Genomic DNA, 144,179 nt, shown 5'->3' with positions numbered 1-144,179 from the left:
GGGGTGGGGGATGGAGAGGAGGAGGCAGACGATTGAGGGGAGCATGGTGCGGGCAGGGGCCCAGGCGGGGAGCCGGGTGCCTGGGCCAGAGACGCAGCTCTCGGCAGGCTTTGGTCCTTCATTATGCCGTTGGGCAGGGGCAAGTCGTCCTGAGTAGTTTTTGAGGTATATTCGGCAGCGAACTGGCGGATCATTCGCTGCATGATCTCACGAGCCACTAGAGGAATGTGAGGTTCTGAGAAACTTGGGAGGTCTGCAGAGAAACAGAAAACAAAGGGGACATATGTCAGCAGCTTGTTCTCTAGGAATTTCTACACTGATCAAAATGTTTGCTGTTTTAAATTTTTTTTATCTCACATCATCCTGAATATGCAATCCTGAAATAATCCAAAAATCATCCAGGAGCATCATCTAATCCCTAATACAGTGTAAAATTGAACTGTAGGATTAGCTCATAGACTGTAAAAATAAGATCATATTATTTTTATCAATATCATATATAATAACATTTTATCAAATAACTTTGTTACAATTATTCCTTGTTTTATTCTAACCAGCAGAATTAATTTGTATACAAAAAATATAAATATATTTAATTGGTAAAAACTTCATTTGTATTAAAACAGTACAGAAGACATAACCCTCCCCCCCAAAAAAACAAACAAAAAAAACAAAACAAAACAAAAAACCCCAAAGCAAATCTAACCATAACAATTTACATTACTAACAGTACGAGTGAGTATTGATAAAAATGCCAATAAATATTTTATGAAAAGGTTAATGCATCCAGAAATAATTGTACTGAAATGACTATCTCAAAGTGCAACAAGTACCAGAACACCACCATGAGCCTGGGAAATCAAGACGGATGTTAAACCAAACTTTCCATTATCTCCTGCTGTGATAAAAAACCCCACATCAAATGCTGGTTACTGATCTCATTGGTTAATTCATCCTGAGCAAAACAGCGACAGTGACGACACATTTGTTAATAATGCATTAATCTGGCATTGTCCCAGATAAGTCAACTGCACTTATCTCTTCACAACCAGCAGCTATAACCTATCATTCAGACTCATTCATGCATGCCTACAAGTCAAACCTTAAATCCTCCAAACAATACATCAGACCTAAAATCTAATCCTGCAGCTATGCTGAAATAATCCAAAAAAACACATTTATATACTGCTTTGTATATACAGCACTTAATCCTGCCTATAGCATGTGTGTACTGAAGGTGCATGTCACTGTTTCCCCCCCCAGAATGCACCCTTTTAACTGTTCTTTAAAGTGTTACTGTTTCAAATTATATGCCAGTTTTCTTTGTTGTCCGATTCATATCTTATTTTATTTTTGCCACTTACTTCACGAGTTTATTCCTAATTTGTTAATTTATTTACTGTGTGAAAAATGTCTAACTATAAACTACAGTTAAGGTCTCACAACTAAAGAAACTGTCAATGTTGACTCTAAGATTTTGTAAAGACTGGGTGTCATTGCTAAAAAGACTTCAGCTAGCTGCCTGTTGATATAATTTCCATTATGTACTGGGTTAGGATGTACATAAGCAAAAGGGGAAGAAACAGCTTCTGATCATAACTGTCTGAACATGTGTCAACCATGTAGCATTAAGCCTAGTTCATACTTCTGCGTCACGTCGAGGCCGTGCCCTCGGCGTAGACCCGACGGCGTCGTTGAGCATTTATAGTTCTACATCGAGGAAACGCGTTGCTCCGCAATTCACCACCAAGCCGCTAGGGGGGCATTATTTAAAGTGCCATGTGTTGAAGCATTAAGAATGAAAAAAAACAGAGTCAAACATCGGTAAGAATAATAATAAAGTCAAAAGCTGTAATATTTAATTATTATTATTATTATTTTAATTGTTGTTAAAATTAAAATTGTGATCGGCTCCTTTGAATGAACGGATAAAAAAAGTTATCTTATTATATAACAAAGCACATAAAAATATCTTCACAATGCATACGCAAATATCTTTTTTGTAAACAATGACATAAACAATAAATCATAAGCAATAAAATATGTGTGAAGCAACAAAAATAAGTACATTATTCCAGTATTTGCTACATGCACACTTTTTTCTTTGGTGTTACAGCTTTAATTATATGCAGTCTCCATGATCAACCTGTGACTTTGTGTCGACCCCAGGCTGCTGTAAAGCCGCACCGCAGTGCGTGTGCAGGTGTTGTTGCCATTTGTTGTTTGTGATAGATTGCTTAATCCTTTGTTAATGTTATTTGACTTCTTTGCTCCACCTAAGCATCTCAGGTTGTAATCCCTGCCACTGAAATTATGTTGTTGACATAGCAATAAAAGAGATTAAACTGTGCTGAAAATCTGTGTTCTGTCAATGACCTGAGTGCAATTAATAGATCTACAGGCAGATGCATTGTGTGGCCTTTTCCCACTCTGCCACAAACAAACAAACAAGAAATGCTGAGGAAACATAGGAAGTAGGTTGAGTTTGCTGGAAATGTGTCCAAATGTCTTTTGTTTGCATGGTATAACTGTGGCATAACACAACATGCTTGTGCAAAGTGTGATACAACAGGTATCTCTGCTACAACAAAGCCTTGTATGGAATCTCCCTCTGCTACTGCCGAGCCAACAAAGTAAATTGGCAGCTGCCTTTTTTAAAGAAGCATTTCCTTGAGTAATTGGGGAATTTCTTCTTCCATCCTGAGAGAGGAAGTTTTAGCTAGAGCTTACATTTTTTCACACTTGTTTGCTGAGCCATTGTGTTTATATAGTGTATTATATGTGTTGTCTGGGCCCTTTGAATGAATATCAAGTTAGGGTAAGTAAAAAAAAACAAAAAACTAGACTGCCTTTTGTAATGCTAACAGCTCTGTCAGATCCAGTGGTGAATGTAGCTGTATTATTTCCCTCTAAAAAATGAACATTCCCGCAGTAAAAACAGGAAGTTTATGATTGATTTGTCTTAACCACAAACAGTGCAGTGCGGTATGTACAGCAGTTCATGGAAGTTTCATAATAGCACAACCCTGAGCTTAATTTCTCTATGTTGATAAAGGTGCGTTTTTTAACTGCTCTGACTTAGCTCTGACATGTATGCTGCTGTATCAAAGCCTGTGTTAGGCAAGGTAAAGGTTTGCGAGTCCCATCATGCCTATGACTGTGTGACCTTTTTATTTCTATATTGCATTTCCACAGGCAGCTTGAACTGTGACTGAACAAATTCCTCGTCAAAGTCTGTTCATTTGCTGTTGTTTCTTGTGAACGCCCATTAGCCTATATTCTTTATATAGGGGATGTGGGACATAACCATGCTATCTGGCTCCCCTTATGAGCGTTTTCATTAAGATCTATGTTTCCCAAGGACAGCGCTTTGTGAATTTGTCATTACTAACTGCAACTAAGGCACTGATAGTAATCAATCAAGCACAAAAGAAAATGTGCTGCCAAAACGTCACAAAGAGGAACAAAGGGAAAAAGAGAAAAAGCAAAAAGTACTCTGTGGATAGAGGTGGGTTTTTTTCTACAGAAAGTTAACTTGAGTGGAGATGTTAAAGATCTGTCTTTATCAATATCCAGTTGCCACTGAATTGTTCCTGCCAGTGAACTAACACATTAGCTTTTATGTTGTAATTAATTTAATTTTGAACAGGCCACATTTATATTTGTGGAAAAAATGCTTTGATTTGAGAATTATCCTTTGCTAAATTTCACAATAATTAGAATTCCTGTTTGTAAAGTGTTTAGGCGTGTAGTGAAGCCTGTCAACATACTCTGCACCGCAGTCTAATTTCAGCCAGAAAAAAAACGAAAAAAAACATGCCTCCCTTCCACCCTCCAGGAATATAACAATCATCACTTAGTTCTCATATGATATTAAATATCAACCTGCCTCAGCACAGAACATGATACACACAGTTTTGAGGGAGTTACAGCAACTCAGCAAATATTCTGACTTTAAATACGTGCTGATTTAAGCCATGCAGCAAAGCTGACAGTGCATGTATAAGCACCTGAACAAAAGTAGAGGCAATAATATTGGTCATCTGATATTTCTGAATGTGAAAGCAGGAACCCCCATTTCATTTGGATAATAATAAATAAACAACTGAGAAATCTATTTGTCGTTTTCATTCTGAATGAAGATAATGCACTATTAGTTCTTAATCTTTACCCAATTTTGTAATCCATTGGCTCTTGTTTGCCAGCTAATATTTCTGGGGTTTCAAATGTAGCCAGCTGATACCTCAATAACTGTTATTTGATATACAGGCCAGGACTTCCTGTTTTGTGAACTGCACATTTATTTTCAGTTTCCACTTGGAACTTGAAATGTGAGAATGGTTTTGGAGTTGCAAAAAATAGATGCAGAAGCTATTTTATTCCCACTGCAATGCACACATTTTAATTAATGCTAGGTAAATAATGTTTTTAAAATGCTATGCATTTGTTTCGTGTTCTTTTTTTTAAAATCTATCTAGGGTTTTACTTTTAGCTATCTATGACCTAATGTGAGTTTTAATGTGAATGTGTGTATGTTTTTATGTTACTGAGCCTCAACAAAAGGTCATTTTCTGTCACAATGTGATAGACAAAGTGTTTTGAATCCTTGAGTTAAAATGGACATTCAAATTTGAATTTTTATCTGCACTCATATGCAGATACTTGTTCATAGAACTCTCAGAATAATCTAATATAGTTCAAAATAGTAACACACTTTGTCCTCCAAACTGATCCTACTATTGATTTAAGAAAAAAACAAACCATAAAGTACACTCAAATAAACAATGTCAAAGTTAAAGGAAGAATGTGTGACTTTATGATTCAGTAGAAATCACTCTTGAGCACCAACATGAAAAAAAACAAAAAAAAACTGATCGTCTCCAGCGACACACCTCCAAGCCCTCTCCACTCCCGTTTGCAGGAAGGAGTTATCCAATGGAACGCACACATTTAAGCAACATTAAGTGCAGGCAGCAGACAAAGTTGTTTTTGGCTCGAGCTACAATTGCTTGTGTGATCTGCATTGTTATTGTGGTATTTGTGGCATGATGTAAAAAAAAAAAAAATACTTATGTGACTCACATAAAGCTTATACAAGTTTCTCTGTTTTCAAAGTTCCCCCCACAATTAGCTTTTTAGTTTTAGTTTTGTTTTGTTTAAACTTTAGCTCAATTTTAAACCAGCTAGTGAAATAACCTTGTACAGAGCTTCCCACATGGCCTCTCAAAGTAATGATGGCACAGGTTGGAAAAATGGGTCGGCCTCTCTGGCCCAGATTTTAACCAATTTAGGGTCTACCTGGAGGGTATACATGTCTTTGTTCCAATTGAAAAACTTAGAGAAAGTTCAATGTGGTGTCCCTCAGGAATCAATCCCTGGTCCCCTTTCAATTTAAACTGCGTAAAAATGTCAAAATTTTGTTGAGGACACAAGTTCACAGATCAGGCGAGGGACTTACGCCCTTCATAAGTATGAGTAGCATGATCCTAACCTGAGTTTTCCCAACCTCAATGAAGGTTAAACTAAAATGCCTACTTTTGTTTGATTATCTAAAACATTTTGGACTAAATGTTTAGTAATTTGGAATACTTTGAATGGAGGATCAATACTCTATTATTTTATTCCCTTTAATTCACTGAATACCCTTTGAATAAACCATATTGTCTAACTTAACTTGTCTAGAATATACCTCCCTAACAGGTTTCAGAAATGTTTGTACAAGAGAATCCAAAAAACAAAAAGATAATGGCTGATGGCATTGGACCTTTTCTGTGGAACACAGCATTGAGGAAGTCTTGGGCCTGTCTCTCCAGCCGGCTGATCCGAGACTGCTCCTGTTTGAAGTCTTCACACTCCGACAGCACCTGGCTGCCTCCACCGTTGTCTACGCCGTGATCCTACATTTAAAAACAGAATGAGTTTATGGAGTGAGGAAATACCTGATTTTTCAAGAGATAGCCAAAATGTATGCTTGTCCTTAGGATTATTGGTACAAAAGAGAAAGTCTTTACATGCAAGCACATACAGAGTAATTCCAAGAGCACGCAGCAACTATTTCAGTACAAAAGCAGGGTGTTCAGGGAAACATTAAAACAACTGAACATCACACTCCAAATTTAAATGAATTACTTTGAAAAATGACAGAAAATACGTCCATATAAAGGACAGCAATCCTGCACAATACTGATGATACTGTATCTAATCCGCTCTAGCAACAGTGTAAAATCAAGTAGAAGGAAAATAGAACAAATGCTCACAAAACCCTAATAAAAAAGTCACTACTGGGAGAAGAGGTGTTGGAAGTGAGCCTTTTTAAAGCTGACAGCCAATCAAGAGCCTTCTTTCGAAGTATCCAAGCTGATAATAAAGGTGCAGGTCGAACAATTACAGATCATTCTAAAAGAATAAAAAAAATAATGGTAAGTTGGAACAAAAAGTCAGCCTCTGAATGATAAAAGTGTTTAACACCACTGTTGTCGTTAGCTGCAGTGAGTGTGCTGCCATTGTCTTTATTTCACTAAACAGGGAACCCATTGTGTGTGTGTGTGTGTGTGTGTGTGCGTGTGTGTATGTGTGTGTGTGTGTGTGTGTGTGTGTGTGTGTGTGTGTCTGTGTGTGTTGGCATTAAAGAACAGAAACGGAGATGAGAGCGTGTTTTTAAGGCTTTCACCATTCCTCTCGCTCTCTTTATTTTAACCCCCCTCAGCTCTCTGCTGGCAGTTTGCGTGGCTTCAGATCAATGAATCAATGGTTCCCGCCCACTGAAGCTCCTCTGGCATTTCACAAATAAGCAGAGGGTAATAACAGGGAGACGCAGAGAGCTTTCAAGCCCTAAAGGATGAATAAAAGATAAAAAAAATGTGTTGAGGGAGAAGAGGAATGTAATTAAGCCTGCTGCAAATGTAGTCTTATTATAATTTTCACGCTAAGAGTGGCTAACATAATTATTGACCAGTCGGAAAATACTGCTGAAAAGATATCCTGCTGTCTCCTGGGCTTTGTTTAATTGATTTTGCTCTGCTGATTGATTTAGATTTTTTCTAGTCTGCTCAAATCCTATCTGCAATTATTGTATGAAACACAAGAACTTTATTGTGCTTTTGTACAAGTGTTGGCATGGTTTTATAACCATGAACACAGAGAGACAGATGGGGGTTGAGTGAGGGGGGTGGTGTTGATGTAAGGAAGTTTTAGGAGCCAGATGGCTGACCTCAGAGGTTGGACATAGGTCAAGTTGAAAAACAAGCAACGGTTGAGGTGAAGGACGCCCCTCCTAAATCTTTCCCCCTTCTCATTATTCTTGTTTAATCACATCTCAAAAATACAAAAGGAGATTGTAAGCATGAACAGAAAGTACCTAAAAAAAAACCCCATCTTAAATACTGCCTAACTTGGCATTTGTATCGTTTCTTGCTTTCCAGTAATCAATTTCTCTCTCTTTTAAACGAGCAATGCTGCAGATAACCCACGAAACATCAATTGTTCCTCATTTTGTATTGGGTGCGGGAGTGGATGCCTTTCATGGTGAATGGTTGGACCAAATGGGGGCTTTGTCTGTAGCAGAAGATGCAGATGCACAAAAAGGCCCAGGTATGCACTTTTATCTATGCTGTGTGTATTAAGTAGTATTATAGTAGGTCCCCTTAACCCCTTGACGCCTGAATTTGTTTCCAAGTAATAAAACATTTTTTTTACACGTTTCTACTTTCTACAAGTAGATGCTAAATTAAGTTGAGAATGCTTATTTGAAAATAGCACATAAATAAATATTACATAAAAATAGCATATCAAACGGATGTTGGTCTGTCTCTGACTGTTCCTATGACAGACTAATGCTTGCAAAAGTTTCCAAGGTATGTATTGAAAGTGCATCAACCGGCAGTGGAGGAATACAGATGCTATTTTGGCTGTATTTGGAGCGGAAATGGTTTGATGCAAATTCGCCACAATAGGCATCAAGGGGTTAACCCATTATTATTCTGCTCTCATCCCTTTTTAGCTAATGAGAAACTCTTTAGAGGTGGCAGCACAGTCCCACTAATTTACACCCATATTCATAGTCACCATCCTTCTCCTCCGCTCCTCACAAGTACACGAACGTATAACACAAGCACCTTTAAATCAGTATGTTTCTTTTTCCATTCATAAGCTAAATCAGGGTCAGGACCATGATGGTTGAACAACACAAAAAACAAGTATGCAAGAGGAGGAGGAGGAGGAGGAGGCCGAGAGACAAAGACGTGGAGCCTCCAACAGAACACTTAAAAATGGCGGCACACAAAAACATACAAAATGGACGGCGAAAGGAAACTACTTCACTCTCATGACAGATTCAGAAATCAGGATCCTTTTCTTTCCCGCACAAACATGCTGTGTTCTTGTTCAATTTTTATTAAAGGACATTTTATTTAATCATATATTTTCCAAATGTATTCAATGATTAAGTGACTGCAAAGGTCAACTCTTAAAAACCCTATGATTCCTTATGATAAGACAATTCCGATGCTAATTGTGGTGAGCTAAGTACAGATTTAAAACAATTTAGTAAATGGAAAACAAAAAAGTGAGAAGCAATAGGAAGTATTCCGATTGCACTTTAAAATGCATTTATAAAACTTAGCACTACTCCAGTCAACATAAAGGGGGAGAAGAGATGAAACCAACCAGTATCTGACAGTCAGGACAAAAAAATGTATAGGACTCTTACCTTGACTCTCTCACGTCTTAGGCAGCAGAAGAGACAGTTTTCATCAAAGGACCAGTCTGAAACTTCTTCTGGCTCGCAGTCTGGATGAGAGAGGGGAAAGGGATTTCATGAAACATTATTTTAAACTTCATCTCCAATAAGACAGATGAATAGTAGGCTTAATTCTAAATCATACATTTCTGAAGGTTATGAATTCAAATCTAACAAGAACTGCATAGAGAATCTGTGCATTCTGTCAAAATATTTTTAATTTAGGTTGATTTTGTGAGACAAAGATATTGATATAGAGATTGATAGTGTGTTTTATGTGCATTGCTCACGATAGCCTGAAGTTGATATAGTTTACATTTTAAAATGTGTTTTGAAGTGAGATAAATAATCAGGGTAATCGTCTCTTCTCATTCAGTATCCAGTCGAGCCTGCAGGAAGAAACAGCTCAGAGACCACAACCCCCAACGAGGGAATTTTTCAAATGTTTCACAATTAATTATAGATGATGGTTAAATCTCAGCGATGACTAACTTAATTCATCCAATACAAAAACTAACCACAACTTTGATTGACAGATAAGCTCACTTCACTATCGCATACACTGCACGAATATATAGTGAGTGTGTGTGTGTTCAGTGTGTATATGCATGTAAATACGACTATTTGCCTGTGAAGTATTCATGTCCTAAAGCTGTATTGTCAAGGAAGTAATGCTCCGTTCTGTTCATATTTGGTGAGATGATGAAATTTGCGTTTCTAGCTTTAACGTCTTCCTACCCAACAGAGAAAGAAAATACAAACAGTCCCATATGAAGGCTTTATGTCTACACACGGTTTGTTTCAAGACACATGACCATGCAATCAGAAAAAAGACATTATGAGCGGGTGCGTGATTCCTTTTTACGAATGATTAAAGATCTGCTTTTCGACTCGATTCCATTGAAAAACCAATTAGTTTTTGTTATTATCTCTAAATAAAAAAAACCATCTCATAACAAAAATGAGGACTCAGGGACATGAGGTGTGCATTCATCATAATGTTCTTTCATTTCTGGATTTTAGATGGATTTAGAAAATGGTTTGCAGATTAACAAATGGGACACAAGTTAGGGAACAAATCTACATCTAAAACCAACTTGAAACACAAACCATTCCATCTTGATCAGAAATCATAACCACAATAAAAAATATGTGTGTGAATCGGAGTATTTGAAACAATTTCAGATGCGAATTCATACATAATTTAAGCTCAACAATGAACCATCAGTAATTGATGATCGGTATCAATATTAATCCTGTGCTTGTGGGCTTATGATCGATGCAGGTAATGTCAGTTCACGCTGGCCGAGATAAGTTTTAGTTTGTACATTTAAATGAAACTGTAGAAGCTTTATAGCTGAATAAAAAAGAGAGAGAGGCAGAGAGGAGATTTCAGTTTACTTAGTTACAGCTGAGCTGTTGCCATGGCGCTATACTGCCTTTTAAAAACCTATAGATCTGCCAGAAAACCACAGAATAAAAGAGACATATACAGAGAGAGATAGAGAGTTATACCATAAAGGAGAGGAAGGAGAGATGTAAAGGAGTGTGTTGCAGAGGGAGAAAAAAAACAGAAGGCTGGGTCAGCTACACAAAGAGAGAGAGAGAGAAAGAGAGAGAGAGAGAGAGAGAGAGAGAGAGAGAGAGAGAGAGAGAGAAAAACACAAGAGCAAAATCAATACAGTATACTGGGTGCATACAGTATATGTCACATCACAATCTCCTTTCTCCAAAGTGTGACATTTTCCTCTGCTTAGAGAAACAGTAGAAACTCAGTTTAATGTTTCATCCTGCCTACAGTATGTCATTATGGTCAATGCATTAACATAAGAAAGTCTTAACTTACAAGGCATCATTGAAAGGGATTTATTTAATCTTTTATTCCTAGGTAATACTTCACTTTTACAATTTGTACAGAATGTCAGTAAGAAAGATATGAGAGACGGGTAGCCACACACCCGCAAGAGACAAACTGAGCAGCCAGAAATGATGACACAGATGAGCTTTACATGTGATAAGAAAGGAGCAGAGCAGCAGCGTGTCTACAGGAAGGGGGAATGTGCTTCTAGTGTGAACTGCAAGACTACTACTTGGACAAAAATTACATTATATTTGTATTTATCAATACATATATGACATGCGCCTTCATCTTCTGAACCTGGCACTGGTTTCTGCCTGAACTCCCTGTTTTATCTCTTCAAGTGCGTGTTTCTGTGTTGGTATACGATCTGAAGTTGTCTTTGTCCCTTATTATCCAGAAGATCACAATCTGCTGTCCTTTGACACGTACAGTATGGACATTTTATTTCTCTCTTTTTCATTCTAGCTCTGCCGCTTAATGTATTTGGTCGAAAGGTCAAGGGTAGCGTTTGAACCTTGTGGTTGTGCTGCTTAAAAGATCCCGACGAATGCACCAATTAGCTCGAGCCCCACTGCTAATGTGACCCTGCAACCTCTAACTGGGCTGAAGAGAGCCCACAGTTGGAACCCTTCTGCAAGAAAAGGCTAGCCAGTTTTCACTGCCCCACTCAGGCGAGGTGTTCAGGTTAAGGGGCAAAACACCCGAGACCCTGAGATCCCTGCTGATGAAGTGGAAGGGTTCCAATAATGTGAATGCTCCAAGAAACACCTCCTCAGAAGAAGACTTCCATCTTAGTTCGGTTAGTTCCTGCAGTAGCAGCTTGTAGCAAAGCAACTCTGATGTTTACTTCACCTAGCATTTTATGTTTTTATGCTTATTACAACCCCACCTTTAAATGATCACCCATGTTTATTGATAAAAGGCACAAAGACAAGATATTGAATGTTGAAACTGAGAGATTACTTTTGAAAATGATATGCTCATTTTAAATGTGATCCAACACATTTAAAAAAAATCATGTTTACCTCTCTGTTGTATCCTTTATTCATCAACAACACTCTGGAAGCATTTTGGAATTAAGGAGACCAGTTCTTGTAGTTCTGAAAGTGGATTGTTTTACCTTACTGTTTTAGCTGTTCAACACATAGCCATATTTTGATTTATTAAATAAAGTAAGAAACTACTTGTTCTATTTTAAGCCAGGTTCCTCTGTTACTAGATGATGAGAGATGGCCAACATGCTGGTGTGCAGCCAGCATTGTGGAGAGGGGTTCCACAATATCTAGCAAATAACTTACAGTATGTTATGTGGAGTGAAGGAATTAGGGCGGCTGTGGATCATTGGAAGATTCTGTTTTCTCTCAACCGGAACCTGGTGGTTCAATCAATCCCAAACTCCTCCAGCAACAGGTCCAATGTGTCCATAGGGGGTAAGAGAGACCCTTAACCCCAATTTGCTCCCGCTGCTTCAGTTGCACTGTATACATGTGTATGAATGGGATTAGCTTATACTGATGGCAACTTTACATAGCAGCCATCGGTGTGTGATTGGCTCTGAATGAGTCAGTGTGACCTCGAGTGTAAAAGCACTTTGAGTAGTCAGAAGATTAGATTAGATAAGCGTTATAAAAGCTGAAGTCCATTTACCATGAAACAACGAAGGGAATTAACCTGTAAAACAAAAGTTTATTCTCTTTACTTTGATTTAGTTTGCTGAGGTTTGACTGATATGAAGCCACAGCCTCAATAAATAAATGCAGAGAGAGCAGATGAAAATGATTGCAGCTGCATGGTCTCAGACAGTGCATGCTACATCATTGAAGCCTATAGCATAAAAAATGACATTTATTTTTATTTATGGAAAACAACTAGCGTTTAAGGACATAAAAGATATCCATCTCATTGTCCGTGCCTTTCTGAATTCAGACTCAGGCTGTTCTTCTTGAGAAAACTGAGGAGCTTTAATGTTGATAAATCTCTTCTAAAAATGTCTTTTCATTGAGTTCAATTTGACTTTTGTGATTATCTGTTGGTGATATTGAGCGATATTGTTAAACTTACCAAAAGATTGTTGCGGTTGACTTGAATGAACTTGGCCATGTTTTTCAAGTAAGAGCCACTCAGAGGGCAAAGTCCATCTTGGAGGACCCTCAGCACACCCTGCATGCAGAGTTTAGACTTCTGCCAACAGCGAGGAGGTGCACTTATGTTAGGAGGTGTAAATCTAACACATACCTGAGGTTGTTTGTCCCATCAGCTGTTGGGTTTTTAAATAAGCTGTAGGCATTGTTGCCTGTACACTTTTACAATATACCGCTGGTCTTTGTGTCCCTCATCTCACTCATGTCCATCATAATGATATCCATCGTAGTTTTCTTATAAATTTATGTATTTATGTCATTGTGCTGTTTTTATAAATGTATCGCTTGTATGGACCTCTGCTGCAAATCAAACTGCCCCCCAGGGACATTCAAGATTTTCCAAATCCAAATCCAAAAGGTTTCTAAACCTTATAATAATAATAATATAATGCATATGTTTTCCTGCTGATGAGTCAATACAACATTGTCATTTTTTTTTACATTTAAGAGCATGATGAGGACTGACTGACAGCAGAAAAAGCAACCAGAAAGTACCTCCCCTCGAAGCAGAATACTATGGGGAATTCTGGGAAATCTAGGAAATCACTGAATACTGACATGAAACATGATAAAAGCCCTTTGAGGGAAAAATAATTGGAAACAGTTTTTTTTGCCTTCAAGTGTGTGAAGGTTTAAATGCTACAAAATGTGTTGTTGCACGTATATAGACTGTTGTAGCTGTGTTTGAGTGTAAAAGCAGTTTTCTATGTCTGGTACTCATTAAATACCCAAACACAGAGTGTATTTATATGGGCTTGTGTGATGCATAAGTGAAAAGGACGTTGTTGAGTCAGAAATATTCTAAAAATGCCTTAAGATGTTGGGGGAGGAGTCACATGACTCCAGCACAACATATTGACCTCCTTTCTTTGAGACAGAAAGAGAGAGGGAGAGAACGAGTGAGAGCTGAGTGTTTTGGTGAGGTTGGTCTCTGCTGGCTTTATTCTCATGTTCGATTTCTGTCACTCTGAGACAAACCCCATCAATTAGATCAGCTGTATACCTTCATTTTTGTAAATGATTTTGTGCCTTACTTCTCTTGTGGCCCTGGGGCTCTCTGCTGCTTAAATGACATGCATACATGCATACTGTTATTTAAGTACTGTGCATTGACCTAGAGATAAATAAATAATAGCATACATGACTGCATATACAGAACAGCTTTAACAGCATCCTAAATCCAGGTTTTTTTTTTCGCTAAGTCTCTGTGATTTCACTTCTTCAAACCAACTATTTCAGTTTAAATGTTTATAATTTTATTTTCATTATTATAAATTAGCTAAGATAATGTTGGATTTTCGTTTGCTGATAAAAAAGGGAACATAACGGGTGACTTCACCCAATAGTTTCTAAGGTGAAAGCCTGGGGTTTGGCATATAGGTTGCTTATCCTTTGTTTTTTGTTGTTGTTATTTTATAGTGACCATACTTGAAAGATTGGTGGAGATGGGAAGGGTTAGCAGTTTGACCAAGTCAAGCTATCACTACCTTTGTCAGCTATCTGAATCCATGATTTCTAATTATTTATATATAGTATTATTTTGCTAGTGTTTACTTTAATTTTGTAAAAACAAGTTTCAACTTGAAGAACATCCATGCCTGGATGGTGTCTTTACAACATAATGTTCAACAAAAGGGCCTCATTCCCTGCTTTATCATATAACTTTAGATGGGACTGCAATTTACAAAACTAGCAAGAAGTAAAACAAAATGTAACAACATTAATAAAATGTTGAATGAGCGAATAAATTAAGTGAGACGAAGGCCTTTTTTTCCACAGACTTTATGTAATAGGATTGTGTTTTTGAAATACAGAAACCTCTTCCTCTGGTTGGCCTTTAGAAAGGATGCACAGTCAAGATTTCTACTGTATTTTTGCTTCTCTTTTTTGACCTGGTGGCGAAACCAACTTCCTATCAGAGGTGTCTTCCTAGAAATAAAATGATCTAACAGTAAAGTTGTGTCTTCATTTTGTATCTACTGTTTTCTGCTTCATAATGAGTGTTACATCACAACATGGCTTCACACTTGTTTTTTTCATTTTATGTGTCAAGCAGCAGGAAGTGTTTCTTATTGGACTCCCGTCTTCTGATCCATCTGTCTGACTCTCCTATAATGATCCTCTGGCTGCCTCTTATCTTACTGTGTAGAGCCACCAAAACAAATACTGAAAGTCATCCAAAGGATCCACAGGAATATATTATTTGAATATAAAATCCTCAACAAAAGTTCCACTCTAAAGCTGATCAGCAAAAAAAAAAAAAAAAAGAGTTCAGTCTTCCAGTGTGATTAGGAGTGCTGCTTTTGTTGGTGCATCTGCTCATTTCCGCATCATTAGCTGAGCTGAGAATGTAATCTGTCAGGTTTACCACCATCACAATCCAAACATGTGTATTCCATATTTGTCTCTTCTTCTCTTCTACTCTTTTGTGTGACATGTCAGGTTTATCAGGCTGAGTTTGGCATGACTTCAACATGTCTGTTTTTTTAAGATTTATTTTTACCTTTATTAGATAGTGATAGGGGACAGAGTTGGAAATCAGGGAGAGAGAGAGAGAGAGGAGTAGGATTCGGGAAAGAGGCCAAAGGCCGGAGACGAACCCGGGCCGCCTGCATTGAGGACTACAGCCTCCATACATGGGGACGCGTGCACTAACTGCACTGCGCTGTACCACCAGCGCCCCTAAACATGTCTTTTGAATGTTTTTTGAAAGAATTATACTATTGTGTATTCCAACCTGTAAAATAAACAATGTCTTTATAATGGATTAATGGAGCGATAGAGAGATGCTACTTCACTCTTTTTCACTTTGGTATTTACATACACACATCAAACACATTCTCCCACAAAGCTTGAGCAAGACTTTAGCTAAGATTCTGCAAAACAAATGAAACTCTGCATGCAGATAAATGATTTTTTGCAAAGGGCATACGAATAGTCATGGCCAACACCATAAAATCATAAACTAAATCACTATTGGCAGAAACCTTTTAATATTTTCTTTTTTATAGCTGTGTATTGATTTGTTTATGAATAAATATTGTTTAATTTTACATTTGAATTTGCAACCCACTAAGAGTGTTCTTTATTCTCCATTTTCTCTCTATGATGTGTGGATTCATGCTGTAAGTGTGTGTACGTGAGCATATTTACCTTGGAAAAGGGTGATATCTTTGACTAGTCCCGGCCCAAACAAGCCTTCCAAGATGCTTTCAAAACCTGAGAAAAAGGGGAGAAACGTAACATTAAAGCAACTTGACATGTTTACCACCAAAACAACAAAAGACTGATGCTTAAATATTGAGCGTAGCAAAACAAATACTGTCATAGAGGATAAAATGACTTCACAGAGGTTTGTTTTTTTTTAGATCTTAAGGAATAATTTCAAAGATATATGAAGCATTATTTCATCATTTGAAGGGTGGAGGGGGGGTAAAATGATGTTTTTCCCATCGGACATAATTTGCTAATGCACAGCCTCCAATGTACCAAGCAGCAATAAAACCCAAAAACCGATAACAGCAGCAAAAAGCAGTTTGTATTAAATCATTTTGTGAATCCAGTTGTATTTTCTGATAAATTAAATGAATACTGATGAGAATAATATGTTTTATGTATGTTGTGTGTACAGACCCCCACATAAAAACACATGAAATGAAAATACAGATGAGTGAAGAATCCTTAGAAAGCATATAAAACAAGAACAAAGACTTTTTTGGTGAAACATAAAACACAAACACACCTAAATATCTACAAAGAAGGCCGTGTGATGCTTATTATTCATTTATACACAAAAGACACACACCCACATGTGCGCCTAAACACACAGTGTTCAAGCATTTATTAGTCAAATGCACAAAAGACAAACACACAAACACACACCCTCGTCTTTCTTTCCAGCTCTTAAAGCAAATTAGCGCTTTACCTAATACACCACGCTAATGTCACTCACTTTTTTTATTAACTGTAAATACCCTCGTTCTGCTGTTGCTTGGCAACCTCATGCAGAAGAGAAACATAAATACATATTGCAATTTTCAACCTGACCCCCCACCCCCCCACTACCCTCCCCCACTCCATCCTCCATTAAATTGAAACAGAGGCAGACGGAGAGAAACAGAGACAAAGAAACATGTAGGTGTGTGTGTGTGTGTAGAAATGTGTGTGTGTGCATTTATTTTATGGAATTGAAAGGTTAACAGAGCACATACATCTTTTATAGACACAGACACACAAATACACAGTTCAAGTGTAGCCACTTGTCAGGCCACATACTTTACATTGCAGGAACAAACTATCCACATGAAGCACAGTCTGTATGGATATTTATTTCTCTTTTGTAAAACCATTACAGTAGACCTCATGGCGGCAAATCTTAAGCTCCTACAGCAACGTTAAAGGCAACAGACAGCAACATGTCAAAGAGTCAAGGTCTGTGGAGGAGTTTTATAGGTTTCTGCTCAATACCTTATTATAGAAAATATGTGGTCAGTTATTAATCCTCTTTCTTTCCTTTGTTTGACCTCCTCTAGGGTTCAATGTTTGAGAAATATACTGTATAGTTTGAAAGGTATAAGGCAAAGGAATGATTTTAGTTTGCTCTATTTATCATTGGGCGGCAGTAACAGGTGACCCTCTGGTTGGGAACCAGAGGGTCACCAGATCAAGTCCTGCCCCAAAAAAATCTAGAAATTGGTTGACTGGCACCTAGTTGGAGAAGTGCCAATCCACTTCCTGGGCAATGCCATGGTGCATATTTTGTTACGTTTAATTCTGATTAGAGTTCTTCAGCATTAACCAGAACAATAAGTGGATCCAATAATGAATGTAAACATCCTTAAACTAAAACACACACACACACACACACACACACACACACACACACACACACACACACACACACACACACACACACACACACACACACACACACACACACACACACACACACACACACACACACACACACACACACACACACACACACACACACACACACACACACACACACACACACACACACACACACACACACACACACACACTATGTGCGGCCACATGAGGGAGAGAGATTTAGAAGCATATTTTGGGATCGGTGCTTTGCTCTTTTGATTCAGCACCATGGACAGAGACAATGAACTGTTGCACTTAACACACTTAACACTTAAGAAGAGTAGACAAAGCAGTTCTTGTCCATAAATGGCAACAAAATATCAAAATAGAACAGTATGTTTTGTTCTTATAAGCCAATGCAGGAAACTTTAAACCAAAAGTTCACCTTACAAGATGACAGAAAAACATTAAGAACACCATCAAACACTAACTATCATCTTAAACCACTGTGGTGAAATACCAATTACTTCAAATTGTATCAACTTTTCTTTTCAATTGTTTCAGCTCATAGAAACGCGTTTCAAATCAATGAACACATTCCAGGTTATGGGTTTATACTTGCAGAATGCCAGAATGTTGCATTTAGTCGCATTAACCTGACAAAAAATGTGTGGGTGTGTTTGTGGAGTCAAATCCCTCATTAATAGTTTCTTTCTTTCAGTATTTTCTGGCCCTGTGCCAGGAACAATCGAGTTTTGTTATTCTTCAGATTTCAGAAAGACCTATCATGTGGTGATGATATGATAGGCACATCCCCTTTCACACATTTAGCCGGAGGAGGCTTAACATGTGAAACTGCAAACTGCAGCTAACTATCCTTTTTCCTATTTCAGATATGTATGAAAGGTTGATAAGTGACCAAATACACAACATTTAATAAGTAGCAACACACACACACACACACACACACACACACACACACACACACACACACACACACACACACACACACACACACACACACACACACACACACACACACACACACACACACACACACACACACACACACACACACACACACACAACATATGAGACACAAACACATGCACATCAACATCCACATTACAAAGTTCCCTTAAACATGCACACGCAAAATTCATGCAGCCTACAAAGGCAGCTTTGATAACAAAAAAATGGAAGCTTCAAAGAATTTTCAAAAGCTTCAATTTTTTCTTCGGCTCCAGCTGCCAATATTCACAGAAACACAGCTCTGCTTTCAAGTCAGAAGGGGAAATAATTGGGGTTTCCGCTCTGCATCGTGAGAAATCAGCTATGAAAGTTAAAGTTACACGGGCGCTGCACTATTTGAGTGTTTCCATATTTAAACTGACAGCTGGTCACATGTTCAACCCCAACAGTGGCCAGCATAAAGTAGGAGATGACCCCCCCGAAGGCAGAGTCTGCCATTGGACAGATGAGTTCTAGGATGTTATTGGACAAACGAGTTTAGGGGATTTGATTGGCTCGATGGGATTACAGCCGCAGAGTCTCCTGAGCCACAGGCAAAAAGCTCCAGAAATGTAGGTCAGTTAGTGAACGCACTGTGAGCCCAAAAGCATTCACACATGACATGCTTGAGAGAGAGAATGCACAAGTACACATACACATCTATACATTGTGCATCATGGGGCCTGGGATTCTGTCAGAGTGTTATGCAAACATGCACACATATACACACATACACACAGAGAGCTGCACCCAATCTCTGAAACCTCCACTGTGTCACATCGTTTCACTTCAGAGTCCGGCAGCACAGCCCAGAGCAGTGTGACACAAACTTAGGGACGCACATGCACTAAAACACACACGAGCATGGAGAGACTCTAAAGACACACATCTGCCCCAGAAGGAACAAAAGACAACCAATAATGCAAGAATGTGAATATATTTTAAAAAAGGAATTCTAAATTGAAATCTGGAGATTAAAGAGATGCTCTCATGAGTTCAATATTGAGAATATCTAAAACTAACCATATTGTCTCCCAGTTTCAAATCCATCTTAGATGCCTGTAGAAACAGAAGCCATTTAAACCTTGATGCAGGAATGTTGATCTCCACTGTCTGCAGGCAAAGAAAGTCACAGTTTTTAATTTCCCACTAAAGACTCCTGCAGGCAATGAATTTTAAGTATAATCTATTGATACCAGAATCTCGATGTGGATAGGAACGATGATGGCTAAATGTGAAAGAAACTGGATTGACTGTTTTGACGTGTGCTGTTGAGCTGTGGTGTCACCATGATGTGGCTGGGTACCATCAACATGATAAATCTGTTGTTAGCAAACATTGACCTGACCTATCTGTCAGTTAGGCTTCCAGATACAAAAACAGAGTGAACGTGGACTGTGCAAGAGTAGAAAATGTTTGACATTTTGTTTCTGAAATAACTTTGCCAAATGACAAGGAAATATTTAATCAATTTGCTTCAGTGTTAACGTGACAACAGGGAAATCTATTTAGGACCACATCAAAACAGAGTGATGTTGGACCAATGCTTCAGTGTTTGTTGAGGGCAAGTGAGCCATTCAAAAATTTATTCAGGCTTTGCTCGTCAGATCAATACACAGACGCACATACAAGCATGGAACGACACAGCATCCTTCCCATTTACAACAGCTGTGGAGAGTCACCCAACACCAACGAAAGCAGCACAATCAATGTGAGAATGAACAGGGAATGCAGAAGGAAGAAAAACAAGGACTGCAGAGGAACAGGGACCCAATGTTTGGCTTTCTTGTGACCATTTGACATAAACTATATATAGTACTGCATGCACATTAATAATTTAGCATGACCCAGGTCCACAGAACAGGGCCCCATGCTCGGACATGATCAAATCAATACCTAATTAACCCTAACAGGGATCTGGCCTTTAGTAAAGAGGAAGTGGAACAACATGGAGGAGAGGGGTAGGGAGGATCGACAAGGCAAGTTACCTTTTTACCTTTGACCTGACACCTTTTCATGCAAAAAGCATGTGACTTGTATACACTTATATTTCCCCTCTTTTAGGACTCTGTTTTTACTGCCACAGCTGGACTTCAGCCAGTCATTACCTTTACAAGCAGAATAACAGTATTTCAGTTCCCATGTTGAATGATAAACACTTTTTCACTTACATTTTTACCAATTCTGGGTATAAAGGCAGATGCCAAGGACACAAGGCTCTCCAGAAAAAATATGGCCAAAGCTGCTCATAGTTGACTGACCATTGACCAGCAGCGGAGTCTTACTCATGGCAAAGAAAAAAGAATGGTTTTGCTTTTCTGTTCAGTGTCACTTTCAAAAACATCCAGAACCCATACATTTAGGTAATCTCTTAACCAAAGCTAAAGGAAAAGTGCGTAAGGAAGGAGCTGTTGCAGTCTGGCATGCAAAATCAGTAAAATCATTTATTTGACATGTAAAGAAGAGCGCCCCATACAGCTGTATGAAAAGGATCTAATGATACTGGTGATGTAGCCCATCAGTCAGCAGTTGGAGCTGCTTATGGCAAAGCATGAATTAAACGGATGGTGCTTGGTCAGCTGGTTCAAGTGCAAAAACAGCACTGAAGCCTTGTCTTGGTCTGCTAATGTGCTCAAAGCTGTCTGAAGATTTTAAAACAAGCCTTTGATTTTTTTTAAGGGAAAATAAAAACATGTGAAATAGCTTTGGGGGCTTTCTGTTACCAATATATTATATACATTACCATGTGAAACCCGAAGGGCTACATTCCCAAGTTTTCTGAACAGTCTCTTTCACCAGTGAAGCACTATTGAAACACTTAACATGGTAGCCTACAACAATTTCAAAGCTAAAGCTAAAACAATTTTGTTGATCAAGGGATCCAGTTCAGGAACGTAGCAAGATTAGTGTCACAATAGCAGCAGAGGAAAACTCAAACAAACATTATTTCTGGTAATTGTCGCTACTTTGTTCGGACATTGATTTTCTTGGTAAAAGAATGGGTCAGAGTTTTTTCATCCCAAACTGTTGGAAGCCATCAGCAGGTCTGTATAATCTCCACTCTACAAATTAGCTCCAATTAGTTGTAGCTAGTTCCACTGAGACTTGTTTCTTCAGGTAAAAACAAGATAATTCTGTATCCATTACTCTTTGACTCTGTTTATAATCTCCATACAGCAACATTTCAGGCTTATCCACTCTGGTGACCGTTAGGGACACGCCACAGGGAATCAGGATTTGGAATGACACGGGGACATCACATGACAAGAAAGCAACCATAAATGCTAAAACAGAAATTTACTGGCAGACTAATGCATTTTTTCCACACGTTCCATATTTACTGTGTTTTGGATTCTCCCAACAGTAACTATATAGTATGTCTAATGGGGTACATCAGGCATTGGACTGCAGGATGAAATATATAGGGAATCTTAAATTTGATCTTTTTCAAGTCTAAGTATGTTTCTTTGCATGCAGCCTCGATTTAACGTCACATGCAAAGGAGCCTGAGCCTCAGTGCTAGCTTCTGCTATGTGCCAAAACAAATATTTTATATAAATTACGATTACAACATTGGTTTTCATCTTTAGAAGAAGAAGGTTAACAAAAGACTAATGTAGAATTAAGAAATATTTGGCTATTTGCAGTGATACTTTAGCTAGCTTAACGTGTATGAGATTTAAACAGCTAACCACAACCCAAGTCAAAAGCTTATCTGGAGTGCAGCTTTATTTTATTTTTTAAAACTTAAATGGTTTATCATTAAGCCAGAAGCTTAAAGCTTCTCGGGGGGGAAGTTCCATAATACTCCGGATCCAATGTGAGACTGTGAAATCCACTGTAGAAGAATACATTTCCTTGCATTAAACAGCAGCACCTTAAGCAACTTCAGTTAAGAAGGGGCCAGGACACAGGAAAAAGGGCTAGTGTCTTTGAATTTTTTATGTTGAAGTAATTTGAAGTCTTTGTGCAACCTTAAACTGCAGTGCAGCCTTTATGACAATCGAACAAAATAGTGAGCAAATGTTATTTTTAGGTCATTTGCGATTTGTTGTGAATACAAAACATATATTTCTCAATAACCTAAATGTTAGGTTAGATCATTTTTCTTTATTTATCGCATTGTAAAATGAAACTCTGAGTTTCATTTTTGAGATACAATGTACAATTGTTGGCCTTGGTTGTTCAAGTGAGCCACTTTTCGAAAGCTAATTTTCCCTACTCTTGTGGCCATTTCTTTCTTATTCAGGGCATAGGACATAGGATTCCGATAGTGCCTCAGTGGAGCTTGATAACAAAGGAGATTCTTGTCTACAACTACCTAACGTTTCGTTCGAAGAGTCTTTATTTGTTAGACCAATATGTTGGATTGAAAATAACCAAAAACCAATGACGTTCAATAACAAAACCCTTTTAAGAATTCCAGCTGAAGTGATCTTCTGGAGCAATTCCAAAATGGTATGTATCTCTCTCCACTTACCATCTCTCCTCAAAGAATGAAAGCAAAGTAAAACAAGTGTTACATAGAATTACTTCGTTGATCCAAGGATTTACATAAAAACCTTTTAAACATTACTTTTTGTGTTTTTTTTATCCATTACCAAATTCTTGCAAGGCATTTAACCAAAGCCAATGCTTTAACAGAAAGCCTTGAGTGAACAGGGATTCACAATTCACCAAGTCCCCCTTTTCTCTACAGGGACTAAACTTCAGTAGGTAATTTTTTGCCAGTTTGAGAACCCATCCAAACACAAAAGCTATTTTACACAGTTACAACCACCTCTGGCCAAGTCTGAGCATATTGGTTGTGCATTTACAGAATGATTGCATACTGTACATATGTGTAAGTGTGTGTGTGTGTGTGTGTGCGCGTGTGTGTGTGTGTCTCAGAGAGAGAGAGTGTGCGTGCGTGCGTGCGTGCATTGAACAAACTAGCACACACATAGACTAACGCACACGAAAGAGAAAGTGACACACCATTGTCAATTCAATCTGACGGCTTCTCAGCAAACCAAATCCCTAATCTCATCTCATCTCTCTCCCTCTCTGAAGTATCCGGTGATGAGCTCAAAGGAGGCTGATGTGCACTGGCAGTTATTTCTGTGACTAACACACCACTATAGCACATGCACACACGCACACACACACGCACAACAAAAACAATGTTTGAGTAATTGGGCTGTGCTTCAAAAGAAGGAGAATCATGACCAGCATACACACATGAAACAGTGGATTTTAGAGTTTTGCGGTATGCTGCCATGGCATTGTAACAGACTTGTAACATTTGAACATGGTCATGGCTCAGGGAGGGGAGGGAGAAAATGAAATAGGTCATGCTCCCTGATTGGTTGACGATTTGTCAACCAATCAGCCCCTGATTCAGCCCCTAACATCAAAGAGCAGCACATCGGATGACTACATGTGTGTGCAGCAAATCACTCTCCTCTTCAATGCACATACACATAATATGTATGTATGCTAGAGTGATTTTAAAAAGACCATAAATTGGTCAAGGCAAATTTGGCTACCTGTTTCCCTCATAATGCATGGGGACGAAACACAGAGACTCAAATGGGTGTGGTGCTGCTTTGAAATGGTGCTCGATTTTCCTTTGAATTCACTTTGCTGCAGCCAAACAGACGTCACAGCGGGAGGAAAGGGAAAAAAATCTGTCCAATTACTTGTCTAATTATCTAATTATTTCAATTATGTGCCTGAAAGCAGGAAGGCGGATGAAGATGCTCTTTGTGTTTCCTTTTGCCCTCTGTGCTCCGGGTGACGACACCTGAAAATGCTGATCCTGTTCTGCCTGTGGAGATTTGACTGTCTTTGACTGTGACTATACATTTATCCATACTTTGAATTAACTGTGCAATTAAGTCTTTGATTAACATATTTTCTCTTTCTGCACCCAGTTGGCAGGGGACCAGGAGAGAGAAGAAGGAGGTGCAGGTATATGCAGGTGCTAACAAGAAACAAATTAACAAACAATTACGGGAATGATGGGGGAGTTTCTGTGTTTGTTCAAATGAATGACTTTTGGTGTGGAATGAGAGTGGAAATTGGTGTGTTTTTATATTGTGTGCCAATTAACTAATCAGTCTAAGTGCTAAACAATTGTTAAATGATTGAGTAAATGACCTGAGAACAAGAATACAGACTGGACTGATACAACTGGGATGAATCGATAAAGTGCTCACAATCTGCTATTTTTTTTCCAGTTCTTGAGGGTTTTTGCATCTCGGAGGAAGCGTAAAAAAGCATTCTCAAACCTGCAACCATTTTAACATATATTTGGGGTCTAAATGACCCAAAGTAATAGACCAAAAAGATCAAGATTTTATTGACAAAAAAAGTAAATAGACCTTGCAGAACACAGTAGTTTCTGGTGATGCATTTATCTATGTGTTTCTTTCTATATTGTATGACTCTGAAATTGTATGTGTAGATATAAAACATAATTAGTTAACAAACAATACAGAAAAAAAACAACATATCAGGGCAGTTGGTGAGCAAAAACTCAGGGTTAGGGTTCATACTGGTGCATCTAAAATCATTTCAAACTTTTTGCTCTTTATTGTAAAAGGGTATAAATTAAAAGGAAGATCTCTGTAATGTTGTCAGACAGGATGATCCGAGCCTTGTTGGTAAACTTACTTCAATCTGGAGACTTTTACCACTGAGGGTTACATTGCAGACCATTTTGAAACAAACTTCTAAAGCAACATTTTTTTATTATTGTTTTTATTTTCTTTGTATAAAAAATGTACTAATCAAAATTGACCATAAAAAAACTGGGCATAACATGCAGTTTAGTAGCTGGAAAATCAAACATGACACAGCAAATCAAAGAAAATCCCAATCTGATCTGCACAAATTAAGCTCAGTTAAGCATTCTTTACTGTGTGGAGCTCTCAGAAATCTCTCACGCTTATTTAAAGATGAAGGGACCTCAAAACGGATTTATTTTGACTCAACCCTACCAGCAAAAATCTCAAAACTTGGCAACATGACAGGTGACTTAACATCTGTCCAAAGCGGATAAGAACATGTCATGTGACTTTTGTTTACAAGCCTGGATTCCCTTGCACATGGTCAGTTTTAGGCCAAAGAACGCTAACGGCTAAGTATGATTGCACCTCTTTGCTGGGAAAAAAAAAAATACAAAAGAAGTGAAGTCTTAGGAGGTTTCACTAATGAAAACAAACAGAAGAAGAACTTAGAAAGTTAGCTGGTTGTGTTTGTTAAGCTTTTTAAGGCTTGGTGCTTGCAATCAGTCGAGGTGCACTTGCACCATCTGCACAAGCAGTTCTCAACCATCTGCCTCTGAGCCCAAGAGAGTACTGGAAGGGTTGTGAAATTAACTTACATGCTTTACCTGCCAACATGCCCTTAATGCCAAGAATTATCAGGAACTGCTTTTTCCAGAAGCAGATCATGTAGCAGAACTTATTTTAAAGTGCAAATTGAATCAACTTTGCAAATGTTGCCTCAACATATCCCTTTTGGTTTAAAAAACACCTTAACACTGTATATCTGCTCATTAGAATCAGATGGACCTGGACTACTTTCTATGCATAAACGGTCTATGTTCTTTAAGTCACCATGGCTCTTTCTCAATAAAAACTGCCTTTATGTCCTTGATATAAGACATGTTTTTTTTTCTAAGAAGAAAAACATCAAGGCACTAAATCATTAAAAGTGACTGAAGAGACATGGGGTGTTGAATGGGTCAATGTCTGGGTTGGCAGTGGCCTTCAGTACTCCAGCACATTGATAGATGAACTCTTCCAAAAGATCAAACTATGATGATAACATGCTATACACTTTACCAGAAGTCTCATTCAGCTCCATCTAAAGAAATGTATTTAATTTCATTTTTAGTACTTTCAAGACCTTTGATCCATGCATTTTGAATATTGCATCCCTCTCTGCTTTGCCATGAAAAAGAGAATACATTTTTTACATTCTATGGCAAGCACATGCTTCTCTGCACATACATGTATACTGTAGGTCTTTCATCACTTTGCAAGGTCGAGTGAAAGATGGAAAAAACTGAAAATTAACGTCATACAAAGTCAACAAAAGAAGAAATGAAATGAATTACAGCCTTTGATGCCTTTAACATATTTTCTTGCTCATAAACCTCTCTTTAAATTATTCTCAGGCAGAGGAACACATTATTCACAGCAGTCTTAAAGAATAAAAAAAGTGAGCTCAGATGGAAGACATTAGAAGAAAAAAAGGTTTCAACTATTACTGAGACTGAGACCTTTCCTTTTAAAGCTCTGCACTGAGGTAATCCAGCAAACACTCAAGATTTCTATCATTTTCAAAGGGCAGCAATTTGCGATCCACTGGAAACAGAAACGTTTCAGATTGAAGAGGGCAACACGCAGCCCTCCCACTGTCCTTGAATTTAGCTCCTCTTTCATGATTTTGGCTGACATTGTTGTCCTACTAAGAGATGCCACTAAAGTTGACCCCAAACACATTTCCCAGCGCAGCTGCAAATTTATGCTTGTTCCACCTGCTCATCATCTGCTGCCAAGAGTGCACAAAACCAGCTATCTAGAGACATGTCTGTACTTGCTTTGTATGAGTGAATAAAGTTTCATCATTCATACCTTCAAAGTGCAATTTGGTACTTTTAAACCTCAGACTTTGCTAATTTATTGTGGAGTTTTGATGATCAATAAAGAAAAACTGGTATTGCTTCAGTACATTGCTCTAGCCAGCAGTTGCAAAACAGGCTGTAATGGCAGCAGAGTTATTATTCAAGTCAATGCAGGAAATATAAACATGGTCTCCAAAAGAGTTAATTTTTTCAGTGGAGATTTTCAGGTTGTTGTTGTGTCCAATGTCTTCACAGAAATCATCCCTAGAGAAGTAAAAATGTTTTGTAGCTTTGATGACACGGTAGTGAATGATTCTGAAGTAAGAAGTCTTTATCTCGTGATCTCCTTCTCTATCTTTCCGGACACTTGAAATAACAATTTGAGTATGTCAGTGAAAAGAAGACTGCAGAATCTGTTCTGAACAATAGCAGACTGAATATGTCTTATTTGAAGGATATATTGGGTTTGGACAAAATAAAAACAGAATGATAAGCTTTTCTTAAGCAAGCAAGCATGTTTTGCTCTAAATTTGGTTGCGTTGACTCTTTAAAAATCCTAACTGATCATCATCTTGTCATTTGTTACACAGCTTATATTGGGTGCACCAGCTTTACAGACACAGTCCAGCAAATTCTGTCAGACAGATGGAGCCCTGGGTTAAGGGGGTTTAGCCTCAGAGCAGTTGAGGCGGTTGTTTAGTCCTGATGATCCCAGATGCTTCGTGCAAACGCTCCTTGTTCTGGCTTGTGGCAAAGTTTGAACTCTGAATGTATGACTGTTGGGAAGTTGTGTGGTGACGGCACACAAGCCAACAGCCGCATGCTGGATCTTCTTGTTAGCATCAAAGAGCTGTGAATCCGAAGCCTGTGTCTGCTTCATTATCAGCTAACTCGGAGCCTTCCTTGCCCAATCTTCCATTGGTAATTACTATCTTACTATCAAGCTCTTTGCAAAGGGAGGTAGGGATTTTTACCATCCTAATAACCTTTTCTTTTTTTTTTTTTCTTTCAAGAACAGATAACATAATGGCTCCACTGTGTCAAAAAAAACATCCATGAAGCGTTGGATTATCAAATGAGAAACAAGGATGGAAAGCAAACAAGGCTGGCATCTAATCTTGTTAGTTGAGCTGACTCGCTGGTGTGTGTTTCTGTTTTTTTGCAGCATTCGCAACTTCAACATCATTATGGGTCTGATCAGCAGCTCGTTTTTTTCTGTTTTAACACTCCCTTACTTCTGCCCTAACCTTTAGCCTGGACTCTGTCAGCATGAAAAGCTACATTGCATTGTAAAGGTTAATAACAGCAGATGGTATGGTGTTTGGTCAGAGTTATGTGATTGTATAGGAGCCTGTGTTTATTATTGTAATGTGCACCTTGGTGTGGTTGGATTATTTTTAGTTGTGTGGCAGGAGGCGGACAAAGACAGTGCGAGATAGTTTGGACATTTTCTTTTAACCACCTCCTTCATCGCCACAATTCTAGAGTATGTAACCTTTTTGTTTTGTCTATATTTGAACAGGAAGAGACAACTCATTTAGCCTTCGGGATGTTATTTCAAAGATGCGTAGCAGTTTTGGTAAAACTCAACATGCAAAATTCAAAATTTTCAAGAAATGTCTGTAAGTTAATGGGACCTAGATTTCTTGTGACGATGCCAGCTTTATGTTTCAGCTGTGGAGAAGCTGTTTATATGTGACACTGTCAGATATTTGTCACAGGCTATCTCTGGTCATCTTTTATCCTCTCTCACAGTGCAACATAGAACCACTGTTTTGTAGCCATGACCATACTGTCATGATTGATCACCTTTCTTCTGGGACAATCCAAAATCTACAGTTCAACGAGTTCAACCGTTAAACCAAAATTCTCAACGGCACACAAGACATTTCAGACATTTGAAAAGACATAATGGTGTTAGATTTCCTGAGAGAATTGAATCTCTGCAGGTAATGAAACACTTCCATTTCCATGCTTCACAAACTCTCTAGTGCTAAAAGCTAAAGTATTTTATTCACCATATCTATGCCTTCTGATCAGACTCTCATGACGTTGTCTGAGCACATTGCTGTCCATCATTTGATTTCCATGACAACTAAGAAAATATCTACTTTAACTTCCCTTGTAATTTTGATTAGGAAAAAACATTTATTTTGTCTTTCCACACTTCAGATTTTTCTCAGAGATTAAAATCAGCGATGTTATGGTCACAAGTCTGTCTCTCCAAAAAGGATGAGGCTTGAAATCATCACGTTAATGTCTTTCACATGTACGAGCTGAACGGAAAAGCAACACACAGCAAAGAAGATTCCAAGACGGACAGAGTTAAGCTTTAATTTAAGTCCAACAGAATCAAATTATTGGGGTATGAACCAAAACTTAATCAATCATCCAGATACTAAAGCGAAGAAATACATTTTCAATGGAAAATAAAACCAGGGTGTTTTGTGGGAAATAAAAAGGAGTTGATTAGTTCAGACTGATTTCATACTTCGTCTTGAATGTTAGAATTAGAATCAGCTTTACTGGATAGGTATGTTTAACACAATTCCCATGCAAGCAGGGAAACACTTCTGAAAGATTTGTAGTTAATCAAATCCTTTGTTGTGAAGAAAAACCTAACATATTTCTACTCGGATATAGGGTACAGAAACAAAATACAGTTCAATGATCCAACCTTTTTCTATGGCACACAGCAAACACTACCTTCCACATATTTCTCCAGTGTTGCACTTGCTCATAGATCAGTTTATTCAAATGAACTAGTTCAAATTGATATTCACAGTCCGAGAAGTGAACTTGTTAATGTCAATTTATTTTAGCTGCACATCAGTAAATTCTACCCAAATAAGACCATGAAACATATGCCATAAACATTTCAGGAATACAAATATGACTAAAGGCAGCTCTGGCCCGGTGTTGTTATAACACTCAACTTGACTTTTTATACTTTCATACGTACACATTTAAAGGTGCTAACCAAAGATTTGAACATACAAAAACTAAAATAGATACCTTTTTAAAAGAGCAGATGCATGGAGTGCTACATGGGTTTTGAAAAATATTCTGGTAATTAGTCCTTCTGGTGCTCTTCAGTTCAGGGATCCAACTTAGAAGCTTTTGAAAAAGTCTGAGACACTCAGAGGGTTAAGTATAAAAAGCTTAGTTTAAAAGCCTAGGCTTTTTACACTTAACCCTCTGAGTGTCTCAGACTTTTTCAAAAGCTACCATTTAAAAGAAACGTCAACAATTTCAAGACTGAAAACAGTAAGATGAAATAAAGAAAATAATTTCAGTAGACCTATAAAGTAAAGAAAAACCCAGCAAAATAAATACCAGAGCTAATAACCAGCTATACTGTGTGCGTGTATATATATATATATACACACACACACATACACACACACACATATATATATATATTGCTTTTAAAAAAAAGAAAAGCACTGCACAACCATTAAAATACAGATTAAAAAGAAAGTTGTGTTTTTTATTTTAATACAAATACACAGTTGATCAAAGTGAGGAGGGTAAGTCTAGAGAAACACTTTTCGTAGTTTATTGGTTTTCGGAGTATTTTGCTTTAAGTCATGTTTCAGCCTGAGCTGTAGTGTTCCACAGACAAACACACACTAATGAGATTCAGTGACGCCTCGTACCATCGCACACGACACTGAGCAAAGATACACTGCTTTACCACACACATATACACACAGTAATACACACATGGTGAACATGAAAAAAAAACACTACTTGTTTTGTTCTTGAGCATCAGGCAGTGATATTGTGCTAAACAATCTCATCTGTTCCCCACTTGACCCAGATTTCACTTGAATTAAAAGAGAGAGAGAAAAAGAGAGAGAGAGATAGAAAGCGAGAGATAGAGAGAGCGGTAAGGAGGAGCTTGAGATAGACGAGGAGAAAAAGAAAGATCTAGAGTGACATCATTTTTAGTGAACGGAGCTACTGGAGAGCAGAAAATCCAATTTGTACAACGCAGTACCGCTGCCACCTAACACAGCAAGGGGATGACCACCTCCACACTCCACCCTCCAACCCCACCCACCCCCTACCCAATCCAAACACAGAAGCAGGCTGGGTGGGCCGGGTTTTTTTAAGCTTTTAATACCAGTGATTAAAGCCGGAGGAGAGGTTCTCCACTAAGCATCAGATACTTTCTTTTTTAAATATATATATATGTATATATATATATATATATAGCAGCGCAGAGGACAGATGTGAAGCTTCTAACGTCTGGAGCAGCTGTGAATATGTTTAATCTCCACTAGCTGCTTCATATCCTAACTATTCAAACATTTTTTGAAGAATATTTCTGTTAAACTTTGACAACAAGGGGACATAGGAAAAAAGGAGTAAATGTCGAAACACGTAGATTTTGATTTTGCACCTGAACGCACCACGTGACTACAGAGGGTTGTATGTGCCTCGGTTGTTTGGTGAAATGTAACACCAAATCTCCACTAAAGAGAGACTCGGAGCATAACCACAGTAATGGCATATGTTGTAAGCAGGCCTCAAGAGAAATATGAAAGCGTTAAAAATAAAACTTCTAAGCACTGTATACGATGAAGTGTAAAATGGTCCAGCTCATTATATCGTCTATTATTTAGTTCTCTTTACAGAACAAAGTGCTCATCGTGCCATCTTTTAGGCTAGATAGACGTGTAAACATTTCTACATCATAATCTAAAACCAACCTTTTTTGAAGCATCATCTACAAACTTTAGCTGTTTCACAAATTAGCTAAGAATGGTGATTGCAAATCATTCATGCAAAGGAATGATGTTTCCTGCATGATTTACCAAAATAAAAACTGAATGCCTTTTAGAACCGTAATCAGTGAGGTTGCTACAATACCCAAATTTTAATTTCTATTATAATAACAGAAATAACTAAACAAAATCAATACTGGTTTCAAAACCACAGCACCAAAAATAGAAGTTCTAAGTTCTAAGTATCGAATCATTTATCGTCTTTCTCAATGAAAAAATGCAAACACTGTCTAGTGTTTAGTCAACTTTTCCATACTATTGATTTTTAAACTCTAAATAATAAATTTGTTTTACGTTTTTTTTTTTTTTTTGACAGGTTATACTTGTGAAGTTAGATGACATTTTCAATTTGGTCAATGATTGCCGGACATCTCCCCTCTTACACGGGACTAATAAGTTCCTGCGTTTCTGACTATTTGTTTATTTAAAGCATCCAAATGATAAGAGCTTATTTTTAAACATTGTGCATATCAGAGCAATTTTTTGGTTTATTTCCTAATTTCAACGAAACCTGGTTAGTCCTTGAAAACTGATCCCTACTGAAAACACATTTTGAAGGATTTTTAGAATCTTTATGTGGATGTGGTGCTAAAAGCAGTAAACAAAAGATGTGTTTTTGTTTAGAAAACTCACAGAAGTGAATGCAGAACGAATTAATCAAAACAAAATGAGCCCTGTGGTTTGTTTTGGTGAAACAGCAGGGTGTCTACATCCTGCATGACAAAACTGAGAGATGAATCTTCATTTGTGAAATCCACCCCCTTCTCATTGTGCAGTTACACACTGAGCCTGCCAGCAAAGACATTACAGCGCTACATCTCCTATTGACTGCAGTGTGTGTCTGTTGTTAACTTACCCAGCCAACAGGATGCCCTCCTGCATGGTTATTACCACATATCTTTGAATGTCTGTTATATAATCACACTGCAAGCCGCTGACATTTATATATATATATATATATATATATATATATATATATATATATATATATATAAATATATATAAGTCATATGTGTGTGTGTGTGTGTATTTATTTTTTTGGGGGGGTTTGGGGTTGTGTTTTTTCCCTCTAAGTTTGGATTTAAATCTCTTTAGCTGGCCCCCTCTCTCTCTCCTCTCCTCTTGACCCGCTGGAGCACGTGGGTAAATTCCTCATAAGATTTAAATGTTGGACGAGACAAAAGAGAAAAGGAGGGGTTGGCACACACACTGTGGCTTATGTGATGATTGTGGAGCTATATTTGTGTGTGGGGGTTAAAGAGAGCGCTGCACGCTGAGTGAAGATGGCTCTTAAGGAGACCTTCAGAGTACACAGTTTAAAAACTCTGCTGATACCTTTTCCTACCTTTTCTTCTCCCACCTCCACATCCTTCTTCCTTCATCCTTTATATTATATTTTTTATTCCATTCGTTTGCTTCAATGTCTACCCTTAATTTGGATCCTTGTATACCTCTTCAGTTTCTTCTTCTTCTCTTAAATAAACTCTTCTTCTGTCATTCAGTCCTTCCTATAATGTCCTGCAGTAATTCAATGAATGCTTTGCTCTGAATGTGAATTCTTCAGCCAGCCACTCACACTCTAAAAAGCTTTTTTCCAACATAGAGACTGAACTTTAAATTAGCAAAAAAGTAAAAGATCTTCACATTAGTTCATCTTATCCTATTTAATATTACTCTTAATTCTTCAAATAACCTTTACTATTGTCTCATATGTTGTTATATCCTTCTGAATTAGGTATTGATGTTGAATATTTGGTTTGGGTCGGTTATCAGTTGCTGTGGCAAGATTTTTCTTTTTGCACATCAGACGTGTTGATAAAATGGTCAAATTGAGATTTACATTAAAGAGACAAAACAATAAAGAGACAAATTTACAGGATGTAGTTATAATAACTATAAGAGATTTTGGTTTTGGTCTCGTGCTTGTTTTTTTTTTTGTATTCGTCACATTTTCAAAAGCTGTTCCCTGTTCTTCAACTGTATTTTACATTGTAACAAATTGTTTGTCATTACAAAACAAACACAAATTTTAAATATGAAAACCACAAATTCAGTCAACAATAAAATAAAATAATGGACACATTTTTTTTTATTCTTGGGAATATGTACTATATTTAAAAAAAGAAAAAAAGAAAAAAAAGAACTTAAAAAAAAGAATCAGACTGTCAACAATCAAACTAAATTCATCTGTGATTATCTGCATTAATGTTTGAATAGCTCTAATGCTGTTTTTATCCATTATTCTTATCCACAGATTCTCCGGGCCTTTTATTTATTATTTTATCAGCATGGTCTTTTTTATATATTTTTTAAAAATTAAATTACTTCAAAAAACTTGAAGAAAAAAAAAAAAGGTTATTATTGTCATTTTAGATTGGTAAACATGCATGGGTGCAACTATGGTTTTTCCTGATGTTCTTAAATATCAGTAATCAATGATTATGATAATTATTTCAGCACTGAAAAAATACAATATAATTTTTGGAGTAAATTTAACAGTGTTAAAAGAAATCTATAAAGTCAAAGGATCCGATTTTTTGATCAAAAATCGAAGTGAACGTATGAACATATTGAAAAAATAGACGTTAATTAAAGTTAGAGAAAAATGCAGATTATAATTAAAATTGCAAAATTTGAGATAAAACTGGAAGTAAAAGACTGTTTTAAATGTTCTCGTAAAAAAAGTGCATCATTACTGAAGCTCAGTGTTTCAGTTTATTAACATGTTAAAACATGAACATGATGTTATTCAGAGAATTGTGTTGCTGAACAATTAGTGCCATAAATGACATTTTAAAACTCATATTGTGACACATTCACTGATATCTGCTCCTCATGGGCATTTTTTTTATTTGAGATTCTCATGACTCACTGTGTCAAATTAAAGACTACATTCACAGCCACACTGTATCAGGTGTAGAGGAAGAACATGTCTTCCTGCTTGAATAGTAGACAAAGGAACTGATGGAGAGAGGGAACTGCCCTGCTGTGCACTTCTTCTCCTCCCCCTCTCTCCATAAACACATGCAGGCTTTTACCGAGGCCTCATGCTGGCTGACTGATGGACTAACTCTATATTTATGTGTGTATGCTTGTATGTATGTTCTGTAAGATACATGTGCTAAATGAGTGCGAGAAAGCCATGAGCAGAGAGAAGAGAGAAAACCACAGAAGACACAAAAAAACTTAAAGAGCTGCCTCCTAATAGACACACAGATTAAACCTGTCATACAAACAATTTCAACACAACCATGTAAGCAGAGAAGTGGAGCTAAACTACAACTGCAGTGGTAGTTCCCAGTCATTCAAACAAAATACTCCAAACAAGGAGAAGATATTCTGAGGGTTTTTTTTTCTTTTTCAACAAGTAAAAATTTAGTTTGATCTTTTCTTTATCCAACTATTCACCCGCAAACAGAATAATCCCCAATTATTTTGTCTTTAGGTTGCAGAAGTGAAACAACCACGGCCTACACTTACTCAAAATAAAACAGTGTGTTGATTTTTTACTTTTTTTAAATTCAGCCTTTATTGATTGCGTCCTCTACAATCCAGCCAAACATTTCTGCACATAACAGGGCAGCTGAGTAAAACAGTCAAAACTGGATGTAAAAACTTTGATTGGACAGTTTGAGTCATTAAGTTTGAAACTCAGGTCCATTATTATCACGTCTCTGACACTTAAAAATAATGTTTTGTTATATTTAGGAATTAACACAAACAAATATTTAAAGGAGATACAAGTTTGTTTGCATTTTGAGAAACAAAAAGAACTACGTGTCTCAGAAAGACTTCAAACTAACATAAACCTTTTTATCACAACTTCACTGATCATATCTTTCTGACAGGTTACAGTTTAAACAGATTATTAAAAAGAGACCAAAGACCAAACCTGCTATATAACATGCTACTTCCTTCTATAGATAAAAATAAACACTTTCCACTCCACTGATGCTTCTGAGACATAGAGAGATTTTTAAAACAACAATCCATATTTAACCTTTAAACTCAACTTTTAAAATAAACAATCACATTTTTCACATCCATTTCACTTTCATAATAAGATGGAGTTGTTTTGTCTGTATAGAAGAACAATGGCAACATCTAGATTTGTCTATTAATCACAAAGACCTCAGTAGGAAACAACTTATCCACACTTTATTTCACTGAAGATGTAATAAAAGCAGCTCATAGTCTAAGATCGCTCAGGTTGATTTGACATTATTTTAGATAAACGTCACACACACACACACACTCCCCTAAAACACACACACACTCCCCTAAAACACACACACACACACACACACACACACACACACACACACACACACACACACACACACACACACACACACACACACACACACACACACACACACACACACACACACCATCTTTTAGGCCGAGAAGCATCAGCCAGATGTGAGGATTGGTGGAAATCTGGGTGAGCTAACAAGGTCAGGAGGCCCTGAGCTGCTCCAACAAAGACATATTTTTGGACTTCAGTGTGTGCACATATGTGTGTGTGTGTGTGTGTGTGTGTGTGTGTATGTGTGTGTGTGTGTGTGTGTGGGGGGGGGGGGGGTGTTCAATGAATTTACTGTGTTTGCAGCTTCTTGTTATCATATGATTTTCACATGAAATTTGTGCTGCTTACAGGATGAAGGACAAAGGCAGAGATTCACATACAGCGTGGCACATTAGGGTAAGGATGTATGCATTTAGTAAATGCGAAATTCCCCTAAAACACACACACACACACACACACACACACACACACACACACACGATTTGACTGTTTGTAAGTGACTGCTTTTTAGTTTAGATAAACTGAAATTGCTGTTGTGAGGAATATATAACATATTGGATTTTCTCTTGCTGTGATATGTATATATGAACTTTAGGAAGCTGAAAGTCAATGATCTCAATGATCTCAACATCTGAGTGATAACACATCTAGGCAGTACAATTTTGCATGAGATGATAAAACATTTGCGAACAAGTCTCAAAGCACCAATCAGTGTCATATCCATGTTTCATGAGGTTTTGTATCTGGAGCTAAATGCCCAACAAATGTTCACTTGTCTCTGTAACATAGAGACCTGGTTTTTATAACCAGCTAAAGGACTGAAAAGCAGTTCAAGAGGTTTTTAAGTAAATTCACTATCAGTTATGGTCTTCTTGCTAAAACAGAAGGACCCAGTGATTCACACCAGTCATACAACACTGCAGAGCATCTTCACGTCGGAAAAATCAGTTTTTTTTGCTGTTCTTATGGTATTTACTGAAAGCAAAAATACTTTCAGAGGTCTCCTTCTTGCCAAAACAAACTACATCAACCATTAAAACAACTTGAACATTGGATAAAGCTGTATCATTTTATATCTGTTTTTTTCTGCTGCTGGTTCATATTTAAAAACATATCTTTCGCAACTCTTTTCTGCAGCTGAATGGCAAAGCAGCGCCTATGTAGACCAGTGACGAGACCAAATTTGACTGTTAAAACTATTTTGCATTTATTTAGGCTGCAATTTAAATACTGTAACATGACCACAGTAGCAGAACCACAGGACTGAAGAATCACTGAAAGGTTTTACATTGATCTTTTAAAAAGGAAGGAGTTTTGTGTGGGTTCAGTTTCAGAAAGCAGCAACTAAGTAACTTAGCTGGCATTAAGACAAAAGCAGAGGAATAATTTTATCTAGAATAAAAGAAACCAAGAAGAGAAAAATATTCTTTAGCCACCTGCATTTGGGAACGCAGACACACAGACACACACACACAAACACAGACAATGGCATTAAAAGGTACACCCCATGTTGAGTGCCTGAGACCTGAAGCCATTTTGGAGCTAAGTGCTGCAGTCAGTTTAATAGGGGTGTGTGTGTGTGTGTGACCTCCACCCAAAGTGTGACACACACACACACACACACACACACACACACACACACACACACACACACACACACACACACACACACACACACACACACACACACACACACACACACACACACACACACACACACACACACACACACACACACACACACACACACACACACACACACACACTGATGACAACATGTTTTAAATAACACAACAACATTATATGGTCACATCTTCCCAGAGTCCACAAACATTTCTTTATCTGTCTTTGTAAAACTAACAATTTGAAACCAACAGACATTTAGGTCTACAAATAAATATTTGGATGTGCCATATTTTGCTTGAAAACTCAGAAAATTAATTCATTTTGAAAATATAATTGCTACAACTTATTGCAACGTACAGCTGTATAAAAAACATGCCAGTCCTAATAATGGCGTGTGCTTTTGTTCATGGACCATCTGATTGTGATCTGTTGGCTAACAGGCAGATCGATCTTTAAAATCTGTGTTGTGCACTCCTAAATCTTTTGTCATTGATATACAGTTATACTTAGATAACACTGTGACTGTGCCCAAGAGAGCCTTAAACTGGTCATAAATATTCACCTTTTTGCAAATCAAAGGTGAGAGAGAGAGAGGGAGAGAGCGAGAAAGAGAGAGCAGAGAGTTCAATATTGACACAGAGGCCACAGAGCCTCTTTACATTAATATTAGATGATATTATCAGTGATATGGAGGAATGTTCTTTTAGTTAACTCGGCACACACACACACACACACACACACACACACACACACACACACACACACACACACACACACACACACACACACACACACACACACACACACACACACACACACACACACACACACACACACACACACACACAGGAAGTGGTTTACAACAGTCTATCCTTGAACTGTTCCCTAAACTGCATTCCTGCCTAATTTGTCTCAGCAGTCCAAAGGTGGATGGTCCAAAGACCTGCTGATAGGCCAAAACACACCTTAGTTCACAAAATTTTCAAGACTTATTAACCAAACATCCAAAACGCACATACTTTACGACAGTATGCCTCAAATAAGGTCATCCAATGCGCCACTGTCTATCTTAGCAGCAATTTTCTTTCTGCAAAAGCTGAAAATACCCTGAAAACTGTCTCAAGGATTTCTTATTTATAGCACAAAGTAATGTGATTGGACATGGCACCATTTGTTTCCCACCTGAAGCTTTTCCTGTAATTTATAGTTCAGCAAATATTTATTTATATCTTATGGTGATAAATGTTCTGGATGTTTACAACCCCTCATAATGTCATTTTTTTTCTTTCTTTTTTTTATGTTCTTTTTGATATGACTCACATGAGTTTGCCCTTGTGGATCTGATCTCTTACACTAGTTTATACAGGATCCTTCATGTGTACCACAGAGATCTCATTGTAGTGCTTAAACTGCATCACTGGAAGATAAATGCTCGAATCGTACAAGCCTGCAAAGAAAATAAGCCAGAGAGAATTACTTTACTGCCGCTTTAAGTAAATAACTACAAGTTAGAGAGGGAACAAATCTTCCACATCATTCACACTGTTGTAATCTAAAATGGCAACAGTTTTTTTACATGTCACAGCACAATTTGTTCTTCTCAATAGTTCATGATTTGACCACAAATGCCTGGACACACTTGTTTTTCTAATAAAAGACTTTCGAGACGTCTCTGAAAAGACTAAAGTCTGACTCTCTGATATCTAAAGACCTATAGGAGTCATAAATTGGAAGGTTTTGCTCATTATCTTGCAAGGTCACTATTTACAAGACTTCAATCAGATTTGAGTTCAGATTATATCCCATCATAAAAAAACAAACGATGAGGCAGAAACATGAAGCAACTTTTGACCACAGCTGCCAGTGCGCGCCAGATGTTTTTTTTTTTTTTATCTGAAGTGATTGAGGATGTAACATCAGCTGGGTTAGCATTACTAGCTAGTAGGCCGTTAACAAGATTTGTCTTTCCTCCTTCCTTCAAACTTTTCATGTAGCATACTTGATCTGTGTTCTAACAGTAAGCGAGCATCTCGCTAACTCTTGCCACTCATCCTTGACAACATCTCTGGTGGATTACCCCACATTTGTCTTATCTATGAGGTTTGCCGCATCTTGTTTTTTCAATGAAATTAAAGGATTCTTCTGTTGGAGAGAGAAATGCCTTGATGTGATTCCGATTTCTCAGTTCCAAGGTTTAATTGATACCGATTCTTATTTTCTTTCTTTAAAGAACTTTAATTGACATAACAAAAAAAAAATCTTTCCCCTGACGAAAATTCAACTAGACCTTTTATTAATCATGACCAACTGCACTTTACTGCACATTTACTAAAAGACAAATGTACAAATCTGTACAAAAAGAGCTGACAGTTTCAGCGATGCAGTTTTCTGGGAGTTTGTTCCAGATATATAGAGCATAGAAACTGAATGCTGCTTCTCCATGTTTGGTTGTGACAGACAGCAGACCTGTACATGACCTGTACATGTAACAATACAAAAGGATGATGTTATGTCTGAAATGTAATTTATATATGTTCATTTATGTTTCAAGACATTTAAAGTTAACCGTGGGAATCTAAGATCTCGCGGAAAAATGCTAAATTTATCGAAAAAATTCTACAATGGTTGACCCTTAAGGGTTTAACATTCAGCTGCACATCTACTTTGAAGCTCAGAAAGTGTTTCTCACCGCAATGCTTCTTGGGAGTTGAAGTTGATTTCTTCTCTCAGGTTTCTATCCAGACAATCATTAAGCTTTTAATAAACCATCGTAGTTTCTAACAGAGATTTTTTACATCCATACAGTTTTTGGACTAACTAACTAACTCTAGAGGCTGGTCATCCCTTACTGACATTTACCTCCACCCAAATATAACCCGCCTTCTTCACTCGCTGCCCCACCACCCCTTCTTTTTCTTTCTAAGATGATGTTTCAGAGGAATTTGTCCTTCTGGTTTTGACCCTTACATTCATTAGTACGGCTCTCAGCTCCTCAGCGTGCGGCACAGAGCTTTCATTGTTTCATTGTCAAAACTGCAACACAGGCAGCTGAAATATCCACACTGTATGAGCTTCCATGTTAATGAAGCAGAGAGAAATGTGTTTCATGCAGCTTTTTGAGGAAAGCATACCAAAAGACTGCAAATTAGTGTCACGGGGGGGGGGGGGTGCAACTGTTCCAATCCATCCAAGACATACACTGTCACTGTACACAATCTGGAACTTTGCATCATCTTACCTTAGTGGCATGAATTCTGTACATGCATGTAAGAAATATTATTACTAAGTAGAAGGAAGCATGTATAGCATAAAAATGAACGCAAAAGAAAATATGGAGGGAAATATAACCTGCCCACGCCTCAATTAAGTCTGAGACAAAAATGTCCCCAGCTGTTTGCACTGTCTGTTTGTGTGCGTGTGTTTGAGGCATGCACTCACTTATATGAAGGGGTGGTGTTAGAAAATGGACCAATAAAAAGTTTCTGAATATAAGTGCCTCTTTGCAGGAATGAAATGAGAATGTCTCAAGAGATCCTTTAGCAAACAGGGAATAGACGAGAGCTGATGAATTCTATTCTTCCTGCATTATAACATGAAGGACCTGCAGTGACACTGAAAGAAATCATATTCACAACATTTAAAAATACAACTACCGGTACTGCAATTAATAACAACAAAAATTAAGAGAAAGTAAAGAATGTGAGAGACAATAAGAAGAGAGAGAAGAGAGTAGATAAAAGCAAACAGGAAAGTCATTGAAGAAAAAAGGAGAACGCGATTAGAGGATTAACAGAAAGATACAAAGAAACAAAGGACAGTGAAGAAGGATATGGATGAGGAAATTATGAATTTCATTTTTTAAAGTGAACTAAAAGGGGAATAAAGAAGAGGACAGAGGAATTATAACAAGAAGAAAGAGAAGAAGGCAAAACAGGATGATGAAGAGGAGGGATGGAGAGGATGCAGAGAGGAGGAGATAAAAATATAAGTGACATTTTCTCATGGTGATGGGAGAGACGGCGGCAGCAGAACAGCATTTGTTGCTTGACCTTCACTTTTATTTCCGAGTGTGTGTGTTTGTATTTGTGTGTGTGAGTGTGCAGCAACTTGGTGGTCTTGACACCTAACTGAGGGTGACACGGTCACACACAAAGAAGAGCTGAGAGCCCCCAGCTCTGCCAGCCAGCCTGGCCCCTCACATAGCACAGCTGGCCCTGTCATCTCCACTTATCCTGCCCAGCTCCATTCTGCATGTACAGTAGTGTGTGTGTGTGTGTGTGTGTGTGTGTGTGTGTGTGTGTGTGTGTGTGTGTGTGTGTGTACATACAGTGCTATATTAAAGCCAGATGCATGGGGTCTGTGGGCATCAAGGCACATTAAATAATTTTACAGTCCAACTGCGATATGTGACCATAAATTATCAGCAGGGTTGCCAGGTTTGTGGTTCAATACTGCTGATGAATAAGCGTTATAAATCAGCCCTCATGGTTTGAGCTGCAACAAAAACAGAAGGTCACAAAACAAACCTTTTTTTTTTATTTTATTTCTGGCTGCATTGACCATATTTGAATGTCAGATGTTTTCCTTTGCCGTCTTGCTCAAGGTTGGAAGCTCAAAAGCTGTAATATTTCCATTCCACTGTGTCTCTATTGCTATCAACCAAAAATAAAGGTAATACAACAAGTGACTCACAAACAGCACTGCGCACACCTACACATTAGAGCAACTGTCAAAGCAGCGGGCAGTCTGTAGAAAAACCGAGAAAAAAACTGGGTGAATGACAGGCTGAAGGTTTGTAGACAAAGAAACAGAAATGGCTCGTATAGGTGGGAGCCAGGGTGGGCTGGAGGCAGTGTTGAAGAAACAGCGCTTATCGGAGAGAAAAATCTGCCGCTCTGACCTCTGAAACTTCTCAGTAAATGTATAGAACGTTTCAACAAAAGCCCCAACTGCAACAGTTTGATTATGTTTACAAATCATAAAATCATAAAAGAAATAATCGAACCCTCATTATCAGCTGCCTGCACTGTGAACCAAAGCAGATCATAGCGGCCCTACAATGTGTCAACAACACAGCTCCAATAAGTGCAAGGTGAAAAAACAACAGCATTTTTAGTCCTTTTTTTTTTAATGATGCTGTGTTATGAATTTTTAAGAAGCTTTTTGCCTCAAGCGGACTTTGGTGTATGACCCTGTTAACCCAACTGTGCGCTTAAAATTCATGGAGCAACCTCTATGTGAGCCTTTTTTTTTTTTTTTATAATTAATAGCAATAATTATCATAACAAAAGTTAAGTACACAACATTCTTCACACCAAACAAACTAAATAATAATGGTTTGGTTGAAATTGTTTTGGTATATGTAAAATATGTGAAAAACATTATTATTATGGAATACTGTAAAGCAGCATGCAAACAGGGTTTGTTAAGCACAGACCAAACCAGATGACAATCTCGTGACAAATAGGGTTCTGAGAGGGGAAATAAAGATTAGGATGCAAAAATGATCAGGATTAGTGTGTTTTGAGTTTGAAACAGTGTGGAACAAAATTTGAAATGGTTTAAAAAGCATGAAAACTTACAAAACCAGTTAATTATTTCACATTCTGTTCAAAATAATTTAACATCCTTGTACGGTGTGGCTGAACCAAAGACTTCTTCAATAACACAACTACTCTAAAATATCAATATTATTATCTGCCTCATAAATCCAGTATTGGTCAAGCTTTAGAAGCATTAAAGGAGAATTACGGGAAGTTGACAAAAACATCACGAGATCATGAAATCCACTTTAATGTAAAGCTGTCATTTAGCTCTCATCAGTATGTGGCTTTCAATTGATGAAGTGTGATCTGAGGCACATTTTGATACTGGTAGAAGCACTTTAGGAAACATTTTAAGGTTTTTTTGGAAACCTTTAATTGTCCTTTAATATCCATTAAAAACATTTCTCATGCAGTCACATGTTTCAAAGACCATGTTTCCAACAGATTTTCCTTCTTGTAAATATCAGATTTGTAAATAACAGATTTCTTTATACTTGTATAAAGCTGAATATATTCCCCTAAGTCAGCTGTATGAGGAGCTTCTTGACTGTTATGTGGATATGTGGAAGAATGACAGCGAGGTCAGTCTTCCTTGAGCGCTGTGAGTCAGACCCCAACACGCCCGGAGCTTCAAAAAACATCACAGGAGAACCTCCTCTGTTCTGCCCTTCACACAAAGACGCCTGTGTGCCTGCACCACACTGACATCGCCATGACACCGGCTGCGGTTGTTGTGTTGTTGAATGTGGCCGCAATGGAGACAGCTCTGAAATTGAGCTCATTGTGACATGGTGAAGATGATACTTTGCAGTTTGCAGCTGATAACGTCTATATTTGCTATGCTATTGAAAGAAAAAAGGAAACGAAAACGAGGCATTTTAGATGCAGAAAACCTTAGCCAAATGTTTTGAAAATCTTCAAATAAATGTTAATTCCTGCATTTTTCCAACCACTGCAATTATGCAAATTGTTGTTTTATACAATAGTATATATCAAGAATCTTTGCACTTTTACTCAGTTTCTCAGCACAAGCTCAAAATGCAAAAGAATAGAGAGAAAATTCATTTTCTTTCATTTTTTTAAAATCCTACTCCCGCATAGAGCCGTAATTTTCACATTGTTATGGTGAATTTGGCAAGTTAATCCAGTTGGGAATAAAGAAAGGAATAAAAAAAGTGTCATTTCAAATCTATACCCAGGTCTTTTTATTGCTATCATTAAAATTCTTATTAAACATGGCTGAAAATGAAGCAACATAAAGTAGAACACAATTGTAGCGAAAGGACTTAACCAGGAGATCCCTTTACTACAGATTTGTGTGAACACACCTGAACATCTTAAAAGACGTTTTTTTTTTTCCTTTTCTAAATAAATGAAAAAAACTGCCATTTTAAAAGCTAACCATGTGGTTATAGAACATTATTTTATTTAACCGGGAAAAAAAACTTATTGAGATTAAAAACCTTTTTTCAAGAGTATAAACTAACTCCTATTAACTGTGTAGTTAATAATTATCTGCTGGTTTTGTTCCCACCGAGACTAATAAAAGCCTAAGAGATTACTTTAACTGTAAAATTTACAACCTAAACTAATAATTAAAAGACCCAATATGATGTCCAAACAGCTTTATGAGGGTTTTCTGGTAAAAGACAAAAAAAACAAAAAAAGAGCTCTCCTTTCAAAATGCAGTTTTTCATTTGTGGTTAGTTATACAAAGACCAAATCTTCACATTTTTGAAGTCCTCCTTTTTCATTTCTGTGGCCTGTTGGTAAAGTTAAACCAGACACTTTTTAACTTTTCCTACTGTTCAATCAATTCATTTTTTATGTCATTCATGGCAAACATTTACTGTGCTTTGAGAGGTGATGACTTGGAGAGCCAACAAAACATTACCTGTGTTCATCTGCACTGCCTTGTCTCAGGTAAAACAATAATGACGAGCCATTCAATCTTTGAATTGCAAATAATCACTTGTTGTTTACGAGTCATTTGTTGTGCAAAGTTTGTCTGTCGTCTGTCCTTACACGGCTGGTCATGTAAAGGCAAAATTACCCCCCCCCCCCCCCCCCCCCCCCCCCCCCGTCTATTGTTCCCCCATCTGGCTCTCTCTTTCTTTAAGCAACCACATTTCCCAGGGTGCTCCTGTGGGCAAAACCAGCAGCAGTGGCCTCGCAACACTGTAATGCCCACTGCCCAGTGGGTGATGATTCTTTTTATTAAACAAACCAGCAAAGGTTGAACTCACACATACACAAAGATTTCATTCTAGTCCCTTCCTGCTGAATAGAGGAGTTACTTTTCATTCAAGCTGTGGAAACGCATTCATCTATTGTCTACTAATAGAGTGTTCAGGTAGTTTCCTGCGGACTGTCCCTTTAACGGTGCACCATGACAGCTTAACTCTGCTTAACTACCGACTGTTCAGCTCCATTACTATCTCATTAGCTGATTCCTCTTGTTCAGGAGTGCTGAGGTGCCACTTAGTGTTAATTAATTGTTAATGACAGAGTAGATGACGCACACTTTTAATTCAATGATATTAATACTGAATTCAAGGGAGGATGCAAACTTTTGCCTTCCCTTCTGGAAATAATAGGAATTGACCTTAACAGCGCACTTTGGAGAAATGAAGAGAAAAAAAAGCTGTCACTCTCCAAAAAATGTCTTAAGCCAGTACACAAAAAACAAACCTCGATGTTATTGATCAAATACTTTTAAAAGCAAAGTCTGAAATGTGACCTTCCACACAAAGGCTTCCATTATTAAAGAACACAGAGGAATTCAGAGAGAATTCAGAGAAGGTGGGTCAGAGTAAACATTCCTGCTGCTTAAAAGCCACGACAACTTTGTGTGTACTGTGTGTGTGTGTGTGTGTGTGTGTGTGTGTGTGTGTGTGTGTGTGCGCGTGTGTGTGTGTAAGTGCGCGTGCTTGTGTGTTTGTGTGTGTACTCCAAAGACAAACTCCTCTAGTGCATGAGCCCTCATGGCGTCAGTGTCGAAAGAACTGTATACCAGGGAGGTCAGGTAGCTCACATAACAAAAGAAACACACGCACACACCCACACACATACACACATATGCACAGACAATGGAAAGGTTACATAAATTTTGGGTTGGGGAAGGAACACTGTGTACAAAGTTTAGATGAAGGAAATGGAGGACTTTGGTCTCTGGTTCAAATGAAGAGAAGCAAAGAGGAAAAAAACAAAGGGTTGGCTCTTTGTTATTATTTAAACCCTGAACATTCGGATCAACACTTAACACTGTTTTCTGTTCCAAAAATTTAGGAACTTAATGTAAATAGAAATGTTGAAACTGAGAAGAATGCAACAGGGTATCTACATTACTGAAACTCATTTTTTGTTTCATCAACTGCTCGTTTATTTTACAGTTTGCCTGCTGAAGAAAAATAATGAAAGAAGTTGAATTCAGCTTTCAGGATAAACTAACTTACACTTCTGAGAGGCATTTAAGAGCAACAAAAAATGCTACCTGAACCTGAAAATAAAACTCCTAACTTGATTAATTTTTTCCCGTTTTGAAGCGGTCACACTATTCTGTGAAATATCAGCTTTTCTTCAACCAGGCAAAAATTTACTCAATATTCGGGTTTGAAGAAGCAGAATGATGACACGCGTTCTGCAAAAGAGCACAGAGCCCGGTGGTTGATTTCCTACATAAATAAGGTTCACACACACGTTAACACGCACACACACCTTCTGTCGACATTCGTTCAGTGCCAGTGGTGTATTTTGCTTTTCCACAGATTGCACTCAAACCCCCACCCCCCACCCCACCCTAAAGAGAGCAGCCCTCCTCCCACGAGGCTCCTGGTTGGCATGGATGAGCCCTCGAGATAGCTCCACAGACAAACACACACCAGACACACACACACACACACACACACACACACACTACAGCCAAGCAGCGTGCTTGTGTGAGTGTGTGTGTGAAGAGAAGGGTACACAGAGATTTACAGTGTTGGCAGAGGGTCCAGTTGATGGGTGGGACGGCTGCCACTCTCCCCGATAAATGTGCCATGTTTTGTTTCCCTTTCAAAAAAAAAAAAAAAAAAGCCATGAAAAGAATTAACAGGATGAGAAAGTAGCCGGCAGATCTCTGGGGGCGTCCATCTGTCCATTACTGAAATAAAAGACGTCCGCTCGGAGGGGAGGAGGCATGCTGGAGGGATTTTGTGGACTTGATAAGACAGGGATTTGACTCTGAGTGCACCGTGTAATCGAGGGAGTACAGATATAGAGAGATAGATGGAGAGAAAAGAAGGAAATCTGTTCACTTAATGACGCACTGACCACAAAAGGATGATCACGCACGTGGCAGATTTAATTGGGAGATATTGCAGTTTTCAAGAGTGTTTGGCCATGCTGTCAAATGTCAAACCTCCTGAAAAATCAGCACAACACTTCTCCATCTTATTCTTTACTGTAGAAAACATGTGGCTGATAAGTGATGAGTACTGCAAACTTGAAAACTATCAGAGCTCCCGTGATCTGAATCTTTGAGCGTTGAGCTGTCAATCATGATATTCCAGCCATTTCATAATGCATAAAATAATTAATTTTAATTGAAAAAAACTCAATGAACACTTCACCATTAATTGGACAGAAAAGAACGGCTTGTATTGACAGAAACCGTGTTGGAATAAAATTTGAATGCTTCTTGAGGCTGTGGGGTTGGGTATGTAGTATGCTTGTGTTTTTCATTGGTATGTGCTCCTTTGTTACATGCAGATTGTTGTTTACTTTAATTGGGTTATTTTTGTACTTTGGATGCAGATGAATGTGTGCAGCAATTGGAGACCAAGACAAATTCCCCCAAGGGTACAATAAAGTGTTTCGTATCGTAACCCATATCCCAGCAGTTAACATGGAGGAAATGGAGCTCATGACATATACTGTACTTCAGCCAGTCAGAAGGAGGGACTCCAAGTGTTTTGACTCACATCTCATCCATCTTTTACAGCCAATTGTTCTCCTGTATGCCACCCCTACATAAGTTATTACCCAAGATTCGACTCACCAGTCAAAAAAAAAAAGAGAAAAAAAGGTCTGGACCGCCCCAGCAAACATGTACAATATCCACAATTTCCTGTTGTGTGGGTCATGTCCCAAAATATTTCAGGACCAGAATATCAGGAAATTGTATAAAAAGTGTCAGGAATTGATGCATACGTGGAACTATGACTGCAAGGACCTACAATTCTGGACAGGAGTCAAAATTAGTAACCTGATTGCTGATCAAGAGAGAGCTTGGACCTAATTTTAAAAAACACTTTAGTCATGATTTAGCTGAAACAAAGGAAATCTGCCACTTAGATTTACACCTCTGTCTCCCTGTATCTCTCTCACCTTCTTTCTCTCTCTTTCTCTCTTTGCTGCAACCTTTGAGCAATCAAATTGGCTGCACTCTCTTACCCAGAAAATGTGCCAAGGGAATCAACAGTTGGGCTGTAATTGCTACTAACTAATAATGTTAACCTTTTCTGTGGCATATAGACCGACTTTATTATCAGAACAGCAGCGAGCAAGAGGACGAAGCGACAAGCTGCATCTTCTCACATCACAGAGAGCTGAGAGAGAATGTGAAATGTCCACCTGTGTCACCTGACCTTCTTACATCAAATTATCAAAATGTGCTTCATAACGAGACAGGCTCTTAAGTTCAAGTGTGACTAACAAGTCACAACAAAGGGCAACTGAATATGTCATGCCGGCAGATATTTTGAAGCTTCATGGGTGTTTTTAAATATTTCCATCTTAATTTGTAGAGTTTAAAGAAAAGGACACTTAAAATAAAGCTTCCAAAACTATAGTTAACCTTTTTTTCCCTTATTGGCTGAAATCATTAAAATTGACCATGCAAGTTGGAACAACAAGTCAGTTCAACAATAAGCCTATTTTTGATTCTTAGAGACAAAAATCTAAATATTCACTATGGTTAGTTTCCTATTTTAGGGGTGTTTTAAGACTATTGAAATCTTTTCTCAATGTGAAATAAATCTCCTCCTTAAAAGGATTTGTTGATGATGCTGTTTTATTATATAAATTAAAATCAACATATTAGGGTTTTTGACTGAAGCTTAGACAAAACAGAATATTCCTCTCTTCTCTTGAGTAATTTTGAGTCTTCTCGGATTTTTTAACACATGAGCTGAAAGTCATTATCAAAGAATGATTTTTTTTTTTTTTTTTTTTTAAATCTCTAAGTCAATTTTTAAACTCAAATGTAAACCATTGTCCATAGTTAAAATCTTTGGCTCTTTGTAAACGTGTGCTGCTTTTTATCTGAAATTAAAGTTAATTTAACATACTTTTACAACATTTTGTTACTAATTGAACTATTGACTTCAGGAAAAACTGTCGCTTGCAACTCTCAAAAGTTGTCAAAGGCCAATTGCAACAGTTGCTGCTCTAACACAATTGCTAGAGCAGCAACTACCATATTTTAGTTAATTAGTTGATTTTTATACATTTAATCAACTTGTTTTTGGTTTTAAAAAAATGTGTCTGAGCCCAACATGATGTTTAAATTGCTTTTTTTTGGTCCAGTATTTTAAAAAGAACTTTTCTTTGCAAAATGAAAAGGCTACAAATTCTGACATTAGAACACTGGAGCACGTGTTTGACATGTTTGCCTGACTATGATGAAAGTTAGAGCCCCATAACTTTTAGTCTTAAAACGATTCAATTAAACCTAAAACAAAATGCAAAACTATACACTCCTTAACTTGTACAGGCAACACACTCAGAGACAAAGTGATAAGCCAATAAGAATTAAAACAACTTCCTTCAATGTTCCCGTTTCTTCCCGTCAAACAGATAAACACGTCAGACTTCAATCTGAGTGCTGATAACTTCTACTGCGCTTGGTCATAAAACTCATCACACATTGCAAACCAATAAAGAGTAACATGCAGGAATAAAGAAATATGTCGAACACACACACACACACAGCACCAACAGCAGCTTAAACTGAGCACTAAAGAAATCTGAAATACCCCACTGTGAGTTCATTATTCTGCTTTGCGTAATGGTATATCCCCTGTGGTCTCATATTGGTATTACTGCATGGATTCAAGGTGCACATATAGTGAGTTTACAGTGTGTTCATATTCTTTTGGTTCCAAAGAACTTTATTTAAATATTGTGGAGGCTTAAACTCACATATATAAGAATGACATACTTAGGCCTTAATATGTTTGTCATTATAGTGAAACTACAACCATCCAAAATGTGCCTCAGCAGGACTGAGCTCTGAATCCTCGACTACTTTTAACATCAACCCAATGACCCAGTATATCCTTAAAACAGCACTAATTAGAAAGAAAAACAGATGGCATTCAAAAGATAGAGCCCGAAAATAGGTTAAATAATGGAGTAAAACACATTCTCTGCCATAATCTCAAAGAAAAACCCCACAATAACAGAAGTGCATTATGGAGGAGACGCCTTTTGTTTACATTTGCTGCTTGTGATTCCTTATGGCTCTGCTGATCACACCATCCAGAGGTCAGAGATTACCAACCTTTTAATTCAACACAAGCCTACATCCTCTCATTAGAAGGTTTGCTTTCTAAAAAGCCCCTCTTGCCTGCGCTGGAATCAGGCCATGTGAGTTATTATAAAACGCTCGGATGGGTAAGTAGGTGACAGGTCAGTGCTCAACATCTGGACAAACAAGTGCGTCCAAAAACAGCCCGAACATCTCCACCAGCTCCACCATTGCTGCTTGATGCTGAGATGTTACGCTTTACACAGTCGATAAAAGCCAGATTAGGAGCCGGGCATGGAGCCGAGGAGACCCGCAGAGGTTACGAGATCAGATGCGAAGAGTGGATGATAATCTTGCCATAACATCGGGAGGTCAGTGTAACCGGATTAAAGTGAGCTAATGAAATACACCAGAAATGGAGGATTGGGAGGAGGAGGGGGTGTGGTTGGGTGGTGGGTTAGATGTATAGATAAGAAAATCCAAAATAAAAACCGAGATGAACTAATGGAAAGCGATGAGAGGTTGCAGAGTGGGCTTTTACAGGAAGGACAAAGACTGACATGCGCTGCTTCTGATTGTGCAGTGACACAGAGATCACTTAGTCATAATAATTTTAACATATGGCCAAACAAATATGTCTTTATGCAAACTGTCGGGCAAATCTCCACCGCAGACTTTTCTCCAAATCCACAGCAGCGCTTGTCAACAAGTACCAAACCCGGTTTATAGGCGATCACCGCTGCTTTTCTCCCTGTCGACCCCTCGCCTACACCTCCCCCCTAAAATACAAAATTATTCCCACTGAAATTTCCCCCAATGCAGCAATGCGCGCGCCCAAAAGCCGATTTCCAGGGAAGTAAAGGAAGAGGAGGAGGCGGGGGGAGGCATGTTTGGAGATTGAGAGCGCGCACCGCCCTCCCCCCTCGTCCAAAAACTCATCTCAGGTTGCGCGCACGCGGGCACGGGTCTGCCTATAGATGGGGATCTGATTGGCTGAGGCGCAGCTCCGTCTACACACGTGACACTCCTTGCTTACAATAAATAAACAGCTATGAGATAATGTATTTAAGTCCCCCGTGGCTCGAAAGCGCATACTTTAAATAAAACAAAACTCATTATCAACACAGCCATACACACTCTTGCCAGGTAAAAAAAGCCGGCAATAAAGCAAGCACGAGTGCAGAAACTTAGAGCAGAATGTTTTTGGTTGTGTCCTGTGGGAGGCAGGCAGCGCCAGGCAACAGCCCCGCGGAACAAAAAATGACAGCTCCTTAAGAGCCTATAGGTTTCAGTGGACATTACATTCGCAGGTCTCTGCTCCAGATTCAAAAACACACTAGTACAAGGACCGGCACGCTTCGGCCGCCCGGACCACGACACACACGCGCACACACAATGCCAAGAGAGCTTACCTACACAGTGAATGAGTTTGTGCCTCCAAGAGTCAAGTTCCTGCCGAAAGCCGCGCCTCTCTATCGTGCATTGCTGCCTTTTGCACAGACTCGCCATTTTCTATCGGCCCCTCCCGTGGGCGCGCACATACTGCTGGATGCTTCCCTGCGCGCACGTCACTGGTGCTTTTTATTCTAGGGCTGGGTGGAGTGAGATATGAAGGGGACGGGGCTGCAGCATCCCCCTTTCTATAGCGCTCATTCGTCCCACCCACCAAAAGCGCACCCTCCTCCTCCTCCTCCTCCTCCCTTCATCCCCCCCAGCATCTCTGCGCGAGGATGTGCTGTCATTGGAGGTTTAACGGGATGTTTGTCTGTTTAATGTTGTATAGGGTACAGCACATGGCGCCTGTGATCCAAATTTGCCATGGCTCAAAGCTAAGTGTGTCAAAGGGCGCGGGCGTGCCGCGGATTTAAAATGTGCATAAAGAAGCTGCATTGTTTCAATTAGTGGATATACGTTTCAGTGCAGCAGGCTATAGGACTATGCACAGAGGGGCCATGTTAACAAAATTATACAATCAACAATTTAGAAAGCTTCAGTGTAAATAAGTTGTTTACTGAAACAGTCAATTCAGTTTCACTTAATATTAGCCAATGGAGGTTCTCTTTAATGGATCGCCCATCTTTCCTTACTGGCCCCTTAATGAATAAAACAAAGCTGAACTATTTGAATGTCTTGAGTGCAATAGGTTATAGGATTATTTCCCCCCATTTTTTTAGTTCCGGGCTGTTGATCATTTATCTAAGAAATATTTAACTCAAACGTCTTTAAGGTAAATTCAAGTTGATTGGGGCATAAGATTGAATGGTAGAGTATAATAAAAAAAAATCTTTGCTGATGAATGAAAATAAAAACTTTTTTTGAGCCCTATATGTGATAAAGTGAAAATGTCATGACCTCACTTGTGTGACTTTATGGGCTTGGCAAGCCAATAGGTACAGAATGACCTGCAAAGAGAGGTGAGGAAAATTACAAAGCCTAAGCATAGTTTTCAGCTGAAGGTCATAAAATGCACCAATTGTGAAAATCAGCAAAGATGCAATACTGATGTTTAAAATAACAATTTAGCAATTGAATGTTTTTATTACCTTTTAGACTCTTACCAAACCCACACAATCTCATATATTTCACCATGAAGTCAGATCCAAGTTTATCCAACAGGGGAATTCCTCTCCCCCAAGAAAACATTTCTCTATGAATCAGTAGTTATGTTTACCAGCATTTAATTGATACAAAATTATTTTCCGATTTAATGATGTCCATTAACATGGACAACACTGGCTGATACAAAGGGGGAAAAAAACAATGCATCAGTCAAAGCTAATACATTTCTCACACTTTTGATAGAAAATGATCAACCTTGCAATAGAAAACCATTTGTGTATGCTCTGTGCACTCCACATCCGTTGTTCCCAACCTATTTATGTGTGCAGAGCCATAATGACATAGGCTACATGAACAAGCAGGATCATGTTTGCCTATGGTTGTCAGCCACCAAAAAATGCCTGATTAAATGCTTGTCCATTTTGCTTGTCCATTTTACACAAATAGAGTAAACTAGCCTAACCTCAATATGTGTCTTTGTGCTGAGACTTTGGGCTGTTTTGAGTGATCTTTCTCATTTGGCAAAGTACAACAATAATAATAAGGGATGACTTTTGGCTCCAAACAGCACTTCATTAGGTATAGGCTATTTTGGCTTTTAATCAGTCAAATTTAACAATGCTCAGAATTTACTGAACTAGACTTGACAGCCTACTAAATCCCAAAATAAAACAATTTTACATTATGTTAGATACAAACCTTAAAGTGTGGGGAAAATATCATCTCTTTATTCTGTTAGCCTATTAGGTAACAAAAAAGGGGAAACAGACAGCTTTAAAAGGGGAGCCAGCTTCCCAAAACGTCCATTCTCCCTAAATGAGTCAATAACAACTTTAAAGAAATGTGTCATAGTTGGACCTTCTCTGCCTAAAAATCAGGATGAGGAACGCTCATGCAAGGACAGGTTATAAAATCGAATTCCAAGTTTACAAGTAAAAACTGATTGATAGACAGAGTTTTGCTTTAATTTGGTCACCTTGCTTATTGTTTCATTTACAAAACTAGTCCTTCTACAGGTTTTGAATCCATAAGTTATTTAACACACTGTCAAAACCTCAGTGCAGCTGTTTTAGCGCTATAAATCCAGTTCCATAAAACTCGCCAAAACACGTCTAATCACCAAATTGAAATGTGAAATGACACCCTATCATTAACAGGAACCTCGCTGCCGTTTTACAATCCTACAGAGACAGTTGGCAGCACATAAAAAAAGGAAAGGGCAAAAGCTTTAACGGTGGAGCACTCCATCTAATTAAGTCGTTGAACCCGTTGCCCTCGACAAAGATGTCTTCTACGGAGGACGAAAGAACATCAGCCAATCATAGTGCGCATTGAAACGAAGCGGATGTATGGAAACCAATCAGATCACTGTTCCTTGTGAAGGTACTGAGTTTGCGCCGCCAAGGGAACTAGCAAGCTACGGAAAAGGCGAAATAGTCGCTGAGAGAGGAGCAGAAATCCTCCAACTGCCGCTATGTTCAGTGATGTAGAGACAAAGGACTGAGTTGCTCTTTAATAAACAAGGTAAACGTTTAATTTATTCCTCCGGGCCACCTCTCTCTCTGAGTGTATGTGTACGTGTTTTGGGAGGCTGCGAGGCAGCGTCATGCCGGCAGGATGAAAGGGATTTGGGCGCCGTTACTGTGGCAACATTAGATGGAGGAATACACACTCCTCTAATCTGACACTGCCTGATGGCATTTGAGCAATTAGTCTGCCTAATGCACGGGCCGTAGATGTCACCGTTAGTATTGTGAAGCCTGAATGTTTCTTTGACGCTGCTGTCGGTGGCATTTAGATATATCAAAGAGAAAAGCATATCCATCCAGGACCACAGTCGTTTGACAGAGGGATGTCGCCTGTTCGAGTCAAAAATGTGTGTTTTTTAGTATCAGATCGTGAAAACGAGCACAGACATTTTGGATCAATTACACTAAATAAAAAGGCCTAAACACCTTTTCCTTTCCCACAAGCCCACCAAAGAGCAACGACCACCAACTCATAAGGGCACACGTTCAGAGTTATGGAGAGAGAAAAAAAAAACATACAACTTTAATTAATGATCACAACATTTCTAGTCCTGTTGTAGTACTAGGTGATAGCATATTAAGAGTGCAGTCAACACAAACGCTTTTTATTCTTGGTCAAATCAGATGACTTTAAGTATACAGCCTAAACTGCAGATAGATGTTCTCCAACTTTTCAACATTATTTTTTTTCATTTGCGTTCAATTTAATTCAACCCCCTTAAAACTGTTAGCAATATAATGCCACATAAAGTGATCAAACAGCTCATCATGGGACTGTGTGTTTGTTCTGATAGTGACGTTGCTTGAAAGAAACTCTTTCACTATTTCTTGGTCCAGTTGCCTGCGACTTGGTCTATTTTGTGTGATGAGTTATTACACAACTTTTCTGAGCTCTTTGCTTCACTTCTAATACCGTCTCAGAAAGCTGATGGTTTCCTGTTCTTGTTCACAATTAAAAAGAGAAGGGAGCCTTCAACAGCTGTCAGGAAAAGGCCTATTGTTGGCTTGAATTGGTCAGGATATATCCGCCAGGTCTATTTGTGTTTGTTGCAAGTTGAGTTGCGGAAGCACATACTTTGGGAGCTCCACATGTACACAAAATCAGATGTGCAGTGCTGCGTTCCCTTGCTGGCTCAGCTGATCCTGTCTTGCCCCTGTAACACCTCTGTGACTACCTCAGAAGATAGTACAGTGGGTGCTTTTGGGACATACTCGGGCAATACATCACAGAGATGTAAATATTGCACCTGGAAATGACACTCTGAATAGGGCTTTTGACTACGTATGACCTGTACAGTGTTTTAAGCAGCAGATCTAACTGGCAATGCTACGGCACTAGTACAGCTAAATTGTTTATTAGTATTTAGCATGCTGTTATAATCAGCACTAAATATTGCACTGTCAGCTGTGAAGATTCTGCATTTGCATATTATTTTCTTCTGATTCAAAAGAAAATCAAGCAACTTGATTGCAATTTTTTCGGTGCGAGAGAAGAGAGTGCAACTGGAGTCTAACCTTTCCCAAAGTAGACAGAAAAACAAAGGAGAGCTGGTAAGCTACAGCCTGATTGTACCAAAAACCAGCACCCAGGATGACCTCATGCTTTGTATGCCAATCAGCCAATGAGAGACAATACAGAACATTTCATGTCACAGTGCAAAACTAGAACCCCTTTTTAAAGTTGTGTTATCCACACACACGTACAGTGTTTGGTTTGGATGTCTTGCAGGGGAAAAAAATGTTTTCTGTCATATCAAAGAGGTTATTCTGTGGCTGACTGCTGCATAATCATGGCACCGTTTGTGCTCAGTTTATTCAAGAGGTTGCACATGATCCATGACATGTTGAAAGAGGAACTGTCAGCTCTACGTGTGTGTGTTTAGGTCTTGATTTTCTGTGTGTTGTTGTTTGTGCCATCAGGACCCATGACCCTGACACGAGGTTCCTTCAGCTACTCCAACGGTGAGGAGTACCATGGCGAATGGAGAGAAGGTAAGGCTGACCTGCGCCGTCCGCACTCATACAAAAATGAAGTGTCTCGTTAAAAGTCGGGTTTAAAGGTTTTATTAGAGCAGTGGTTCTCAAACTACGGGTACCACTGGTTGTACGCGGTCTCTCTCAAAGGAATCTCCAAAATATACTCACAAAATGTGTCTTTTTTTCTTCTTTGATCTGTCTTGTATCTGTTGGGTTTGTATTCCTATCTAATGTGTTTTCTCGTCTAAATGAATGTAGTTTGCAACTTTAATCTGCTCAATTTATCCACGCACGCGCCCAGACGTAAACACCAGGCGTACGCCTCACGTTTGGAAAAGTTCCACTCGGTATTCCATGATAGGAGTTCCACACTGAATCCGCAGCAAGCAGCTGTACATTCACATTTTTGAAGCAAAGCATGAGAAGCTTCAGGTTTGATGCATTTGGAAGAATGTATGGAGAGTGGACCTTGTAGCTCTCTCTCTCTCTCTCTCTCTCTCTCTCTCTCTCTCTCTCTCTCTCTGAAGCTGATGGGATTCTGCTCTATTTTGCTCCGTCTTTTCTCTCCACAGCAGTTGAGAAGATTTTTTTTTTTAAAAGGGGGGGTTATACTTGGCCGGTCTGCCCAGGTATCGTCTATGTGTAGGAAACACTGCAGACTAAATATTTTCCAGGTTGTTGGTGTGAAGATGTCTTTTTTTTTTTTGCTCTGCACCTTATTTTGATTTGGGTAAATGTCAGAGTTGTGTGGCGTTTAAGTGTCACTTCTAGCTCGAGCCCTTCGTAGGCCTACAGCGTGGCTGCTAACATACATTATACATTACAACACGCTGAATACATTAGCCTAGTGCATGAAATGATTGTCGAAATAGGCCTTCAGTAACATAAACAATTTGGGAAAAAAAGAGCAACTATTGGAAGTTATGAATCCATTTAAATCTTGATTGATGAGAGTCTTGATCTTTTTCAAATGAATCCGTTTTATTTACCACCTCTCTCGACTACGAAGTACAGATATTATACTGGCTTGGGATGGGTTCTTTTTAAACCTGGAGGCCCTGGTGTATGTTTTCAACACATATTGGTCTGTATCAATATTTAGAATAAATACTCAACAGTCGTCCCTGAATGCAACTGCTGACAGTACGGTGAGTAGCCTGAAAGGAGCGACACACAGACTTAGTCTGTAGAAAAAGTCAAACCCCTCAGCTCCTGCTCTGCCTTGAGAAATCTGAAAAGGAACTGAAGCAGTGTGGTTGCTCCAGGATGGATATATAGGACTTTGATTTGTAAATGTTTTATTAGCGAGGCAACGCATCCGACATGTTTGTTAGACCTCAAGGCTCCACACTGTTTGTTTTGGTGTGTTCCTCTCAATGCAAACACAACTTCAGTTTGTTTAAAAAAACAAAACAAAAAAAACCCACAGCGAACCTTCAGGTTATAAAAATCTCACTCGACTGACATATGAGTCTCTAATGATCTACAGTGTGCTATAGCTCTCTGTCTACATCCTGAAGCATAACATGTTGTCAACACAATATGATAGATATGATGCCAATTATTTTAGATTGATTTTAGTCCCGATTTGCTTTAAAAAAGGGTTAAATAGACAGGAGCACAGCAAGGAAGCTGTTTGGTGATTTCTGATCGTAGATGTTGTCAGAGGTTTCTACAAAAGCATCACATCAATGTCGTTAGATAGAAATAGTCTCAAAAGAAAGCTGTGGCAGATTTTAAGGGATGAGCTGATGGTTTTCCTGATGAACGGATGCTGAGAAGTCGCAGCACGAGTCTTTAAAATGAATCTGCATACATGTGCACAGATTGCAGCTAATTGGCAGGAAAAAAAACAGTATCACAGTAAAGATAGCTACCACAGCACAGTGCGCACGCACACACACACACACACACACACACACACACACACACACACACACACACACACACACACACACACCATCTGGGGCTTCAATCCCACTGGGATTGGATATCACACTACCTAAACCGGTGTTTTCAGTTTGACAAAAACACACTGACGACTTTTAGGGCAAGGTTAAACAAAGAACAAAAGTAAGGCACCAAAGCAGCGCCAGTCTGCAGGGACAAACATATGGTCTCTGCACAGTTAGTGAAAAGCTGTTAAACTGGTTTGGCTATGATGAGCCAGCTTTGAGAGCACTGCAGGGTTGGGGTTTTTTTTTTAGTTTTTTTTTTAGAGCGTACGTTTCCAAGTGACTGTAAGGGGTTTAACTAAACGTCCTTAACACTGAATCTATAAAACTTAGTGTAAACTGTAGAACAGACAGCTTCAATGATCTCTGTGCATCCGTTAAATACAGTTCACAACATACGTCACAAATTCCTTCCAGCTTTAGATTCCTCTATACATGGTGTGGAGGATAATATCACCTTTACTCTTTGAATGTCAAACCTCTATTTAGAACAATCTCTGATTACTTTATAAATCTGATTGTACTGTGTGTTTTACAGTCAGAACATTAGTCAGAGCAATGTAGCTCCTGTGCTGGAGCTCGTCATGATAACAACAGAAACAAAAAACAAGAGTTTGTATATGACACAACCATGATGAGATGCACATGGAAGCCATCGCAAGTCGTAGCATTTATGAAAAAAACAAAAAAAACAATAAAAGTCCGAAGAATAGAAAGCAACAGTAACGGGCAAGTGGAAGTTAGCCTCTTGTTATTGCATCTCAGCATTATAAAGGACTTTTGCTCTCATGTTTAGTTGAGAAATAAGGAGAGATCTCCGAATCATTTTCAGGTTTACATCGATACCTGCTCTTAGCAATAAGCTAAGGCGGGAGTTAATCCAAGTGTTGCAGCAGTCGTTTAGTCCGGCTACCTGCATATACTTCAATCTCAAAACAAGATAGTTTCCCTAATGGGAAGCATTTGTTGGACCATATCTCGATGTTAATGCCTTTTTCAATGGCTCCCTCTCTCCACATTTACTTGTATATAGAGCTTGTTTTACCGGACGCTAATCCCTTTTTAATGAAGTATCACTCTCCCCACCTTTTCCATCTGCATGTGTGAACAGAGCTGATCTTCTCCAGCCCCTTCTCTATGACACAAATGTTTTCACATGACGTGCGATTACAATAGTTGCGTTTCTGTGTGTGTGTGTGTGTGTGTGTGTGCGGAGACGTAGTCGTAGTCGTGAACACGGAGTGATGCGCGTCGTGCATGGTGCCTCCGTGTCCACGTGTGTGTCAGGCCACTGTTTGCACACAAACATGTCGATGTGTGTCGGGGCAGAGGTCTGGTGGTGTCACATGAATAATTCAGAGGAGCGCTAGGTTGAAGGCAGACACCGGGCGCTATCAGGTTACAGGAAGTTGGGCGGGTACATCAACTGTAGCTAGCAGCAGAGGCCATTTACAACTGTACTTTGCCCATGCAGCCGTTTAACATCTATGCATTACCGCTATTGATTGCCATAAAAGCAGGACAAATTCAGCTGAACCCTACATAAGCCGGAGACCATGACCCGACACGAGTCGAAAGAGAGGCGTTGCAAAGAAGCTGAGTGACAGATTAGAGACTGGAGGGATCAGGTCTGAAGGGACAGAGAGGAATTCACTGTCCCTTACAGCACATAATCTGAGCCTTCTCTAAAAAGTCAACGTTTGTCCAGATGGAGGAAAGTGTGTATCGTATGCTGTGTATTCCTCGTAGTCTATTCTAGCCTACCTGAACAGAGTTTATTCTGTAGATACTTTTAGAGTGTGTCCTCTCTGTAATCAGCTCGAGTGTGCTCAGAGTGTTTTAAACTCTGACGCTTCCTGCGCCGACTGACTGGCTGATGAAGGGAAATCGTCCCATTTTGACACAAATGCAGCTTGTTTCTGCTTCGTTCTCAGATTAAAACGCGGCGCGCCACGACTCTCATGCCCCGCGCGTGCAGCGACACGGACGCCAAGCCGTCAGCCACACGCAATCCAGCTAACTGGTCAGCGGTGAGGATGCAAGGTGCCCATCAGCAGAGGAGAAAGGGGAAAAAAAAAAAAAAAAAAAAAGCATTGACACAGTGGAGGATAAACGTAGATCGTTTCCAAGCATTCAGCCCATCGCTGAAAGTAACTTCCCTGCACAAGGTCATCTGTAATGCCCGTATTTGTACACTCTCACTATCTCTATTCGACTATTCAGGGCTGGGGGAGTACAGTATGTTAAAATTGTGTTTCATTAATAATCCTGTACCATTCTGTGGTTGTGCTGGAAGACTTAAAGGATAAAACCTCAGTGTGTAAATGTGGGATTAAAATGTTTGTTTGATTCATCATATTGATTATTAACAAATACAAAACAAGATCCAAACAGTCTGCAGCCATGAATATACCGTACGCAAATACAGGAAACAAGGGTTTGGCATTCCTGATAATTAAGTTGTTAGTGAGCGGTTTTATTATGAACATGAGAGAAAAATGTCAGAGAATGTTTCTTTTTGTTAACGATGTGTTTTTTTTTTTTGTTTTTTTTTTTCAAGAAAGAAAATAGAAATCGTCCAAATATGATGTTGACAGATCAGAGCTGAAATATGCCAACATGAGTGACAATCCTTTCATCTCTGTTCGATTCATTATCAGTAAATGGGACCCCCCCTGGAAGATTGTCTTCATCACCAACGTGCGTTTCATAGAAAATGGAGCCACTTTCTGCATTCTAATTTAACTTCTTAATGTTTATTAATGTCAGTCTCTAAATAAGTTCATATCCAACTGTCTATCTAAACTGCTTACACTTTAACCTCTTCGTCATTTTTAATGACATCATGCCCTCTTTGATACTCCTCTAATGTCGGATTGAAGATGTCATTTTTTGACACTCAGCGGCTCGAGCGTGAAGTTCTCTCCTCAGGGACTCTCACCCTCTTCACAGGACTCCCCGCGGAGGGGGCTCAGGGGTCTGGCTTTAAGCCCCTGTTGGCCCCTCTTTTTCATACCCATACAGACTTAATTGAGCCAAACCGGTGCACGCACAAACACTTACACACATCTGGCCATATGGAGAGAGTGATGTTTGAGAGGGAGAAAAAGACTTTGGAAATGGAATGCAGAGCTCCAGATTTCGTTTTGGGCCACATCTCATCTCCAAATCTCCCGTGAAAACCCTGCTGAGATTAGGCCGAGAGCAGCACTTTAAGCAGCCCTGACAGATGGGCTGCCTAATTTACTTTACCATTAGCTGGGAGCAAAGGGACAACACTCGTTGGGCTCACCCTCTCCCTCCCCCTCCTGTAAATCCCAATCCTCTGCTTCCACACCTTCCTCACTCCTCTTCCCCTCCCGTCAGTTTCCATGCTGCTTGGCGAGCTCCCCGTAAATCCCATTCCTCGCCTACAGCTGCTTCGAGGAACCGAGGACCTCCTCCAGCCCCTGTCCAACTGTGCCTCACATCCAGTTATTCTCCTAATTCCCCCTGGGCCTGGTAATAAAGCCTGGCAAGGAGGGAGGAATGCTCCCTTCTCTCCTCTTCCCCTCCCCGTCTCCGTCTGTTGCCGTGCCGCTGATTCTGAAAATGAGTTGCAAAATTTAAGGGAAAATGAGGTCTCACCTCCGTGGGAACATTTTAGAGATATGAAAAAAGAAATTAAGCACCATCTGTGATCTGCTAATTAAGAATTCTTAGTTAAAATAATGATGCTCTTAACATCCTCATTTCCCTAAATGACTTCCACACTCTTCCCTAAACTGTCTCGAAATCTTTGCGTAAGGATTCACGCTGAGATCAAACCTTTTTTTTTTTCTGTGCCTGGATATTTTACTTTGTACATTTATTGCACACTGCAAGAGGCTTTCCTCTAGCTTATCGGTTAATGTTGCCCAATTCATTCCCATTAATCTGATATTTCTGGCGTTTTGTGCCTTTACTACAGCGATCAGCGAGAGAGGGTGGGGATTGAGATGCTGGGAAGGAGCCACAGGCCGGGCCGCTCGCATTGAGGACTAAGGACTATAGCCTTCATACATGGGGACACGCACACTAACCACTCGCGCCCACATTCCACTTACCAGTTTGATACATATAAAATCCATTCTCATCCATATAAACACGTTTGACCCCGTTGAAGACGTGAAAAATAACAAACTTAACCTCCAGATCGGTTGCTTTTTCAAGGAGAGAATCCACAAAAAGGATCCAGTGAATGAATGGATGAATACTGGCACGATGTCTGAGCCTCGCAGCCAGACTGTACTGGTTTCCAGTAAATAGTTGTTTTTTGTTTGAGGAGGTCACACACACATACATCAGTTATTGAAGTAGTCACTATATAGAATTAGTGTGACATCTCAGGTTTATATTGTATATAGCAACTTCTATAGCATCCGCTTGTTAACAAGCTGGAAGGAAGGCCAAATAGACTTCATTGTGTGCCTTTCATTTTTGTATTTGGAGTGATGTACTCCATGTCTGTCGTGCCCGACAGGAAGACTTCATTTTTACAGCTTCAACACAAAATATGTGGATCAACGCGGAAAACAAAATCCAGAGTATATCGTGAATTTGAACACAGACAAGTAAAAATACAGATTATAGTTAAAGGCAAATTGAGTCCCAACCAAGCCTCATTGATGTTAAGAAACAGGAAATAAGGATGAACGAATGGTACACGTGAACACAAAGCCTTTCTTCTTCCTGTGTCACTTTGCATTCGTTTGGACTAAACACGGGCCTCAAATCAGTTTTGTTTTTTTTCCTCACAATTTAGCTCCAAACATCATGACTGCTGCTATGACCACAGTGTGGTCTCAGATCATGTGCTATGTTATTTAGTGGATGTGTACAAAAGATCCATTGAGACGTATAGGAACACGGGAGGACAAGTGTTTTCTAATGAACAACATCTGCATGCACAACACCTTTGAAATCTTTTCTAAGCGGGCGCATTATAGCCTCGAAATCCAGAGAGGAGCTTCCACACTCCTGCTTCATCATGGTAGCTTTTTCTATGCAAAGGTTGTACCCTGATTTTTTTTCTCTGTGCGATGCCACTGCAGGTTTGCGTCACGGCCTGGGTCAGCTGACCTTCAGCGATGGAACGTGTTACACGGGACAGTTTGAGAACGGCCTCTTCAATGGCTGTGGGGTGCTTGTCTTCCCCGACAGCTCCAGGTCTGTGGTGCATTCGCTGTCTTTGTATTCAAATCAAATGCTTTTTTTAAAGGAAGACTTTTAACCTGAACTTACAGTTGTTTAATGTCGTGACTGATGGCTTTGTTTTCTCTATATACACTAAAGTGCAGTTTATTTGAATATATACATATACATAATGGTAACATGACCTGCTGAGTATCCAGAGGTTTGGTTTTAGGTCGGATCTTGTTCTCTATAAAATGCTGCCACAGTAATTGGTGACCTAAAATTGCCCGGAGGTGTGACCAGTGACTTTCGCCGGTGCCTTCGATGCTTATGTCAGACTTACTGCCAGCAGCCTCAGACTAACTTTTGCCTGTAAGCTCACATTTGACCCCACAAATTAAAACAAAGATGTTTCAATCAAACACGCACTCTGAAAATCTTCAACATTTAAAAATTGCACTTTCGAAAAATCCTCCATGCCTTCATTTTGTCCAGACTGGGGGGATTAGACTCGCAGAGTCGCGGTCACACCTCTTACTCAGATGTGTCCATGAGTTCAGTTTGCTGATGTTGTTTGTGCACTTTGCAGCTGGGTTTGTTTGCCTTAATAAATAAGGTGAATAGCAAATAATCCAAACGTAATAACATAAGCTAAAGCGCACATTACAGCTCCTCATACTGAAAACATACTGTACAGCATGAATGTGTCAGTCCCCTTTGTGATGTCATAAAAAGAGACATTGTTCTTTATTCTTCTTTAATAAACACAAACAAGCCAGTGCAGATAAAAGATAGAAGCACAGAAACTAACCTCCGACCTGCTCAATAAGTTTCTCAGCCAAACATGTTCAAAGTTTAACATGACCGTCCATCATTCTGGAGTATAGAAATGTATTCATCATGAAATCATTGAATGAAAGAATGTGACTCTCTGACCCTTCCAAACCCCCCAAATTCACATTCTGTGGCTCTAACTTTGAAAACGTGTTTTTTCTCTTGTTGAGCCGAGGTCAAATGTTCAAGTACGCCTGAGAATGTACTTGAACATCGAGGCCTGTTATGTTACTGTGCGGAGAACGTCACTTAATTAGTTTTTCAAGGGTTTTCAAATAAACAGCAAGAGAAAAAAAAAGTAAAAAAACTAAATGATTTTGGAGAAAGGTTAACTTTCTAGTCAGATTGCTTTTAGAGTTCACTTTTGATCTTTGTTTTTTTTCTTTTCTATTATGAAGGACAACAAATCTTTCTTTGCATGTCTGACATGTTTTAAAAAGCGTGGAAGTTCCCCTCACGATTCTAAATACCTGCTGACATTCAAATCTGACCTTATTGCCCCTTGTATTCAGGCTGGATGTATTTAAAACGCTCAAGAGTCTTCTTCTTTTTCTCTTGAACATGATGGACAGGAAACATCCATTCTGTCAAACTATGTTGTTTTTTTATCACCCCAAACACACGTCCAAACTTTCTTTGCTTTATTCTGTATTTTGTTTTGTTTTTTTCTGCTTCCTTTCTATGGCTCATTGCCAAAGGGCCTTTTTGAAGAGAAATAGTTTTCAAATCTTCCCTTTCATATAAAAAATTCCAATTAACACCTCATTTACTGAAACTATAAAAGCTTTCCTCTGGTTTCTGAAAGGTGTCCTTCCCCCCCTCCCTGCTCAACTGGCTCGACATATTTACATTCTAAATGCGTCTAAACTGTGGGTTTTTTTTTTTCTTTTCGCAGGTATGAAGGGGAATTTGTGCAGGGCAAGTTTCAAGGTTGTGGCGTCTTCACTCGCTATGATGGGATGAGGTTTGAGGGCGAGTTTAAAGGAGGCTGCGTTGATGGATACGGTAAGTCTTCATAATTAACCCTCAAAGATGGACTGTAAATGTTGAGCAGCTTGTTTTTCATACATATATACTTTACTTTAAGTTTGTTTCTTTCCTCCAGTTCAAGTTAAAGTTCTGAGATAAATTACTGTGAAGTAAAATGATTGCAGGAATGAGCTCTATAAATACACTCGCCTCACTTTTTCCCTGCGTTCACCTCCCTCTGCTCTTCGCTGTGATTCCAAACATTTGAAACACTTTTTTATGATGTTAAACAGTGAAGAAGTGATAATTGTCTCTTCTGAAGCCCCACGTGTGTCTGCACCATGAGTCTCTGGAGGTAATCAACACCTTTTTATTTGAAGACTGCCGAACAATGTGTCTCTGTGGCAGCATGTTCATTTTTGTGCCTGTAAAAATAGAGGTGGGACGCAAAGATCCGTTCAGTCTCGTCGAGGTTCGATCAAACTAAAATCAGAGCCGAGCTGAGGTGTTTTTCATTCCTCGTTTTAGTTTGTCTCCGACGACAAGTTTAGGTGACTCGAAGTGTTTTAAAGGCAACAAGCGCTCAAGGAAACTTCTTGGAGTTCGATTTATTTTCGACCAGGAAGTCAATAAAAGGAAAAAAGTTTGATGTTGCGTGCTGAAATCTGCTCACCAGGTTGAAGAAGGCCGATAAAAGATGTATAAAATCTCCATAAAGTGTGAGAAAGTATGACTTCACATGCAGTCCACGTCGTTCAATATCATCTAGGATGTGACTGATCAAAAACTCCAAACCTTCTGCTCACTTGACTCCTTTCAGTTAATCTCAGTATTTTCACGAATGATTCTCACAGAATAAGATTCAGACGAAAGAATCCTTTTTGTGATAAGAAGACGTTTCTGTTGTTGAATGGGTCGGAAGCCTTTTTTTTTTTTTATTCATCTGACTTGATAAGTTTTATTATAGACCTTATTCTGTCTTGGATTCATCTTTTTTTAAATTTTAGTCTTCAACTAAAAACGGAGTGACCGGTTTAAAATGTATCTTTAGGTCACTGAACAAACGTGTTCACTCATACTTCAGCTGCATCATGTGTTTTGAAACTTCTTCATATCAAAGAATGTTGTTTTTCCTGAATTGAACGAAACAGTCCGTACATTTCTTTTTGTGGAAATATACAGTTGCTTCCTGAGTGAGTCAGATGAGACTTTCTGGCTGTTGCCAGCAGCTAGTGAGCTTAGCTTAGCTTAGCTTAGCATAAAGCCAAGAAACAGGGAGGATTAGCTAGCCTCATTCCCTCACAGGAGCATCACAAGAAAGCAAACAGCAGATGGACTTTTGTTGAAATCTCCAACATTAAGACCTGATGTGTTTTAGGGACAATAATCGTTTCTATGTGAAACGTTACGTTACGTGCAGGATTCTCTCCGTGCCCAAAAAAAGTACATACAGCTCCTGTTTGATGAGAAAAGTTCAAATTGAGTCTGTCTGGTCCAGGAGTGCTGATGTTTGCTGACGGAGGCCACGGCGGAGTCAGCCATGAGGGCCTGTTTGAGACCAACCAGCTGGTGAGGAGAGAGAACAGCCAGGGAGCCGTGAAGAGGGCACAGGCAGCAGCCGCCAAGGCCCGAGCACTGGCCATGTGAACAGGACTACATTACCCTCAGTGCCCCAGCCCCAGAAGCATCCTCCTCCCATCAGACTTCTTCTTCAGCTTTTTCTTGGTTCCTCGCATCCAGTTTGTTTGACTGCTTATCACCTTTATATCCTTTTTAACGTTTGCCGTTTGTAAATTTCCAGGTAGATGTTTTCGGTCTCATTTCATTTTTCTCACCTTGCACTTGTATTCTTTGGAGTGCCAATCAAAGGGTCTGTTAGGCCGACACGTCTACTCTGTGTAACTCTCTTGTTTGGACTGATGAGAAAGCCACTGACTCAGGATCAGCCGAGCCGACCCCAGTTTAAGAGTTCAGTGTGAACGACGGTGCTAAATCTGCGTCAGGCTCAGTTCTGTAGTTCTGTTTCAAAGTGCACGTACAGAGGTGTTTGCAGTAAGCACTGATTTGTTGATTCTTATGACAAGAAGCCTCCAGACATCAAGGATTCAGCTTTGATTATTTTGGCCAAAAACACATTGCGTTTTTTCGACGTTTATGAAAGCTGAATCTGGAAAGGGTTCAATTATTCAATCTTAGATGCAGCTTCCAACATCTACAAATAATTAAAAGAATAAATTAGTCAATCTCAATAAATTAAATTATATAATTATTTTTTGTAGCCTTTATGGGAAGAACTTTTTAAAGAAGCCTATGGGTTTAGCTAAAACCTTTAAATGAGGAAACAGCAGAGGACATTGATGGATTTTCTCTCTCTGTTTGTATTTATACAAAGTGCCATCATTCAGGTCCCAGTGATCAGTATCAAGAAGGAGGCCGATGCTGCTGTGAGCATTCCTTAGAGGTGCAACAGGGAGGTAGTGATATGAGTCAGACTCCTGATTTAGAGCTAAAGGTGATGCTTTGTGCACAACTGGTGAGGAAAACATGACATAAACGTTCGGACCGTTCTAACAGGACGAGTTAAGAAGTGAAGGCTGATCGAAACGAGCTCCAGTTACTTCAATCCAAAGTTAAGCGATATCTGCAAAAATGATATTACTCATTTTCAAGGCCAATTCCCAGAAAAAAAAAAAAAAGTATGTCACGGAGAACTAATTAATTTGGTAATACACACTGCTGAATGGTTTCACCTTCAATTAATGAATTTAAATTAGAGCCAACATCCCTGATCTGAATTTCGGGTGTAGAAAGATTTCAGGCAACGTTATGAATACAGGTTTTGGGCCGTATAAAGGACAAACGTCTTAACCTTGACTGTCTGAGTCTTTACAGCAGCAGTCATCTACTCATGGCCAAAAGTCACAAACTGTTTCGACAACACAGATGTTTGTACTGATGAAACTGTCGGATGAGGTGTAATGAAAAGTCTCTCTGGCACAGACTCGAACTGAAGTAACAGAACTTTCTCTCCACGTTTACCTGCTTTTAATGAAAACAAAATCATCATTTTTCATGAATTTAGAGGGACGTGTTGAACAGCTGTAACATTTAATGTTATGTTATGTCAGGTCTCCTTTTAAACACATTTTGCCAAATGCAAAATATTAAAATCAAGAGTTCTTGTTTTTTTTTGTTTTTGTTTTTTTTATCACTCAAATGAGCAAATCAGTGTTAACTGTATTTCCTGCCTTCCTGTTGAAGGGTGCATTAGTTCTGACTTCTGAACTCCAGTTGGTGCTCTGGTATTTAAAAATCAGCAGTTTACTGTGAGCCAGCAGACTGTCAGAAGGGTGTCGATCTTGGCTAACGTAAATGTGAGGAGTATCTTTTTTTTTTTTTTTTTTTTTTTCACTCAGTGCCGTTACAGCCAATCTGATGTCAGATCAGTGGACAAATCATCTCTCAGTGCCAAACACACAGTGCCAACAGGCTGGAGCTGATCCAGAATCAGTGGCTGGACATCAGAAGAGAAGGGTGGAGGGGGGAGTGCAACGTCTGCCGCGTTACAGGCTGCAGTAATGACTGCAATTTGATGATGTGCCATTTCAGCCTGAAAGCAACATATTCTGTACTTCAGGTTTTTACAGTCGGAGAGGAGGAGAATCTGGTGACTCCACGGGCACACAGAAAGGCCGATCTGATGGAAGAGAGGTGTCGAAACTGAAAAGGCTTCATTCCAAACATGCTAAGGACCTCCTATTCAAGTGATTTATTCAAATATTTTTAAAAGCAAGAAGAGTCTGAAAAGAAATGTTTTATCAGGTATCCATAACACACTTTACCAAACGAAGTTAAAGACGACTTCACATTCTCGTTTGTATCTTTTTTTTTTTTTTTTTAATGAAACCTTTTCTTAACCATTTTGTTTTTCCTTTTTCTCCTGTTCACGTCCCTGATGATGATGTCACTGTGTGTGTTCAGTGTTTGCGTGTTACTCACCAAAGTTCCCCTCCCCTTTAAAAAAAAAGAGTGTAAAAGCTTAAATCGTGATAACTAACACATAATTCATAGTGCGTTGTGCCTGCTGGGAATCAGCATCTGTCTGTGTAATGAGATCGGTGTGTAGACGTGTCACATGTGCATGTGTAGTTGTACTGTAAGAGGGTGGGTGGGTAGGTCGGGTATTAAACGGGAGTTAATTGCCGGTTATGTGATTATCTCAGAGTGCGATTAATTTAGGATGTGGTTCGGGGGGCTGATGTGTTCCCCACTGACCGTTTTGACAGCGAGCGACGTGAAGAACAGTGGAACTGACGGAGGAATCTCACACCTCTTAATTGGCTCTGGGATCGGAGCAGAGACACTGTTTAACGGTGCTGACTGTTGCCTTTAGCTGTAGTGGAATCTGATCTGTGAGTTTTGGACGCCATGTTGTCATGCAAAAACCTTGTGACCTTGTCTTTTTGTGATAGATTTTTTTTGTTTTGTTTTGTACATATATCTTTATGATCCCATGTTCCTTAACACAAAAAACAACACTTAGGGATCACAAAACCCTTTAAAAAAAAATGCACCTTAACAAACTCAACTTGAAATGTTGCCGTTTGATATTAACACAACAGGTTCCCAGCAGATTTCATGTGTTAAACACTGTCTGTAGTTGTTATGGCTGATTTAATGTTTCACTGTGAAGGGTCTCCATTCATGACAAAGGAGTTTGGAGTTGAAATCCACCCTAAAACAGAATAAAGAAACTTCCATCCACCTCAGAGACTGGATTAAAAACTCACTCTGACTACAAGATGTGAAAAAAAACAAAAACAAAAACCTCCTCAGTAAAAAGTCTCTGTGCCATCCGTCAAGTTTATTTTTAAAGGTTTATATATTTATGGTTAAAATGGTGTAAAATAGGAAAAAAAAAAAAAAGCCTTTTAAGCTATTCAGCTATTCAGCAAAACGTCACAAACAGAACCTACTCTATATCTGAATAAGGTTAAATGTCCCTGAATGATGACAATGATCCTCATCACAGATCATTGGACTTACTCAGGAACAGTTTCTCTAAAAGAAGCTTTCTGAAGAGGCTGGGCTGTTGTAATGTAAGATATCGAAGAAGAAAGGCAAAGACTTGTGAGTAAAAAGTGATCTGAAAGTCGTCCACTCTTCCATCTTACTCATGACACATTTCTGAGTTTGCTGCCATTTTCGAGCTGTAAACTTCATAGGGGAACTTTACCAGGGGGCGGGCTACATGTACGAAAAACCCAGACTGTTTTTAAACCTGCCCCCTTTAAATAGCTGTGATTAAAATGACCTGAGAGATGACTGTCGATGTGTTTGCCAGAGTAATACAAGATGAGCTTGCCCATTTGCCTGTTTTAGGCAAGATAGCAGATGATAGTCACTTACATCTTTAATAAACCAACCCCAGGACAAGAAACGGAATAATTGTTTGTCATGTTCCTTTAAGGAGACTGTCAGGTATTTCAGAAATGTCCTCATTGTCTTACAGTAGCCTTCATCATGGGGACAATACTTACATTTGTATCTTGTTGTGATGCCAAGTTATTCGAGATCTCCTCTGTTTCCGGTCTTGAAGCCTTTTTGACCTTAAAAGTTGGATCAACGTCTCTCGCTGAGTGGATCGTTCTAAATCTAAAGATTTCAAATCACACAAGGATGAAGTTGAGGAAGTGAAAAGTGGATACAGATTTTAAATGTAACTCTGAGTATTCTGTTTTGGGATTGATTTCAAACGTTTTATTCGTGTTATTTTACTCGGACTTGTACATTCTGAAGTGGTCTTTGATATTTCAGGCTTTATGACTGTTTATATAGTGTCGGTTTCACGAAAGGATTGTTTGTTTGAGTTGAATGTAAATGTTTGTTTTCTCTGTATTTTTAAAGAAAAGGTGTCGGACAAAAATCACACGCACACATTTGAGGACTGGAGATGTAATCAATGTCATTATTAGTATTTGTTCCACAGCGTTCACCTCTCTCTCTTACACAAAAACACACACACACCTACACACACACACCTACACACACACACACACACACACACACACACATTCCAGCCTTCTGTATGGCAAATTAGCATATTCACAAATTTAATGAGAACAAAAGGGAAAGGACTTGAAACAGATAAACAAAAAATCAACAGTCAGAGGAAGTTTGCCAAGTGCCTGAACTAAAACCTTCTTCTACTGTGCTTTGAATACTTTAAATACTTTCTGACTGTTTAACCAACTCTTTCTTAAGTGTCACGTTTTTTGTTGTTGTTGTTGTTTGTTTTTAAAGCCGTTTGTCTTTTCTCTGCCTAACGAAGAGAAGTCAGACAGGCAGAGTGTGGGTGGATGACATTAGCTGACCAGTTATGTCTGCTGAGATTATAGCCTGATGACTAATGACTCGACCGACACGCTGCCTGCACTCACTGCAGGCCTCATTTCAAATGTCTGGAAGATGATTTAACAACATTTATATTCAAGCTTTGAAAGGTATTATTCTTATTCAGGTAATAATTAGATTTTAAAGAACAGAGGGACAATATGAGGAAAACATTCACGCCCCACATTATCTGTCAAGGTTTCTTCTTCTTCAAAAAAAAAAACATGATAGCTCCGCTAATTGTAAACATTGAGTGTTAATTCCATTCAGTGAGCGTCTTTCAGCCAATGAGGCCTGTTGTATAAATGTTATCTGTATTGACTCTCAAGCAGACTGCACATTATAGGTAGGCTTAGCCACCTTGACACGAGCCACTGGTGGATGTACTACAACTATAAGGCCTTTTATTTAGAGTCGGGTTGTTACCATCTACATTCATCTTCTTTGAAAGAAATGACCATATTTGGACAAGTGGTTGGAGTTTCAGGGGGGCAAGAGCTCATCAAATGCAAACCAATCAACAACTCCTGCACCATCTTTTTTTAAAAGGAGCATCTGTCATTTTAGATGACTTATGTGTGAACTGGAAAGCTAATTTAGGCCAGCAAAAGCAGACTTTAGATAACAATCATAATGTTAATAACAGGTAGCTAGGCCCTAAAACATAATTATATTTACCTTTTATCTTCTATTTCTTTCTAAATTGGACTATAATTTACAACATGAACATCATGATGTATCAAAGAAGACTTATTTTAGTTTAGTTTTGGACCCACTTGCTCAGAGATGTCCTGCACTGATGACTTGTAAGTCAACATTAGACCTTCGACCAGGAGATTGGGGTCTAAGTCCTGGGCGAAGTCAGAACATTGACTGATTGATTAACTGAGCATTAGTTTTGGTGGCTCCATCTTACTGAAGGGTGATTGGTTTCACAACATAAAATGTGTTCATGGTAAAACTTAAGTTAAAAGGAAACGTTGTGTAGTTTAGAACATGACTTATGTGGTCGGTAATACTTGGACAGGTTGAGCAGTTTTTTCTAGTTCAGCTGCTCATGAATGGACTCTAATCATTTTTCTTTGACCAAGACCACCAATGATATGTTTACAATGTCAAATGTGATTATTTCATAAATAAAAGTCTTTATTTTCTTCAACTGAAATTAGCTTTAAAAAACATTATCATTGTTACTTTGTTCTAACTACAACCCTTAGAATTTGCTAAGTTTAGATTTTAGAGTCTACATTCAACATTATTATTTTTATTTATTTTTTGACACAAACCGAAATGTATCTCCGATTCATTTAAACAAACCAACTTCAACTAAGTTCACAACATGATGAAGACAATCTCACACTAACAGTTCATTTGACTTTTCAAAGCTCTCAAACCTAACTCAGTCCTCAGCCGATGGAGCTTTCTCAGGAGTCATACAAGACCAACATGTGGTCAGAATTTTAGAGCTCTTATTAAAGTCATAATGAAACACTTGACTGCACAAAAAGATGGCCGCCATTCCTGTTGACAAAAAGTGAAAATATCCCCCAATAACTGGCGCTAACACTTTGCTAATTTCAATGACTAAATGAAAACCAAGCTTCTCAGTAAGATGAACACTGGCATGTATTTTGATTTCATAATTAAACACAAACAGTATCTTATATGTTAACACAGAGTTACTGATGCCAGTTAAGAGGTGGAGCTGCAGATGTTTTTGGAGTCACTATTGGGGAGCTTTTGTGTCGCCCATCTTTTTTCACAGTCTATGTTTGAGATAAATTGCCTCATTGTCTGTTTTTAAAAAATCGAGTTCAGTCAGGAAAAATGGTCTTTTGGTTAAGAGAGAAAATAGTTAAACATGCAGATGATGAAAAAATTTAACTCATCTGAATGTTTTGACTGGTAAATAAGATAAAGATAGCGTGGGACCAAACGCTCTGTAGTGTTGTAGTTTTCACATGTTCTGGCACCTTTGAACACCGCCCCCCTCCCCCCCCCCAAAAAAAAAAAACATCTGAAAACTGAAACCTGAGGTATGTACCTCGTTGTCACAGCCATAATGTCACTTTAGTCGTTTTTTGAGGAATTTTGTTGCAAGATGATGATGTCACAAAGTGAGAAAAAAATAAACTGTGTTCGGGTTTTAAATGGAAATGAATCCTCAGAGGAGAAACAATAAAGGGAAAAAAATGCATGAACTGAACTACAAACCTTCTCTCCTTCTTTTGTATATGTGCTTTTTTTTGCCAAGCTGAGGTGTGAGAGGCCTCTGGGAGACATGAAACACTGAAACCACAGAACAATGAAAGGCGTATACACACACACACACACACACATATAGAGGGATTTGAACTCTGATCACACATCTTGGCAGGTCTAGTGATTATTTGTGGAGCTCGGCTGTCAGAAACACCCCTCCTTCCTCTTCCTCCCCTCCCCCCATATACTCTCCGCTCTGCTGTCACTAAAATAGCTTTAAGGTGTGTTTAGGTTGGACTTTAACCCCTCTGCCTATTTCGTCTCCTTGGAAACAGTCCAGAGTTGCCTTAATTTGTATCATCTCAATCTCAAGTGCTGCTGCAGTTTTGCCTATTTGCCCCTAATCATCGAGCCTGTTTCCATGGTGAAGTATTTAAATATGCTCTGCAGATCATCTTCACCTAACACACAAGAAGTGGCTTTTTGCAGCATGTTTTTGCAATGTTTTCTTTTGTTACATCCCTCCAATCCTGTTTCGTATCGGACTCCTTCTTTTTAATTAAAATCCCTCCTCCAAACACAAGATTGCTCATTGCTGTCCTGCTGTTATTCCCATCATATTCCGCAGGGAGGGATCTCCCATTTTTCTATTTCACGCCCTCCTTAAAGAGAGCCGGCTTTGTCTGTTATCTTATCAGTGAAGCTTCACGGCTCCCAAAAGCTTCGGCAATGTTTAAAAAGGAAGTGCACACAGCATACTGATAAGAGGGGCCTGGCACTGCAGGGACGCACGCTGTCAGTGCACGTGCAAAAAAAAAAAAAAAAAAGAATAACTGTCATTTAAAAGCCAGCAACAAAAAGCAGCTACCAGCATGCATTTTGCATGTCTTTAATTGCTCTGGGTTCCCTCCCCTCACAACCACACATTTGGGATTTTGCTTATGCGAGCTTTTCACTCTAAACATGCATGCATGAGAACGTTGGGGGAGGTTTATAATATGTATGTTCATCTGCTAAATAAAAATTTCAGCAGCACTTATACTCATGCTCTCATAGCTCCATGCAGCTCGAGGATTACAGGAGGAGGTGTGTTCACGGGCTACATCAGACACATCCTGACTTCTTTAGAATTGTATTTCAGGCACATTTCAGAGCCTCTTCCTGTCTGTTTTAAGAGAGTTTCAGTGTCTGATCATGCACACACAACAAGCACACACACAAAACATACAATCCTACATCTGATTAATACGATTTGTCATTGACAAATTTTATCATACTGAATGCACAAGTCCAAAAATTGCCGGTATAAACGGTGCTTTGTCCTCACCTTTACCTCGTCCTTTTTGACAATTAGTCATGTGATACAACATTGTTAGTGAAGCCTAAAATTGTCAAAATTTAGTCAAGAAACGGTAACTGCTTTAAAATCTGGGGCATAGGATTATGAAGAAGTAAAAACAAAACAGCAAGAGTACGCTCTTTAGAAGGTATGCAGAACAACTCCATGGGTGAGGAAATTGGAGAGCAGTGTAAAGCATGTTTGCCATCGTTAACTATCAAATCCACCTACCTAACATTCCCTGCCATCCAAGCTGAAGTTAATTTATGAGCTCTGCGATCACGAACGATGGGTGCCAGCGAGTGAAGTGCATGGAGATAAAGGGTGGAACAGACAAAAAGGGTCGCTATCCAAACATTTCATTCAAATGATCTTTTGGATGATGTTATTGGGAGGCCTATAACCCACAGATCCCTTTTTTTCATTTTTCTCTCAGTGTTTGATTTATAGATTGCTGTAAATGTCCTTTATGTAGTTTTCTTCTGTTGTTATGGGGCCGACTGAAAGCATAAATATTGATCATTTCTGTCTATTTTTAATCTGCATCAGACAAGTTATTAACAGCACACTGCAGAAAAAGCCTGTGTTTACACTCATCATGGCAAAGACTCGATGTGTGATACAATTTACTGCTAAAAGAAAACAAGATGAGCTTTTGGTTGAATGGCACTACTCACACATGGCAGAAGGATCCCGAGAGAGAAGTTACAATGTTTTTGTCAACAGATGGTGCCAAAATAGACACCAAACAAGAGCTCCACACAGGAGCTTAAACAAAGGTCTTGAACACTGATTGATTTGTATAACTTCAAAAAATATGTCTTAATGTTATTTTCAATTGGAAGGGAAACAATAATGTTGTGTCCTGAAGAACAACTGGAGAGGCTAAAATACGGTTTTATTAAGTCAAATGTTAAAACTGAAACAGTACACTGATATATATTAAATAGAACAACAGGAGTGTTTCTAGATAGTGTTGTGTGATAGTGTCATCCTATAATTTAAGGCCATGGTTACCTATGACAATGTTTTTTTATACAGCTATCACACAGCGTATGTGCAAGCATTGCTTTGTACATGAAAGCTTGAAGGTATAACACAGACTTTGGACACATTCATGATTTTAACAGCACATTAATAGCAAAGAAAGATAAAACAAAATCCATTGTCAAATTGAAGAATAACATGGGTTCTGGCTAAATTGGTTTTTATTAAAAATATGATTTAGGATAAAAACAAGTCCTTCAAATTTCAGAAGAGTCAGAATATTCTCTGCATTCCCTTTGCGTTCAACAATTTAAGTCTTTATTTTAGTTTCGCCTCAGGGGAATCATCAAAGCACATCTTGATTTTAAGACCAGGACACATTAATTTTATGGTTTTATTTTAACGTTTCAGCACGCCACCGTCTTCTCCCTGCAGGTGCTTCAGGCACAAAAGAAGAGAAAAAAAGGAGCATGAGCAGATTGAAGGAGGGCGAGAGGAATGGAGCCGCATGTGTAAATGTTGGAGAAGAGGACTAACACGAGCTCATCCAACAGACCTGAGGTGGGGGAGGAAGAGGGGGAGGGAGGTGAGTGTACCAAGGGATGTGAAGACATGATCTACATATTCAACATTTTGAGTCCCATCAAGGGAGGAATCGACACTTTGATGCTCAGAATCATCTCATCTATCTGCAGAGTTCAGTTGATTCCTGCAGCAGCTCTGTGAGTCATGTTGAATCTGACTTTTTTTGTTCCGGAGCTCAAAGGTGCTTCAGCAGCAATCATGCCTCAGTGAAAGTTAAAGAAAAAGTTTGTGTCAGCACAAAAGAAGGTGTGTGGTCAAGAGGAGGTGAGAGCTGTACATTTAAATTAAAAAGTCCCGCATGTTTGATTGGATGACTGGCGGTACAGATACTGGGCTCTCTCTCTCTCTCTCTCCATCTTCTGCAGCCGATTCTTGTACAACTTGTTTAACATTAATGCTAAACTACAGTTTTAAAAGTAAGCCTTTCCTCTTTTGTCTCATTTGAACGTGTTTCATAAACTATTGTACATGTAGGGACTGTACATGTAGTTCAACTCTTTTTTTACCAGGAACTGAACACAGTCACTGCTAGAAATGGAAAATGGACATCTCAAACTTTTTCCACCAAATCTGAATAACCTCATAAATTAGGCATAGTGGTCCAACAACAGAGTAACTAAGACTCTGTGAGGCCTCACAGGGCTAAATGTTGTAATTACTCCTGTATGTCAGCATGGTGATAAAAAGGCTAATATGTTGATAATTAGCAGGAACAGGACCCCAATTTAATTTCATGTCACGCTTCTCCACCAACAACAAACAACTTGTTTAGCTCTTTGTCATTTGCACTGAAACTCCATCACCTTTTGGTTCTTCCAGTTCAAGTTCACGCTGAGCATCAAAATATCAAAGAAAAGTGGCAAGTCAAACGGCAGGTCTGATTGAACGTGAAGTCAAATGTTGTTGCCCAGTATGTTAACGAACAGTGACAGAGAGGATGAAATGAGTTCCTCGGGTTATGGTACTAGACAAACTTAACTTTGGACATGTTGAAGAACATCAGTGAATCACTATAAGGTTTGTTCTTTGGGGCCCCATGAATATCTGGCAATAAATTCACCAGTCACTACAAACACTATGTATCTGCAAAACGTGTGAGCTCTTTCAGTGTTTATCCAGAAGTGATTATCTCTGTTGTAATTATGAATCTAGTGTACAGAGGGAAATGCTGGAGGTTCCGTTTGAGAAGAATCTGTGGACGTTTCAGGGACTCGTGGATATCCGTTGTTTGAAAGTAAACTACAACTTCTCTGAGCTCCCTCACAGACCATTTCTTTCTTGTTATAGTGTTTCACTACTTCTGCCTTAGCTCTTAAAAGGAGGACAGTTATTAGTCGTCAGTGTCAGGTAAATTAAAATACAGGTCATTTGAACAATCAGTGCTGATTTATATTTCTCTGCTGAGGAATGTCTCCTTTCTGGGAGAGAAGTGGGTCAAGCAGCTGCTCAGTTAGGCTTAATTTTAGATCTTCAACACCCAGTTTAACTAGCTGTTAATCAGGTTGTCGCTTACTTGGTCACTCCCTACAAGCTCTATGATTGAACAGCTCGTTAGCTCCTAGACTACATCAAGACTGAAATGAAATCTCGTTCATTATGTGTTCTACTGTTATTGGTCCCAGAAATGCTTGATGAAGTCCATCAAATATGTTTTTGCTAAAATATGTTGTTTTTGTTCCCATTTTACTTCCTCAGCTCCGTCCATATCCACTCTTCAGTCTCCGTTTTTTGACCTGCACACAGATCTCTGTCGATGTTGTTCAGTATTTTTCTTCCCCTTTACTTCTAGGTGTTCCTGTCATGCTGTTCCTCCCTACATTCCTCTCTTTTCCCCAGGCATCTTTCAGAGATGGGAGGTCAAAAAGGAGTGTTTCAGTCTGATTTTGGTAAGTATCTTGTCTGACTGAAACACATAAAGAAATGATAAAATACTTCTTACTCAGTGTCTCTCTACCAATGTGTCTCAGCGACTGTTTGCACAAGGCTGGCGATGCTGTATATTTCTTAAAAAATGCCTACTGTATTTTTTTTTTTCAACAGATAATGGCTCGATGTTTTCAGATAATGGTACTCATCAAGAGGAAAACAGTGCTTATTTGCATTTTCAGGAGCAGATTAATTAATTCGTTGTCTCACACACACACAAGCAGACACACACATGCAGACACACACTACATAAAGTACTTTGGCACATGTCCACTTTTGTATTTTTACATTTGTTTACACTTTACTTGACCACTGTAACTTTTAAAGTTAAGCTCAAGAGCCTTACTTGCACATGTTACTGTCCTTCTTGAATTGAATTTCAACCAGTAACATGACTGTAAGTCCAAATTGATCACTGTCAAAAACTCAACAAGCTTTGCATAGCTAACTTTACTTTTGACCTGGTGGAGTATATGTGAGTTAATGCATCTCATTTCAAGACACCCTAACAAATGCACCTTCTTGCCTCATTGACAGAATAGTTTGTTTTTTTTACTCAACCAAAGCGATCATAATGTTTTGTTTTTACATCTTAAAATAATATTTGTGTCTGGACTTGTGAAGTGAATGTGGTTTATAAGAAGTTTAATGAGATATTTTCAATAAAAATTAGACATGATTGTTGCAGTGTGGAGGTTTAAGGTCATTTTAAATGTCTGTGTATGTTTTTTAGGACGGCAGTGAGACTGTCACGAGGGGGGGCATAAGATTATACTATTAGCCTACCTGAGGTGCCATGTGTATCAGTGCGGTTATGGCAGACTTATTGTTTGTGAGGTCCTTGATCCTTGGGCGAAATGATTAAGACGTGTATGACGTTCTGCAGTTAAACCAAACGACTTGCAAACCTGAAACACAGCAGTACATCATAACAGCTTTTGGGATTCCTAACCCCGGCGTAGATGAGATGACTGCCTTGTGAACAACTGTGTGTAAGGAAATGATAGATTTATCACCAGGCTTATTATTAAACCTCTTCATCATCTCCCTGTGATCACAGGTACTATTTTAACAAGAAACACAGAATTTCTCAGTGAGGTATTTTAGACCATGCAGAAGATAACACAGTACAGCCAGAAAAACAGCATCTTCTTCTTCTTCTTTAATGTTTAACGGCCACAAGTATACTTAAATTTAACATGATCGTCTTTATTTTGTGACTTGTGGGGTGGCTTGGAGAGACCAAAAAGTTTACTGGCAACATGTTTTGGAGATGTTAAAGGCCAAAATACAGTAAATAGCAAATGAGACATTTTTAAATAGTTAGTTTGGATGTAGTCTCGGAAAAGGTGAAAGAAAAGGATGGAAGGAGAGTGTGAGCAGGCAAGTAGCTCATCAAAGGCAAGGAAAGATGAGAAAGGAGGAGGAGGAAAGGGATGGGAAGTCAAAAAGAGGTAGGCAGGGAGGGAAGGGGGAGGACTCTGGGAAAGCTGGGTTTTTAATCTGGGGAGCAGGCAGAAAAAGAGTGGGAGTCAAACCAAGAGAGGGAGAGAGGGACCGGGCATTACATGGTACACTAAACAGAGAGGTCACCACATCGCCTGGAGGGAGAGAGAAAGAGTGAGGAATGAGGGGGGAGAGAAAGGAATTAGACAAGTAAAGAAAATAAAGAGTAAAAGGAGAGGGGGAGAGAGGAGAAAGATAAAGTTATAAATAATTAAATTAGGAGAGGAAAGAAGAGAAAGAAACAGAAAAATTAAAGAAAAAGAGAAAGTAAATCAATTGAGGGAGGGAGGGAGGCAGCGAGGGGGTGGAGGAAGAGAGGGGAAGTGAGAGAGAGAGGGGGGAGAGTAAGTGTGGGAGAGACTAAAAGAGTGGGTGAGAAAGAGAGCTAGAGAGGAGAGGCAAAGGCAAGGCGAGGGGAGAAAGACAGAGGGGAAAGACAATGAGGAGAAAGAGTAGAAGAAAGAGAGGGGACAGACAAAGAAGATGGGGGAGGGGCGTTAAAGAGAGAAAGACAGAGAAAGGGGGAGAGAGAGGAAGGAAGGAAAGAAAGAGAGAAAAAGGGAGGAAGGGAGAGGAGAACAAGAGGGAGGAAGGAAGATGGAGAGAGGGAGGGATATAGAAAGATGATGGCGGGGGAGGAAGTGAGAGAGAGAAAGGAGGGAGAGAGAGGACAAAGGAAAGAAAGGGGGAGAAAAAAGGGAGAGAGAGAAAGGGAGGAAGGAAGAGAGATGGAGGGAACGAGGAGATGGACAAGGATCTGTCAGGTGTGGAGGGATGATGAGGTGCAGAGGGAACAAGAAGAGGAAGTGTGTGTGTGTGTGTGTGTGTGTGTGTGTGTGTGTGTGTGTGTGTGTGTGTGTGTGTGTGTGTGTGTGTGTATACATGTACTCACTGGATGTCCTCCTCATGTCATCGTCACCCTCCTCTGTGACACTGCAGCGCTGAGGGCAGCTTTTGCTGACTCGCCATTCGCTCGCCCTGGGAGCAGGAGCTAGATACAAACATGGCCCCCTCCCAATCTCCCTCCTGTGTCTGTGTGTGTGTGTGCGTGTGCGTGTGCGTGTGCATGTGTGTGCGTGTGTGTGTGTGTGTGTGTGTGTGTGTGTGTGTGTGTGTGTGTGTGTGTGTTTGTGTGTGTGTGTATGCCCAGTAAGAGCACTGGCATCACCCCCAACCCCCCTTTGGGTGCAAGATCCTCTAAATGAGATCAAAGGGATGCCCTTGACGCACAGCCAGTGCTTGGTGGGACGTGTCACCGCCATGTGGCTGCTTGATGAAACTGCAGCTCAGAAAAGGATAAGTAAACTAATAAAGTCGTTTTTTTTTTTAAGAAATTAAAGTTTTAAATAAGCAATGGTAACTTTAAATTAAATAATTATTGTGATTGAGCTTCATTATTACAGATAAATTCTATGAAATAAGAGAGGAAAGGAGTGAAGATGAGTTTAGGGCTGAAGCGCAAACAAAAGATCAAAGAAGTTTTCCTTTTTATCTAGTTTCTTTGCAAAAAAATTCAAAGCAGCATGGTCGCCCTTTGAGAGTGACATCACAAATGAATGTCTAAAAAGAATCCAGCTCAAAGTGTGAGAAGTCCTTGAACATCTGATACAACGTAAAGGTCTGTTTTCATCGTTGCACAGACTGTGTTCATTTTCTTTGATTATTTTGGAAAGGTCGCAAAGGTTTCAATGAACATTGCCTCGTCAATGGAACGTTTTTTAAGGTTAAGATCATCTGAATCTCATTCAGCCATCCTGATCTTCACATACTGAACCTCTGGAGTGAGTTTTGAAAAGATTTCATTTTCTTTAAATGCAGCTGAAACGTGAAAGTCATACATTACACAGACTTTATTAAAACAAACTCTGTAATTACATTCGACTATTTGAAACATGAATGAGCATGACGCTTTTGTTCAGGTTGTATCAACCTAGAACTTTGTCTTGATCTTTTTGTAGGTTTGTAGGTTTCAGTTAATGATCAGGTGAAGATGATCCCTCTGAAAAATCCAAACGCAAAGTGGCATTATAGCCTGCCCGTCTATCTGTCCATCCATCTATCTAACAGGCCCTCCTCAGCTGAAACAAACAAAAACAGTAGTTTATTCCCATCTGAGAAATGTAATAGAAAAAAAGAAATGTAATGTAATTGAGAAATATCTGCATTTTTTTTCGCTTCTGATCCAAAAAAAAAGCTACAAATTCACACAAGATGCGTAATGCAAATACTTCAACCTTTGACTGCACCAGTTTGCTAAGCTAAGATGTAATGATTTGTGTTTTCTTCAAAGAGCAGATGTGCAGATAATGTTCCATTGTCGAGCACTCATCTTCATTTATTTATACTCAATACCTGTATTGTTGTGTACACTCAATGCATCTTTAATGTGCAAATTATGAATCTTCTTCAGAAATCAATTTAGCCGTAACAAATATGCATAGTTTAAAGGTAAGGCTTTGTTTCAGTTGTTTCCCCTCACTGTATTTTAGTGGGACAATTGTTATGTTTTTTATTTTACATAAAAGCTGCAAGAGGGGTGTACCACAAACCAATAAGGATCTCAAACATTAGCTCAGTCTAATCACCTCCATTAAAACAAAAACAGCAAATGCGATTGACTTAATTTTGTTTGTTTGTTTCATATAACTCTGACAAGATATCAATCAAAACAAAATCTGTATGCAAAAATGAAGCTTGAAAAAAGTCAAATAATTTGCCTTCACAGTAAATCTAGTTTTATTGTGAAAACAAGCGCTTAAACAAAAATTGTGCTGCTAAACATTCTCTTATAACTTTGTAAGTGAGCTAAATTGATCAACTGCACTCCTGTGGTGCTGGAGAAAAGCAAACCAAGGTAGGACATTGATTCAATTTAGAATGAAATAGACAGTAAATAAAATGTTTTTAAAAATCAATGTAACATTGTAACAGTGGAAGAACACAGTCAAACATGTTAAATATATCATCAGAACTATATGAATTAAAATCATTCAAACAAAACTAACTTTGAAATGTAGTGATTCTCATGACTTTTGTGACACTTTAAAAACTTGATGGTATGTGCAGTTTTAATTTGCATTGATCTTTCACATAGGTCAAATAGATGTTGTAAGCTTCAAGTTGAATTTAGACAGTTGTCTGAGATACATTTTAAAAATGACTATGGTTGTGGGATATTTTTATTTGTTCTTTTGCAATGTGTCCTCTTTAGTTTGCCATTTTACTAAACGTTTTAAGCTATAGGTAAAACGTAAACCAAACGCACACACACACACAAACAGTCAAACACTCTTTCACCTCACAGCCAGCCGTTTGAGGAAAAGTCCCGCCTAAGCTGCTGAGTCTCAGCCTCTGTGAGCGGCTGCAGAGGTGAACGACAGGCGCCGCCATGGAGACCAAACCACTCCATCGCCTGCTTGAGGGCGGGTACTCCCAACTTCCTTGTTACCTTTAAACACAGAGCCCAGATCAGTCTCCATGTACCCCAAAACAGCCTTTAAATCATACAAATCCTCTATTTCGATCTTCGGCTACTTTGCTGCATCTTGTTCACGCGTTGCTGCAATATAACAGTGAACTTGTGTTTCCATGCTGCAGTATGTGGAGGTGTATGCCTAGAGTGTGAATGTTGGTAGGGCAGTGACATTTAACACACCTGCGCGGACACATTTGTAGCCTGAAGCTAATTATTCACTGCTGTCTCCTCACACATCTCACTCAGGCTCCGAGCAGCTCTGAGAAGAGGCAGCACTCTGACATTTAACATTGTTGTGTTGCTAAGTGCCAGCGCTTGCTCACTTGGTGGCCTGTTTTTAGTTTAATCCATGATAGGAATTAACTCAGAGCTCTGATCGCTCTTTATATCCATGTTAGCAGTTTTGACTGCTTGTTTCCGCCTCTCAAACTTCTTATATTGGCACGTAAAAGCCACAACTAATGTTCAGTATTACACTTTGTCTGTAGACTGGACAGATTGTTTGTCACTCAACATTTTGCAGCCTACAGTTGGGTATGGTATCACCATCTTGTTTATGTTTTTAAAGCCATACGTGGTCATTAGTGGACCATAGGGTGGAGCAGGTGAGTGGCAACAGTGAGGATGAGCATTCTTAATAGCAGTCTATTTAATTAGCTGGCTAAATGGAAAGTAAACAAGATAAACTACTATGCCAGTTATGGAGAGTTTAGTCACCAGAAATGAATACCATTTTGTAACATTAACAGTTACAGGTTTATGCGGCGCAGTGGTTAGTGCACGCACTTCATGTATGGAGGCCATGGTCGGCCAAGCTCGTGGCAATCCTTCAGCTGCACAACTCCAACCCCTCTCCACTTGAGTTCGCACAAAGGAGTTATGAATTAGTACGCACAATTTTTAAGCACCATGAAGCGCATGCTGCGGACAATATTTTCCTTTGCCTGAGCTGCGATTGCCTGTGGCCCTCGTAGTTGTGTCAGCTGGCAAGTGTTAGCACATTTTGGTTAACTCATGGCATAGAGGTGTAGGCTATGTTATTCTTATTTTCTCTAGTCCTTTACTAATACAGCTTTAAGCGCATGGACGTAAACATGATATAAACGCTGCCCAACAACAATACCACTTGTGGGACTCACGCTTCTCACTCACTGTAGACAGTCATGACTCAGACGGACATAAACGCCTGGCGAGAATTCGGCTGGAAGAACTTAATATGTTTCTTTATTACTCAGGCTTTCAGGGTCAAAATCAATGTTGTAGGCAACGTGATAGATGAAAAGCAGATACCTTTAATGTATTTTGGGGTTGCTCACATGTGCAGCCTGTGAGGATGTTGGAAGGATGTTGCAGTAAAAGTTTTTAGAGTAAACGTGAACTGCTCTTTTATTATAGTACCCATACCCGGGCAAAATCCCGGACAATCTGTCACACAATAAATATCTCTATAAAGGCCTTCTGGTTGCAACTAAGAAAGCCATCACACGCACCATCAAAGCTCATGTTTGACGCCAGCCTCAAGTGGACAATAAAAGTACTGTAGTTTAATAGCACTTTGATGTTGCCTTTATAATTTGATTTCAGATGTTGGATTGGAGGTTGGAGGGTATTTACAAATTATTTACACAATTAATATTATAAGCATGCTAAAGAGGAAAAACAACTGTTTTTGCCCCAAAACTATTATGGTTTGTCTATGGTCACAGGGGTTTAATGCTACCACTTGATATCAATTTTCCAGTCTGTCACAATGTGTGCAATGTTTGTCTCAGAGGACCTTTAGTTGGGCAGAGGATAAAAGTGTCCACCACAGAGCAGATGGTACTCACGGCGGCGTTGGGCTCGATTAGGCGTTGCTGCAGGAGTCTGGCTTCCTCCCAACGACCGGACACACACAGACGCTCCAACTCACACAGCTCCCGGCCGAGCACATTAGCCAGCGCACACACTCCACCCACCGCACCTACACACATAGATCACAAGGAGTGCTATAGGATCAATTCACAGATTTTCTCATTCTTTTGCTCTTTTCTTTTAGTTTTCTGAAAGATGCTGTTACACAATGAAATGTGCTCTTGACTTTTTCAAATGTCAACCCCTCTCCTTCGAGGATACTTTACTGTGTTTCTATTTAAAGAAGGAAAAGAGCAAGCAACACTGGCATCTTTGTCATGCTGTAGAAAGTCAATGGTGTTTTCTAGACATTTTTGCATGCTTATAATAAAATGGCAGTAATAATGTAAATTAGTGCACATGCATATTGGAATAATGCATTACTGTAATCACTGATCATTTCTTCTACTTTGGCCATAGTGACAGCTGTGTCCATCTAGTTAATGGATATTTCTAAAGATAAGTTTGACACAGTGCAAGGGTATATGTTTAGGCACATCTATTTGCAAAAATTCAAAGTCTGTGGAGATGCGGCTTCTCCTACCTCCTCCTCCAGCAGTAGCAATAGCCGACTAAAATGCTCGGTCCCTAGCCCCCCCTCATTGACAATGGGTAGGTGACATCACAGACCCATGATGTCACTTATCCAAGCCCATTGGCTTGTTGTAGCAAGCACAAGATCCCCTCGGACTGACTGTAGAATTTCCAATATAGTAGAAGGGGCGGGAAATATCCGAGAACAAAGCCGAATGACTGACCAATTACAAGAGAGCAGATTGGCCGATTAATCAGATCAGAGTTGGCACGCGTGGGGAGCCTTTTTTTGTTTGTTTTTCTCTTCGTTGGGGAGTCTGAGCGTTAGAAATATAGACAGATGAGAGAGCCTGCATGGAGCAGCAGTTCATGAAAACAGACAATTTTTTTCGACCATAAGGGATTGCGAACGTACTTTAGTAGAACATAAATTAAATATATGAACCCCAAAAAGGGCATAATATGGGACCATTAATCCATTAAATTTGTATAAAGATTAGTAGGTGTATAGCTCATGGTCAAGCTCCATACAGATGGCTCTGTAATTCATACCTTTGATAAGTGTAACGCGGTGGCCTGCAAGATCTCATAAGAGCAGGTCACTGCATGCAATCACTCAACTCAGCACTGAGTGTGTTCATTAGAATATTATTACCAATCATGCACAGCGTGCTAATACATTAGCATGCAAGAAAGGAAAGTACACTACTCACAATAAGTTAGGGATGTTGTGAGGTCCTCGTTGGGTTTCATACATAAAGTGTTTGTTTCACAGTGATTTTTGTATTAGTGTGATAGACGCACCTCATTTTGTGTTTTCCATGTAATGGTCTCACTGGGTACAGTGTGCCTTACATACTGGGGCCAATAACAAGAAATACAACCCTTTTTAATGTGGCATCAATTTCAACATTCTGGGGGGATAAAAAGTTGGTATTGTCAAGTCATTCGTAGTTCATCATTCAAGCAGCCATGAACACACAAAGTCACTTAACGGACGAGCAGCGCCACCTGTCCATAGCGCGTCCTGGTCGGTAGCAGGCGGTCAGATGTTGCTCATGAACTTGGTGTGTGTCAAAGTGTCATCAGCAGACTTGCAGCAAGACACAGAACTACTGACAGTGTTCGTGACAGACCCAGGAGTGGAGCCCAAGGAGTGATGGACCACAATGATGACCAGTACCTAAGGACCTCTGCACTCAGACAGCGTTATGCTACTGCCACACAGCTGCAGGCCTGTTTACAAGACGTGAGGGATACGAGGGTTTCCAGACAAACGCAACCGACTCCACTGCTTGTTCTTGAATGCCAGACGACCATTGCAGGCGACTCTACCGACACCAAGACCCTGTCGTGATCGTTTGCAGTGGGCACAAGATCATGTGACCTGGGCAATGCAGCAGTGGTCTACCATCCCGTTTACTGATGAGTGTCGGGTCACCTTGCACAGAAATGATGGTCATCAGCGTTGCTGGAGAAGGCAAGGTGAGCGATACGTCGAGGTCAACATGGTCCCCCAAGGTTCCCTTTGGTGGAGGAGTTGCAACAGTCTGAGCAGGCATCACCAGTCAGTGCTAAACAGATTGTGATGCCCGTTCTTACCTCAGAGACATCATAGAACTCATCATCATCCCCCAATTCCACCAGCAAACCCTCAACTTGCTGTTCATGGATGATAATGTTCCACCACATCGTAACAGAATTCTTACTGCTCGACTTCAGGAAGTTGGAGTGCCTCATATGGTATGGCCAGCAATGTCCTGACCTGAAGCCCATAGTGCACGTCTGGGACCAGCTGAAGCAGCGACTGGATGCTCGTATCCCACCCCCACGTGACCTGCAGAACTGCGTGTAGCACTTGTGGAGGATTGTAACGCATTGCCTCAGAACAACATCATGAAGCTAGTTAGGAGCATGAGATGTCGCTGTCAAGCTGTCGTTGCAGCAAATGGTGGAAACAGTGGCTACGCACTTTGACAATTGTGGTTATTTGGGGCTATCTTTGTTATTGTCTAAATAGTTGGGGTAATAAATATTGCACAAATGAAAATGGTGCTTCTACTCATTCATTAATATAAAAGGGAACTATTACTTATTTCATTAAAATTCAGACCAAATAGGAAAAGCACTCATGTAAATAACAATATTCCTAACTTATTGTGAATAGTGTACAAGATCCCTCCTGTTTGAGGTTTAAGCGTTTCATCATCTAGCAGAGTAGCATATTATCCTCCAGCTCCCACACTGACAGATTCAGTCTTCAAACAAGCGAGGATAAAACATTCCAGAAAGGACTAACGTGCATTTTCTTCCTGATGGTAAGCTGGACATATTTCTCTTACATAAATCCATCCATCACTGCTCTGGTTTTACATTTCAGCTGTCAAAATGCAGACATGAATGATTAACCGTCATTGTTTTTAGAGTCCAGCCTTCTATTTTGCTCTTTTTCTCTGCTGACAGTTCAGCAGGCAGCAGCACTTCTCATGATGTCTCTTTTTTTTTTATTTACAGAGCTAGGTACACATACATTTTCCCAGACAACCAGATACCATGGCCTCTCAGTGTGACACCTGATTGTGTTGGTGGAGGAGAGGAAGAGAGTGGCAGCCTCCGTTCTTGGCCTTGGAGTTGTTGATGGTGTTAATAGACGACCCGGCGGCGGCTGATTTTTCTGTCTGATTTATGCTTCTGTGGCCGCCGTTGCTCACATCACACTGCTGACAGCAGCTTACCTAACACTGTTGATTGACAGGTGAGAGGCTCCGCCTCCTCCTCTGGGAGTGCTCACCCAGAAACAGACAGCAAATGATTTAAATTGCCCAGAAACAGGCAGGAATTAAGTTGGGATTTAGGTCCAGAAGCAAGACCAAGAGGGATATCTCCAACAACACACATTTTGATGATTGTCATCATTGAAATCTTTAAAGCCCCAGAGAATTTGCCGTGACGTATACAAAAAGCACAAACGATTTCAAAGTTGTGCATGTCAATAACAAAAAAAAAAAAAAAAAAAAATCGGTTCCATTTACTTTTAAGACCTTTCAACGTCTTTTCAACCTTTTTGAGCCACAGCCCATTTTGTTTGGAAGTTGTTTGAAGCTATCCTCTGACTTCACCAATATTAAATCTGTTCCCAGAGAAATCGATTGTCTAGTGGACGATAAAAGACGATGGCTTCTGATGAGTTCCAATATTGTGTATATTTGATTTTATAATTGGACCCATGTCATGTGGGAGAGCTCCAAATGTTTTGGCTAACTTTTGGGGAGCTGGCGTTTCATCAAACTTTTTATAAAGTATGTCTGCCAATCAGGATATGACAGACGCTTGCCTGGACCCTTGGCTGCTTTGGACACTTGGCGCTTACAGACTGCCATTTGAAGGCAGAATATTAATGTCTCTATCTCTACTGCGTGCAGCATGTAACACACAGTTACAGAATGGGGGCAAAGTCGTCTGACTGCAGAACCTCCATCAAAGGTAGTGACAGAGATGTAAAGTGGGGAACAAAAGGAGCTGGTAAAATGTAAAGTCAGTGCTGGCGAAGCAGAATGGCACTATTGTGTGCATGCCTGAGCACGCATGTATGCGTTCCTGCTGTGTGCTCACACGCCATGCTTCTTAAGCTCCTCTCGGCTTGCCACAGGGCCGTATAGCGATGTGAATTGACACTGGGACACTAGTATTATGGTATGGATGCAATATACAGTACAAGGGCGAGTGACTCTGTTCCGCCGCAGTCTGCTACTTCAACACAGACTTCCAGTATGAAGTCATTATCATATCAATCAGTCAGCTTTACCTTACACACACACACACGCAATTCTCTCTCTCTCAAACACACACACACACACACACACACACACACACACACACACACACACACACACACACACACACACACACACACACACACACACACACACACACACACACACACACACACACACACACACACACACACACACACACACACACACACACACACACACACACACACACACACACACACACACACACACAGCCAATTAAACCCCTATTTCAGTTATGGAGATGAGAACATGTCATGGAGCAGAGATCAGAGAGTTGTGTCAGTGTACGTGAGAGTGCACATTTGAGTGTGTGTGTGTGTGTGTGTGTGTGTGTGTGTGTGTGTGTGTTTGAGAGAGAGAGTTGCACTGGGAAAACATGACTCATTAGGTTCCTGAGCATCATACTGATACTGATCCGTGGATGTGTCATCTAATCCAGGCTTGTTGTACACTGTACGTGGCAAACATACTAAGAAGACATCATTTTCATAACACTGCGGAAAAGATTGCTGAGTTACTTTTACTGCAACTTTAGATATAAGATCACATGTATGCCTGTAGGAAGAGAACACTCTACTGAACCTTGAGTAGATAAAAATAAAAACAGAACAGCCTAAACTCTTTTTTACAAGAGTAAAAGCTTTTTAAACAAAAAAGAAAAAGGTAAGACATTAGTGAAATACAAATCGCCTTTCAATTCACAATGCACAAGAAATGTCTTCTTGTTTACATTGTCAGTCTCTCTGCTAAAAGTAAGCAATATCACACAAGAGGGATTTAGGTTGCACTGAATATCAGCATTTCTGTGACTCGGACAGAAGATGGAGGCTGCAGGTTGTGTTCCACAGTTTGCTAATATTCAGCACAACTGCGTGACTTCAATTGTGTTATTGTTTAAAAAACAGCTACACAGGTAGCATCAGCTAGTAAAAAGTAATATTCAAGAAGACATACTTATTTTTTTGGTCTAAAAACTCAATTGGTTCCTGAACTTAACAGGATCATTTAACTGTAGTCACTCTACTTTTTGTGATTCTACATCACAGAATGAATAAGAGTGTGACGTCATGATGATTGACAGCTTTGCTGACAAATAAGGTGCTGTGTGTGTGTGTTGGATTATCAGACTAGAGAAGTTCAATGAACGTGAGTGTCTGCCTCAAACCGAAACATGAATCTGTACTGCTGTAGCCTGTACTGACCTGATTGCTCTTTTCCGTTTTGTCAGCAAATTAAATATGTGTATGGGCTAGAAATTCTCAGTGCCCACATTTATACAACAAGAGGAATTAAGACAAGTTTCCATGTTGATATAGAGTCAACGGTTACATGTTACAGCAGATAAAATATTAAATATTCTGTTCATTTATGTGTATGTTTCCATGCGACGTATTAAGACTCAGTTGACAGTTAGCTTGGTGGCTAACAAACAGGTCAAATACCCTCTGCTATAATGTTAGTTACAGTATTCAGAACATCTGGCTGAGGCAGTGTGACACACCAGGTTTACAGTCCCAGGGGTGTTGTAATTTATATCAGCAATCAAAGAATGCCTCTTGTCCTATCGGATTACTTAAACAGTACACATGGTTCTATGAATAATAAATAAACCTGACAAGCCTCTGAAAATAAAGCACACTGGGAAATGTTTTCCGTTTGATGAGTTTTAGAGGACCAAAACATTTAACATGTGATTAACTTTGCAAACAGTCGCAGTTTGGTTTGGGTTATTATTTTAACAGTGAAACAAATAGAAAGAATAACAGCTGCTTCTCAGGAAGAATAAAGATCTAAAAGATGGCCCTAAAATGTTTCATCATCGGTAGATGAGGGCAAATAATCTGGAGCGTGAGTGAAATCTGAAACAAATGCAGGAAGAGATGGCAGGATGCAAAGTGTTTCTAAACAGAAAAGAGTGATTTGGGACTTCTGAGAGATGTTGACCAGTTATCAAAACAAACTAAAAAATACATTCATGGGTTAGGTGCATGTTATTTTTAACACTTGTTATTATGCAGCAGGCTCTGAAAAAATAAAATATATACCAAAACCACCAATAAACTCTATTTAAGGAGAAGTGACAGAAGAAGTGATTTTATCCTTGGGTGTTTTACTGGCTTCTTACCAACAGAATAAGCGGCCATGAGAAACCCTGCTGAGCCTGCCAGCACCTGGAAATCCTGCGTTTTGGTTTTGTGAACAATCAGGCCAAGCCGTGTGATCTGAGGAAAAGAGAGCGAGAAAGAGAGAGAGAGGCAGTTAAAAAAAAAATAGAAATGTTTCATAGTTGTCACACCTTCCCTGCTGTCAGGATTAATAACTGCTGCCGTTTTTTTTTTATCCCAGGAGAGGCCTTCACAAGGGAAATAAGACGACAAAGCCAACATCTCATAAGGTAAACAAATCGCTCAGATCGAGATGAGCATGGACTCTTCACATGGTTTTTGGGAGAGGGTGGGGGATGGGTTGTTCAAGATCCCAAACAGAAGAAGACAGCGAGAAAGAAGAAAAAAAAAAAAAGACAAGTCCCATGTGAGAAATAAAAAGGAATCAGCTTCAAACAGAGGATGAGGAGGATGGGAAAGGCTCATAAATAATTGATAATCTCTCTATTTTGTTCTGCCTCATCTAAATCTCTTTTGTCAATCCAGATATAAAACGCCAATTCCAAATAAATCTGAAATGTAAAAAGAGAACATAAGACGACACTGCAGCTGCTCGGCACATGAAGCTGAAAACTCCACAGGGAAAAAGAACCTGCAGCCTCCAGCTTCTGTCTCCATTACTGCTGCCAGGGAAGGTCTATTTTTAACTGCCCAAGTGTCAATCAGTTTCCCCAGATCAGTCATTTCAAACACGCAGGACTGTAATTGATCAGTCACTCAATCAGGTTTCGGGAGCTCCTGCTGGTCTTCTGAAAGCTCGAACACTGGCTATTTTGATGAATCTACCCAGCAGGAAAATAACATCCCAGTGAGAGTACTGTCGGCCCCAGTGACAGAAAAACACTCATTACCTTCTTTTTTTAAGTCTCATTATTGTCATTAGCCTTCAGTGTTCAGCATGAGAGCAGGGAAACCCAACCTTCCACTAAAAATAGAGTCTAAAAATAGCGTCCTAACAAGCGACAAGATGAAATATTTTTTTGTTGCTTCAAGGTAACACCATGCCATATCTCATTTCATTAAAAAAGAAAATACTAGGTTGTTGAAACGCATTATAGTTTTGGATGAATCTCTACATGGTAGGACTCTGTGACAAGTGCTTTAGTTTATGTTTGCAGTACGTTTGTAGATCAGTTGATTAGTATCAATGACCAATCACGTTTAAGCAGGTTTTGTTGTATGCAGGGAAACAGTCTGTATGGACAGCAAAAGCAGACAGAACTTAATCCATCATAATGATCCTGACACGAATCTGCTGCAGTAATCTGACAATTTATTCTCCATTTAAAAAAAAAAAAAAAAAATCAACTTGACAAACAATCTGCTTGTCTGCTATGTCACGAAAGCCAATCGGGGTTAGGATTTCATGACTTCATGCGATGCTTTTCTAAATCTTTTAAAATCACTACTAAGTGGAATTTTACAATGTGTAATATTTTTTTTAAAAACCTTAAGCAACCAAGAGTGGCAGATGGTTTAAGCTCCCTGATATTTTGATTTGTTCTTCCTTTGCCTACTCCACCTGATGTCACTAAGACAGCCTCAGTCTGCCCTTCTTTGGATTGAAAAGCATCCCTTATATACGGAGTAATTTCCGCCTATACTTTCTCCTGTCTCTTCAGTTGCCTGACTGTTTCCATCTGAAACTGACCTGTCAGTCTAATCTGGACACATGCATAAATGTGTGGCATTAAAGAGGTTAAATTAACTTTTCCGGTTTTACAATATGGTCAAGGCTATATCTCCTGCAAATTCCATACAATGCAGTATGTGCAAGAATTTATCCTTTAAAATTTAAACCAAATTCTATGACCACTCAGCACTTTATGAGATAATATACTTGAATTATGTTAAACACTTGGGCCCTTTCTTATGAACTTTATTTTTGTTAACATTTTGATGATAGTTCATTCACTAAAGAAGCTTATATAACTGCCTTTTTATCCTGATTTGTAATTGGTTTTGCTTCAGTGTCAGTGTCTTCACTGACGTGGACAAGGGACCTGAAACACTCGATCAGGATCCTTTCACACTTTCAGACCATGACATGAATGTGCACCCATGTCCATTATGATCCTGGCCTGAATGTATAAGAAGACAGCGGAAGCACCGACCAAGGTCATCATATCAGATTAGATTTGCGACTCCATACTAAACATGTTGTTGCCTTTAGAAGTGGGCTAAAGTAGATGCAGAGCAACAAAACAGGACGTGGATAAAGAGCGGAGTGTGGGAGATTAATTATATTTATGCATCAAATATATAACAAACCAAAGATCATACTTCTTTACAAATTAAAAAAAAACAACTTTTCTTTTTTTTTTTTTTTTTTTTAAAGGTGTGAAATGATAACACCTTTTGAATAAATACATGGAATACAGATTGATTCTCATTAAGCATCCTTTAAAGGTCACATATTGTGCAAAATATACTGGTTTTCTAACTCTATTATGTGTCCCTGGCCTTTCCATAATATCAAATTATGAAAAAAGTCCGTCTTTGCCTGCTCCCCTTTATGGAAAATGTGACCTCAAGCATGCTGTTTAGAGATTTCCCTGATTGACATCACAAAGGGAAGTAAGGTGGGTGACACTCACAGATAGGTGTTTATACTGTCCTTTGAGTCCAACTTTCCACAGTAAATAAAAGTGCATGGTGCAAGAAAGCGCAAGTCACATCCCCTTACAGAGAGGGATGTGGTCAAACAGATCATTTTCATTAAAAGACATAGAAAGAGCCTTTTCTCTGCAGGGCTGACATAACTGACGTGTCCAATGTCAAAAGTGTAGAATGGCACCAAAATGACTGATCCATACCGTCCTGTTTTTTGTTGTTGTTGTACTGTTCTGTTGGGGTGCCAAGCATACTGATCTGACCCTTAAGGTTGGAGCGAGAAACACTAAAGTCCGCTGATTGGTAGAAAGAGTTTAAAACTTAATGCGCGCAATGTTTAAATATCCACTGGATTATGAAAAAGTCATTTCAAAGATATATATATATTTTTTTTTTTTTTCTTACTACTATTATAAGAGCGTAGCACTGGCCCATGGACAACCTCAGAGATGCAGACCTTCCGAGGATTAATTGATTGTAGTTAACTGAGTCACATTCTTCTTCTCTGTGGAATTTATTGGCCGTCTAAACTATGTCAAGCCGGCAATGCCACTGTGATTTAGTGATGTATAAGGGTACGGTTAGCTGTTGAAACAAAATCAACATATAATATAATGTAGAATAATATAGGATCAGGGTGTATTTTTTAATGAAGAAACTTCAAAAACATGATGAACCTTGAATGAACCTTTAAAGTCTGAGTGAAACCATGCCTTTGTTAACCTTACAAACCTTCATCAAAAAAATCATTCATTTAGCCATTTAGAAAAAAAATCAAGACTATGAAGGCATGATGAGGATGTACACAACAATTGCCTTTTTCAGCTTGACTGTGTAGGTTTTGGCCAGATAACATACACACAAGTTGGCACACATGGGTCTAAATGGCTACTGAAGGTAACTATCCTCACATGTGATCTGTTAGCTTGCAATCAGTGTGTGTATAAAAAGTCAGTGAGTTTCTGGGCTCTTGACAGACCCCTGCATGTTTCATCCAGTGCTGCACTGGCGCTGCTCGATTCTGAGCCATGGGGAATTATCAAAGAATCTGTGGGAGAAGGTAGTTAAAATTCATACAGCAGGGAAAGGATATGAACAGATATCCAAGGTTTTGAGAATTCCAATTAGCAGTGTTCAAACTCTGATCAGGAAGTGGAAAATTAAACCAAGCCAAGGTCAGGTAGACCAACAAACATTTCAACCACAACTGCCAGAAAAATTGTTTGGGATGTAAAGAAAACCCCACAAATAACTTCAGGTGACATACAGGTCTCTCTAAAAAAAAAAGTGGTGTGGCTGTTTCAAGATGCACAATAAGGAGGTACTTGAAGAAAAATGGGCTGCATGGTCAAGTCGCCACAAGGAAGCCATTACTACACCAATGCCATAAAGCAGCCCGCTTACAATACACCAAACAGCACAGAGACAAGCCTCAAAACTAACTAACTAAGTTATTTGGAGTGATGAGACCAAAACAGAACTTTTTGGCCACAAACAGAAATGTTACATTTGGAGAGGAGTCAACAAGGCCGATGATGAAAAGTGCACCGTTTCTCCTGTGAAACACGGAGGTGGATCGCTAATGTTTTGGGGATGTGTGAGTTACAAAAGCAAGATGAATACAGCATGTTATCAGAAAATACTGGAGAAAAATATGTACTCATTAGCCCAGATTAAATTAAAAAATATCAAAGCTAAAGTAAACTCAATCTCAATTTTTGAAGAGCTTACAGAAACTTAAATGTCAACATTTAGAGTGAAATGAATTGGTTGTACTTTGGAGACACTTACTATTACACACATTAGATCTTTCATTTAACAGTAAGAAGGCTGCTGTGGATTTGGGTTTCCAGAGACTTAAACAATGTTTTGACACTGAATTATTTCATCACTTCAGTACCACATGTGACAATTATAATTTAATATGCAACAGAGGGATTGTTTTAAATATTCTATGTTGTGTCGGCTCTTCTGTTCTCATTAAACTGAAATGCAGAGCATCCGTTTAAAAAAAAAAACCCATTGTCGACAGAATGGTAATTAGTCTGACAGAACATGCTGTGAAAATGGAGGCAAAAACTTAACTCAGCTTTTCTTGCTAATCAAGGCTAAGTTTTATTGACAGCTGATGAGAAAAAATGCAGTGTTAGTTTGAGTCTGGTCATATCACAGTTAAGTACGTGAATATATTCCAGGTGTGAGCTGTTGAGACCTAACTAGAAATGTTTTTCCCCATGGATAATGGGTGTTTTGTTTTTTTCCACATATGAGGCTTTAATTGTTTGGATTTAACAGACAGTCTGAATTACTTAACAGGGATGAGGAGGGAGGGAAGAACGCATTAGAGGTGCAAAGTATAAAAAGTAAAAACATGTAAAAACATGTAAAAACAGGCACATGGCAGCTGTATGGACAGTAAAGAAATCTGGACATCGAGGTCATTTAGTTCAGATTTATAGCAACTTGACAACTGGATTGTTTGGACGGCGCGAACGTGGATATTTGACATATTAATTAACAATCTTTACAGAGAGGCTAATTTTGTCCAAGCAGCAAACTCTGGTGCTTAAAAATTTAACCAATGCAGAAGTGCAAAAAAAACTGCTGTTCTAGGAGTGTCCATTTCAGCTGAACTAACCAACAAAAAGGAATTGCCCCTCGGGCAAGTATTAAAATCTTAACTTGTACAGCAAAAAATAAATGTGCTTACAGCCAAATAAAAAAAGTGTGGCTGTTTTTTTATCACCTGTTTTGATTGCAAGTGTTAAGAGTTACATTACACATTATACTAGTGTGACTGATATAACTGACAGTAGTAACTGTGACTTTACTTATATATGACTGTCTGACTGTCTGTCTATCTATCTATATGTTTTATACTCTCTTTGGTTTTGCCCAGTGGCCACCAGTGGTATTAAAACCAAAACAAATTCTCTGAGACGAAAAAATAAACTTCTTCTTAGTAATGATGTCTAAAAATACAGGAAAACACGATCTTTATTTATTTGAGCCCAAAAAAGCAAGTGAAAAAATCAGTAACATTAACATAATGTTAAAGCTTTGGGCCCCACTGGGGCTAATGGCTTAACATGTCTGCACATTTTCCACAGTTGGCATGCACTCAGGATAAATCTGGGATGTAGAAACAGTCCTTACATAAGTGCCACCGAATCATTTTTATCGACCCAAATAAGCGTCACTTTTGGTATTTATACAGGTCATTATAGCTATGACTGATCTACATTTCTTAGACTTCCAGTTAAAAAAGCTATGAAACCTACTGATGCCCATCTTTTAGGAATAAATGACCATATCACCATGCATTACATTGTACTGTAACTACTGTTTTGTGATATGTATCCTGCATAGTGAAGCTGCTTTAAAGAAAACCAATGTAGAGATTTCTAAAATCAAACAAGAATAAAGTCATAATTTGGTAAACAAAACAAAAAAAATGAAGTTAAAAGTAGTTAAAAGTTTCCATTTATTATATTGCATAATATGACTTTATTCTCATACTATTATGTTTTTGTGATACTATGGCTGTTCTTGAAGTCGTTAATTTCTTTTTCTGTAAAGTGACTTGTTCTCCCTCACAGCATTTATGGATCACATTCTTGCAAACATACAGTTCTTCTTTGGACTAACAAACAGAAAAACATTATCATAGTTAAAACATAAAAAAGGCTAAAAAGTAAAAAAAAAAAAAAATGCAAGCAGGCTATCAAATGAACTGGACAGTAGATTGATGAAGTTTACATTCTGGTGGCATAACCACTTTGAGATAGTCTTGGTTGTCTGCTGTCGTGTATAAAGTAAAATCAATTGTTAAAGTAAAAAAACCTTTCAACATGGGCAACCAACAGGTTATATGGTTCAATCAGAGAGAGGATGCTGTTTGACAATTTAAACGTGGCAGACGAGCCCGTCAGAATCAGGTCCTGTAGAAAACCCTTTTCACATCTACTTTTAGATTTACAAGAAGATTGACTTCCAGCTAAGACCATCAATGCTTAAAATGTAAGACATTTCTAAAATAGTAGGATCTGGCGGATGTGTTTTCCACTCATCTTTAGAATAATCTTTGTACAACTTGTCTGCCTCCCTCAAATTGACCCCTCACCCTTTGTTTTCTGTCTTTGGCCTTTTCACGCCTACATTTGAGCCGGGACTCTCCGTGCTTGAACTCCACCCACGCTCCTGTCTCCCAGCGAGTGGACAAACATGTTATTTCCCAAATCAGAAATCCATTTGCAACTTCTTGCAAACACTTCCCACACAGACGAAAAGGTTTTAAGAGTTTGTCAAGAGATGTTCCTTTTATTTTTTTTCAACAACTAAGCCTGTCTTCACCCCTGCGGCAGGAAAACACACACACACACACACACACACACACACACACACACACACACACACACACACACACACACACACACACACACACACACACACACACACACACACACACACACACACACACACACACACTCTTTGCAGCAAGTTTTCAGAATATGTGCTGCACAAATTAACTGATGAATGCAGGGCTGTTTCTACTAATGTGCAGCATTACATTATGCTTACACGTGCTTTTTTGTAAGTTTTTCTTTCAATTTCACCCTTGAAAAGAAAAGCTTGCAAGGCTTTTAGTTTTGAATGAGAGCAACATTTTCTATTTCTATCCATGCATAATGAGCCTTGTAAACAGTCTCATTCTCTACCTTTCCCTCGCTGTTCCTGCATGAAGTATTTACTTGAAAAGGTATATTGTCAAGACACTGTACAGAAGACTTACGGTACGGAGCACTCGCAAGAAAACAAACTTTGTTGTTGAAACGTGTTTGGGCATGTTACCGATTGTCAAGTGGGAGTGCACCCTTAGTTATCATATAAACCTTTCTTGAACGTTATCAGTTGAATATCTGTTCTCACTGCTGTCCCTTTAGATTTTCCATCAGGAAAACATTAATAGATGAACTCAAATCTGTGTGTGGAAGAAAATCATAGAGATAAAATCAGCAGACAGCTTGCACTGCACAAAAGTATTTAACATAAAGGTTTTCTTTGCAACAGCTTGTTATGATCCATATGTCTATATAAGTAGACTGCGACCTCTAGTGGCCTAAGTAGTAATGAGCAATATGGTCAGTTTGAGGTAGAGGGGTGAGTGTAATGCCTCAATAAATATTAAATAGCTCAAATTCAAACAAACTGCTTTGTATTATATTTGAACAGATATTTCTTATCTATGCTACTGTATGAGAGACAGAGCAAGCTAACATTACATTTATATGGATTCATTACCAATCATCACAGTTTATTTTTACAGGAAGAATGTAATAAAGTTAGAATTTTATAATGAGCTTGAAAAAAAAAAAACTAAAAGAATACGGTGCATCTACGAAACGCGATACATTTATAGTTATAAATCACAGCCACAGGATATTCATAAGCCTTGCCCAGATAGATAGCTCCGCGAATGAGAAAGTGAGAGAGTGATCTGGAAGTTTCCTTTTTTCTATCCAGGATCTGGTAATCCAGTTAACTTCTGTCAATGTTTTTCAGATAAACTGGATATTATCAACCAGACGTAGACACATACTATTAAAGATGACCAAATCTAGATAACCAGAGCTCGTCATGAGGTGTCATACTACCTACATGTCAGGCGTTTATCAAATGGCTTAATTTACAAGAAAATCAATCACCATTTATCTGCAGTTTGTCTCTGTTCTGTCTCATTTAAGCAAAAAATTATCACAAATCACAAATGAACAGTTATTCTGTTTATCTGCAGCACGCAGGTAGCTGCGGGTTACGTTTAATGACTTTGTGGACGGATTTCTTACGTCTCCTCCGCTGTCTTTCAGGCCGAGAATGTTTGGATGCTGAGACAGCTGCACCACAGCGTCAAGTGGCAGCTCCAGGCCCGTGTTAGCCGGCACACTGTACAGAACCACCGGCACCGAGCTGCAGTCGGCCACCTGCAGAGGATAAGGACACAGGAATATATCCTTAAGACACTCTCATATCTGTCCTATTCTTTATTTTATACTAAATTCAACAACTTGTGTTTCATTCTCAAGTCACATTTTACTGGTAAATTGCTGCTTTTGTCGACTTGTGTTCTAGTTTCCTCTTGTTAACTGGTTGTTCCTTTAGATTTAAACCATTTTTACTGCAGTTTTAGCACATAATATTAACATTAATAAAACAACTACATGTTCATATTATAACAAAAACTATACAAATGCACATTGTGTTATGGCAGGCTGGTAGCACTCAAACCTTTATAAGATGATGGTAATTTAGACAGTATTCTGATGTTTTGATGGGTTTTAAGATAATAGGCTGCTTATTAGTATGCCCATAATTCTTTAATTTTATTCATTTAAAGGTTTGATTTAAAATGTTGAAAACAATACTGTGTCAAATGAACTGTGAACTATGCACATTATATTTTAAAGCCCCAAGTCGGGCTTTCTAATTGTTAAACTCAAAGACTACTTTACTTTATTAGTGACAAAGAAATTCAGCACTTCCTACCAACAAAGAAGCTGCAACCAGCAAAGGTGAAATGTTTTTGGCTTGAAAAGATTTAACCAATAATAAAAATAAATAAAAATGTGGTGATTTACTTTGGAAATGGAATTACACATTTCAGTTACCTCACCATCCTCAGCTAACTTTGGAACCAGCATTGAACATGTTTTAACATAGTTCAAAGCTAATTCTTCCTTTTTCAAGAAACCTTCAGACTTTGACTAAATGTCCTCAATCTGTTGGACAGAACGCAGTTTGAGTTGGTGTGTGGCTTTAAAGGCAAAGTGGAAGTCTTTAGTAACGTTTTAAAGCACTAACAGGTACAAACAGAGGATTGCCTGAGACAGCAGCTGCAAAAGAAGCAGAATGACTTCAATGTGATTCTTTGAAGTTGGGATTGTTAGTCTAACGTTTTGGTAAGGATCCCTAGAAAAACACACTTTCTCTAATTAAGGTAAAATCATTTGTTTAACTATTTATAACTACAAATAACTCTCCTCAAAGCCACCAAACTACATTGACTAAAACACAAATTTACCATGCAGAACAAACAGTTACTATCACTGCCCTGTAGGATGTAACGACTCACTAAACTCACGATACGACACACAATTTATTTTACAAAACGAGACTGTCTTGTCTGTTATCTTCTCACTTTTTTTCATTTTCTGTCATGGGAAAGCCAAAATGCTTCCACACCTCCGACTTAAAAAACAGTGGTGTGTCCGCAAACCTCCTCTGCTCTACAGCTGCTGACACTATACGTATATTAGTTTGTCTTTAAGGATTAAAAGGTTTGCTTGAACACAATAAAATACATCCAAATCTGGGCGACAGGTGGTGTGAAGGTGAATATTCTGCCACGGAGACTACAGTGTAGTCATCGCAGATCCTCTTGCAGCTGTCGGTAAGCGAAAGGAAATACAAAATCCAAGAAATGTGAGAGACTGTGTGTGTGTTTGACTGTCAGCTGACCTTGGAAAAGTGCTGGACCAGAGCACGGCTGTCCATTTTGCCTTTGTAGAAGCAGGGTGTCACCACCAGGGCAGCGTCTGCTCCGGCGGCAGCCATCTTCTCTGTGAGCTTGACTGTGGCTCTTGTTGCTTCATGTGGGAAACGATGAAAGAAACAACTGTACTAACAAAACACAAACACGTCCTATCTGCAGCTGAAACGACCCTCTGAGAGATAAATGTGTAAAGGGAAAAATCTCAGAGGAGCTCAGGGCTGCAGGAGCATTCTCACTTTGTACTCAGTATTTACTTGTTCCCGCTTTTCAATGTGTTTCTGTAGTATACTATAGCTCCTGTATGTACACATAACACATGTGTCCAAGACCTCCATTTATACCCTATCGACTATATAGGTCTGCTTCCACCGACTCAAAAACCTAAATACAACAACCTTGGCTGCTATTATATCCAGTAATCATGCAGTAAAGACTAAGCCACGATGGAAACACTGAAAACAGTAATGTAATTGAGTTCTTCCATCAGCACTAAAACGTATGAAGGCAGAGGAAAACCGGATTATTCAGGAAACAAATATGCTAATGTTCCATTCATATTTAGTGAGCAAATATGTGCATTTATTGATTAAGTTAAGCGCACAGGAGATTTTCATCTATCATCAGTGAAAGGAGGAAGAAGCTATAGTACGAGATAATGCACATCTCTCTCTCTATTCATTATGTCCTGTACAGCCCATACAGCTGTTTCTGACTCCATTCGACTTCAATTATACGGCCATAAAACTAACAACACCACCACAACATCATGATGAGATTACAGTCAAGGTCAGTGAAGTCTGGATTGGAAATACGTGGGGAATCACTTTGTGTTTTCAAGCAGCTGCAGGAGTTGAAGCTGTCCACCAAATTCAATAATTTGTGAGTTTTTAAAAATGCCAATTTTAGAAAAACGGAAATTAGACAAAACTGGAAGACAACTACTAACTAAACAAAATAGTAATCAGCGGGGGAAGAAACATATTTAAGGGACAAAATGTCTAAAAATGTAATGTCTTTATTAATTCAATCATAATTATATTATTTAGATTTCCATTTGTCCATCTCATGTTGTCCATTTTCAGCTGCACAATGGAGCAATGGATAGCGCTGTTGCCTCACAGCGAGGAGGTTCCTGGTTGAAATCCCTGTAGGATAGGGCCTCTCTATGTGGAGTTTGAATGTTCTCCCCATGCATGTGTTGGCTCTCTCCGGGTACTACAGCTTCCACTCACAGTCAAAGGCATGCTTGATTGGCGACTCTAAATCGTAAACGTAAGTGTGTCTGATTGTCAGTCTCTATATGAGGACCCTGATTGTCTGGCCCAGAGTGTACATCGCCTCTTGCCAATTGACAGCTGGGATCCCAAACTTGAAAAGTGGTACAGATAATGGATAATCAACTAAAAAACGTTTAAAAAAAATAAGGAACTTTGTTCAAAATATGAGACAGAATTTAAGAGTTGAACCTTGATTTGATGGTCTTTTCTTTATTGTAAATACTGAAAGTGTAGTTTAGAGGAGACTTACATTCACATCCTGATCCAGCCATCAGTAGTTTTCCTGCAGGCAGCGATCGCCTGACTGCCCTCACCACCTCCACCCGCTCTTCTTCTGTCAGGTATGGGTACTCTCCATTAGAGCCCTGGACCACCAGACCTGCAACACAACACATGTTTTGTTGTTTCACTTTAAATCCCACTTTTATCTTTAAAGAAAGCGTTTAAAGATAGCTTTAGCATCACTTTAGTTGAAAGCAGAAAAATGCTGGTACTGTCACTTGTAATAGAATGGCATATAAAAAAAAAATCCTGTCTCTAATTTACATATTTTCAAAACCTGAATCCAACAGAGAAATTCAAACAGGTTTGAAATAACAGTGAAAATTCAAATATACAGTCCTCTGCTCAACAAAATGGACCCAGTCTGAAAAGTGAGACAGCACATGTAAAGGTAAAAAAAAAAAAAAAAGTCCCCAAATTGCAAGCACACAGTTGTTGGCCTACAATGTGCCTGTAATAAGATAAGTAATAGAAAACGTGTGAAGAACAATCGAGTTTATACTATATTACAGCCAATAAAGCCATAATAATTATTGTCAAGGAATCGGGCCAACATGTAAACTTTAAGTTAGCAGCAACGCCATAGGTAGGCTGTTTATCGTAATGGGGGAAAAAAACTGATGTAGGCCTAAAAGTAATGGGAAACCACTAGATGGCAACAAACTGCAAAACAAAAAAGGATTTTGCGATTTCTGCCATCTGTGCTGAACTTTGTCCTTCGGAGCATGTAGGCAGGTTGACCATTGACTTACAAAAAGAAGGGTTTGCAGAGTTTAGAAACTGTTCCTGGATATACCCACTGTTTCACCAGACCATGTGTTAAAAAAAAAACTTATTGAGAGTTTTCCAGTTTTATGTCAGTGACATACGTTTCGAACTTTACTTTAACTAAAAAGTGGATCAGATATTCATATGACCAGTACTAAAGCCATATAGACAGACCAATACACCTTAGATTGAACTTCGGAATTGTCTCCACTGGTTTTTAACGTAACAATGAACCACTGGTCTTACCTTTGAATGGTATCTCGGCATATTTCTGCAGGTTTTCCTCCAGTTTTTGGTAGTCCACATCCTCTTTGTCGGTAAACGGGGTGCCAATAGGCGGGTATATCCCGCTAAGGTCCAGCCTGGCAGCAGATGAGTAGTTGTGGGTTTGTTTCCATGCTGCTGTCAGCTGAGCGCCCCTGCACCGGGGGCTTACAGCTCTCCATGTCCGAAGGCAGAGCATCGTGAAGCGGACAGTGACCGAGCTGCACGCCGTCTCTAAGCTGGGACTCTGTGCAGCTGTGCAGCTGGACGAATGTTAATCACTAACCTGCTTCTGTAAATGTTCACCAGATTTTAGGATTTCTGTGTTACTTAGAAATTATCCAAAAGTGTTCACTTGAATGACTCGTGCAGAGGCCAGCTTTATAATCCGTTGCGTGTTTAACACTCGATTTAAACAGGTTAATTTCTTTATATTTCCTCATTGACCTGCATGACAGTAAATGTTATTCGAACCAATGCTTAATATTTGTGCTGTCGGGAAACTTTAAACGGTACATTACATGTAGAACTACGCCATGATGATTTTGTTTGCCTAGGTTAAAGCATTAAAGCTCCGCCCAGCAGCATTAAGGGACCATCACCCAAAAGTTTGTCCCAGGACGGACGCACACCAGACGTCAGTCTTTCAAGTTAAAAGACCAACAAGGATATAAAGAAATGTTGACTTTTCAGAGCTCTACAAAAGGAAATTATAAAACACATTACATACAGCCTTCCTTTTGAACATGGTAAGAATAAAAATCTCTTAATTCTGAAGATGGGATAAATATCTCGTTAATTGTGATGTCAGTGTAGAAGACAATTGTGTTTTTTTTTGTGTTTTTTTGTTTTTATTTAAAAACATGATCACAAATTACTGTGTCCGTGAGTGTAAATGTTATTAACTGTAGTTGCCTGCTTTGCTGCTTATTCTTCTTGTCTTCTATGTATTTGTCTTCACTGGTTTGTCTTTTATTTAATTAATTGTACTCTGTACATCATTGTAAATTAGGGCTTTTTAAAATCAAAATTAAAATAATGTTCAAAGTTAACACATCAAAAGTGTAGCAAATAATTCAAATGACATAGTTTTGTTATGAGGAAAACAAACCTGACTTGTTTTTGTGTTACAGAGTTTGAATTTGGTGTTTCTTATTTTTACAGTCTATGTTCCTTCCCAGTGTCTGATAGCCTAAACAATATTGCCACCATGTGGAGAAACTTTTGAATCACATGCCTTCGCAGTTTCAGCAGTAAAAAAAAGAACACAACAGATACCAAAATGATAAGTTTTATGTTGTAATTGTTGAAAAAATACTCATACCTTCATTCCCTCAATTCTAACTGCATGCGTAATCTTGATGCTGTACATTTTGGGTAATGTAAAACTGGCGTTCTATTCTCATACATGCATAACTGTACAAACACTTGATGTGGAATCTAGGGGATAGAAAACAAACTTATTTCCACATAAGCCACATTGAGTTTAGTCATTGCTGCATTTGGTCTATGGAGCCAAAGCTTTTTTTAGTCGGGGTTGAAGCTCTTCATTGTTAAGGACAATCCTTATGCTACAAGATCTGTTGATAATTCAGGCAAAGTGTGGTTCTTGCTTGTTACTATTTTTGTAGCAATTGCTTTTCTCAATTTAACATATTACCCTCATGCACAAAATCAGATGCGGAAATAGTAGAGTTTGTTGTTGGGATGTTTTGTCTTTACAACCTTCAGGATGAAAAGGTATGTAAACTGTTCATCATAGGTGTGTTATGGTGTAAAATGGTTAAATACCAAAATGCTGACAAAGAGGCTGAAATATAGAAAAAGAGAATACAGCACAAAGCAACAACAAAAAAAAGTTAGAATTAAAATAGGTTTACAGACAGGCAAGCCAAAAAAAATCTAAAGAAGTAGGCAGTGAAAAAGTTTCTTCACAGGAGGATGGCTGGCATCTCTGGCTCATTGCAAATGAACAGCAGTGAACCCCGTAACTGCTGAGGGTGCATGCGCTAAAGCATCTGATAGACAAGCATCTGCTTGTACCCCTCTCATGCAATACAGATTTTATCACTGTACAATGTACCAGGAGGGAATGTAAAAAAAGACATCTTTAAATGTCTTTGCATACATTGACAAAAAAGTTCCTCTTAAATCTATTTTGCAAAAAAATTAAATAAATAAATACAGGTAGAAGACATCAAATAAAAACCAGGTGCAGACATTTGCAACAAAAGTGCACAAATTAACAAACTGGCAGAGGAAACAGTGTGGTGAGTCAGTTATACACAGGAGGACTGATGATGTAATTAGAAGCAGATGGGCCAGCAGCTCAGGATGATTTGGGAAATAGTAGAGTCATGTTCAACTTGAAAACCGTTTTGTTCCAGTCTTCAGGTCAAACAGCATGGCTTCGTTTCAATACTCAGACTTCCATACTAGTAGGATGCCATGACAAAGAAGACTGCATGTGAAATGCAAAAGAAAAAAGTACCAGGATGTGAGCTATCAAGTGTATTATTTTGCTTTTATTACCCCTTACCCCACATCGACTAACAGCTTGGTAAACCATTCCTTGTTACTCTTTCTTAAACAACATATTGTGTACAACAGACAGTGACAGATGTGTGAGCGAGAGTGTCATCGTTCAAAGGGCTTGAAGTAGCATGTCCATATTGTTTGCACACTACATACAAAGTGCAGGGAATGCTTCAGCAAAATGGTTTGTAACATTAAAGTAGGCCTACATTTCCTCTCAGTTTGTGTATAAGAGGCTCTACCCAATGGAGCTATGTATACATGAATCACGTTAGCAAAGGAAAGGGAACGGTTAGCACAGTATGGGTAATTGAATGAAGCATTTTGTATAAAATAAACTTTTTCATGTTTGATGCTGAATGCATCAAAGGTGCACAGGTGGATGTGAGTCAGATGAAATTCTAAAGCTATTTTGTGGACTGGAGAAGAGAAGATCTACAAAATATAAAATGTTTGTAAAATTTTCTAAAATATTGGAAAGTAAAATATAATCTCTTGCTTCAATCCCTCCCTCAAGCCTAATAAAATTCAATCTATACTCTTTATTTCAGAAATATAAAAACCAAGTATGTAACCAAGTAAGTGTTGATATTAACAGTTATGTTGGAAGTGTTATCTAGCATTATATTCAACAGCTCCATTAATGTTCATCTCCAATCATCACCACTTAAAAAAGAAACGTGTAGATTGTTAAAAGCTTGAATGACTAAAGAGAGGGCATCATAGGGGACAAGGAGAAGCAGAAACCAAAATGTGATACGAACCGGGTGTTTACCTCCCTACAACAAATCCCTTCAAAGGGCTCATCTGCTGAAAAAAACCCAGAATGTTACTGAGGCAGATGAATGCCCGTTTATTTGAAATGGCATGCTAAACAGTATACATGACTGTAATATTTCAGTGTTTAGATATCTATCAATGCTTTAGACCTAATAACTATTTGACTCATCTTTTTACCTAAGAGATAAGAAATTGTAAAACATTTCCAGAATCAAAGCTGTGATTCATTTTCAGTCATGGTTTTCTGAAAAAAATAGGTTGTTTTACATTAACATCACAAAATCATCATAATTGTTTTCAGTATAATAATCGTAGTATCATTATTGGTAATTGATAATTCATATCTATCATGAAATCGTTTCTTTGTAGAACAGCCCAGTGTGCAGATGACTGAAACTCCCCAGTCTCTGTAATAGCCGATACTGTTGGTTTTTAAACTTCAATAAATCCCTAACTCAGTATAGGCTTATGTCCACACTTCTAACATCCTGTTCAAGCGCAAGGTGTAAATACATTTTAAAACCAGGATTTTGCTTCTATCAGCCAAATAAACAAACCGTAAACTCCTGCATTACTACAGTCCCTCTCATTTTTCATCATGGTGAACAAGTGGCTATAAATAGAAAGTCACGTCACAGTTCAGCGCAGCACGCGTCTCTGTCAGCAGCAGCAGAACATCATAATCACAGTTTAGCAGAGATCTGCAGGTCCCTCCTTCTCCCACATGGACGGGGACCACGCAGCACCACGTGACCCAAGAGCACTGGACTGAACGAGCCCCTCACACCGCATCATGGCTGTAGAGGATGAGGCCGTGCGGTCCAGAACCGGAGCCCTACTCTCCCGCGGTGCTACTCTCTCTCCGTATCGGCTTCTGCTGCGCTCCCTTTCCGTCCTCTTCCTTCTCCCTGCCCCGGTGCAAGGTTTGCTCGGTTTTCGGCCGGAGGAGACCGGGGCGGAGCTGTCCGTGCAGGATGGGGTGCTGAAAACCACCGAGGGAACCCGCTTCATGCTGCGGGTTTACTACTCCACCTCCCCGCAGAGGCTCAACCGAACCGCGGGAACTCGCGCCAATAATGCCGCGCCCTGGATCGCCTTTATCGAGGAACCAACTGCCGGGAGAGAGGGGCAAGTTCACCCGAAAAGGAACATGTGCATGGACAAGAACGCCAGGACGTCCGACATTGAGGTTTTAGGATCTTTTAAGTCCGCTTCCAGTCAAAACTCGGTGCTGGTAGAGCTGCTGGCCAAAGATCTGCGGAGGGGCGAGAAGATCAAATACTACTCAATGTGCGCCTTCGACGGATCCAAATGGGAACATTACCGGACTAGGGATTTCTGGTTGGCCGTGGCGGAGCGTTCTGCGGTCCCGGAGCTCTGGCTGCAGGTGCTGGTGTCCGTCCTGCTGCTTGGGCTGTCAGCTTTGTTCAGCGGGTTAAACCTCAGTCTACTGGCACTGGACCCAGTGGAGCTGCAAGTCCTGCAGAACAGCGGCACCGACAAGGAGCAGAACTATGCGCGGAAGATTGAGTCAGTGCGTAAGCATGGCAACTACGTCCTGTGCACTCTGCTGCTTGGCACTGCGATCATCAACGCTTCTCTGGCCGTGTGGATGTGTCAGATCCTTGGCATGACCTGGCTTTCCACGGTCATTTGCGCCTTCGGGATTTTTTTTATCGGGGAGATCCTTCCGCATTCGGTGGCGTCGCGTCATGGACTCGCCATCGCCTCCAAAACCATCTGGGTAACGCGACTGCTCATGGTTCTCTCTTTCCCCATCTCGTACCCCATCAGCAAACTGCTGGATCTTATTCTTAACCAGGAGATATCTAACTTCTATACCCGGGAGAAGCTATTGGAGATGCTGCGCGTCTCAGATCCATACCACGATCTGGTCAAAGAGGAGCTCAACATCATCCAGGGCGCGCTAGAGCTGCGCTCCAAGACTGTGGAAGACGTCCTGACGCCGCTAACTGACTGCTTCATGCTGGCCTCGGACGTCGTGCTGGACTTTAACACCATGTCTGATATCATGCAGAGCGGATACACGAGGATCCCCGTGTTTGAGAACGAGAGGTCCAACATTGTGGACATCCTGTTCGTTAAGGACCTGGCCTTCGTCGACCCAGACGACTGCACCCCTCTTAAGACCATCACCCAGTTCTACAAACACCCTTTGCACTGCGTTTTTAACGACACCAAACTTGATGCCATGCTGGAGGAGTTCAAGAAAGGTGATGAGGGCACGAGGGCGAGGGAGTTAGAAAGCTGTAGCCATATGTGTCATTGTAGCAAAACTTTTACAATTAACCTGCATGGAAACAATTCAGGAAGTTGCAATACTATGTGGCCAAAGGATGAATCTTGAAATGCATTTAATTGCAGCCGAAAAAAAGCATTTAAGTTGAGTTCATTGTTGACCCATCAGTCTTCATCTTGGTTACACTTAACTCCCATATCATTTCATATCTTACTTTTTAGAGTTTGTGTTGGAGTGCAGAAAGTTGAAATGAACCCTTATGGAGACAGATGTTTAGTTACCATGGTAAACGCTAACTGGTTGTGTGGTTTGAGGATGCTAATGTTTTAACTGTTGCTAAGCAGAGTGTCTATGTGTCCAAAAACCTGTTCTTCACATTTTCTATTTTTCCTTTTCTATGTTATCAACATCATGAAGAGGAAACTTTTGACATTTGTAGAGGTAGTTTTACATATCAAGATGAGAGATTTCCACCCTGATGATACTACTGAAGATCGGATCAAATAAACAAAGTTGTAACCAGATCTTCTCAAAATCTGCTTGAACTGAAAGTTCTGTTCAGGTGTTTGAAACAGGACCATTCCTCACAGAAAGAGTTGCTTGATTACATGGCATGCACACAGTGAGATAAGCAGACCATGCACATGATCTCACAGTTTCATATACATAGCACACAGTCAGGGACATTTGAAACAAAATGCACAGCTTGAAACTGTATGGACACAATTGACAGACTATCTGCATTCTTGATATGGTCATATAAATCCTCATAGCAGTAAAAGAGTAACAACAGTGGCTTTCAGGTGCCATGTGATGGGAGCAACGAAAGTTGTTTTGTGGGGCTATGGATTATTATGGATAATAATAAACTGGTTTAACCCAGGAGACATGAGTTTAAATCTCGTCTAAAATCAGACGTATCACTCATTTAATACAATAATATGACCAAAATAATTTTTTTGGAACTGGTGTACTTTACTTTACAAGCACTATTTATCTAAACTAAAAAAAAGTTTGAATGCCTAAACTTCATGAAACTGCAACCACTTAACAGTGTAAACCATGTGTTCCAAGTGTTAGTCCACTACAAACACAACAGTCTTTGGAAGTGGAAAGATATGACATATCAGACAGATGTTCAGTTTGGTGTTGACTGATGTTAGCTATAGTGTCAAGGCTGAAATGGACAGAGGAGAGCTTGGTAAAAAACTTTGTGTTAAAAAAACACTTGTGCTATTTCGAACGGTTTTAGATTCAGTAGTGACAACTTGTTATGAACACTGGTGATGTGTGAAAATGCTGAACAACAGGCAGACACAAGACCTGCAGGTTATTATTCACATTTCTCATTTCATAATGTGAAGGCCAAGGAAGAACAAAAGTAGACAAATTGACTGCCATCGAGCGGCGCTTTAATTTATGAAATGTTCCTGTTGGTCACATGAAACGGTAGACATGGTTGAATGGGGATTTTGACTCGTTGGATTTTTTAGTCCTGTTAAAGTAAATGTTTGAGGTGAGACTTCTCGACTATAAAGAATAAGGTTATTTTTAAATTCTACAATTATGAGTTGAAAAGAATAGGAATTATTGTTTGAGACACACAGGATCAAGTATATTTATTAGCTGAGCTACACTTGACTGCCGTTTTTTTAACCCTATTTGCTAATTTAAGGCTGTTTAATGAAGCGTTATGAAGTGTCATTTGTGTTAGCAGCTATAAGAGCTTTCAGTCTGCATGGCTGTGCAGAAGAGATCAAAGTCGCTGCAGCAGAAAACTCTCTCCTCCTGTCTTAAGTCAGCTGACTTCCCTGCTTTATTTTGAGCGTAAAATGGGTGGGGTGCTAGCCAGCCAATCCGGAGCCTTGCTACTTTCACTGCCTTGCTGCATGTTCAGGGACTCTGCACAGTCAGCTTTTTTTCTGCAGGGTTTGCGATGAGGACAGGTAGACACAGAGGTAAACAGATAAGGACACCTTGAACAAGACAAGCTTCTGTTTACAGGAAACAAGTGAAGGCTCATATATTTATGGTTGTGCTTATTTTATAGACACTGTGGTAGCAGCTAGAAAGATAAGCTTTGTTTTAGGTCTGCATATTTATCAAACACATTATGTCTTGGGAAAGGAATACAAAGACCTCTAAGAGAAGCAACTGTGAAATCTGAGCTGCGGGGGGCAATCCCTCATCCTGTCAACCAGGCTGACCTTTAATTCAATGTTTGTATTGTGTGTAGAGATTTGATTCACATGAAGGGAGATGCCCTTAAAATTGCATGATGGTTCCTGTGTCTCTGTGCCATGTAGGGATCTAAACCCGATCATCTACACGGACAAGAGGATTATTTCCCTCTGTCGGTCTGCTGTGCTTTCTCCTTTGCAAACAACACTTTAAGGTGCTGCGGCAGAAATGCACAGCTTCCCTCATTCATTTCAATTTAGACCTCTGCTGCAGTGGTCCTGTCCCAGAGAGCTGCAGAGGAAAACAGAGAGAGCAGTGCTAATACATCCATGTGTAGTGTCTTTAAGTAATTACAAAATGAAAGGAAAAGGGGGTCTTGGCTTTAGGCAAGGCAAGTTTATCTATATAGCGCTGTTCAAACACAAGGCAATTCACAGTGCTTTACACACATAAAAACAGAAATACATTAAAACAAAGCTTAGGAAAGAAATTTAAAATATAAAAATAAAAAACAGAGCAAAAGAAAGATTGTATATCCTTAAAAGACAGAAGAATGTAAAAGTACTTGATAAAGGAACAACTATTACAAACTAATGAACTTTAAGTCCTGCATGTTGTCTCCACCAACTTGGTCGTTGCTCCAAGAGGCTCTATAATCAATAAAGTACGAGTTAGTAGACTGGTTTGACTGTTATCAGCACTTGAGAGGAAGCGAGGAGAGGAAGTATTGGCCCTAGTAGTGTCATGAAGCCCTGAAATATTGGCTGTCAATTGTGTCCTATGATAACTTAGTTTCCAAGATTACATCATTCTATTTCTGTGTTGATCATAAGTTTGAGATAGTAAATTATTGTACAATTCTGTTAAACAATGAAAAAAAAACATACTATTTTAATAATGCACAAAGCTGATGCTGAGGCAAAACATCATAAAGACATTATTGTCAAGGTATTGAAATTACAAATTACTTTATAGATGCTTTTCAAACGTGCTGATAGTGACTAATCATAGGATGCAATAAACACTTAAATACTACAATAACTGTATAATGTAGAGAGAAAAACAAACCTATGAGGCTAACCTGTTAGTGTAGTTTTAAAGGAGACCTGAACTACACATTAAATTACAGTATTTAAACTAATGCGAAGCTGAAACAAAAGCTACTGTTTGCAGTTCGTGAAAGGGAATCAATGATTGTAGGCAGAGCTCATTAGCTGCTACAGAGGAAGGATAAAAGAAGTGTGAAATTGAGGAAGCAGTAATAGGATGCTTGCTATCTTAGCCTTCTAAACGTAAGTCATAATAATGACTCTGGACGTGTAACAGAGAGTCCTCCACTCTGTTGAGACCACAGAGGAATCCTTTGGCCAGAATGCTAAACAGTAACGCCAAGCACAACTGAAGCTGGCCAACTTCACCTTTCCCCACTGTGAAGCAGGAGCACGCTACGACAGGAAACCTTTATCGTGCCAGAGACAGTTGTTTCGACAAATAGGAAGCTAACCGGTTGACATTACATGCAAATTTGGCTGTTTGTAGCTAAACTTAAAGAACAGAGCTCTGACTTAAAACATATTTAAGATCTATTGTGATACCCTAAACACTTGTGAAAAGTCCAAGTTGAATTTGTATCTTTGTGTTCCTTAATTATACTAAATGGTCTTCCACAGGACCCTGTTCCAGGCCCTTTTTGATATATAAATAATAGCAGTAACTTCTGTTGCATCCTACTGATTTTATTAATTTAATTCTATGCAAAAGGAACAAAATGTTATACAAAATTGGGGAATACTTGACAGATACATATATCTGTCATGACGGTGAACTCTATTGAGGTATTATTTATGTAATTTCTGAACTATAAGATCTGCTACAATTTCATTTTGTTCAGGTTAAAAAGGATTGAATTAATCAAAAACATTTGAAGAGCATATTTAAATTCTTAAAAGTGATCCCTTCTAAAAGAAGAGTTTTCTTTAAATCATGGTCAAACTTTCTTTGAACAGTTTTATTATTAGCTACATTTTACCACACATTACTTCCCCTTTCCTGTCATATTTACACCCAATATACCTTCAAAGTCTTCCTCCCCTGAATCACATCTTATTTATTTTTCTCTCTGTCTTTGTCACAGTACAGTGTCCCAGGAGGCACACTATAAAATATTCAGTGTGCTACATATACAGTAGCCAGCCATCTGATCTCTGTCTTCACTTTTAGGGTGATTGGTTCTTGTGTTGAAAACAACATATACTGTATAATTATCTGAAGCATTTTGGAAAAAACAAAAAAGGTTAATATGTGCGCAAAGGTAGCTCATGATGAAGTGAATCTATTTATGTCTGCTTACTGGTCCTCTGAAGTCAACATTGATGTTTTTTCAGAAGGTATGAAATGACAGGGAGTCAATGCATTCATAACAGGGAGTGTATGAAGTTGCCTTTCTAAGCCCAGTTTAACACATTAAGGATAATATAATCCTGTAAGCATGAGTTATTGTAAAAAAATTAACTCCTATTTTTACGCATAAATAACATTATCTCTTCTCTGGCTGGAGACATGATCAGGTTGAGAATTACACTGTACTTCTGTTCGAAACACTTGTGGATTAAAGGGCCCACTCACACTTGCACTCCGTAACATACATAAGCACGTTTGCAACCTAAAGTCAAGTTTGTTTGTGTACCATGCTCAAGCACAGTGCACTTCCTTGGCCCTTGCTGGAAGAGGTGAGTCTGCCCTAAAGTGCATCTTGACTGGTTCACTCCTTTTCAAATTTTCAAGTTTATTCTTGAATTGAAGGATTCAAGAAAACAAAATCCATCTGAACAATTGAAAACATTTTTTGGCTGCTTCAGTAAACACATAATGCAAGATGGAATAAGGAATAAGAGAAAATACCATAAGTGTGAGATGAAACAGGAATCATTTGGCAGTATGTACATATACCACATTAGCTTCAAATGCTTCTTCTTCTCTTTCTTTTCTGAATGTAAGGATGACCTATTTAGACAATTTAGCTCTGCCAGAATTGAGCGCATTTGTGTGAGTCTGTGTGTGTGTGTGTGCATTAATGTGTGTGTGTGTGTGTGTGTGTGTGTGTGTGTGTAATGTGGTAATTTGCAGGCAGAAGGTGTAGAAGCAGAGATTCTCGAGTGAGGTTGAAGTTGGTTTGGAGCCAGGGTTTGCAGGAGCAGTTATAAACAAGAATCCCTCTGTACTCTGTCCGTGTAGACAGTATATTCATGGATGTACTTGGTGCTCATTGTGTTAATATGAAATTAAGCAAAACTGGGATACGTTATGTATGCAGAGTAGATGAATGTTTTTCCTCTTGTTTTTCTTCTTGTAAGGCCAAGACTCAAAGAGAAAGAATGAAACAGACTTTAAAACAACAGACCTAATAAAAGAAACTAATAGAACATACACTGAAACAGTAGCTATATATAATGTTAACACTATCTGACCCTGTGATACAAAATAATTACCAAAGACTTTGAAGCAAAGGCTAAAGGCCCATTAAAAACAGACCAAGGGACTGTAATAAACAACAGCTTATGAAAAGGGTCTATTTTATTTTGTTCAGTGAAGTTATTGTCGAGGGAATTAATAATTTCTTTGTGGATGTTTTTCTGGGCCATAGGGACTCTGTTGCGTCTGCCTGATGGCACTAACTGGGAGAAAGGGTTAGGAGGGGTCCTCTGTGATCTTGGTGGCTTTCCTGATCACAGAGCAGTTACACAGTTCAGAGAGGGAGAGAGAATATTTCACAAAAAAATTACATTTTGAACTAAGATTTTTTTAAAAAGAGCTCATGTTCATTGGTCTTATTCTTATCTTTATCAAACTACTTTTTTTCAGTCGAGCCCCCTATACACACATCCATTCATGTAGTCATCATGAAGGGAGTTTGACCCAAATTAAAGGCAGGGTTGGTAATTTTGAAAACTAGCATGATTTTGAATGTAGCATCCTCTCCGCTCTCTGCCTTCACCCCCTCCCCTCTGTGCTCCCTCAAAAACCGCGCCCCTCACTTACATGCACACGCGCCATTGCTTAGAGTGTGGGCTCGTGCATGCATGGGGTAGAGAGGCTTGATCTTATTTTTACAGTCTATGGGCTTGAATGGTAACCGTCATCTGAAATTGGTCGATGTTTTTACAGGCTTACAGCTGCTACAGATGACAGATTTTCTTTGTTCCTTTATCAAAGCACATACGATCTTAATTACTGTCTGGACATAAAGACAATTTCAACCAAAAATCTAAAAAGTCTATCTGAAAGAAATTTAAGGATGGAGAGGACGGGAGGGGGTCAAACAAGTAACCTGATGTTTTAAAATTACGAACATAGTGGACCACTGGACCTACCGCCTGCGCGAGGCTTATGGTGATTAACAGCTTTGCAGGTGAATTAACTGACTATTTAACAAAAAATCATAATAAAAGCATTGTGCCGAACAAGAAGACAGGTTTGGATTGGAATGGCCCTACTGTGTCTTTGAATGGATAATTTCACCTAAAAAAAAACCTCCCAGACAGGTAATTTGACAATTAAGTCGAAGTAATACGCTTCAAGACGCTTCATTCAGCAGTGTATGGGTTATTAATAATTTGATTATCTTTTTGGATAGCCTTCAGGTTTTTCCCGCCAAAAACATGCAGTCATCATCGTAGTGGTAAACGCATCAGCAGCACCGTAGAGTGTCCGTCAGTGTTTTCATGGGATGGATTGTACTTTTGCACACTGGGAGTGTGTGTATGCGTGTGCGTATGTGTCTGTGTGTGTGTGTGTTTGTCTGTTTTTCATTAAATCCTCCCTGTTGGTACACCCACTCCGTTCATCTCCTGCTGTTGCTCCATTTACTAAGCATCAGAGTGCAGAGCTGCTCTCCCACACTGCATGAGTCACATATCACATGTGACAAGAAATACCAAATTTAATCCTATTTATGTATAAAATCGAATGGTTTTATTTACCTTTATGCAGCTGTTGTTCACAGTGTGTTACATTTATGCTGTGAAAAGGGATATGCACCTTTGGAAAAATATTTTCTGCAATTTCAATTTCTAAAGTTAGAGTATACCTGGCTGATCCCATCCCTTTGCTCGCTGTCTGATGTAAGAGACTCCCTTAAACACAGTATGTGACCTGTATGGGCATGATGAAGTGAAATCCTTCTGCAAGTTCCTTTCATTTCTCTTTGTCTCTTGCTTGTAAGTTGTATGAACATAGTGAAAATGGGGCGTCGTTATAATTTTACAATTTAATAACCATCAGCAATTGCAAAAATCTAAAGGGAATCAATACATTGTGGAAGTACTAAAAACCTGCAGTTCTTAAAGGTACAAATATTGCAAAGCAGAATTGTCAAACTTGATGCTTTTGTCAGAGTGTTTACAAAGCAAGGTGGCTAGCTCTACGTCATACATGTATATAGGCCTACAGTCTATTGTCCGCATCTGGCAATAGAAAGAATGTTACTGACTTCACTTGTTGATTCGCTCCTGCAGGAAAATCTCACCTGGCTATTGTGCAGCGAGTGAACAATGAGGGCGAGGGCGACCCTTTCTACGAGGTTATGGGCATCGTCACGCTGGAAGACGTCATCGAGGAAATCATCAAGTCAGAGATTCTGGATGAGACGGACCTCTACAGTATGAATAGAAACAAACACAATAGGACAACATGTTCAGGATCTTTATAAAAGTAAGACTTATTGATTCTCTATGTCCGCAGCTGATAATCGAACAAAGCGACGTGTTTCTCACCACGAGAGGAAGCAGCAAGACTTCTCCATCTTTAAACTGTCTGAGAATGAGATGAAGGTGAAGATTTCTCCTCAGCTTCTCCTGGCAACTCACCGCTTCCTCTCCACAGGTAACAGCCAAACAGAACCCAGGTGGTGTTCTCTGCATCTTAAAATGTTATGAAAACAACTATTCTCACAGGGAAAGAAATATAAGGCATTGATTTGCAGATGTTTGATCAGCTGGAATTTATAAAGGGGTCTGGTATTTGGTTAAGAATTGAGTTTAAGGGGAAAGAAAGAAACGTGCTGAACTGAAGCAGCCTCACAAGTCGAAAAGCAATGTAGATTTTTTTAAATTTTACATCCTATAAGATTTGAGAATATGTTCTATTTTTGTTGTCTGTTATCAGGGCTTTAAGAAACATTTTTTACCTCAACTTTGGTTTTTGACCTTTAAGCTCTTTAAATCCCATTTATTTCAGCGTTAAGGTGAGGTTAAAACAACAAATGATCAAGGTCAACAAACCTCAAGATACTAACTTCAGAGCATGAAGACAAAATACTGAGTAACACTGATGTTCTCCTCTGTCCATCAGAGGTGGAGCCCTTCAAACCAGCTCATATCTCAGAGAAGATCCTGTTGAGACTCATCAAACACCCCAGTGTGGTCCAAGAACTCAAATTTGATGAGAAAAACAAGCGAGCGCAGCAGCACTTTCTGTTCCAGCGCAACAAACCAGTGGACCACTTCATCCTGGTGCTGCAGGTACAGATCCTGACCTTATGTTTTAAACTTAAGGTTGATGCTCTAATTCACTCCGGAGTTGATATCTTTGTATACCGTGGCTGTTGTCAGACTCTAAATTTTACACTGGATTGTCCTTGGATGATAAAGGAATTGGTCAACAACATTCACAAACATACACAGTAAAAAATAAAGATCAAATTAAAAATATTTTAAAGATTAAGCATCTTGTCCTGACAATAAAATGATCAATCGTAAAATGGTTTATTCTCTGTCCCTGTGTTTCCCTCATGTGTTACTTCAGGGTAGAGTTGAAGTGGAGTTTGGAAAAGAGGCTCTGAAGTTTGAGAACGGAGCTTTTTCCTACTTCGGAGTACCTGCTATTATGCCAGCAGGTAAAAATACACCCACCAAACACACCACATACTTGAACAACTTTAAATGACAAACCTCTCTAAAGCCCTCTTCAGACAGCACACGCAGAGCTTCATTATCTTACCTTCAGTACTTCATGGCCATCACAGCCCAACAATTGCTTTGACAGACCCTGCTTCTGTGTGCTACATGTACAGACAATGTTGAGACAAATTACCCTACGACATGGCCTCTGATTTCCCCCACAGCCAAAATGTAAATTCTCCGAACACAAAAACAGCAAATGCACAAGAGAAAATGTAAAAAAAACACTGAGATACATAAAGTATATGTTCTGCCTGCAGTCCACAGATCCCCGTCCCGCAGCAGTGGTCTGGACCGCTCTGAGTCCATGTTGTATGGAGGAAGCATGGGGCAGCTGAACGGAGGGGGGAACGTCTACCTGCCCGACTATTCTGTCAGACAGCTCACACATCTACAGATCATCAAGGTAATACCTGAAGGTAGCATGACCTCAGCATGGATCTGTAAACATGTTCTATTTATTTACTTATAAGTTCTCACCTTTATTGTGATACCTAAAGACAGTGTTGCATTTATTTTGTTTTACTTATTTGGTTATTTCATTTAAAGTTACCTTACCAACATCCCAGATAGCTCTCCTTGTGGGGATAAGAACAATGTATCACATCACATCAAATTGCATAACATTGTGTCATTTTATCTCATCTTATCTCCATCATGTCATATCGTATCACAGTTACTGTGAATTGCAGATGCACTTAATTACTACACTTGAGTTATAAGCTAAACAGTCTATTCCAGAAAACCAAAATCAAGAAGGTGAAATCCCAAGTGCCAATTTGCCGCCCCAAAATTGTAGTCCACCAATACAGCGTGACATTTTGGAGGCTGCCTACAATTTTTTATACAAAAGTCTTGGAAATCCATGCAGTTGATTACAACATGGGTAATTGTTGTAAATTGTACAATCCTTTAAAAGGCAGTGGTCATAGGTAAACACAAAGTCCATTAATAAGCACAAACGTGCATTAGATGATTTTTTATTATTCATAGAATCTTGCATCTTTTTATATTACATGGGAAAGACAAAGAACAAAATCCATTATTAAATGATGTCTGCTAACAGTAAAAAATAGCTTGTGATGTCAACAGATGTAATCTCTTTCATTTTAGAATAATCTTCGCAATATTCAATAAATATTTGTTGAAGATCGAAAGAATAATACCCATAATGCTTGATGTTTCAGATAACACGGAGTCACTACCAGAATGCTGTAACAGCCACACGGATGGACACTTCTCCTCAAACACCGGATGCTGACACCCGTTTGACAGAAGGAAACACTCTGACCCCAGAGCCCCCAACGACTGAGCACTCAGCCACCCTAATGCCCCCCCAGCACAACACCACCACTACCCTCATGCCACCACCCAGAGAGCTGGGCCGGCCCACATCGGCCCGGACCAGAGGACAGCAGTCCAGCGTCCCTCACAGCACCTCGCTGCTGAACGAGAAGAATCGCATCGTCCGTAAGTATTCTTGACTCCTCTGAGAGAAAATAATCCTGCAGCAGATTTACAGTTCAGACTGATGTCAATAAAAGAAGATTGGAGGATTCAGAGGCAGGCAAACAAAGCTGCTCCTAAAATTATTTTCTCAGAATCCATTAGAGTATTATAGTCAGGATAAATGGAGTTCAATAACCCCAGACAGCTCAAGCTCCAAAAAGATGCTTTTTCTTAAAAAAAAACAACAACAAAAAAAACAGGAATGAGAGGGTGGAAAACATGATGTAAGAAAAGAGCAACAGGCCAGAGTCCAACCTCGCCGCCTGCTAGGAGGATGATAGCCACTGTACATGGGGCGCCTGACAGAACTGCGAGACTATCCAGTGCCCTGGAAAGATTGTTTTGAAATGTGACAGAGGACACAGTGACAGAGAAATGAGAGATTATGAAGGAGGCACAGCAAAAAAACAGCATGACAAAAAGATAGGCTGAAGTATCCCAGGAAAAATCTCTGTGTCCATGGTATTAATTATTTATTATATTTGTATTCGATGCAGAAAGCTGAATGAGCACTAGTTTTAGTATGGCTTGGGTATGATTTCATGGTTATTATTAAGTTAGTTATGTGTCTGTATACTTATATATCTTATTAGATCATGCAGCAAACACTTAATAAGGAAAAGGAAAATAAGAGAAATGATTGCAGTAGTTACAGTTATTAATATATTTTTTCGATATTTGGTTTATAGTGGATTAAAGGTGCATAAAGGGTTTCATAACATTAGTGTATGTTTAACCCTACCCTTTTTGAATGGGAACTGTTGGCAATGTGTTTAATAGTGCAGTTTCTATTATTGTTTAGGTTCACTTTCATATTTTTTTCTTATTCATTTATTTATATTGTTTTATCACAGATGTTGTTATACTCCAAAATGTGGTTGTGTTGAAATAGTGACTTTTACACATAGTATTTTACTTTGACTTGAATATAAACTATTCCTTCTTTGTAGATTTGTGGTTGAATAATAACTTTTTACCATCATTAGTCATCACGTCCATAAAACCTGATGAAACAACAAACATTTAAATGTTTTGTATTGCTTGAATTAAAGGATTTTGCCTATTAATTCATCTCAAGAAGAAAAAGGATATCACTGCTGAAGATCATCAGACATATTAGAAAGAGTGTGCTTAAAGGCTTAGACGGTCTTTTAAGAAGTTACTTTAAAGACGTTTATCAAATGAAACATTTGATGGCACTTTGAAGGGCAAAAGACTGTTTGCTTAAAATAAATACACTTTTTATGTTAATGTTCTGTTTGTGTGTGCTGCAGGTAGTAAGTCTGACGGCCAGAAGAGTCCGAGTGATTCAGTGTTTCTCAGGATGGATGAGATCCCCTACATCAGGGAGGACAAAGCAGAAGCTGAGCCAAACACTGGTATGACATCTTTCAACTATTCTGACAGGTTGACACACTTTTTGAGCTTTTTATTTTTAGACATTCATAGACTGTACAATTGATGTGCCTATGTGCATACATGATTATTTTAACTCTGCTCCATAGCATTTCAAAACAGGGATTTTTGTTGCCATTGACTACCAAAAAAAACCTCATATAGTGTGTTATGACCACAGACAAAAAAAGCCATACTATAAGAAAGGGGCTTCCCTGTCTGCATTATAGGTCACTAGTTCCCAACAGCTTTTCCTTGAAGCCCCCCTGCCCCCCACCTAAGACAAAACGCTGGGCCCCCAGGAGCCACACCAAAAGTAATAGATTCATATAAAAAATGTAATTAAAATCCCACCTGAAAAACAAGTGTGTCGAAGTCTTTTTTAGTCAATATGTGCAAATCTAATTTTGACAAACCCTAATGCAACAAAAGACTGGTGGCATGAGAAGAGAAAATGTATGTATTTTACAAAGTAATACTATTATCTGATCTTTTCCAAAACAGCTTTTCCCTAACAGTTGGTTGGCTAGACCTCTTCAGTTTTACTTTGAACACAAACTCAGCAGAGGGTCATACCCCACTTTAATCTTTAATCTGTCCTCCACAGAGACTAAAGCTATTCATCATCGTCGTAACTATGTCTTTCTTTCTCTCTCTCTCTCTCCCTCTCTCCCAGACATCACCTCTGTTCCCATAGAAACGGACACCTCTCCTTTCATCAGCAGCTTGTCACTGAGTGGCTCAGAGGACACACTTGGCAAGAAACTCCTGCTTAAACTCAGTCAGTCTCTCTCTCTCTCTCACACACACACACACACACACACACACACATACACACATACACACACACACACACACACACACACACACACACACACACATTTGTTTTTCATTCATTAAAGGACCATTGTTAACTTAATACATTCACAGGACATGGGCTGCGACTTGAACGTTTACAAAAAAATCTTTCATTTTACTCGAACCTCAGTCTAAAAACCTCAAAAATATTCAACCTTCAAATGTCCTTTTAAGTGCTCAGGGCTGGAAAAAGTAAAAGAAAAATCTGTCCTCACATCTATGGTTTAGAACCTTAAGTGGCTCTGACAGAGATAGATAAATGTCCTTCACCCACACACATCCACTCAAAACCATTTATTCACCAGCCTTTTCAAAGCTTTTCTCTCTCGTTTCCTCCTTGGCATGCATTCATATGCAAACACAAAGCTACAGAAAACAAAAATACCCCTCACATACACACACATAAACATACAATTCTCCTACTTAGCATTCAAATGTTGTTTTTTAAAGGAGCCCACCAGTTAAACATTTTTGTTGTCAACTTTGCCAAACCGTTATAAGCCAAGGACCTGCAAAAAATACAAATCTAGATACAAAAGGCTACTTTATAATTCATCCCATGATTAGAATCTGTGCCTCAGTCTGGTTTGAGCTAAAGAAACTGCTTTTTACTGAATCCCTCAACATTGTCCAGTCATCAATGAGTAAAATGTATATATTTTTTTATGGATCAACATCTGTGATGGACAAATTATTTCCTGTTGCTTTCCCACATCGGCTCACCCAAACTTCACATGGAATATTTACTAGGAGGCTGGGAGGGAAAATTCTGGGAAAAGTTGAAGAAAGAGGTGTCTGTGTGTGTTGATACATTTAGGTCTCCTAAACTTAAGTTTACAACTGTTTTGTGAATAGGGCTTTAGACTTCTTTACAACTTGACTTCTTTTTTGCAACAAGTTACCGCTGCTGGCTAATAGAAAGAATACAGGTTTAAAGCACTTAACAGTACATCACCTTTACTTTTTGGATCCAGTCCACTTTTGCTCTAACATTTGCACTGAAACATCCTATTCTGACAAGGCTTCTTGAAATATGTGCGTTATTAATCCTAAATTTAATTGAGAGTGAAAGATTAACTTTTCCTGAACTATTCCTCCTAACACATTTTGTCTCCTCAGGTCAAAAGAAGAGGAAAAAATCTCGTGAAGGAGAGAAAACTCCTGAGGATACATCAGAGCAGCCACTGGTGAAAACCTAGCAGAATGTGTGTGTGTGTGTGTGTGTGTGTGTGTGTGTGTGTGTGTGTGTGTGTGTGTGTGTGTGTTTCATACACACAACTCTTCATTTTCAGTTTCTATAGACAATGTGGATGTTGAACTATTAGATTTTTATTTAAAACACAATCCACACACCCCTGCAGGAGGAGATCATAAAGTGGACGCAGCACTAGGAATGTAATTGACCTTTGACAGAATGAAACATTTTATACAAGTACGAGGAGGTGTAGCGTTTGGCAATATTACCTTGAAACAGTAGCTTCTCATCTTCATGGGTTTTTCTTGCTGATACTTGTATATTAAAGAATGACTGTGAATGTAATAGATTTCTAGAAAAATGAAGATTTTTTTATACACAACATACCCTCCTAGTGATGATTCTCCAAAGGAGCTAAAGGGAATAACGACACACAGGAAATGGATTGAAGGCACCAAAGATGTTTCTGTTTTGTACATACTGCTCCAACTGCACAGAGAGTATCCAGACAGAAGGGAAGATGCGTATATGGCTGCTTTGAGTTCAGAGTTATGTTTAGAAAGATCACTATTTCACTGCTTGCTATTTAGATCTGCGCTACATGTCGGTTTAGAGACTTTGTGATAATGAAAATTTGTCATTACTCTCTATACTTTTCCATATCATGTGTTTTAAAATGATAATATCTCCAATTTTGTTAATGATCCGTAGTATTGCAAAGTACAAAAACTTTCAAAAAAGAAGGCCAAAGCTGCCACAAGAGAAAAGCAATAGAGGTCCATTCAAATTCACAGGTCATCAAATACTGACATTTCTGCAAGTTATAAGTATATAATTAAAAACAAACAAAAAAATCAAATCAAAAAGTGTAAACCCTCATTTTGATTTTGCATCTCCACATCTTACCTACGTCTTTTTTTACTACGTTACAGTCGAAGGTATATAGCAACTGTTTTTCCTTCACTATTCTACATTTCTACTTTATTTGTCAATAAACTGCTCTTAAACAGAGCCATCCCTTTTTAGGAAAAAACTTGAAACTTGAAACTCCACAAACTGATTATTTACCCAAGAAAATCTTTTCTTCTTCTTCTTTTTTTTAAATGGGCCTTAACAGACACTCAAAAAAGTATTGTATACAAAATAGACTGCCTGTCTGGGTCCAGATTTCAGAAATCCATGTTCATCCTTTCAATGAATTCCATGTTATTCTTCATGATCTGTGACCACTGAACACCTTGAAATGGTCATCACTTGACCTCAGCCTGTTTTTAATGAGATCACATTTTAATGAATGAATCTCAATCATGCATGGGCCTTTCTTATTTAAATGTGAAAAAGGTGTTTTTATCCTAGATATATCTTAATTTTTAATGCTTTGTGTGATTTATATACAACATTTTTATTGAATGTTTTCTTTTCATTAAGAACAAAAACAGAATTTCTGAAACATACTGCAAAATAGTTCAAATGAATGTGAACTAAATGTGTCACTGAACTTTTTTTCAAATACATGTTTGTTTGCCTCTTGGCTGCATGGATTTAAATGTGAGATAACCGATCTGTTGATTGTTTTACATTTTGAGGACAAAGCTTTAACTGCAGAGTTTCTTCGGCACGTTTAATGCTAGCAATCCTTTTAGAGAGCTTGCTCCTCGTTCCCTTTTGCTGCAATGCCAACCTAGTCTTTTGTATAACAGCAATACTGAAAACGCTTAATAATTAACTTAAGTGAGTAAGCAGATTTAAGGAGGAAAAACTAAGAGATACTTCTACTTGGCCTTTGGCTGATGATTTGGCAGTTTGTAATTAGAAAAATGATTATTTATTTAGTTATTTTTTTGAACAACCATGTCAGAAAATGTCTCTCAGATATGAAGAGTTCATGTTTTTCTTTGCTTTTTGTCTTACTATCCTGAATGTCTCTTTTTTTTTTTTTTTTACTAATAAAATAAGTCACTTTAGGGCACAACATTGGACTTTTAAGAACTTTGGGCTAAAAATGTGTCCTTTTATATCATTTTATAAACTACCAATGTTTAAAGATTTTAAGACGTTCAAAGAAGTAGCAGCCCCTATTATATAACATATGCATGACCACCTATGTATGTGTTCTTGAATAACTAATTGGAGATAAACAAAATTATTTGACTTTTGGCATTTTGACTTGAACTGTTATCTCATCGGCATCCCAATTTTTAAAAAAAAAACTGTTTTTAAGTCACTTCTATGAAGCTCATTTTGGAGCCTTTACATTGAAGTTGTTTCTGTCTAAATTCATACAGGACTAAATGCATGTAAATTGTTGATTTCAGAAGGATTTAAAAATAGAAATAAGAATAAAAATATGTTTTTTTTTCTATCGTCTAACAACTGATGACATTGATCAAGGTCTTTGTCCTAAAAATGTATTGAACTTTAAGTGAAGGTTTTGATTGTTTCTGCAGCTGGATAAATGGATCCGTTCTTCCTCCATATGCTGTATATTTATTATACAATTCTGATTGTGTCCCTGAACCTGTAAGGTTGCTGTTTTTTTCCCTGCATGATATTTAGAGAATGGGATGGACGGGCGTGGCTCTGTCTCACTATGTTTGCAGAATAAGATTTGTGCCACTGCAGCACACAGGAGGAGGAGGGGGAGGAGGAGGAAGGGGGATGCAGGGATAGATGAGGGGAAAGGGGAGTATAGAGAGCGAGTTCTTAGATTACATTTCTGTCTAAACAAACTTAAAGAATTGCTTGTAGACATCAGTCTGGTGGGTCGCCTTAATTATTAAAGAGCAGTGTTTCATTGAAGGCTTTAGATGTCTCAACATGTGTTTGTATGTAGATGAGAAGGTTCAGATGCAAGCAAAGAAAATGACAATCTTCACACATAAAGACCATGAATCTTGTGATAAATATGTCCATTAGCAGCCTCTCCCAGCAGGATCGGCTTTAAGCAACCACATCGACCCATCAAAGGCAGGGCAGAGGGAGGGCTGCTTTCAGACTCAGCTCATTGGCTGACGTTAGAGGCAAAGGGGGAGAGGGGAAAGCATACCTCCTGGGTGCAGGACCTGCTGAGTCACTTTGCTGCATTGGAGTGTCGACCACGGCCAATCAGGTCCATCCTTTGAGGTCAAAACAGACAGTATTGGATCCTGCTGCAGGATGTTCATTTGAGTTTTGGTTTTATGTATATTTTTTCCAGCTGCAAATCCATTTGATCATCAGTTGTTAGGATGTGATCTTTAAATATGTCACTTATTCTGCAAGCAGCAAATATGATCTCTGTTCAGTGTTTTGTTTTCAGCTCTGTTTTTGCTTCAGACAGACCTGTGTGCAGAAGAATTGATTGTTTTGGGACAGAGAATGGAAATGTGTTTATATGTAAAATAGAAAGAAACTATGTGATGGTATTTTGCATCAAAATACACAGAAATATAAAGCCTCTCAATGCACTGAAAACCCAGTCTCAAGTCTTCATTTTACATTGAAGAATCAGTGTGGTTAACTTTGATTTGTATCTACACAGGCGAAAACAAACAAACTGATTCGACTAACATGTTTTGTCTGTAAATTGGAAAGTAATGTTATTTACTTCACTGTAGTTATTTACTTGGAGATGTTGTCCAACCAAACCTTATTGTTTGTGGCTTTAGACAAACTTTTTTGGAACATTGCCAGTTTTACCATCAAAATACATTGTGAGGGAGGCGCACTGGTGTATTGAGGCCACAGTCCTCGCACGGGCAGCCTGGGTTCGATTCCCGCCTGTCTGCCTGCGTGCGTGTCTCTCTCTCTCGGATTGTGTATGACTGAAATTAAAATATGTGCCTCTTTACAAAAAAAATAAAACAAGATCAGGAGTAAGACATACAATTTGTTTTATAGTTGTTTTAAATTGCTTTAAACAGTTGCCAAAGTTAAACTTATGCAAACCAGAAGGCCCTTGATCTGCATTTTTCACAATAACAATATTTAGTAAGGTATAAGTTTGACCTTGTGTATTATATGAACAGGATCTGCAAAGACTTGAGATGACAGTAGGATTTGCTAAAATCAGCATACAACATTAATTTCTTCAAAGTAGCTTTGAAAAGTGACATCTAAGGCATGCAGAAAAAAAACAGTCTCCAAAATTAACAAATTGAAATCTGATTTTTTTTTGTCTTTCATGACATTTTTTTTATATTCATCTGACTGTACTTCTTCTTCAAAAAAAAAAAGGTTTGAGGGTAAGAAACACTCGGAAAGCAAATATGTAGTTCCTGGTGTTTATAATTTATTACAGGACATGGACACACGTACTGCCGTGCGCACTTACACAAACAACAGCACATCACGAGAGTGTGGTCATGTGACTGACATGGTGTCAGAGCTCTGATCAGAGTGGCTCGTTACAACACAGAGAGGCTTTCTGTAACACAATCAGGGCACTGCAGGGTGGAAAGAAAGTAACAACAGAGAGAGAAGAAAGGGTGATTTTGTTCCAAATGGCACGACTTTGTGAACTAACATTATGAACTTCTACGTTTAGCTGCACAGGTCTGACAAAACAAAACCTTCAACATCAGGCACATGCATGACTTCTGAGTTTTTTTTTTCCCCCTCTGGTCATCAACAACTGTTGCTCTCATGATTATACTTAAGCATTATAAATTACAATACCATTTTGTATTTCTCTCAGAGTGCGGGCTGGTTGTGGGATAAGAGATTAAATAAGGCAGGAATCCTGTGCTTTTGAAGAAAAAAAACAGGACCTTCTACGGAAATCTGATCTATTTACACTACCAGTTTTTTGTTCAATATTACAGACACTGCATGTTTAACTACTTTAGGAGTCATAAATGAATCAGGAAGCACTATAATTATGTTTAAAACTGACCAGCCAGAGAGCCAAGTGAAATGCTGTGACCAGAAATGATTTGTGCCGCACATAAACATTTAATCTGGATAAAAGACATTTGTAACTCTGCTGACAGTGAGACTTGGCTGTGTGTCTGTGTGTGTGTGTGTGTTCAAGTGTCTTCCTAAAATCATTGCACTGCCCCAAAATGTTCTAACCTTTAAGTGAGAAACAGAAAAATTGGTTCAACTGCTGAAGTTTAACCAATCAGAGAGCAGGATAAGCATGGGAGGAGGAGTACGAGGGCGCACGCACACACACGACAGCACTTCCTGTGGCATACAGGAGGCAACAAGTGGGCGGAGCGAAGAAGCCCGTTACTGGACCTTGGTGACAGTCTCATGGATGGACTGAGCTATGTAGTCTATGTTCTTGGAGGTGAGGCCACACATGTTGATGCGACCACTGGCCATCAGGTACACGTGCTTCTCTTTGATCATGTACTCCACCTGTTTGGCTGTAAGACAAATGACAACACAAAGATGTTACATGGACTACTGCGTCATGCTTTGTCACACCTCAAGTCTACCGCTCTACGATCAAGACCATAAGATCGATAAAGACACCGGAAAGTGAAGTACGTTTGGCAAAGCTTAATAGAAAACTCTCGATGTGGACAAGAGGTCAGGATGAGTTCGAAGTTAACGTCTGAGGTCTGCATTTTAAAACTCTACCAACAAGACCTGTGATCAGGTCGTACACTTGGTGATTGAACATAATACTTCACAGAGATAAGAATGCTCCGTGGGTAAAAATGTAAAGTGTTTCAGACGGTCAAAAGATTTCTCCTTTGTAGATAATTGCTGACACAAACTTAAGGTGGCCTTTTCATGAACAGAGTAACCCGGATATGTAATGTGATAGGATGAATCATCAGGTCGGCTGAATCATGTGTCCATGGCTCGATAAACTTGTACGTCCTGCATTACTGCAGGTATCTCAGGTAAGTCTGCCGTGCAGTGGCTTTACCACAGTATTAGAGCTGCTGTTATTGTGATGGCCTGCAGGCTAAAGCAGACATCATATCCAGTATGATGCTTCGCATAGTGTGGTGAGTTTCTCATGTTGCGCGAGCACAATCAAAGCACAAACGTCTCCTTTGACTTTCTGCTTGATCTGCCACCACATGCAAATGTTACCTCCCGTCTTCACTGTCACGTCTGGTTTGGCGTGTCAAGTGTTGTACGCGCCGATGTTTGGGCGACTCTGCGAGTGATTCACACTTACGATTCAGGCCAGTGAAGCTGAACATGCCAATTTGCTGGGTGATGTGGTCCCAGGTCCCAGGGGTGCCCAAAGCTTGCAGCTTGGACTTCAGCTGATCCCTCATCAACAGGACACGGTCTGCCATGGTCTTCACATTACCCTTCCTGCAGAGAAGAGCAGAGCGTATATGGGAGTGTGTCTGTAATTACTACTAACAGAGTACATTTGACTGATGATGAAAATGTAAATATCAACGGGAAAGAGAAAGTCATCAGCTCCCTACTTTTAAGGGACAATATAAAATAATACTACTACTATACAATAAAGAAGAGAACTAGCTTGGCACACACTGGCTTTGCAAACTGCATTGATAACTCATTGTGAGGACAGTGAAGTCAAGGCACATTTATTTATAAAGCACATTTTAAAACAGCAGCAGATGGTGCAAGTGCTGCACAATGCATTAACAAACTATATGCAGGAGTTTACGGCACTCACAAAAATAAAGAAAGCAACAAAGGGAACCTGAGAGAAGCGGTCTATTCAGGAGCAGAGGACTCAAATGCTTACATGTAAAAAGCTGTCTTTAGATGGGACTTTAATGAGTCAACAGAGGGAGCAGACCTGATGAAACGAGGGAGGCTGTTCCACATGTTTTAGGGGCTTTAACTGCAAAAGCACGAGCTCCTTTGAGCCGTGAGCAGGAGACAGCCAGGAGGCCCATGTGTGAGGGTCTTAGGGGCCTAGATGAGGTCTACGAGCTTAGGAGGGGCCAAGTCATTCAGGGCTTTAAAAACAAACATTGAAACCTTAAAATCAATTCTGAAGCATACTGGGAGCCAGTGAAGGGACGCTAAGACAGGACTGATATGTTCCCTATTTCAGTCAGCAGCATTACTGCAGCATTTTGGACCAGCTGAAGACGGGACAGGGACGACTGGCTTATCCCAGTGTATAAAGACAACCTAGGAGGAGATGAACACATGGGTGGTAGGTCACTGAATGAGGGGATGGGATTTAACTTTGTAATCGTACAGAGCTGATTTGACTACTGCATTTACTTGGCAATTAAATGTAAAGCCAGAGAGGTTGTGCTTCTGGATAATTTGACCCAATGGGAGCATGTAGACGGTAGAACGGTAAAGGGCCGAGGATGGATCCCTGTGGTATCCCACAGAGAAATCAACTGTAGTCAATACTGAGAGAGCTAGCCAATCAAAACCTTGGAGCAATAATTTGTTGATAATACATAATCCAATAACCTGGATTATGTCATGAATGATAAATGTGGCGTTTGCAGTATATATGACCTCACTCTTGTTTGCAGATGTAGCTGCTTTTAGGAAATTTCATTGTTTCATTTAGTGTCAATTCAGCAGCTGCTGTGGAGCAGCTTTGTGAGAGGAGAACTGGTTTGTTAGAGCAAGCATAAAGGACTGGATGTACATTATATGTCAACAATAGTATGACAAAGTGTCCCTTTGCTTGACCTGCAAATTTTCATTTTCGTTGACAAACATCAGATTGATTGTTAACTGTCAAACTTTCTTTTTTTTCTGAAACAAAGTGTAAACGTCGTCCACAGGGAAAAGAGAGACTTCTCACAGCTAATTGGTCAGTGTTGTACCATTCAGCGAAGAGCTCGGGACAGTTGAGTGTTTTGCTGACAATTCTGGCTCCCTGAGACGGTGGGTTGGACCAAGTCGTCCTCACGATCTTCTCCATCTGGGACAGGATGCGGGTCAGGTTATCGCTGTCCTGAGCCACCACCGTCAGGTTACCCACTCGCTCATCTGATAACAGAGAGGGACATCTTGACTGAGGTTTCTATTTCAAATGTGCAAAGCTAAAAATGAGTTCATTATCTTGAGGATTGCACTTTTGATTTTGGAATCATTGTGTTTTTATTCACCGGTCCATAGAGCCATATTGTGCAAACGGCACATAAACGTGTACTCACTGTAAAGGCCAAAGTTTTTGGAGAAGGACTGAGCCACAAAAAGCTCAAAGCCCTGAGAGACAAAGTAGCGGATGGCCCAGGCATCTTTATCCAGACTGCCAGAGGCAAAACCCTGATAGGCCGAGTCAAAGAATACAAACAAATTCCTCCTCTAGGGAAAAAGAAAAAGAGCACAAAATATAATCAAGTGATAACAGTGAAACATTAGGAAAGACATTACATAAAAAGACATTATGCAAAAGTTGAGCAGAAGTCTTTAAAAAATAAGAATCTCACGAGTAAGACAGGAAATAAGTGATAGCAGAAAACTATAAAGATTTGACAGATGGCTTGTAGAGGTTAAACATAGGACTTGAAAACAGTTGTATTACATGCAGACCAACAGGTTTGCTGAGTGAACATAAAAAAAAAACATTGAAAGGAAGTAACAGGATGTTTAAATTGAATTGATAAACACTGCAATATGAATATTGACTATAAAAAAAACCCGACATGAGCAGCTTTGTATTACCTTCATGATCTCTGCGATCTTCTGCCACTCTTCCTGGGTCGGGTCAGTGCCAGTGGGGTTGTGTGCACAAGCGTGGAGGACAAAGATGGAGTGTTCTGGAGCTTTCTAATGGAAGAAAAAAAAAACATCAAAATGTGTGTTCAAAACAGGATCTTGCTATTTAGCCTTATTTTGCTTTTTTTTTTTGCGCCAACACACCAAGACAAATTTCTTGTATATGTAAATGTATTTGGCAATAAAAAACAATTCTGCTCTAAGGTGTCCTTTGCATGACATTTGACGAGAAACGACATACTGTACGTGTAGTGGATAATGCAATACAACATGAAACAATCATCATCGGTATTATCAACGAAACATAATTAATAAGAAATTCTACGACCAATAAAATAGTGAAGTAGATTAGTAGTTTATAGTCAGGAAGGAACTGCATTTTGAGAGTACCTAGCTTCTTGGGTGAGGCCCCATTAGATGTCTATCCAGCTGGCCTGAACACACAGTACTGAACAGAGCTGCTGCGTTAACAATGAGTTTAAGCACTGTGCCATGTAAAGACTGATCAATGGGTGGTGTCATGGAATTTCTGTAATTCCTCAGTTAATGTTTAATGTTAATTCACTGTTGCTGATGTCAGACAGAGCTCAGCTTTATCTAGACACCAAGGACAGCTGAGAGAGTCGTCGGCTCTTCCTGATATCTGCAAGGATGTCTGGGAGAGTTGTTGTTCGCTCCAGGGTTCTTGACGTCATAGATTAGTCGAGGTGGGTCAATGTGACCCTGATAATGGTTAAGTCTTTTGTATATATGCAGAGTCTTTGGAAGTGTTATGTTTGAGCATGACACTGAACCACAAGTGTGATGTTGAATCATGTCTCCTGCAGTATTCAACATGAGCCGTCTGAGTCTAAGGAGTCTTATTGTGTGGAGTCGACTCTTGATAATTTCCTCGACAATCGGCTGTCGTGGAGTTAGTAATTGAAATTTGTATGTTGTTTTCTGATCGTCCAAAAAAAGATTGTAATTTGTTGTATTCAGAATAGTTCAAACTAAATCTAATTTGATCTCAAAATCGTCGTTGTGAAACAGGAATATGGGACGTACATCGATATTGAGATGTGAGAGTCAAGTGGAAAACAGTATGTCAAATTCATTGGACCCTCAATCACATGACAATGTTAAGTCATGCTGATTATTGCAACTTCATGTCAGTGACATTCACCAGCTAACCCTTCGCCGATCACAATTGCCCCCATCTCACCTCCAGGTCATCGAGGAGCCCAGCGAGGTCCAGACCCTTGTTAGCAGCATCCCAGTAGTGGTATGGGCGGATGTCTTTGAAGCCAGCATCAGCAAACACACTGTTGTGGTTCTCTGAAAGGAAAAAAAAGGACATCCAGCAGATGTTTACTGGTAAACTCTTCATTGTGCTGTGAAATGCTAATAAAAAGAGATCCATTTCCATGATTAAAAGTAGGATAAACAAAGACTGGGGAGCTTAAAACGTTAAAGAGAACTTGACAGGGAGGCGTTCAGATAAAAGAAAAAGTCTATTGACTTTTTTTTAGTAAATAAGTCAGTTAAGTCGTTTTCAAACATACACTGATGAAACTTTCGGCAGGATGCCTCGAGAAAATGAGCTGCGTGTTACCATCGAATACGGGGTAGGGGTCTCAGGGAGTCCAGAGTATGACTACAATTTTGCCTTAATAAATGTGGTTGGATACAGTAACTGTATTGAAAATAAAAGAGAAAAACAGACTTGCAAACAGAAAACATAATGCAGCTGTTCCATTAAAGTAAACAGAGATTATATGATATTAACAAGTGAATTTGCCTCTTTATCAGCTGCTGTGTGCACACATGAGCTCACGCTGACTTCAAGCACAACATTTACTGGGCATCAATAGTCCGTTTGCGTTCACACATATGGCTCATCCCCGGAGATTTCAGGAGTCCTGTGTTTGGGTGAAATCACTGTTACTCGATCTCCGGCTGCCTACTCACCCCAGGTGGGCGCCGAGACGTAGACGGGCGTGGCTGTGTTGTTCACGCCGTTGTACCAGCGGCGGAGAAACTCTGCCCCGATTCTCAGAGCACCCGTCCCGCCCAGAGCTTGGACGCCTCCCACCTGACAGACAAAACAATGGCGGAGAGTCAGCATGACAGATAAATACAGTGATTCCAGCAAAGAAAGCAGATCAAATATTGGGCAAGTTAGAAATTATTAAACTGATTACAGCTCAAAATTATTTTATTTTTATTGGATTTATTAAATAATTTATGTGTACCACACACCACATACTGAGATTACACATACTTGATCAATAATAATCAGGGAAAGAAATATGATATGCATCTAATACAGTCATCCTTAGCCTTCACAACCCTGCAATAGATTTATTTTACCAGTGTCCTTATTTTTATTGATTTATGTTTGAATCCCTGTAATCCGTGCAGGACATTAACAATCAGTGTTTGAACTGACAGGTACCACAAAAAGCTCTCTTACCCGGTTCTCTTTGATAGCAGCGCTGTCGTCTCCCAGAGCGACCTTGGAGGAGGCGGAGCGAAACTCAGGCAGGCCGAGGATGGGAAGGTACTCGTGGTTCAGGCTGTCGTCCTCCACGATCAGCCGCTCTACCTTCTTCACTACTGGCAGCACCCAGGGCAGGCAGTCGTCGGTGCGGTAAGCTGGAGAGGACCGAAAGCAATGAAGGAGTTCTTATTAACAAGCCTTTGAGTTCAGGCACAAACACCGCCGACAGGGGACGAAAGTACATGAAAATCAAGCAACATCAACACCTGATTGGATCCACAGCACAGGCATTTTTGGAATAATTCTTTCTTGTGAAAATCTTAAACTTAATAATCACTTTCTGGTTAGATTCATTTGCAACATGGTGCCAAAATGTCTACAATAATCTTGCAGTGTAAAATGGCAAAGACGATGGGAGATGGAGAACGACCTTAGGTTAACGAACGGACTATTTGATTTAATTTGATGTTACACACAGGCTGAAGGTCAAACTTTATGTCCAGATTAAACTATGTGTCCATGTGTGAGGTTGCGTGTTGCACATATTTGACTCCTCAAGAACTCGTGCGACTGTAAGCAGGCCTGTGCAGAGCTGTATCATATATCTGACTTTCACCACAGCTGTAGATGGACACTGACGATCAGAGGAGCTACACAGTTAAAAGGTCAAACGAGGAGTATGTTAGCGTGGAACAGTGGATCCCTTAAAATACATGTTGTGGCTGTCAGGATACCCGTGTGTGCAGCTAAGATGATAAAGGTTAAAGGAAACAGTAAGAACAATATACGAATACAGAAAAAGTTCAGGGCAGGACCGGCAGTGCGTTTGGTCACGTGGTGGGTGTGAAATGTGGATCAGGTGGCAAAAAGGCTTTTGATGGACAATGCTGTTATGCCAAAGAAATCCCAGATGCTCCGGAAACATGCCAGTCGTTACTCATTGAACTACACTGTGAGAACCTGTTTGAACCTTTAGCTATTGATCCATAGATTTACTTGTCCAATCCACACTTAACATGGACAAATTAATTAATGTTATATGCAGCAACTCATTACCGCATCCTGACAAGCAAAAAGCCGCAGGTCTGTTTAGGCCATGCATGGTGTTTAGTATGTGTTTCTCAGTTTCTGGTCAAACGGGTTTGGTGCTCTGATACACGTTTTGGCAACAAGGAGGAGCACGTAAAAGCTAACCTACAATCAATATAACAGAATATTAGATCAGCCCATCTTTCATACATCTACACGGTTCTTACCCTCAGGTCTGATTAATAGTACTAATTTTCAAACTGGGTTAACGATGTAATTGAATAGAAACTTTCCTGAACTCATAGAAGGTAGTTAGATGTTGTTGATACTGAGTCCTGTCCTGAGCTGTTGCGGTGTCTCACGATCACAACAATACTAATGTTTTTGCAAAAAAAAAAAAATAAGTAAAGTTTTAAAATCGGACTCCTCATACACAACAAGTTTACTATGAGTGTATCTGACATGATATATAAAGATCCACACAGCGCGCATCTTTGAAGTGACCAACGTCGTTGATATACATCTATTTACGCCATAAAGAAGATATGAAACAGCGAGGTTGAATGATGCGTTCAAGGACGTGGGAAACACAGCACACAACGTGTCAACAAGGCTCCAGTAGAAGTCACAAGACGAGCTTTTACTTCCCTAAAGCATCGTTTCTTTCTGAAAATATGTCGCAGTTGTTGCCTTTATTGTGACAGACAGTGGTGATGTTGACTGTCAGCTGGAGTGGTAGCTCATTTCAGGGTTAGCTTCATTGCTAGCTTGTCGCGAAGGTCAAATCAAAGAGTTTCAAATATTCAATAACATGATATTACAGCACCGCGTCCAAGGGTCATCTAAAGGTAAATACCTAACCAAGGCTAGGGATTACAGCCAGGGAGAGCTGCGGGTCCTGGGCTGACTCTCACCATCAGCACGCTAGCTTAGCATGAGGCATTAGCAGGCAGGTCTTACCTCCAACTCCCAGATTCACCTTCTGCGGGTGGCTGTCCTCCCTGAAATCAGCGGTGAGTTTAAAGACAGCTACCGGGGGAGCCTGCGGGACATCGCTGAAAATGGACATGGCTCTGGAAACCGCAGATGATCCCGGAGCAGGAGGAGGAGGAGGAGACGTGGAGAAAGTGCTTCAAGCAACGGGCGGAGAGAGCTAGAGACAGACCGTGTTCACCTTCAGCCCGCTGGTTCAGGACGGATCGTGAAGAGACGTAAAGCCAATGGGAGGGCACGTAAAACTCACGTAGCTGATAAATAGCCTATGAGAGCACACCTTATAGTTTTGATTATTTTAAGTATTTTTATTTGATAGATATGTTTCAATTGTGTACATTTTTAGATACCATTCATTGAATCATCGTTTTTATGTCACATACTGCATGCTCGACCAAATAGTGAAGCACATTTTGAGTCACTATATTTCAATAAGAGGAGTGTCTAACAAAAAATGATTTATCCATTTCTACCATTCGGTAGAGGTATGCAAAGCCAAAGAAATCCACCAGAAGGCACTGTGGCTGTAAATGGTTCGCCACCAAGCTGCAATGCTAATATTACTACCATACTACCATTGATAAAAGTTGTCACTTATAATATCATATTTTAAAACTACTAGATGGACACTAACACATTCTGCGGCAAAAGACGCATGACCCCACCAAGAAAAATCAATAGAAACGTTTTTGTTCGCATTTCTTATTGCCTTGGATGAGTAATGATGGCACTCTTTTTTCTTTTATTCAACAGACCCTTTAGTTTTTGAGATATTGACCTCTACATCATGGTTGAGATGTCACTTGATGGTTACGTATGACATTCCATACAAATACCATCCAACCTCTGTCCAAAGGGTGTGTCGAGGTGGAGCTGTCAGAAATGCAATGTTTTCCTGTGTTTGAATTCAAACCTGGAATGTGTTGTAGCATACCGTCAACATTAAATTAATTCAAATGCTCAAAAAGCATCATTTTTGAGCTGTTGCAAAGATGGTGTGTTGAGGTGAAAGGTTGGAAATAGAATGTTTTGATATGTTTTTGGCCGTGTTGTACTATGCTTAAAGTTCAACTAGAAACCAGCAAGAATAGTTCATTCAGTCCAACAAAAATATGGATCTTGTGCCTCATAAACCTTAGTGTTGTTGCACTACCAAAGTTGAGCTGTGTTGTGAAGAAATGTTGAAGACATGCAAATGTTCCTTTGTTTTGCATGATTTCTTCTTTAGTTTTTGAATTAAAAAATGAATGTTTTGCACATAAAATTAAATTAAAAGTGTAATGAATTTGAGGATTTTGTGTTTTTGCACTTCTACATGGATTTAGTGAAGATAAAAAAATCTAAAAATGCAGGCCGATAAGCAGTGAGTGGTTCAGATAACCTAAATGTGTTCACAACAACCTTCAGAGTGAGCTCTTGATGATTATCTGACAGTTTAACCTCCGACGGCAGAGTCTGTGATTGACCACAGGATGGCAGTGTGGGCTTGCAAAATGAATGTGCAGAGTCAGAATGACTAAAGTTGCTTTATCAGCATGACTTTCAGAAAGAAATGTTTCTTATATTTCCTCTTTATTAAACTTAATGAGGTAAAGTCGTTGAGGCTGTATCTCTAAATTTTAGAATTTATCCCATTAAAGCTAGGTTTTGTTAGCACTCCACCACAAGTTAGTTTTCTCCTTTCTATCCTCATCATGGCATCATCACTTGTCTGTCTCATCCCCAGTGGAGAGAAATATGCATTTTAATAATTGAATTGAGTAAAATAATGATAACATTGGTGTTGAATAACCTTTTAAAAGTGCATTCGCAAAAACAAAAAAATCACACAAAAAACAAGAGTGCAATTATGGGAGACCAGGTATTGTATTGTTGTAACTCTGATTGTCTCAGCACCTATAACTCACTGGATTTATTAGTTACAGTTCTTAAACTTTTATGCAAAGTAATCACATTGGTTTACAAAAACCTCAATACCTGCCATAATATCGTAAACCTCATGAGTTGATGTAGAGTACAAGGTCTTCCAATGTTACAACCTTACTCACTATACAAATTGATACGAATGCTGGGATGGGAAGTAGTAACAGATACACCAAAGAATCAAAAACAGAGGCCCAATGAAATGCTTTTTAGTATGTGTGTTATGAGATGTCCCACCATAAGGGGCTTACAACAATCCGCAAATTAACCCATTAAAACGCACTAAAACTTAACAAAGTCAAACCAAGAAGGGATTTATTGCGATTACACAAACTAAATGATTCCAATGATCAACTAAGATTAATGTGACAAAACACAATCCCTAACCGAACCACAGTAGTCCCAACTCCAAATGCCCCTTCTGCTGAAGCCAGCACTGACCATTTAAGCACTTTGGCCAGGTGAGCCTCAATGAGCAATCAGTGGCTACACCTAGTGTGTTTGTGTGTGTGTGTGTGTGTGTGTGTGTGTGTGTGTGTGTTTGTGTGTGTGTGTGTATGTTTGTGTGTGTGTGTGTGTGTGTGTGTGTTTGTGTGTCATGTTTAAGCATTTCCACTTTTATAATAAGTAAACAACTGATTGTATAGAAGTCTACGAGACAGTAAGCTATAAGTCTGTTCTTTGCTGCCTAAATAAGCCTTCTTTTTACTGTGAAACAGCCTACAGATGAACTTTGCTTACTTGGCTACCTCAAAGGTTAGCAGATCGAAGCACAGTCCCGAAAGTGTCCAAATGTGGCAACATATTGTTCCAAAAAACAAGGATAGGATAGGATATAACTTTATTGATCCCCAATGGGGAAATTCGGGCGTTACAGCAGCAGCAGCAGTGTAGAATAAAAAAAAAAAGTCAAAAAAACAAATAAAATAATAACATAAACATAAAAATACAATCTAGGTAGTAAAGGGGGGATATATACAGAGGACTATAGGTGATTAAAACCAAAATGCCAATCTGTAGTCTTCAAAACTGTGACTAAGAAATCAATGGGTGATATTGGGGTGGCTATCTCTAATTCTTAAATGGAATAAAGGGAAGTATTTAAGGTGCTTACTTCTGTAATTTTGACTGTATTTCATTTTTAAAAAAGAAAGAAAAAAAGGAATCCCACAGATGCAATGACTGATGCAATGGTTTTTATTTTATTTCTCTGTTGCATGCTCTTCTATTCTTATCCAAACACCCAGGTGCGTTTCCTCTTGAGCTCTTTTTCACTTTTCCTCTCTCTCTCTCTTTTTCTCCCTCTCTTCTCTGTTTTCGATCTGAAGTGTTTGATAAATAGCCTCAGCTTCACTTCTGTGTAGCCTCCACTTCCAGCCCTCCTGCAGCTAAAGTAGCATGTTTTTGTGTCAGTGAAGTGTGACTTGACATACGAACACACACAAAGAAGCATAAAGTCAAACCTCCATTTTCATTGAACAAAACACTTACTCCACTGTGAAATACTAATACAAACAGCTGTAAATGAGGACATAAACTTGCCTCACCTTTCAAAAATGTCAAATTTCCAATGTTTTTTAACATCAACACATCAACAGTAAACACATTAAAAATACACACACACACACACACACACACTTCTCACCCCATCTTTGCCTGAGATGATGAGGCCTCCTCCTCTCCTCCACTTTTTCCTTTCCCTCTCTAGAAACACTCCGCTGAACCGTCAACAGTGTTGGATTTCAAAGGAGCACGGGGCTAATGCTCCTGGGTGAGGTTGATTGAGTCAATTTGTCGACATGATGGACGTTCTGTGGCCTCAGCTCCTGCTCTGCTGCAGACTGCAGGCTACAGGACTGACAGAGGCTTTCAAGTATTTTTTAGGGATGGAAAAGGGGGAAAAAAAGAAGTGAAAGGTGTATTACTGCTCATTGAAGGATGGCGAGGCATGACTTGATGCACCCTGAGCAAAACAAAACCTGAACTGGAATGAGGTTGGGCAGTCTCTTTATAATGAGTCAGTGCTGCCATAGGTCAGCCAAGACCCACACCTCCAGATAAATCGAAAGTTTCATTCCCCAAACAGCATCTTTATTTCAACATCATCTGTGCACTTACTGTAATACACACACAAACACAAATAAATTAATAAAACTAAAAAACATCATGGGTAGTGATACTGGAAGGTTTGTTTGAGACATTTCAGTGTTTTCAGTGGGTGAGATCTTGTTCAGCCAACATATAAGGATTAGCAGGTGTTGGTTGTTGTCTGGTCTTGGTTCAGGCAGGGTTTTAACTGTATAGTCAGAAAGCACAGGGAGGCTAATTTGTCTGATTTTGGGTTGGGGTGGCTGCTAGGGGCTAACGCCCTTGTTGTCTGCATTAAACAGCAAGCAAGACATTGAACCACTCACCAAACCTGGCTTGTTAGATTTTCAGTCTTGGCTTTATAATATATAAAATAACGTGCCAGTTCATGCGTGGGAGTCACTATTAGTCCTTACGAACCAATTTTAATTTGATAAGTATGACAGGTAGAGTAAACTACCACCACAAACACTGTATTTAACTAGCTTTATTAGACAGCTACTGAATTTTAAATATGTATGACTTTAATAACTTGGTGTCTGCTGCCCCCATCAGTCCTTCCCAGATCCACCCTGCATTCTAACTATGGTCAGCTGTGGCAACAAAAAAAGATGGTGATGTCTATCATTCCAAGTTCAAGTCTTAAAACAGCAGTCAACAAACAGTGGGTGATATTGGACAGCTATACGTCCACTTTTTAAAGTTTTTGCATTTTCAGTATATCGTGTGCAATAAATTTGAGGTTTTATTGTTATCATCTTGACTGTGTACATGTGGATGGTTGTTTTTTTATTGTTTTCGTATTTATGCTCCTGTAATTGCATGCAGCACTGAATGCACAGCACATTCTGTCTGTTGACAATAAAATGTGTTGTGTTATATTGTATGGAATTGCATCGTATCGTATCATATGGCATCATATGGTATCATACTAATGAATTCAACAACCATCAAATTATAATCAGTGTGTGAACACACCAATTTAAACTGAAGACCATAGTAATAGAATAATTATTTACAGTGTATGGTAAGGACACACTTACATGATGTTGTGGTATGAGATAAGAAAAATACATTGGTGGATATTAATGCTACACTTGAAGTAATTGTAGATGAAAACTAAAAGACAAACACCACCATAACCAAAATAAGTGAATAGCGGTGGATAATCGGATTTCCTCCAGCAGGAAAAACTGAAGTTTCAGTAGCTGCTTGTTCTCAGTCAACACCTGTTATCCTGCACCAAGGCTTCTCAACAGCAGTGTGTGTGTGTGTGTGTGTGTGTGTGTGTGTGTGTGTGTGTGTGTGTGTGTGTGTGTGTGTGTGTGTGCTGGTGAGTCAAGGGCACACTGGGCACCCGCATTGACTCTCAATCATAGACACACACCTCATCCTCCTCCTCTTTTAAGTTCAGATGTTTTCATTCCTCTCCATGTTTCTTGTGTAAAACATCAGAGGAACAGAGGGGACTTTTTGTGTGTGGTGTGTGTATGTGGTCTTGTGTATATCTCATGTGCGGAAAAGTAAAGAAGGGATCTAAAATGTCTTTTCATGTGTGTCAACTAATGTCTGCTTAAAGCTATGAACCTGCTGAGAGTATTTACCGCCAATAGGGGAGGTCTGAACATGGGGGAGTCACTGGTAAGGTGCGGGGGTCAGAAGGATTCATTGTCAGGTCAGTAATTATCAGATTTGCTGAGGCCCCAGGAGGAGCAGGACACACACACACACACACACACACACACACACACACACACGCACACACACATTAATACACTTTTAGCAAGCCTCAGGATGACGGAGGCCAGGCATAGGGGGCTTAGCCGTCAGTGG

The 144,179-nt window shown here is 39.2% G+C and overlaps 5 protein-coding genes across 6 annotated transcripts in view; 2 read left to right on the top strand and 3 right to left on the bottom strand.

The window, feature by feature from the left end:
- The window catches only part of lcor (ligand dependent nuclear receptor corepressor), a 67,570-nt gene extending 14,989 nt beyond the window's left edge, over positions 1 to 52,581 (bottom strand). The window contains exons 1-5 of one of the 2 annotated variants that reach the window (XM_079338225.1): positions 52,400 to 52,581; positions 15,893 to 15,958; positions 8,708 to 8,787; positions 5,765 to 5,897; positions 1 to 253 (exon numbers count right to left, since the gene is read on the bottom strand). The exon at positions 1 to 253 is cut by the window's left edge and continues 209 nt beyond it. In XM_079338225.1, coding sequence (XP_079194351.1) covers positions 1 to 253; positions 5,765 to 5,897; positions 8,708 to 8,787; positions 15,893 to 15,958; positions 52,400 to 52,496 — 629 coding nt within the window. In that variant the 5' untranslated portion in view covers positions 52,497 to 52,581. The remainder of the gene's footprint in view (positions 254 to 5,764; positions 5,898 to 8,707; positions 8,788 to 15,892; positions 15,959 to 52,399) is intronic. The other variant, XM_079338226.1, reaches the window with a different exon arrangement.
- A 2,327-nt stretch (positions 52,582 to 54,908) lies between these two features.
- LOC306820645 (MORN repeat-containing protein 4-like) lies at positions 54,909 to 69,861 on the top strand. The gene is made up of 5 exons (XM_079338553.1): positions 54,909 to 55,070; positions 56,996 to 57,067; positions 64,080 to 64,194; positions 65,891 to 66,000; positions 67,463 to 69,861. The coding sequence occupies exons 2-5, from the start codon at positions 57,001 to 57,003 to the stop codon at positions 67,609 to 67,611; spliced, it is 441 nt and encodes a 146-aa protein (XP_079194679.1). The 5' UTR covers positions 54,909 to 55,070; positions 56,996 to 57,000; the 3' UTR covers positions 67,612 to 69,861.
- A 12,876-nt stretch (positions 69,862 to 82,737) lies between these two features.
- hoga1 (4-hydroxy-2-oxoglutarate aldolase 1) lies at positions 82,738 to 106,166 on the bottom strand. The gene is made up of 8 exons (XM_079335342.1): positions 105,520 to 106,166; positions 104,474 to 104,602; positions 102,913 to 103,040; positions 101,244 to 101,378; positions 92,745 to 92,841; positions 86,207 to 86,340; positions 84,200 to 84,350; positions 82,738 to 82,901 (listed from the first exon to the last, which is right to left on the bottom strand). The coding sequence occupies exons 1-7, from the start codon at positions 105,734 to 105,736 to the stop codon at positions 84,201 to 84,203; spliced, it is 990 nt and encodes a 329-aa protein (XP_079191468.1). The 5' UTR covers positions 105,737 to 106,166; the 3' UTR covers positions 82,738 to 82,901; position 84,200.
- A 3,011-nt stretch (positions 106,167 to 109,177) lies between these two features.
- LOC306820526 (metal transporter CNNM1-like) lies at positions 109,178 to 125,551 on the top strand. The gene is made up of 10 exons (XM_079338394.1): positions 109,178 to 111,086; positions 118,807 to 118,950; positions 119,033 to 119,173; positions 119,642 to 119,811; positions 120,095 to 120,185; positions 120,510 to 120,655; positions 121,437 to 121,719; positions 123,033 to 123,137; positions 123,830 to 123,934; positions 125,131 to 125,551. The coding sequence occupies exons 1-10, from the start codon at positions 109,646 to 109,648 to the stop codon at positions 125,208 to 125,210; spliced, it is 2,706 nt and encodes a 901-aa protein (XP_079194520.1). The 5' UTR covers positions 109,178 to 109,645; the 3' UTR covers positions 125,211 to 125,551.
- Positions 125,552 to 129,454: 3,903 nt separating this feature from the next.
- On the bottom strand, positions 129,455 to 138,565 carry LOC306820403 (aspartate aminotransferase, cytoplasmic-like). Its single transcript, XM_079338231.1, has 9 exons — positions 138,303 to 138,565; positions 136,287 to 136,468; positions 135,782 to 135,905; positions 135,036 to 135,148; positions 133,778 to 133,882; positions 133,267 to 133,417; positions 132,934 to 133,099; positions 131,328 to 131,470; positions 129,455 to 130,557 (listed from the first exon to the last, which is right to left on the bottom strand). Exons 1-9 carry the CDS (start codon positions 138,409 to 138,411, stop codon positions 130,418 to 130,420), a joined length of 1,233 nt encoding a protein of 410 aa, XP_079194357.1. The 5' UTR covers positions 138,412 to 138,565; the 3' UTR covers positions 129,455 to 130,417.
- Between the last annotated feature and the right edge of the window lie 5,614 nt (positions 138,566 to 144,179).

This window comes from Symphodus melops, assembly GCF_947650265.1.
Source record: "Symphodus melops genome assembly, chromosome: 2".
NCBI classification, from domain to species: Eukaryota; Metazoa; Chordata; class Actinopteri; order Labriformes; family Labridae; genus Symphodus; species Symphodus melops.
This window is presented reverse-complemented; position numbering and strand designations above follow the sequence as displayed.

Excerpts from the sequence above, each read along its gene's own strand:
- LOC306820403 (XM_079338231.1), bottom strand. The coding sequence starts at position 138,411 with ATGTCCATTTTCAGCGATGTCCCGCAGGCTCCCCCGGTAGCTGTCTTT. Across the intron at positions 135,906-136,286 it reads CTGCTATCAAAGAGAACCGG|GTGGGAGGCGTCCAAGCTCT; the intron begins GTAAGAGAGCTT and ends TTTGTCTGTCAG. Across the intron at positions 133,100-133,266 it reads CAAAAACTTTGGCCTTTACA|ATGAGCGAGTGGGTAACCTG; the intron begins GTGAGTACACGT and ends CTCTGTTATCAG.
- LOC306820526 (XM_079338394.1), top strand. The coding sequence starts at position 109,646 with ATGGCTGTAGAGGATGAGGCCGTGCGGTCCAGAACCGGAGCCCTACTC. Across the intron at positions 118,951-119,032 it reads GGATGAGACGGACCTCTACA|CTGATAATCGAACAAAGCGA; the intron begins GTATGAATAGAA and ends CTATGTCCGCAG. Across the intron at positions 123,935-125,130 it reads GAAACTCCTGCTTAAACTCA|GTCAAAAGAAGAGGAAAAAA; the intron begins GTCAGTCTCTCT and ends TTGTCTCCTCAG.
- hoga1 (XM_079335342.1), bottom strand. The coding sequence starts at position 105,736 with ATGCTCTGCCTTCGGACATGGAGAGCTGTAAGCCCCCGGTGCAGGGGC. Across the intron at positions 103,041-104,473 it reads GGCTGGATCAGGATGTGAAT|CAACAAGAGCCACAGTCAAG; the intron begins GTAAGTCTCCTC and ends TCCCACATGAAG. Across the intron at positions 101,379-102,912 it reads TGGTCCAGCACTTTTCCAAG|GTGGCCGACTGCAGCTCGGT; the intron begins GTCAGCTGACAG and ends TATCCTCTGCAG.
- LOC306820645 (XM_079338553.1), top strand. The coding sequence starts at position 57,001 with ATGACCCTGACACGAGGTTCCTTCAGCTACTCCAACGGTGAGGAGTAC. Across the intron at positions 57,068-64,079 it reads CCATGGCGAATGGAGAGAAG|GTTTGCGTCACGGCCTGGGT; the intron begins GTAAGGCTGACC and ends ATGCCACTGCAG. Across the intron at positions 66,001-67,462 it reads AGGCTGCGTTGATGGATACG|GAGTGCTGATGTTTGCTGAC; the intron begins GTAAGTCTTCAT and ends TGTCTGGTCCAG.